At 38.7% G+C, this 144,179-nt stretch overlaps 1 protein-coding gene across 18 annotated transcripts; it reads left to right on the top strand.

Annotated features, from left to right (window-relative positions):
• The first annotated feature begins 26,242 nt into the window (after positions 1-26,242).
• WAC (WW domain containing adaptor with coiled-coil) lies at positions 26,243-105,832 on the top strand. 18 transcript variants are annotated; one of them, XM_014859076.3, is made up of 14 exons: positions 26,253-26,521; positions 27,512-27,548; positions 29,147-29,342; positions 70,481-70,587; positions 76,815-76,930; positions 77,478-77,590; positions 81,770-82,078; positions 93,608-93,853; positions 95,273-95,395; positions 96,344-96,492; positions 99,004-99,122; positions 100,620-100,806; positions 102,544-102,671; positions 104,381-105,832. In XM_014859076.3, exons 3-14 carry the CDS (start codon positions 29,204-29,206, stop codon positions 104,448-104,450), a joined length of 1,806 nt encoding a protein of 601 aa, XP_014714562.1. In that variant the 5' UTR covers positions 26,253-26,521; positions 27,512-27,548; positions 29,147-29,203; the 3' UTR covers positions 104,451-105,832. The 18 variants fall into 18 exon arrangements, with proteins under 18 accessions (XP_070357187.1, XP_070357185.1, XP_014714562.1 ...); XM_070501078.1 differs by having other exon boundaries at positions 26,257-26,521; positions 100,623-100,806; XM_044762445.2 differs by lacking the exon at positions 26,253-26,521 and adding an exon at positions 26,632-27,115.
• Positions 105,833-144,179: the final 38,347 nt, after the last annotated feature.

Genomic DNA, 144,179 nt, shown 5'->3' with positions numbered 1-144,179 from the left:
GTTTAATGTCTTAAGTAACCTATTTTTTACTAAAATTGAGGATGAAGCTCAATAGTAAAGTAAAGGACATCCTCGGGGGGTGCGAGGGAGGGAAGCCAGGAAGGAAGGAACGAAGGAGAGAGAGAGAGAAAACAAAAAACAAAAAAATAAGGATAAGAAAGCACAAGTCCAGAGAAGTATGCACTAAAGCAGCCGCTATCTTGAAGGCATCTGCTGATTTCTGTAGGTAAGGAGGACAGCAGCTACAGCAGAGGGCCCACGCAAGGTGGAAAGTCAGGTCAGAGACCCCACATAAAGTCAAAACCCTGACAGAAGACCCCACAGTGGATGAACTAGAAAATGATCCATCTCTAGATAAAGGATACACATATGCTAAAAATTTATTTGTTGTTCTCTTGAAATTCAAATTTAACTAGTGTCCTGTATTTTTATGTGTTAAATATGCGAAGCCTACCCCTCGAGTAAGACAGTAATAGAACTTGTCTCTTTTAAAGATTTTATTTTTTCCTTTTTCTCCCCAAAGCCCCCCAGTACATAGTTATATATTCTTTGTTGTGGGTCCTTCTAGTTGTGGCATGTGGCATGCTGCCTCAGCGTGGCTCGCCAAGCAGTGCCATTGCCGCAACTAGGATTTGAACCAGGCCGCCTGCAGCGGAGCGCCTGAACTTAACCGCTTGACCACGGGGCGAGCCCCTAGAACTTGCCTCTTTTAGCAGTGGCTCTGGCTGGAGGCAGGTAGGTGGAAAAGTTTCCCTGAGAATTCCTAACAAGCAGGTCCTCTTACAGTTTTCGGGTACAAATTCATGCTACTTATGTGCCCCGAGACACCTAGAAGAAACAAAGGAAAATCTATTCTGGAGGAACCCAACTTAAACACAGGCTTCAAAGAATAAGGTGATAAAATTTACAGCGAACATTAACTTACACTCAGAAAACAGAAAACACATGAGGACACAAGCCACCATGAGTGAGAGTCAGCAGAAATAATAAATAATAGAATCAGACTTGCAAAGACTAAAGGTGTTTAACTTTCCAGATTTGGAATGTAAAATAAGTAAGCTTAATTTGCTTAAATAAATAAAAGAGGGTATCAGATGTATGACTATGAAACAAGAGACCTAAAAACTAACCAGACATTAAAAATAAAAGTACTATACAGGACTTCTAGAATTTTTTTCTTTTCTTTCTTTCTTTTTTTTGCTGAGGAAGATTCTCCCTTAGCTAACATCTGCTGCCAATCTTCTTTTTGTATGTGAGCTGCCACCACAGCATGGCCACTGACAGACAAGTGGTGTAGGTCCACACCTAGGAACTGAACCTGAGTTGCCAAAGCAGAGTGCGCTGAACTTAACCACAAGGCCATCAGGGCTGGCCTTAGAAACGAAAATTTTGATAAATAAACTTAGAGATATAGTAGATTGGCTATGCAATAATTACAGTTAAAGAGAGATAATGGGATAGAAAATGTGAGAGGGAGATTAAGAGACATGGCATTAGAATAATATGCATGTAATTGGAGTTCCAGAAGGAAGTAAGAAAGAGAATAGGGGAAGAAAATACTTAAAGATATAATGGGTAAGAATTTCCCAGAATTTAAGAAAGACTCAAATAATCAGATTTAAGAAGAAAGTCGAGAAGAAATAAAAAGAAAGGAGGCGAAAACAGATACCTTCCTTTCCTGGATTTTCCTTCCTTTCTGAGCACCCCAGAATACTGTACTATCTGTTGAAATACAGATTTAAGATTTTTTGGCAACAGCTAATATGATCCCTAAACACCACTAACTGTTAGTTTCACATAGTAAATCTAGCCTAAGTTTTGCATTTTAGTCCATATTTATTTTAAGCTGATTTTGGTTAATGATTATCTAAAAAGGTTTTTAAAGGAAGTATATCTTCCCAATTATGTAAAAATTATATATATGGACTTTGATGGCAAATAAATACATTTTAGTACAAGGCAAGTTCCTTTGTCAGTACTTACCCAGATAAGGAGAAGAATATGTTTCTCTTCACCTGTTGACTATAATGTTCATGTAAAGATTAGGAATAGTAATTTTATATTTTAGGCGTCTTTCATCAAGGGAAAATTATTTTCCACTTGCAACCCATGGGCTACAATAATAGGGATAATGACAATGTTTGATGACGATGATGATAGGTAACATTTATTGAATTACAGTGCTAAGCACTAGAACAGGAGTCAGCCAGCTTTTCTTTAAAAGGGCCAGATGGCAAATATGTTAGACTTTGGAAGCCATACGGTCTTTGTCTCAACTACTCAACTCTGCTGCTGTAGCACGAAAGCAGCTAAAGACAATAGGTAAAGGAATGAGCATGGCCGTGTTCCAATAAAACTTTATTTACAAAAACAGGCGGCCAGGGTCAGGACTCGGCCTGCGGGCTGTACTTTGCTGGCTGTGGACTGTACACTGAGGATATTTGAATTCCAATGAATTATCCAGTTGTAGCTAGGTTTTGTAATTCTTTCTCTTGCTTTAAATAGTATTATTCTTTAAAATACGTAAATAAATTAATATAAGAATAAAGATATATTAGATTTTAGTATTCAAAAAACTTCATTCTCATATGTGTGTTTGCTAAAGCCTTTAACAACATTTTCTATTTGAACAATAATAATTGGTATCTACTCTTTAGCAATAGTGTTAACTTTTGCTTTATAATAAATCACTCCCAGAATGAGGTGACTTAAAGCAGAGTTGCATTGTTCCCTCACAACTCTGTGCATCAGCAATTTGGATCTGTCTCCTCCACGTGGGGTCAGCTGTACTGGCCCACTCTATGTATACGGGCCTCACTTGAAGCGGCTGGATTAGCTGGGATGGCTGGGTCCTCCCTCCACAGGCTCTTTCCTCTTCTAGGAGACTAGCCTAGACTTTTTCTGAGTAACAGTGGGTAGAGTCCTCAACAGCAAGAGAGGACAAACCCTTCTGTACAATCGTCAAGCCTTTGCTTGCATTGTATTTGCTAATATCTCATTGGCCAAAGCAAGGCACAGGGTCAAGTCCAGCTTTAAGGAGTGCCGCAAATAGACTCCGCCTCCTGATGGGAGGAGCTGCAAAGTCGCCGTGCAAAGGGGCATGCATACAATAGAAAGAAGCAACAGCTGCTTTTTGCTGTCAACAAGATGGGGGAGTAGCTACCAAACTGAGAGGTAGAGGAAACTAAGCAGGAGCAGCTCAAAGAACAGGTTTGGGGGCTGAGCGGGCTTCATTCATTCATTACTAAACCTTTATTGAAAACCCAGATAGTTAGCCTGCAGAGCTCACACTCTGCTCCTGGGATGTCCTTGGGATCTCGTAAGCATGCTGTCTCACTCCAGCTCCATTTTATTGTCAGTTAGGGCGTATAAATTAGTTTACTCTAGTCCAGGCAAACTGTTAGGTACAAGTTGTGTACAAAGGAGAAGAATAAGCGTGTGTTGCTTAAAGCCCTTTGACTCGTGTTCCCACACAGAGCTGTCATTTTAATTGTTTCCAGTTTCCATTCTAGTTCACTTATTTCCACTGCCAGGCCAAGAGCAGGCCCGTTTATTTAGTTAGTTTACATCTATACCCTGACTTCTGCTAAGAAGATTTAAAGCAGCTGCTAAATTTCTTTTTCTCAGTTCCCTTGGGTACTTAGGAAGCACATTCCTTTCCATCTGAGCCCTAAGTGTGGCCTTCTAGTCCAAGTAGAAAATGCGTTCTTGATAGCCAGATAACCCCTACCCAGTTTGACACTGATCTTTCAGAATGTTCTTAACTCCAGTTCCCTTTTCCTGGGAATACAGAGCCAGGCTTCTCTCTCCTGTGCTGTGCCTGCTCTAAAGCCCTCACGTCCACGCAGAAAGCATGGTTTCCATAAAAGCTTAAAGTACTTTTGATTCTTCTCAACTTTCACCAGCCCATCGCAGTGACACAAGGCTCATACTCTGATTTTCTTAGAAACCACTGTCTTCTGCATTAAACATTATCATATGCCTACTACCCAATTACCAGGATATACTCCCAAATCTGCAGTAATTTTCAAATAGAATTTGCAAAGTCTACAGCTCTCCTTTTTAAGAATTTTGTTATTCTCAATAAATATCAACATTTTTAGCAAAAAATTTTCTAAACATATGACCTTCTTTACATTTTTGCTGTTCTGTGACAAAAATACATACTAAATTAAAAAAAATACATAACTACAACAAATACTAAAAAATAAAGCCTAAATTGACCTATTTTTATTCTTTCTCAAGTCTTAGTCCTGATATAGTCATTCATTTTTAAAAGTTTCCATGCTTGCTATTTCTGATAGAAAAAAAATGGATTTACAAAATAGAGTAGAGCTTGGCCACAGTTGAGACACACCATTAATATGGGAAGGGAGTTACAGGGTGACTCCTAAAGCAAAGAAAAATGCTCTTTTGAGAAAACACAGAGTAGGAAGATTGTATCACAATCTATTTTTTTTCTATCTACCTCTTCCTACTTTTGACTTTATCACAATCCTAGAGTTGTAGACAAAAATCTAGGAGCATACTACTCTTAGGTTTTGCGTATTTGTCTAATAAGCTATTCATTTTCAAAGTGGACTATAATTTCGGGACTGCATGGACTTTTCAAGATTTCAGTAAGCAGTAATTATGCTGCTGCAAGTTGTTGGTCAAGAGCAGTCCCTTTTGCTTAAGCTCATCGAAGAAAAATTTGAAACCCAAACAGCTAAACCTAAGTAAGATTCTGTTTTAGCTAAATTTGAGGGAGAACATGATGGATGGTCACAAAGTACTTCTCAACAGATGTGCTTTGGCGAATTTCCTGGTGGGTCACCAGCAGGCCATAGGGGTGGGTGACCTCTGGTTTGCTCAACTGGGCTCCCTTGGGAGTTGGCTCCCTGTTTTTTTTTTTTGGAAAAGCTTTGAGTGCTGAAGAAGACAAAGGGAGGAACAGGTCCCTGTCATCTCTGTTCACCAGGCTCCTGCCCAAGCTCACCACGGCTGCTGCTGGCAGCACCACAGCCTTCTGGAGCTCCTGTTCTGATGACGCAGGGAAGCTACGTTTGGTAGGAACTGGTTCTCCTGGCTTTCTGGGATCTGAATGAGCCCTAAGTCCCTGGAGGGGGCTTGGCATAGAGTTTGTTTCTAGGTTATAGTGAGTTACAGAGAACTCACTGGGACTGATTCAAGTCATGGTGAAGGCAAGGGAAGGGTGAGGAAGGATATGTGTTAGCAGGAGTGAGGCTGCAGGAGGAGGAAGTGGCCCAAGACGTGAACCCAAGCTTCTCACTGTATTCTCCCTTTTTTCCCTTTACACTGTCTCTCCATCCCTTATTTCTTTTTTGTATCTACCTCTTCTTACTTTTGTTATTAACTACTCACAATTTCGTGTTTCTTTTCCCCATTGTACTTCCTTTAGTATAATCAGTCACATACTTTTTAAAGACCCCTCTCTACTCAGTTTTTGTTCCTCTGATAAATACTGGCACAGAAACAGCAATAATTAAAAAATAAGCGGTATTTCTAAATTCATATATTCTTTTATAGAATACATTTAATTTATATTTTAATTTAGCATATGTAACTAAGAAATTTGACTAAGATATTAGACTTTTAAATTTCTTTTCCTAAAAGTTTACTCACCAAGAGCCTTGTGTCGATTGTCAGTGAGACGTCGGAAGGCTGGTTCCAGGGAGGCAGTCATTGTTGTTTGGCTATCCTGCTGGCATCGCAATCTCTTTAGTGAGAACCCTCTATTTGTGTAACTTTTGGAGGAGGTGGCCGCTTTCCTTTATGGGAACAAAAGGCTGTAGGCTGGGGAAGGAGCAGAGACGGCGGGCGTGGAGCCTATGCTTGAGGATTGGACAGTCAGATGCTCTTTGAAACTTTGAATTTTGAATCAGTGAAGCACTGTTATGAAAACAGTTACAAGTTGACAAAACGTTGTCACTGCTGCATGAATTTTGCTGGGAACTTGCTTCCTGACCCTTGAGAGCAAATTGGTTCCTGTTCTTTGTCCAAGCTGGGGGACCCAGCTTTCCAGCAATTCTCTAAGCTTTTCCAATAACTTCCACTTTGCTTAATATAGTCAGAGCTGGTTTTTGTTGTTTGCAACAAAAAAAATCCTAGCTAAAATGCAAATTGCTACTTCTGATTCCATTACCAAAAAAAAAGTATCTCCAGGTCATATTGCCAAAAATGCTCTAGGTATGCCAATTCCACAGTGCTTTCTGAAGTGGTGGAGTGGATCATTAATAGTTCCTGATACTTTGGGAAATATTTAATATTTCTAAATCAATTTTCATATTTAAAGCAAAAACTTACAAAATTCAGAAAAAATTTAGAAAGAATAAAAACAAAAATGTTCTTACCAGCTAAATGCAACTACTGTGAAAATTATTTGCAAAGTGATCCCAAAATCAAAAAAGCATTAAGCAAATATTCCTGTCAATTTATCTATCCATATCTCTATTTAAACATGAATCAGAAGTTTTTTCACTTTTCTTCTTTGTTACTTGGTCTTTTTCTATTTGTATCCTGTTATGGATGTACCAGATCTTCATTGATGTTGTGGTCTGTCAGTTCAGCCACAGACGTTTCTGTGATATTATCTGCTAAAGCATGGTATTTTGTTTGGTTTGTTCATTTTGCAGGAAAATAAAGCCGTGAGTATGTTCAGGCCATATTGTCTTTTACATCTCATTCATAGTGGATGATAAACACCTAAACTGCCCAATGTGATATGAAGCTTTTGAAGCTAAACAGTCTTGGATTCAAATTCTAGTTCCTCACTTTTACTAGCTTTGTGATCTGAGGCATATTATGTGATCTTTATGCTCCTTAGATTCCCTATTTGCACAAAGAGGATGAGAATATCTACCTTTAAGGTCAATGTGAAGATTAAAGATATGAACAATGCCTAGCACAATGACGAAGCTATCCATTGTGTGTCGAACCTCTACTATCCATGTCTCATCTGTATTCAGTAGGCATAAACTGTAGGCAATATAGTTATAAAAGGAAGATCAGCAGTCAACCCCATAGTTTTCCTCCCCTTACCTGTTGCTTTAAATCAGTAATTAACTTGTTTTCTAAGCACCTCTTTGAGACCAAAGAAAGCTATGAACCCTCTCTCCAGAAAACAAAAATCACAGCACAAGCCCAATTTTTGCATAAAATTTAATGGGATTCTGAGACATCTTAAAGCCACTCCATGGACTTCATATTAAGAACTCCTGCTTTAAATCAGGTAGCTTCCTTTTAAGTTGCTTGTGTGAAAGACAGTGTTCACAAATACCCATGTATAACCTTACCGTTGGGATGGGGCTATAGAAATAGTTCTGGCCAGAGCACTACGAGGGGAAGGACATACGACACTTTCAGTTCAAGGCGATAATGGGCAGGTGTCAGTTCTCTTTTCTCTCTCCCATCAGTGGTGCTGGAAGTAAAGGACTTTAAGATGGCAGAGTTGTAAAATGTAAGCATCCCAGGTCCAAGAATTGTAGGAGAGCCACCGAGAGAGCCACCTGACTCACACTAGATTATGCTGTGATGGAGAAATAAACTTTTGTCATGCTACTTCACTGGGAAGTCAAGTCACCTGCTAAGGCAGCTAATGTGGCTTAACCTACCTAATACATCTCCTCTATTGACATATAACCTCATTTGACTTGGATTAATCTGCACCATGTCCATGTTAAATCAAATCTGTATATTAATAATTACAGGAATATTCCTTTTTCTAGAAAGATACTTTGTGATGCAAGAAAGAATGAAAGCCAGATAGGGAACCAATATTTTAAAAGGAAATAATTCAGTTCTACCACACAGTTGCGTACCACCTGGCCAGCAGACAACACTAATCTAAGTCTGAAGCCCTGCCAATGGAGTCATATGTCCCTACTGGGTTGGGCTGCAAGGACATGCACCTGCAAGGACATGCACCTGCCTGTATGTGCCAAGGGTACTCCCTGCTGCAATGAGTTTAATGCAGTGCCCTAAATCACATAATACAGGCCAAAGGTGAGCTTAAAATAACATTCCTACAGACGTCATCTCAAAATGGTAATGAAGCTTGATTAATTAGGAAATATTGGACATCTACATGAGTGCAATTATCATAATATTTCCTTAAACACTGCAAGAAAAACTGGGTACCTGGTAATTCTATCCTAAATTGGATTAAACTATAGCCCTCATGACTGCCTTGACCTGTCTTCCAAGAATTCAAACTGAATAAAATACCTGCATATGCATGTTTGGAAGGTTTTGCAGAAGTGGATCCTATGAGGTTTTGAGGGAGCGTTAAAGTCAGTCAGAAGAGAATGTTGACAGGGATACTGATTGCTAGCTGCAGGATCCAGAGAAATCCTACTTTAACAAGAAATAATTGCAGAAAGTATTAGAAACCTCTAGAGTTCTACACCACACTCTACTTACAAGCAAAGTTTGCTTTAGCAAAGACTCTTAAATGGTGCAATCTCTCTAATATTTAGGAGGACAAAAAGGTCTCTGAGAAACCACTTGTAGGCTTTGATTCAAAGACAGATAATAATAAAGTAATAATATTAATAATAATAATAGCAGTGATGAACTTCCTTTTTTGTAGAAATGTTGTTAGTTTATGTAGTTCCTAATATTATGAAAAAAAAAAAAACCAAACCATTCATTCACAAGAAAAGAGTAACTGGGGCCAGCCCTGATGGCCTAGGGGTTAAAGTTTGGTACACTCTGCTTCAGTGGCCCGGGTTTGATCCCAGGCACAGAACCACACCACTCGTCTGTCAGTCGCCAGGCTGTGGCAGCAGCTCACATAGAAGAACCGGAAGGACCTACAATTAGACTATGTAACTAAGTACTGAGTCTTTGGAGAGGGAAAAAAATTAAAAAGAGAGAGGAAGATTGGCAACACATGTTACCTCAGGGTAAATCTTTCTCAGCAATAAAAACCCCAAAAAACAAAGAGTAACTTGATAAAAAGTAGATAAAATTATAAACATTTTTCAAAATAAGAATTGGCTTTTCTATTTAAAAAAAGTTGCTTACCATTCTTTTCAGCTTTTGCACTGTTTTGCAAAAAGAAGTTTGCAGAGGAAAGTCTGCATTACAAACTGATCTAGATAAACGAGGGATCTGAATAGGTGAGGCCTGAGCAACTATTCTGAGCTTAGCTTATTGTAGCACTTTAACTCCCGGGCCGGTGGAGTTGCCTCCTATGTTATGTTGGATAACTGGTGCTTCTGTTTTGGGGTAACTTCCTGGCACAACAGAGTGCTTCCCTTTTCAATCCAGCCTGCTCTATTGTAATATTACCAGGTTTCAAAAGAAAAGTAAAGGCTAAAATGGGCATCCACAAGCAATATTCCATCAGTGTAAAATTTTAATCTGTGAGTAAATGAGCATACATACAAGTAGACAATGCCATGCAAGTTACATTGAATATTGTGGTTTTGTGAGCAGGGATTGACTGGTATCTTTGGGTCACCTGTGCTGTATGTCTGATTATCTATTTCACAAGACCTATAGTGTTACGATTCTGATGGTAGTTTAAGTTACGTGGATAATAATTCCTCACATAGTGTTTTTTAAAATTGTGGTAAAATATACATAATTCTACCATTTAAACCTTTTGTGTGTGTGTGAGGAATGTTCACCCTGAGCTAACATCTGTTGCCAATCTTCCTCTCTCTTTTTTTTTCCCTTCCCCAAAGCCGAATACACAGTTGTATATTCTAGTTGTAAGTCCTTGTAGTTCTATGTGAGCTGCTGCCACAACCTGGCTACTGACAGACAAGTGGTGTGGTTTCAGACCAGGGAACCGAACCTGGGCGGCAGAAGTGGAGTGTGCTGAACTTTAACCCCTAGGCCATCTGGGCTGGCTCAGAATTTCCTTCCTTTTTAAGGCTGAATAATATTCCATTGTATTATCTATACCATATTTCGTTTATCTGTTTATCTGTCAATAGACAGATTGCTTCCACCTTTTGGCTATTGTGAATAATTCTTCTGTGAATATTGGTGTACAAATATTTGTTCAAGTCTCTGCTTTCCTTGGGGCATATACCCAAGAGCAGAGTTGCTGGATCTTAGGATAATTTCGTTTAAATTTTTTGAGGACTCGCCATACTTTTCTCCATAGTGGCTGCACCATTTTACACTCCTACCAACAACGCACAAGAGTCACAGTTTCTCCATATCCTCATCAACACTTATCTTCTGTCTTTTTGGTTTTTTAAAATAATAGCCATCCTACTGGGTGTGAAGTGGCATTTCACTGTGGTTTTGATTTGCATTTCCTTAATGATTAGTGATGTTGAGCACCTTTTCATGTGCTGATTGGCCATTTGTATATTGTCTTTGGAGAAATGTCTATTCAAGTGCTTTGTCTAATTTTTCACCAGGTTGTTTTTGTGTTGTTGAGTCATAGGGAGTTCTTTATATATTTAGATATCAGTACCTTATCAGATATATGATCTCACATAGTGTTTTAAGGGGTAATTTAATCAGCAATGATGACCGACTAGCAGTAGAAGACTGGGGATGGACACAAGCTTTGTGTAAATGAATGAAACCTACTGATAAGTAGGTTTCATTGGGGGAAGGAATAAGTAGAGACTAGAAATGCCCCACAAATACCAAAGTAAAGGGGTTTGATCTTTCACTCTTAGGCCGAGTTATCCTTTCTTTTTGTCCCCCTTAATGTGGGGAGATGGAGTTACCGCAAGTTTTGCCCTATTTTTCTCAGACCCCTACAACCACATCAAAGACCCACCCCAGGGAGATCAATGATTTGCTTTAGAGCAGTGTTTCTCAAACTTCCCTCACTTAACAATTTTTGCCATACTCACATAATATGTAACATTTTTTCTAATACTTTTCTTTAAATAAACTCAATTTTAAAATTAAATTTATCTTAAAAGGAAACTTTGAAGTCAATGGAAAAGCAGAATCAGGTGCCTTCTAACTACAGCCGATTACAAACACAAGTTACTCCTTTGTCACCCAGGACAGCCCTTGCTGGTGGCCCTAGACAAGCATGCCCTCTCCCTAACAGGGAGCCCAATCACATGGGCCAGCATGCTGGCACGGGGCTATTTACTGGACAGAGGGTGTTGTTCGATGGACAGTTCATACTTGTGCACAGATTTGTGCCCAGGGAGTAGAAATGGGCTGATGGTGGCATAGTACCATCTCAATTGGTTTTCTATACTATACTTTGGGAAACACTGTTCTAGCCTAGAGAACAATTCTTGAGATTTTATTCTTGGGTGGGGGAAAGCCACAGGTTCCCCCAGGGTATGCTCTGTATATGTGAGGGAAATGGAAAAGGGTAATAGAAGCCCAACTAACCCAGCTGTCAGTTGTCTGAAGGTAATTATTTAACTTGGTAGTTCTCCAACTTTGCTCCAAAGAGCTTTTGTTCATGTGGGTTTTATCTGTTGATATTTACTATACTAGAAATGAAAAATGAGAAAATTTTAAAATATTAATTCATTCAAAATAATAAACTACATGCTAACATAAATATTTTATGAAAAGTATTTTTCAAAACCAAAAAAGAGTGACTGTTTAAATTTTTATAAATCTCTTTAATATCTGGCTTAACGGAACTCAGCTGTATTCTCATATCTGCTTCCGCATGCAGTCTTTTGCAACATCACACGTCATGTAGCCTCAGGAAAACTGCACTGTACACTCAGGAAAGAGAGTGAAAAAGTCAAATAACATTTTACTATTAAGAAAAGTTGTGACTTCATAGATATTCTGAAAGGGTCTTGACTACTCCAAGATCACACTTGCAAACCCTGCTTTAATTTACGTAGAGGTAGCATGGTGGAGCAGGTCAGAGGGAGATCCTACAGCCAAACCGCCCCAGCTCCACTGCTTTTATCATCTATGTGACTTTGTCAACTAAGTTAACTCCTTTGTGCCCAAGTTGTCTTATCTGTAAAGTGAAGATAATAATGAGGTGATAAACGTAAGGGTAGATAATTATGAAATTAAGTAGACTTTGAAAGAGAGGTACATGGAGGTGCTCAGTCTAGTCTTGAACTGGAAGTTTATTATTACATTTCTTAGTTTATATGTGAAGCTGAACATTTTTGGTATGTTTATCAGCCATTTGTATTTCTTCTTCTGATTCATCTATTAATAGATTTTATCTACTTTTCTGGTGTCTTTTTACTAATTTTAGGAGCTTTTTTTTTTTTTTAAGGATTGGCACCTGGGCTAACAACTGTTGCCAAACTATTTTTTTCTGCTTTATTTCCCCAACGCCCCCCCCCCCCCCCCCAAGGGGACATAGTTGTATATCTTAGTTGCAGATCCCTCTAGTTGCGGGATATGGGATGCCGCCTCAGCGTGGCCTGACAAGTGGTGCCATGTGCGCGCCCAGGATCCCAACCCTGGGCTGCCGCAGCGGAGTGCGCAAACTTAACCACTCGACCATGGAGCCGGCCCCTAGGAGCTCTTTTTATAGCATACACATAAAATTCTTGATTCTTTTATGTATTGCAATTACTTTCTCCAAATCCATAATTTGTCTTTTGTTTTTGGTTCCTTTTTCATCATAAGTTTTAAATGTGTAGGTGTCAAATCTGAGTCTTTTTCTCCATGGCTTCTGGGTTTTATATCCTGTTACTCTTAGATCAAAACTATTCCACAGTTTATTTTAGTAGTTTATAATTCAATTTCTAATATTTACAGATGTAACACACTAAGAATTTATTTTGGAGTATGATTTGAAGAAAGGATCTAATTTTATTTTCTTCATAATGGGTAGCCAATTGTTTCAACATCATTTCTTGAATAGTGCATGAATTTGCTACTGATTTAGAATGTCTCCTTTATAACACACTGATTTGTTATAATCACATCGATCTATTTTTGGACTGTCTATTTCATTCCACATAGTATTTGTCTCTTTCAATTTTCATAATATATATTTTAAATTACTTTAGCTTTATAGTAAATTTTAATGTAGAGTATGAAATACCCCATTATTCTCTTTTCTCATAATTTTGAATTTTTCATGAATTCATTTCTCAAGATAAATTTTAGAATGAACTTACCAAATGCAAGCCTCACCTCCCCAAAGCTGTGATTGTGACTGGAATTGTGCTACATTTATACATTAATCTGGAAGCACTGTGCTCCTTTACAATATTAAGTTATCCCATCCAGGAAATTAAAGGGTTTTCAATTTAGTCAAATTGTTTTATGTCCTTCAGTAAATTCCTAAGGTATTCCCAGCATATGTCTTGATACCTCTTTTAAAACGTATCCTTGTGTATTAAATAGGATATTCTGGAAAGATCTGTATGTGATTATCTACCTCAATCAAGATAATAACTATAAGGCAGATATAAGCCTATAATAGTGAATTTTCTTCTGCCAATATTTTTGTCTTATCTTAAAAAACAAAAGTTACAGTACTCAAAGTTTATATGAAGAACAAAATGCATCAAGAATCAAAGATAATTTTTTACTGGGTAACGTGGGTGAACTGATTATCTACTAAACTTGTCTGATCCATTACATTTGTCTTCTTAAGCAAGATAAAGTGAGTCAAAAGTAGAATTTATTCCTCTACTTGGGCCTTGGAAAAGTCAGTAAGAAATAAGCACCCCAATTCTAATGCACTGAATCTCAACCACGGCATCAGAATCACTTGGACGGCTTATTAAAACAGAATTTGCATCTTAAGTTCTCAGGAGATGCTGATGCTGTTAGTCTAATAATTACACCTTGAGAACCACTGTTCTAATGTAATAACCTTGGGAGAGAAAGTCCAGTAGCCTTGCTGAGATGGATGAAGGAAGTGATGGTACAGAACATTATAAGTCAGGTCTCTGATCACGGTAAGAATTATGATGTTTGGTATTATATTCATTTAAAGCTATGATTTTTTTTCTCTGGGTTTAGGTTTTATTCAGATTCTGTATATTTTCATATGAAATGTTCTAGTTTTTCAATTTGTATACAATGGGTAATCTCAACTTTGGCTTCTGGTATGATCCAAAAATTGTGTAGTAGTGTTTAAAAAATTAGTAAGTTAAGTTTTTTTTTATTCACTTGTTTATTCATTCATCAAATATTTATTGAGCATCAACTATGAGCCACATGCTTGTGATATATCAGTGAGCAAAAGAGACAAAGATTCCTACCCTTTGGGAGTTTACCTTGGTGGCCAGGAGATAGGCAATAAACAATAAACACAATAAGTAAATTATATAGCATGCTAGAAGGTGATAAGTGTTGTAGGTAAAACAAAGAGCAGAGAAAGGGGAATCATGGGTGCAGGTGGAGGGGCTGCAATTTTAAATATGGGTGAAGAGGGGGAAAAGGGTGAGGGGCAGTGAAACAATGACAGGATCACTATATTGGAATTCCCAATGACTCTGAAGAATTGTTGGGAACGAGGTATCTAGAGGAGGTTAGCTGGATAGATAGGAGGTGATGGTCAGAGGTGGGGTTTGCAGTTACTGGCTATGAGGGGATAACCTAGGGAGTGGCTTAGGTAGAGTGAAAAGAAGAGGTGTTCAAGAAGATGGGAGTCAAGGTGTAATATACATCGATGTGTATATTAAAATCATCAAAAATTAAGGCAAGAGTGTTGGAGAGACTAACAATGAACTACAAGTTAAAATCATCAAGAAATAAAGGTAACCTTTGTTGACATCAGGTTTTATTGTGCTGAGATCTTAAGAGTAGCTGTTAAGATTTCTACCTTTTGCAATTCACTAAGGTTTTCCATGTGGCCAAACTTGATCACTATTTGGAAATGCTCCTTGGACATAAGACAATACGAGTTCCTACTTAGAAGAGACAAAATTATAATTATTTTTCATTAGGTTCTTCTCAGTGAGTATGGAGAGATTAGTTAGGAGGTCATTGTACAGCCAAAGATGGTGGCTTGGATGAGGCTGATGGTAGTAGAGATGAAAGGAACCAGATGGAGTGAGATAGTTAGGAAATTGAATCAACGGGATCTAATGATGAATTGGATATGGTGTGTAAAGGACAGAAGCAACATGGATGACTTCCAGGTTTCTATAAAAAGGTGGATAATGGTCTAGCAGTATCATTAAGAACATAGACTTTGAAAAGTCAGGATGTTTTTGCTCAAAGTTAGCCTTACTTACAAGGTGCATGAAAGCCACAGGTTGTTTTGCCTCTCAATTTTCTCACTGCCTAAAGCAGATAATATATGAGGTTCTTGAGAGGATTACGTGAATTAATGGATGTAAAACACTTATTTCAGCTATAACACATAGTGAGACCTCAATGGGTATGAGCTATTTTTAGTCTTTACTGATAGGAAGCATTCGAAGATGACCCAGTTTGAAAGCAAGGTAATGAGCTCAGTTTTGTATGTTCCAAAGATGCATTTGAAACCTTCATGTGGAGGTGTTAGGTAAGTAAACAGTTGGATATGCAAGTAGTTGGATATCCAGGCCTGGAACTCAGAAAGATCCTGGTTAGAGACACAAATTAGAGTCATCTTTGTATAGGTGGTAATGATACCTAGAAGCCATGGGAGTGGAAATTAGTGAGGAGAGGAACTGATCCTTTTTTAATCGAGGTAAAATTCACACGACATAAAATTCACCATTTTAGTGTACAATTCAGTGACTTCTAGTACATTCACAATGTTTGCAACCATCACCACTACGTAAATTTGAACATTTTCATCACTCAACAAAGAAACCCATATACATTAAGCAGTAACTCTCTAATTCTATGTCCCCCTAGCCCCTAGCAACTACTAATCTGCTTTCTATCTCTTTGGCTTTGCCTACTCTAAACATTTCACATAAATGGAATCATATGACATGTGGCTTTGTGTGTCTGGCTTCTTTCATTTGGCAGGTTTTTCAAGGTTGATTCATGTTGTACCATGTATCTACTTCATTCCTACTTATGGCTAAATAATATTCCATTGTATGGATATAACACAATTTGTTTATCCACTGATATGTTGATGGACACTTCGGTTGTTTCCACGTTTTGGTTATTATTTGGCTATAAACATTCATGTACAAGTTTTTGTTTACCTGTTTTCAGTTCTCTGGAGTATGTATTTAGGAGTAGAATTGCTGGGTCATACAGTAATCCTATGTTTAAATGTCTGAGAAACCACCAAACTGTTTTCCACAGTGGCTGCACCATTTTACATTCCCACCAGCAATTTATGAGGGTTCCAATTTCTCCACAACCTTCCCAACACTTGTTTTATAATTATAGCCATCTCAGTGGGTGTGAAAGGGTATCTCATTGTGGTTTTGATTTGTATTTCCCTAATGAATTAGGATGTCGAGCATCTTTTCATATACTTGTTGGCCATAAGAATATCTTCCTTGGAGAAAGTTTTAGTATGTTATATTTTCTTTTTCATTCATCTCAAAATATTTTTCAATTTCTCCTTTGACCCATTGGTGGCTTAAGGGCTTGCTATTTCTAGTTTCCTTCCATTGTGGTCAGAGAACATACTTGCTACGACTTCAATCTTAAAAATCTATTGTGACTTGTTTTGTGGACTAATATATACTCTATACTGGAGACTGTTCCATGTGCACTTGAGATATGTTGGAATATTTTTTCCCTCCTTTCACTTTCAACGCATTTGTGTCTTTGGTTCTAAAGTGAGTCTCTTGTAGACAGGATGTAGTTAGAACATTAAAAAAAAATCCATTCTGCCAATCTTTCTTCCTGTTAATTGGAGTTTAATGCATTTACATCTGATGTAATTAGTGATAAGGACTTACTTTGCCATTTGCTATTTGTTTTCCATATGTTGTATATCTTTTGTGTTGCTCAATTCCACCACTACTGCCTTCTTTTTGTTAGATACATTACCTTTGATTCCCTTCTCATTTGCTTTACTACATAATTTTTACTTATTTTCTTAATACTTGCCCTAGGGATTATAATTAATAATTTACAACAATCTAGTTTGGATAAAAATTGAATTAGTTTCATTAGTATAAAAAATATTAAAATATTTGTTCCTATGCTTCATCCTCTCCCTCTTACATTGTTATCACAAATTACATCTTTATACATTGTGTGTCCAATGACATAGGTTTATAATTATTGTTTTTGTAGTTGTCTTTTAAATCATACAGGAAAAAAAAGAATTGCTAACTCAAAATACATTATCTCTGACTTTTATATCTACCAACATAGTTACCTTTAACAGTGTTTATTTCTTTGTGTGTATTCAAGTTATGTCTAATGTCCTTTCACTTCAGGCTGAAGGACTCCCTTTAGTATTTCTAATAGGGCAGGTCTACTAGTGACAAACTTGCTCAGTTTTTCTCTGAGAATGTGTTAATTTCTCCTTCATTTTTGAAGGACAGTTTTGCTGGATACAGATTTCTTGCCTGACAGTTTTTTCTTTCAGCACTTTGAATATGTCATCCCACTGCCTCCTGGCTTCCACAGTTTCAGGTGAGAAATCAGCTGTTAGTCTTATTGAGGATCCTTTGTATTTGACGACTTGCTTCTCTCTTACTGCTTTCAGGATTCTCTCTTTTGTCATTGACTTTTGACAGTTTGATTATAATGTGTCTTGGTGTGGGTCTCCTTGAGTTTATTTTACTTGGAGTTTGTTGAGCTTCTTGGACATCTAGACTCATATCTTTCACCAAATTTGGGAAGTTTTCCACCATTATTTCTTCAAATATTCTTTCTGCCCCTTTGTCTCTCTCCTCTCCTTCTGGGACACCTGTTATGTGTACATTGGTATGCTTCATGTTGTCCCACAAATCTCTTAGGCTCTGTTCACTTTTCTTTCTTTCCTTTCTGCTCTTCAGATTGAAAAAACTATTTAAAAGAACTAATGGAAAGTCTTTGTCCAATAAGTTCAATGTTTGTGTATCCTTGGGGACAGTTTCTATTGATTTCTCTTTTTCCTGAGTATGGGCCATATTTTCTTGTTTTGTATTTTTTTTTTGGCCTGTCTCATAACATTATGTTGCAAACTGTACATTTTGATTATTATAATGTGGCAAGTCTGGAAATCAGATTCTCCTCCCTCTCTAGAGTTTGTTGCTTCTGCTTATTGTGGTTGCTGTTGTTTGTGTAATGACTTTCCTGAACTAACTTTGTAAAGTCTACATCCCTTGTGTGTGGCCACTGAAGTCTCCATTCTGTTGGCTTAGTGGTGAGCTAGTGATTCAACAGAGATTTCCTTAAATGCCCAGAACCAAGAAATGAAGGGGAAAACTTCCAGTCTTTGCCAGCGGGCTCTGTGTATGTGTTGGGGCACACCTTCAATATTCAGCTGGGGGGGCTGGCCCTGTGGCCAACTGGTCAAGTCTGCACGCTCTGCTTTGGTTGCCCGGGGTTTTGCCAGTTTGGATCCTGGGCGTGGACATGGCACCACTCATCAGGCCATGCTGAGGAGGCATCCCACATGCCACAACTGGAAGGACCCACAACTAAAATATACAACTATGTACTGGGTGGGATTTGGGGAGAAAAAAAGCAATTGAAAAAAAAAGATTGGCAACAGTTGTTAGCCCAGGTGCCAATCTTTAAAAAAACAACAACATTCAGCTGGACAATTTACAAATCCACTTTAGCCTTCACTTCCTATTTGAGCAGTCTGAAACTTAGCCAGAGTGATCCTTTGGGGCCTTTTCAGGTGTTTTCTGAGCATTTGGCCCACCCTGAATGTGCATGTGGCCTCTTAGATTCTCAGAAATATGTGCAAAGTATCTTACTCCTCAGCCTTCCCTGCCAGGCCTTTTGGTGTGTCTATTGTTTGCCCCAACTGTTATTTCTCTCTCCAGGTGGCAGCAGCTAATAAACTTACCCTTAAATGTTTTTGACAAATGGCTCCTGGGTATTCACCTGTCTGCCTCAAGAGTTCTGAGTTAGGTGAAATAGGGGCAAGCCCTTTGCACCAGTCCTTCAGGGAGCCACCAGACAGGTCAAAACAAACCATCATAATTCTTTGAGGACAAAGTCCATTCTGCTCCCTCTGGCACCAGGAATCTACACCTGAAATGCAGGTTGTCGTCTTCAAAATTACTGAACTGGGGATGAGGAAATGGGGCCATGGTAAGTTTAAATGACACAAAGCTCTCCTATTGAGATTCAACAACCTTTTTCTTGATTCAGTGTTTGCCTGGTTACTGTAACCTTTCACCAGTTTCCAAAATTCACCTAAATTTGTTTCTGACAATTTCTGCCAATTTATTTGCTGCTTATGTGGAACGATGTGTCCTTGGAGTTCCTTACTTGCCATTTTTGCTAACATCACCTCCACAGCACTGATTCTTGAAGAACCTCAACATTTGGTAGTGGAGTAGAAGAGGATGAGTCTGCAAAAAGGAATGAGAGGAGCTGTCGGAGAGGTAGAAAGAAAACAAGGAATGTGAGGTGTTACAGAAGCCAAGAGAGAAGGGTAATGCAAAGACAGTAGCTATCAATGTCAAATATTCTAAGACCAAGTAGGAAAACGACTGAAAAATGTTCAGTGGACACAGGTACACAGAAGTCATTTGTGACCTTAAGACTATTTTTCAGGGGGGTGATACTGGCATTTTGAACAGGACAATTCTTAAATGTAAGGGATTGTCCTACACTTTGCAGTATATTAGGCATCCTTAACCTCCCACAACTAAACACCAGAAGCACCTCTCACCCTAAAGTTATAATTAAAAAAATATACAAGTCAAAACCAAAAAAATACTGCCACATATTCCCCAATTCCCCCTGGAGAATCAGCACTACCTCTTGAAGAACCACTGCCTTAGGAAAATCTATTTTGGTGATGTTATGAGGGCAGATGTCAGACTACAGTGACCTGAAATATGAACATAGAAGAATGAAATGAGTGAAGTGCCAGAGGCAAGTTTGGCTGAAGTGAGAAATATGACAGAGCAGTAAGTGTGGTCAAGGAAGGGTTTTTTTGCCATAGGATTCACACATGTTTAAAACCAATGGAAATGATCTAGATGAAAGGGAGAGTTTGAGTAAACAAAGAAAAACATCAATGACAGTGTAAAGTAACTGAAGGGGTGGAAGGAAAACGTGAAGGAAATGACCTCAGAGAGGCTTAACTCCTGTTTTGAAACAGTGACTTTAGCACAATGCAGTAGCATCCTAACTCATTTCCCTGCTTCCTTCCTTGCCATATAAACTATTCTCAACGTAGTAGCCAGTGCCATGTCTCTGCTCATAATTCTCCAATAGCTTCTCATCTCACTCAGACTAAAAGCCAACCTCATAATGGCCTATTACATCCTTCATTATCTACTCCCCCACCCCCTTCCTTTAACCTATCTGACCTCATTTCTTAATACTTTCCCCCTCAGTCACTACATTTCACCCACACAGCTTTCCTTACTCTTCTGGAACACATCAGGTACACTTCTGCCTTAGTACATTTGCTCTTGCTGTTCCCTTTGCCAGGAACACTCCTCTCCAGACCCATACAGCTTACTTCCTCATCATGTTGAAGTCTTTGCTCAAATGTCATCGGCTCAATGACCACTCTATTTAAAATATTACTCCTTAATCTGGTATTTCCTATCATCCTCCACTCTTCTCCACAGCACTTATTACTTTCTAATTTACCATATCACTTATTTTATCCCTGTCTTTTCCCACTAGAATATAAGTTCCAGGAGGGTAGAGATTTTTGTTTGTATTGTTCGTTGATGTATCCCTGGCACATAGATGGTACTCAATAAATTGTTCAATAAATGGAAGGATAAGTTGAGTGTAGGTATATTTGTATATTTGGAAGCAGGAATTTCCATTTGATGGCTTCAGTTTAGGAGGAAAGAGGTGATATTATCTGCTGAGAGGGAAGGGGAGGTAGTAAAGTGCAGGGGATAGGTTTGAAGAGAGTAGAAATGTGAAAAACTTGGAGTAGGTGAGAAAGGTGAAGAGAGAAATGTAAGATTGCCTAGCTGTCCTAAGGGACCCTTTGATTTTGGTGATCATGAAATTTTAGTAGAATGTCTATTCTAATTGTTCAACTGTCTTCAGCAGTGTACAACTGCTCAGAGGTACTGAAAAAGTGAACAGTCGGGTTAATTCAGGCTGAAGTTTTGCCAGACAGAGGCAAAGGGTTTAGGGCATATTTATCAATCTTGGCTGCACTTTAGTATCTATCACTTAGAGAAACTTTAAAAAATGGCCAGTTTGTAAATCCAGAACTTCCCTCTACTGCTAATATATGAGTCACTAAGGATCCCAGGATCTGCTGATTACATTATTTCCATTATTATCCATGATTAGGATACACCACATACTGATACAGTGCTGTCCTGGAGGTCTTTACTCCTCTTTTCTAAGCGGTAATTTTTGTTGTAGTTTTTCTATTTTTCCACATAATTGAACGAAAGCCTCACATCACAAATCTAAGAACACAAAGGGTCTCCTTTTAGTTACATATTGTAGTTAGTTAAAATATAAACTCTGTAAGAGCAGAAATCAAGTAAACTTCCTTAATATTATGTTCCTAAGACATGACACACAGATGTTTCATAATACTTTTTTTGAATGAATGAATGATAACCACTAGTAGTGGCAGTGGAGCATATATCAGTCAGGTGCTGCTAAATTATTCATATAATTTCATTTACTTTTTACAAACAGCCCTATACCCTATCACAACAAGTTTAGAGGAAGAGATGAGGAAGCATATCTCTGAGACTTTAGTAATCTGCCCAGTCACACTGCTAGTCAGTCAATAATGTAGCCAGAGCACTACATTATGTCACTCTGATTCCAAAACCCATGCTTTTAAACACTGTACTATGTTGAGTCTGAGAGGAAGGCAAAGATAGAAATGAAGAGGTAGGTAAAAATTTCAGGCAATACATCCTTATTTTGTGTCGCTTTAGAAATTCTAGCAAAATCTTAAATTCCTTTTACAATAGAGGCTTGAAGACTTCACTTCTATAGTCTTCCTCAAGCCTCTATTGTAAAATTTTTACCTACCTCTTCATTTCTTTTTTCACCTACACTCTATGGGTTGATAGTTCTCCCCTCTACTGGTTGAAATATGGGACTTTTGCTCAATTACAAACTTGAGATGGCTCATTAGAAAGAAATGCAAATGGTCTGCTTAAGATTTGCTATATATGCAAATTTATGTAATTTCTCAAATGTCATTTGTTATAATACAATATTTTTTTCTGTATTAGGAATAACCCAGCTTTTCTCCATTTTATTTGTGACAGCATGATTGGATTTATAATTTTATTGTTCTTTTAGAAAGCAAGCAGAAATAAACTCATAAGCCTTTTCCTCTTGAGAATTACAATATTTTACTATTTTCTTTGAATATTTTTCTGTAGGCAAATATCCTTTCATTCAGCAAATATTTATCTGATTTGTCACAGAGCTTTCATTTTAGTGGGAGATAACCCACTAGATAAACAAAATATATAACATAGCAAACAGTGTAAGAGAAATAGAGCAGGATAAGGGAGAGAGATGGTGGTGGGGTGCTATTTATATAGTTTTCAGAGGAAAGATCTTTTTGATAAGGTGAAATCTGAGTAGAGACCTAAAGAAGTGCTGGTGTGAGTCAAGTAGGTACCAAGAGGCAGAGTATCCCAGGCAGGATAGTAGTGTAAAGGTCCTGAGACACATATATTTGCTATATCAGAGAAAAAGGGATGGAGTAGTGGGAAGAGAATGAGCAAGTACAGTCATTCGATATAAAGCTGGAGGTAATGTGGGTGGGGGCAGTTTACAGAGGGCATTGTAGACCATGGTAAGAACTTGGGCTTTTATTCTGAGTGAGATAGGAAACCAATGGTGGGTTTTAACATGGGAATGATATTGACTTTTAAGGAGATCACTGTGACCGCTGTTTGAGTAGACCATGTGGAAGTAAGTGCCAAACTGGCAGATCAGTAGGAGGCCTATGATCTAGGCATAAGAAGATGGTGGCTTGGACCAGAGAGAATGTGATGGAACAGAGATGAGACTCTAGGTATATTCTGAAGATAACACTGGTGGGATTTGCTGGTGGAGTGGATGTAAGGTATGAAAGAGTCAAGGATGACTCCGAAGTTTTTAGCCTCAGCTGGAAGAATGGAGTTGCCATTTCATGAAACAGGGAAGATCTGATCAGGATTTATTTGGTGGGAAAAGTTAAAAAGTGTGGTTTGGGGTATATTAAGTTTGTGGTGCCTGTTAGACATTCAAGCAGTGCTATAGAGTAGGCAGTTCAGTGTGACTCTAGTGTTTAGGGAAAAGGTGTTGGCTGGAGATTCAAACGTGGGTTTCATTTAGCCAGAGATCTGGATGGGACTGCCTAGGGAGAGAGAACAGAGAAGAGAAGCAGTCCAAGTTGTGAGATTTGCATCCTGGGCACTCCAGCATTGAGAGGCTGGAAACTGAGAAGAAACCAGCAAGGACACTAAGGAACAGCAAGAGTGAGGTACAGAATGGAATCCTGCTGGGTGAGATAAGGAGCTTCAGGAAGAGAGTAAGTAATCACCTGTGTCAAGTGCTGCTGACAGGTGAAGTGAGATGAAGACTAAGGAAAAAAAATGGATTTGAGAACATGGAGGCTACTGATGATTTTGAGCAGTTTCAGTGGAATGTGGGGATCTAGCCTGATTCGTAGGTTCAAGAGAGAGAACTGGAGATGATGTTTTCCCATACAGGAGAGCAGATCAAAATAACGAGGCAGTATTTGGAGGGAGATTTAAGTCAAAAGGTTTTTTTTTAAAGAAGGTAGCTATTAAAACATAAGTTGACAGAAGTGACCCAACTGAAAGGGGAAAAATACATAATGAAAGCAGTCAATTCCAAGAGTAAAATGGAACTCAATGCAAAAGTGGCAAGTTTGGTCTTAGATGGGAATTTTGACAGTTTATCTATAGTTACCGGAATATAGCAGTGTATCCAGATGTAGGAAGGTTGGTAGGTGCCGTTGTGGGAGTAGGTGGGAGCTGTTACTGACTTCTTCTATTTTCTTATATAAGAAACAAGATGATGACTTACTAGTGAGGAGTGGGAATGCAGAGTCAGGTCTAGAAGATGTTTAACAAGGCAGGGGAAAGGGATGCGGGAAATTAGCCTGAGGGGGTGAGGAACACAGCTCACTGAAGCACAGCTGTGTGTTTTCTCCAGCGAAGTTCAACCGCTCTCCTGCAAGCATACCATGAATTAACCAGGGTTCTGGTTTAGGTAGGTAAGATGGAGGAAGAGAGAAGGAAAGGATTGAAGGTATCTGCAAAGGCGAATTTATAACACATAACGGAATCTAAGGGAAGCAAAATCTTTAAAAAATGGCTATAACATTTAGATGTGTCCTTTAGTACATAGTTGATTCTCATTATCTGAAGTAGCTATGTTCTATAAAGTCACCATGAACCCTTAACTGCTCCTAGGGAAAATACAGCGTTAGGTGCCCGAGACTCTATTCGCAACATTTTCATCAATACAGAACTCCATTTTGTGTGTTTTTGTTTGAACACCTTATTTAATATATACTGTGGATTCATTAACACTGAACTCATTACCAAGAGCACTAGTGATTAGCCTGAAGGAAGCTTATCGAGGACAGTGTTTTCTCCACAAGGCACATCACAGCCTTCTTGTGCTTAAGAATCAGACAGCACTTCAGCACTATGCTTGGGGGGGGGAGCACTTAAAACTGCAAAACCACCAATAAAAAGCACAAAAAAGGTGAAAAACATAACACTATATATAGCGTGAAAAGCACATTTGTTTACAGTATGACAGCTGAAACAATAAGGCAGAGTCTCCCCTTGTTTAACCTTAGCTGGGAATGTGCATGTCAGGCAAGTTAAATTTTTTGCCACTCTGGGCCCGTGCACGAATGCTGTGCATATTGATTTTGGGGTTACAAATAAATTTTAGTAAGCAGGCCAATTTGCAAATATGGAATTTGTGAAGAATGAAGACTGACTGTACATTGCTTGGAACTGTTTCCTCCACAGCTCAGCCCAGTCTGCTGTTGACCAAATAGTACCAATTTCAGCAGACATCTGATTATCAAACAAGAAATTAGTAGTAAACTTTGCTGCTAGTTTTCAAGAAGTTTCTGCATAAGATCTATATATTACTTTTTATAGTTTTCCAAGCTGATGTCTCCTGTTTTCAATGTATTTGTTATGAAAGTGTCAGAAGATGCACACAAGCCAGTAGGGTTTTTTTTACCTCGTTTCAGTCACACTGGCAGTTTTTCCTTAGTTACTGACAACTTAAGAGCACTAAGTAAGCTTTTACTGGTCTCCCAAACCGCAATAACCTTATTAGGCAGGTAGATGTGACAAATAAGGGTATGTAATTATTTTTTTCAATCAGTTGTGATTTCAGGGTGTTTTCTCTCACGTCATTCTATCTCTTCAATAGATCCAACAATAACATAACTTGTTGAAAACCAAATAAGTCACTTTTTAATACTGGTTTTTGGAGTAGTCTTATTTCTAGGTATTTGTTTCCTATTTTGCTGTTTTATTCTATGTAAATAGTCGTATATTTATGTTTATTACAATCCTTTTCATTAAGCTAATGCTGCCTCAGGAAGAATTTAGAGTAGGGAATTAAAAAAGGCCGGGACGCCACCACCCTCAGAGAAAGCTAAATTTTCTGGACTTTTCCCTCCCAACGCGCCAACGCTGCTGGTGGGCCTGTGGCGGTACACAACACTCCACGGGCAGCAGCCCCTAGGCCTTTAGTCCCATGGAGAACTTCCAGGGGGAATTTCCCGTCACCAGAGGACTCCAGCGAGAACAGGAACTAGAAGAGAGAAAAATGGGAAATAAAGCAGACGGTGGGCAGGGCAGGGCTGGGGTGGAAAACATTAAGCAGGGAGGACGGGCTCAGCGCGTCCTCCCAGCCCCCGCCCCGAGGCCCCCGGCCCAGCGCGGTCGGCTCCGCGGCCCCGAGCGGCGCCCCCCTCGGGCTGGACTCCGCCCTGCCCGCGCGGACGCCCGGCCTCCCCGCACTCTGTCTGACCCCCAGAGATGCCCCGCTCCGGTGTCTCCCCTCCGCGGACAGCTCGCTCTCTGGCCGCTCGGGGAGGGACTTACTTCTAAGATGCCCACGGCAGGCCCCGCAGACGGCCGGCCGGGCGCGCAGCGTCCGGGTGCGGGCAGGTGCCCAGGCCCGGATTCCGCCCCACAGTGCCCGAGGGAGTTCGGTGGTACCCGTCCGCCGGCCGCCCGCCCAGGGGCTTCCGACCACCCAGCAGGCGCCCGAAGGGGCGGGGGCGGCGGCCCGAGAGCGCCCCCGGCGCCCTCCCACCCCCGCGCCGCTGAGCGCACGCGCAGCACCGCCGCCTCCCTATTTAGTCCGCGATGGCTTCTCTCGCGCCCCACCGTCCTCCTCCCGAAGGCGGCTCCCTCCCCGCGCACCCCGGGGCCCCTCGGACCGGCCTCGAGCAGGTCCCCGAGCAGGACTGTCCCTAAACGGGAACGGCGGTGGGCGGACGTGCGCGTGAGGAAAGAAGCGGCAACCGGAAAGAGCGGACGGGTCGCGAGGAGGCGAGCCAGGCCTCGGAGGAAGAGGAAGGCCGGGCCGAGCCGAGGTTTGCCGAAGGCGGCGTTCCGGAGCCGCGCGGGGCGGGGAGGGCGGCAGAGGGTGGGAGAGGAGGGGCGCGGCGGAAACTGCCGAGGGTTTCCGAAGGCCGCCGCGGCCGAGTTGCCCGGATGTAGTTGGTGGAGCGGCAGCGGCGGCACCAGCGGCGGCGGTGGCGGCGGCGGCAGGAGGAGGAGGAGAAGGAGCAGGCAGCGGCGGCGGCGGGGGGAGGAGGGGAGGAGGCGGCGGAGCAGGAGGTGGAGAAGGTGGAGGAGGCAGTCGCTCTCCGCGGGGCCGAGCCGGACGCGTCTTCTTGGCCCCCTCCCCCCGGCTCGCCGCTGCCGCCGTGTAGTTGGCGCCGCTGGCCGGGCTGAGAGTGAGCGCGGTGTGGACGGAGGGAGATGGCCCGGGAGCGCCGGCGCCAGTAACGGGGAGGTGCTGAGAGTCGCCGAGGGCCGCCGGGCCCTGGTGCCGGTGCTGCCGCCCGCCCGCCGCCTGCGCGCCCGCCCGCCCCTCGCGGCCGCTCTCCCCTCCCCCGACACACACTCACAGGCCGGGCATTGATGGTAATGTATGCGAGGAAACAGCAGAGACTCAGTGATGGGTAAATCGTCTTCTCCTTTCGGGCCGGGCCGCGGCGGGCGGGGGGCGGCGGCGGCGGCGGCGGGGGGGGGGCTGTTCCTCCGGAGCTGGTGCTGCCGAGCCGCCATTTTTGTTGTTAACCCTGCTCGGGCTCGGGCGGGGAGGAGGAGCCGCGGCGCGGGCGGGCGGGCGAGGACGGCGGGTGCGGAGGGCGCGCGGGCCGTGCGCGGGGCTGCGCCCGCGCGGGGCCTCCCTGAGCTGCGCGCGCGTGTGCGTGTCTGTGTGTGTGTGCGCGCGCTCTTGTGGGCTCGCCGCCGGGCCGGACGGTAGGTCTCCCGCGGGGAGGGGCGCGGGGCGGCCCGTTTTCTTCCTCCCCCCCGAGATGTCTCATGTCGCCGTCTCTCTTCCTGTTTTTCAGCTGTCACGACCGGAGGGGGGACTCGCAGCCTTACCAGGTACCAGCCGAGGCCGGGGTGGGGTGGATGGGGGACGGCGGGGGAAGGGAGGAACTGCTACTCGAGCGCAGGCTTCAGAAGTCGGTGCAGGCCCTTCAGTGCAACAGATCCCAAACTAGCGCCGCGGGGCCCCTGAAAATCGTGTGTTAGGGTCCTTGAGCGCTCTCCAGCGAGGTTTAGTGACTTGTTTTGACAGGTGACTGGAGGGAGTTCGGTTTTTTTAAGAAAGAAAACGTTCTCGGCCAGGAAAGACCTGCTTTGATTACTTAGGCGTGAAGGAATCGATGGGATGAGGTGATAGGTGCCTTCTGAACCATATTTGTTTATTGTATTGGAGAACTAAAATTTACTGTGAAGGAATTAAAATTATAGCTGAAAGTTGACGTAAAGGTATTAAGATTAGATGAATGGTCTGGGAAGAAACAACTAATGCATTCGCAACTCTGACGTGTGTTGTAAACCACTATGTCTTCCCCTTTTAATTGTTTTTGGTGCAAATAATTGCCCTGCTAGTGAAAGACAATGCTTTTGTTTCTGTAAGAATCGAGATTTTCGGATACTTAGGTAATTCATTTTAATGTAGACGGTGCCAGGTATGTTGGTTCCTTTTTGTTACAGCGGTTGCTGCGTGGAAACTTTTTAAACATTATGATAGAGGTAGCCCCTGTTTTCAGGGGGAAAGATTTCATAAATGGTTGGTAACTAACTATCAGATGACACTAGAAATAAATAGTTTCAACATCTAATCACTTAAAGGATAAGAGAGCAGGTTTCTAAGCTGACACTTTTGTTACTGGCTGGCATGAGTTGTTGAAGCTCAAGTTAAAAACCTTAGGTCGCTGAGATGTAAAAAATAAAAAACATTGTTCATTACATTTGGGTGGTCAAAAATTTGACGCTACTGAATCTGCCCCTCTAAACCATAATTAACCACATTGTAAAAGACTAGTATATCATGTTTGTGCTACATGTGTTTTAGAGTGAAACTAAATCGTTATTGTGAGGGAGTTCCAGTATGTTTTGTTAGAAACATTGGGCAACATTTTTATACTTTAAAATTATATTCCACACTTGCAGGAGTAGCTTAGTTCGGTCTGAAGTGCTTTATTTCAGTCAAATTGGAGAGAATGATGCTTTCTTTTTTTGTAGGTTTGCAGAAACATGCTTATGGTTAGTTACGCTTGGGGCTGTGCATTTTAGTTGTAGAGCAGAAATAGGTTACAGTAGTACTCAATTGCTAATTTTATTTAGATTAACCTTTTTAATTCCTGGGAAAATTTATTGGGGAATTGGTGTACAAAGATGTCTGATTTCTTGTATTTACAGCGTACTTACTGGAGTGGTTTTTTTTCCTTTTCCTTTTCTTTTTTACATGTGGTATTATGACTTGTGTGAGGAGTTTTATAATAACTCTTGGGCATTTAGGACTTCTCCAAATAACTTAAAGGCAGAATTGAATATGGAAATTTTAATTTTATTGATAGAAATTCATAAAACTTAAAGTTAGTACATCAGATTTTATGATAAAATTAATTTAGGAAGTTAAGTTTAAAGTTTCAATTCTTTCTCTCTCTTTTTGGGGGGGTGATGTTTTACAGGCACTTAAATATTCATCGAAGAGTCACCCCAGTAGCGGTGATCACAGACATGAAAAAATGCGAGACGCTGCAGATCCTTCACCACCAAATAAAATGTTGCGGAGATCTGATAGTCCTGAAAACAAATATAGTGACAGCACAGGTCACAGTAAGGCCAAAAATGTGCATATTCACAGAGTTAGAGAGAGGGATGGTGGTGAGTAGCCTTTTTTTGAAACTTTCACGTATCTTTATTTTTAATAGTAGCTCTATATAAAACAATAGGTGGTAATATTTCCAGCTTGCGGACATTACCATATGGTTATGTCATCAAAGTAATTTTATTTTTATCAAGTTATCTGATTCCTAAACAAATGTAGAAATGAGGTGCAGACCTGAACATCTGAAAATGGACTTCAATGTTTGATAACTAGAAGTGCATTAATAATGTAGTCTACCAAATGCTTTATTAATGATGAGAGAAATACAGGACATTTTTCTAAGAAGGGAGCTTTAATCTTTTCAAATAAAGATTTCAGTTTGTCTTAGTTTATTTTGAGATCCTTGTTGCTACTTGAGTTTATTTTTTAAGGAGTTCAGATGTGTTTCCTAATGATAAATTATGAATTTAAAAACAGTATTTTTTTGAGACAATTCACAGGTTAAAAAAAATTTTGATATTCAGAAAATTTCTTTTAGATTTTTGTTGTAAACATTTAAAATATTCTGTATTCTCCAGGATGTTGTTAATAATGTAAGTTCTATAATGTGTTCATTGAAATATTCAACTTTTTAAAAGTTACTCTCATTTCTTTTGAACACTGCTGTTACCCTTCAGTTGTTACTTTGCCTCAAGCTCTTTGTGGCAGGAGGCTGAGATCAAGTAAACTCAAACTGTTTTTGAACTTAATTTGCCCCAAATTTACCAAAATATCAGATTTCATGTCTCAAGCATTCATTGAGGAACAGACCAATTTCACTAAGATAGTTAAGACCATTTATATTTTTTCCCACTCTGAGATTTTACATTGCTCAATAGATAACATGTTTGAGATAAATATACAATATTAATTGTGCTTTTATAACCTGAGGAAACTAGTACCATGTGGCTTTCTGCTTCTGATTGTCAACCAGCTTCTCAATACTTTGCTTACTTTAAGAAACTGTCCTGCATCTTCTGGGCCTCTTTTTTGCCTCTGATAGAAATCAGCTTTACTCAGTTTGATCAGATAGTGAGAAACATTGACGTCTGTACAGAATTCCTGGATTAAGGGAATTAATAATGATCAGACTATTGCATTAAGATGAAATAATTTAGATGGTTATTGGATGGGAGGACAAAATATTTCTCTGTTGAATATAGCCATTGCTTTGTGCTACTTACGCAGATAAAGCATACATTTGTTTGTAAGTAACAGTAGCAGGTGGGTTTGGTTATTAAAGTGTTAGAAGTTCTTTGATGGCAAAATTAAACTATTAATAGTTTTAGTTTGTGGGTAAATTTTCTATAGTGTTATGTGTAGTCTGAGGTTATACTGTCATCAATCAGTCTTTTATAGTGATTTCATTTCAAATGTTAGCTCTAGGAAGGCAGGTACTGCTGGTACTATATTTTAATTTTAAAATTTCGGGGATTGTGACCAAATAGGATGTGGCATCTTGTCTCCTTATAGATAAGTATCTTAGATTCTCTTCTAGTGATTACATTTCGGTTAATGGGTCATCCATCCCCAAATCCAGGAAGACATCAGTGGGGTGCTCTAGGAAACTTGTAAATGCTTTGATACATTTACAGTGAAACAGGCCTGATAAATTCTTTTACAGGTGAAATAATCTCAGGCACATTCTGTTGCTTATTCATTCAACAAACATTGGGCATCCACTGTATGTCAACAATTGTGTGGTGTTTATGAAAGGAAAGATAAGATGTGATCCTGGCCTTGAAGCTATACTTAAAGGTTTTTACTCTTGAGAGCTAGTGGTGTTTTAGCTGCTTACTTTTTCTCTACTCCTTTTTTTCTTCATTTTGATTTTGATTTTACTTCCCATGGGAACTCCAGATACCTGTTGTTGGCTTTTAGTTTCCTTTTTATTTGCATCTGCTTGCTGATGTTTCTTTAGCTCCATTTTTAAGAAACTTCTTATTTTTCTGATCTAGTCATTTGCTAAGTTAGGCCTCACTTTCTTTGCTTTTTAGCTGCTTGTCTATCTTCCTCTGGAGCCTTTTAACTAATGCTATAACTCCATCCCTATCTGTACCATCCCTAAGATACCTGGCTGCCATAACACCACCATAATATATATTTCCATTCTGGAGTTTAGAGGGTTTTGATGTTAATTCTGTCTGTTAAAGATGGTAATTCTTCCCTCATTTAATACTTACATATTTAGTCGTTAGACTTTGACTCCGGGTGCTTTGTTTACTGCTAATATGTCTTTGAAAGTAAGCTTTTTAAACTGCATACGAGTAACTATCACAGGCATTTGTACTACCTTAGATTTTTATCTTTAAATAAATTTAAATGTGTTCCCTTAGATTTTTATGTTTAAATATGAAACTATATAGGTAAATATGGTTACATAGAGAGAGTCAAAACCATTATCCAAAGTCAAATGCAAGTGAGTTGGATTATCTGTGCACTTAGCATGTGTAAGTAACAACTTAATGTAAGAACAGGTTACTATATTGTTTATTGAGCTACATAATTTCAAATGTTATATTTTTAATTTTAGAATTAAAAAAATTAATGACTAGTAAATATCTAAGAACTTAAGAGCCTGTGTGCTATTATTTGTAACTTGTGTTTTACAAAAGCAAGTTAAACGAATGTGAAACTTGTAAGATGTGTTGATGTTTTTCTCAGGATTGGGCTTCGCTGGTATCTGTCCACATCACAACATATTTTTTTCAGTAATTACTAGATTTCTTTCATAGCACCTTGCATTTCCTTGAAAAGTGCCAGTTCAGAAATAATGTATTAAAAGGACTTTAAGATATGCTGTAAAAAGTGGGAAAGTAGGGATTGAGAGGGATTGTCACTCCTGGAAATCTTTAGTTAAGAAAAGACTTAATGCAACATAGCATTTACAGTTACGAGTTAGGGATTTTATCCCTTAGAGGTTAGTAAAGGGAATGTAGATTATTGTAAATTGAGGGAAATTATGTGAGAGTATAACTTACTAAAAAGGTTCTTGGTGAAATAGTTATTTTTATGTATCCTGTGATCTGTCTGCAGAACATATAATCTTTTGTTTAAATATAACCAAAAGCAAAAATCTTAAGGTATAATTATTAGATTTGTGTTTTGTATCTAAGACCTGTTTTCAAAGGTTCAGCTGATGTCCATACCTCACAAGTATGAGCATAGAGTGCAGCTTGAGTTTATACTTCTGTGCAATTTTAAAACTTTCCATTTGATTAAAATATGTTTTTCTGGAGGACTGGTTCTAAATGATGATTTTACCAAGTAACTTTAAGAATGATGATAGTACAGATGAATTTAGGAATGAAGCGTATCTTTACATAGATTCTGTAAAGCTGTTCCACAAAACTTCAACCTCTTGAGGGTTGTCCCCTTTTTCTCATCATCCTTCTCAGAATTAACTATAATAAGATATATTTGGAATACTTGTTAGAAATATCTTTTTTGGGGAAATAACTTAGCTCAATTGGTTAAATGAAAAGTATTCTTTATTGGTTCCCTGATTTGTGAGACTTAGTGAATTTGCAGAACTTTGTAGTTAGCATCCAGATATCTTGGGTACAAAGGAAAATTGCCCTTAGTGGTTTAGTAACCATTATTGCTAAAGATTTTCAAGTTTTTAGCTGTGTACTAAAAGTTTTTAGCTTGTTTTGTCATTTAGCTGTATCTGGAGAAATTTGGAAGTGTATTTTCATACAGAAGTTACTGTAATTAACATTTGAAGGAATTGTTCAGTAGGGACCATTTGGAGACAATTGATGTTTTCATAGTTTTTTAAAAAAATAACAGTAATATTTCAGTCTTTCTCATTGGATAATAGACTGTGATACTTGTACAACGTGGCCTGTGGATGTTCAGATAATGTTATGTTTTGAATAAAATGGAATATGCTTTGTGTATGTAATCTTAGAAAGTACTGTGTAAATGAACAGTCTTATTTGATCCTCACTTTGACCTTGGAAGGTAAATAGAACAGATAGTATCCTTGTTTTAGTTTCACAAATGAGGGAAATTTTACTTATATAAAATTGAACAAACAGTGACAGAGTTGAGTGTGGACATTAGGCCATTTTCTACTTTCTAAGTTGTATACACTGTCAGAGATGAAACCTTTAGGCACGTTGAAAGCTTCTTTGGTAGGTGTTTACTATAACGCAAATTAGTTTAAAGGTAATTTTGCTTGTATCCTCTTAGTGCCTTCACCTGACTTTCCCCAGTGGTTACAGCTTACCTAATTATAGTGCAGTAGCAAAGGCATTGACATTGGTACAGTGTATGTGTGTAGTTCTAGACCAAATTATCACATGTCAGTGTTTTACTGTTGAAGATAAGTTTCAACATAAAAGCTTGCCAAAGTTTTCTCTAGGAAGAAGCCAGTTTTCTCAAGTTAAGCCCTCATATTCAGAGATTTGTTTTCAAAGCAGCTTGGAAATTTCATACAGAGTCTAAAATTTACTAATATTTATATTTCAATACGATTAACTGATGTTAAGTATTTTTCTGTCTAGTAAAAATAGGACATAAATATTACCTGTTTTTATTGATCCATGCTTTCTAGTATGATAGTAGAGTAGGCAGACGTGTTTGCACTGGATTTCCGTACATCAGTTTTTAAAAAAAGACCACAGGAAATAGGTATTCCCTTTCAAGAAAGAATAAGTTTGGCAGATTAGCAGTCTTCATATTTCAACTCTTCAGTATTTTTTCCTTAATTTTAGAAAACATATATGCTCTCAACCTTAGTACGTGTATTTGAACACATACCGTGTCATTTGTCTTATAGTCATCACATTTTAACATTTTTGTTCTTTTTACAGAAATGGTTATTATGTATTGTTTATGATGTAATGGTATCTCTGTTTTGCAGTCAAAAATATTTTGGAATGGTTCACTTTGATCTTTCAAAGCAGTCTTAATTGAACTGGTCTTTAGTTATGCAAGGTGTATTTAAAGTTCTTGGCATAACATAGGATTTTTGGTCCGTAATTCACAGAAAATTTACATATTCTAGGTTTTCTCTCTGTTAAGCATTTTTTGTTGTCTTATGCTATTGTGCAGAATAGTTTTGGTGTATGTAGTGTATCATTTTGTTATGCTGAAAAGAGGGGCAATGGCAATGAATTGGGACATCTTTATAGGGTTTCTGTAACTGGGACCACATCTGTGACTGGATTCTGCTTCTGGGACCCTATACTGAGTACTGGAGATACTATTTGTCAGTCATTTCGAAACCAGTTACTTAGGGCATGAAAATATATCCTATGAAGAGTCTACTTTTTGTGTTTTGTATGATGCTTCATAATTTCCAAAGCTCTTTTATGTTCTTTCTCATCTGATCCCATAACAGCCCTTTGAAATAGACTGATCAGGATTGTTGCTGCCTTACTGATGAAAGTATAATCCAATTAAAGTATTTAGCCTACTATTAATTGTTGACTCTGGAAAGCAAGTTTGTTTGCTGTATGTAAAACCTTCTACCTACCTTCAGATTTTTCCCCAGGCATAACCTCTTCTTAGTAGTACTTCAGATACAACCACTGTAGTCCTGGCTACCTGCTTCTCTTACCTGGACTCTGCAAGAATCTCCTGAATGATGTCCCTGCATCGTTTCTGCTTCACACAGTTATTTCCCCACACAGTAGCCAGGCTCCATTTAAAATGGAGTGGCCCATTTAAAATGTCACTCAGTCCACATCTCTCCCATGCTCAAAACCCTCCAGTGACTGTTACTAAGGCCTAGAAAAGACCCTGTGTAATCTGGTGTCTGAGTATTTCTTTAGCCTCTTCACCTACCACTCTTCCCTTTGTTTGTGGTACTCTGTCCATACTGGCCCTAAAGGAAGAAGTTTCTGCTTGTCTCAAGGGTTCTGCACGTTATGCTCCTTCTGTCTGGGATGTTCATCTTTCTGTATGTCCTCCTGGTGTACTCTTTCAATAATCTGTTTTCTTAAATGTCACCCTCTCATAGAGGTCTGCCTACCTATCCTGATCACTCTGAAACAGCCATCCCCATCATTGTCTATCCTTTCCCTTACTTTGTTTCTTGTACTTAATGTGATTTGATGTTATTTGCTTGTAGTCATTCTGCTGTAACATGACATATGTTCCTGAAAGTCGCCATGCTATGCAAAATTTTACCGCAGGATTTATGGGGAAAATGTGGTTAGGGGCACGGTATTCAAAAACGTTTCCAGTGGCACATTAAAAAAAGAATAGGAACCCAATAAAAATCGTAGCATAACATATTAAATGGTTAAGGAGTATATTAACAATATAGTAAACATGGTGCTTTACCTTGACAAAGACTTGAAATTAGCTTGTGGAAGTGGGCATCTGATGGAAGGGTTGCAGCTTGTGAGTTGTGAAGTAATGGAAGGAGAGTTATCTGAAACAACCCTCAAAGTTGTAACAGCAATTGTGGAGGGATATGACTCCTAATTCTATGGTGAACTGAAGTAGCTGGCAGATGTTTGAGGTGTGTGTGCATCTGTGTGCTTTGTGAATTCTTTTGTATAGCTTGGTTCAGCTGGATGCAGCTGGTGTTTATCACAGGTGAAATTGCTCATAAATGAGTGGGAAATTTGTATTATGCTCAGATAGTTTCCTGATATGTCAATAGTGCTCAAACAAATTTGCATTTTCAGAACAAGTATTACAGCATAGCTGACTGTATTTTAGTTTGTTTGCTTGTCTTCAGTGGAATACGGGCTCCACTAGAACAGGGAGTGAGTTTATTTTGTTAATGATTTTATTCCCTTGTATCCCTGTTGTCTAGAACAATGCTTTACACTTTGTAGCATTTTGGTAAACAGGTAGATAAAAGAATATTGGGATTGTCATTGTGATTTAAGGGACATGAAATTGCACTTTTCCAGAACAGTGTTTCTCAAACTTGGATGTGTATACTAATTAGCTGGGGATCTTGTTAAAATGCATATTCTAGTTCAGCAATTCTGGGATGGGGCCCAAGGGTTCACCTCTTTAACAAGATCCCAGTTAGTGCCCATGTTGCTGGCTGCATGTGAGTAACAAGGTTCTAGGGCAGGACTGTCCAGTGAATGTAATGTGAGCCGCAAGTGCAAATCACATCTGTGGCTTTCTGGTAGCCATATTGAAGTAAAGGTGGAATGAAATTAATTTCAGTGTATTTTATATAACCTAATATATCTAAAGTATTATCATTTCAGTATGTACTTGTTACTTTAAAAACTGATGAGATCCTTTATGATCCTTTTTTTGTATAAAGTCTTTGAAATTCAGTATTTTATACTTACAGAACATTTTAGTTTGGACTAGCTGCATTTCGTATGTGTACTTGCCACATTTGGTTAGTGGCCACTGAATTGCACGGCACAGTTCTGGAGAATATGATCGTGCTGTTGGTCTGTCCAGCTTTATACATAATTCCTCTTTCTCTAAAGTTTTCTGTGTGCCTAATTTCTGAAGTACCATATTTATGCAAAACAAGATTGGAGTTAATGGGTCCTTGAACTATATAATGCTTCTTGTACTAAAATGTTTCCTTGTTAGTACACATTTATTATAGAAAAATTACGAAATGCTGATAAAGGGGGCAAAATAAAATTGCCTCAAATTCTTTCATTTGGAGTTAATCGGTAGTTTTCATAGGACACATTCTTATGCCAATAAGAATAAGGGATTCTTATAAATAGCCTTTCCAGAATTATTAGAGTGGGTTCATAGTATGTTATGCCTATTTTTTTTTGGCTTGTATTTAGTATTTGCATAGAGGATTCAACAGACACTTGCTGTTGACAATACCAATCTGAGAGGACTAAGAGTTCCTTGTAGTTATTGCTTAGGGAATCTTAATACTTAGCTTATCTCTCAACTAATGGATAAAGTCTTTTTTCAGGTTTGTATTTAAATTCAGGCTCTGATACTTGTAGCTTGGTGACCTTAGGCACACTACTTAATCTGAATTTTTGTGTCCACTCCCCTAGGATTGTTGTGGGGTTAATTGAAATTATGTAGCCAAAACACTTAAAGTATTTAGCTAAGTGCCTGGACTCTGTAACACAGTAAATTATTAGATTTATTTTTTATAAATTATTTTTTATATTTATCTTATTACTATGACTAATTACAAGTTAGTGTCAGATCAGCAGCCCTAGGTCTCAAACTACTCCTTCCTTCTTCCTTTAGAGTTGGGGGTGAAAATACTGGGTATTTCACTTGCCAACTGTGAGGAGTCTGGCAAATGAAAGCTACATGAAGGAGGCTGCGGGGCAATTCTAACTTGGTACGTGCTCATACTCAGGACTTTGTAGTGCAGAGATTTTTAGGGTAGGTGTAAGAGCTCAAAAACCAAAACACGGATTTAGGGTAATTTGCCCAGATTTGGCTGCTTGTAAGAATCGCCTGAGAAGCTTTTAACACCACAAGTTCCCTGACTCCATGTGAATTGCCGTGAACAGAGCAATAGGGGATGGAGCCTGGAAAACTGAATTTTTAAATAAACACTGGTTTAATTTAGGTATTGTTAACTACAGAACTAGGGAGAGTGCACACAAGAAGAGGAGGAATTCTGAAGTGGGCATTAAGGAATGTGAATTTTATCATTAGGAATCTACAAGTTAGAGTGGTTATTTGCCAAATCATACGTTGTGTTTTCTTGCGTTTTAAAAAGTGCTCAGGGGGGAAAAATTTTCTTCTCTGTCACCTTCTTTCCTGATTCATAGATAGTAGTACGCTTTGTATGCAGTTACACGTTAAATAGCTAACTTAGTATCTTTGGGCATATATATCTAATGCCCCCGGTAGAACTAATGCTGGACAGCAGAGAAGCTTCTAACCAGTATTAGCAAGTGGCCAGGCCGGTAAGATATGTTTGAGTAGTATCTGGAGCCACTGCTGTTGCTCTAGATAAAACTGTCTTCAGCACTCCATATCTACACCCGCGCCCCTCCGCCCCCCCACCCCATTCCTGTGCCATCAAGCTGTCTGAGACAGTACAGTGGTAAACTTAATTTAGTTTTTATCTTTTTGAAAAATAGCCTTCATCCGGCTTGGTATACTCAGGCTGACTTCAGATGTTAGCAGACAGTTTTCTTAAGATTGACCCTTAGGAGTAATTGCATTTTAAAAGAAGCTAAGATGAGTATGGTTGATATATGTAGATAGAATTAGTCTTCCAGTTTAATCTTTCATTACTTCCAAATTGTGAGCCAAGCAGAATATTGGCATCTTCTGAAAGGTTCTTGAGCTGTACCTTACTCATAGAACTAATCCATTCTGGTAGCCAAAAAGCAGTACCAGTAAAATATGGCCTGCATGAGGAGAGGATCATGATAAAGTATTTCTGCACTTAATAATTGATTTGTGAAGAATAATTTTGCAGATTCTTCTAACATCATAAAAATGTATGCTGGTTGATCATGAAAATATTTATTGTAATGGGGAAAAGCTAGGGAAGTTGGAACACAGTATGATAGGCTGTTAGAAGTACTGTTCTCTCCTGCCTCCAGCCTTTTCTGTGGCGTTGGTCAGGTTTCTGTTTCTGCTGCCTATTGGCGCCTTCTCAGGAGTTTTAAAGTTTTTCGTATTTAATACTGTACGTAGATACCCGAGTCTCATTTATCATGGGACATTTAAATTATAAAGAATATTAAGAGTTAAGTCACAAGGCTGTACTTTCTAAAACTATAGACTTACCTTAATTTTATGTTTTTGTGTAATTATGATAGTTCCTTTTTTATGTAACTGTTAAATGTCAGTGTTAATTATTTTGGAAAAGTAGAACAAAGCACTTGGCTACTCAGAATCTCCCCTTTTTTTGATTTGGGCCAGTGTATTTATTATTACCGTGACAAGGAGTGGTGGAGTCCCTGATACAGTCGTGCACCTCATAACGACGTTTCAGTCAACAGTGAACCCCATATATGATAGTGGCCCCGTAAGATTAGTACCATATAGCCTGGTGTGTAGTAGGCTATACCATCTAGGTTTGTGTAAGTACACTCTGATGTTTGCACAGTAACAGTATAGCCTTATAACAACGACAAATTTCCCGGAACATATCCCCATCGTTAAACAATGCGTGACCGTGCTGATTCATAATTTAGGGATGTTCTTGATCTTTGGGAAGAACAGGTTTCAAAATGTAGCACTCATTTTAGTATTTAAACATTAAACTATTATTTTTAGTGCACACATAGGGAATTGGAAAACTTATTTTACTGTTTAATTTAGTATATTAGTTGATTTTCATTTTCATTGTACTTGCCTGGAAAGAGTTAAACATGGGCAGTCTAGAGCAGCAGAACTGTTGGGTGCTGTTACTCCTTGCTGTTTAATTTGACTTTGTCAGCATCATATTATTAGCAAGGTTGGGGATTATGCACTGTTCACTACTTTTTTCCCCTTTATGTCTTTGCACACTGGCACGTTATACATTTGAAATTGTCCTTTTGTTTGCTGGTTTTGGGCACATTCGCTAACCTTTGGTTATATAAAGCCATGTTATTAACACTGCTTTTGTATTGTAGATTTGAGGTGATTATGATTTGGATTAAGATGGCGGAAGTAGAATTTAAAGAGGATTGCAGTTGATATGAATACTTGGAGGGAAAACAGATTCTGGTGTCAGAGTGGTTAGAAATGCTGAGGAATCCTCAAGCTTGAACTTCATATACTAGGAGAATCCAAGAGAAATGGGGGTATGGGAGCCTAGATAGTTAAGATTTTGGACATGTGTTTGTCATTGGGTGACCTCTTTTATTGCTGTTATAATCTTGTTTGAAATTTTGCTGTATGGGAACCATAACAAAACTTCACTAACGTGGAAACTCCTGATTTTTGGTTTGATAATGTAGAATGGGTTAAGTTAAAAAGTCTTAAGTTTTCTATGTTAAAACAAAGGTTTACTTAATTTTTATAAATAAGGTTGGTAGGAGAGTATCCAAAGAGAAAACAAACTTTTATAACATTGAATGCATGTCCAGGGTAGTCGTTATATATAGTTCCTGCTAATTGCATATTATATTTCTTTATTAAAATTACACGAGCAACATTTATGAAAGGTAGAGTGTGCATTTCTGCTGCAGTCCCTCACTGTAGCTTTATATTAGCTTAAATCATGAAATTGCTGTTTTTCTAGGTAAAAAAAAAAATCATCATAATCATCAATTACGTGTGGTTCAGCCTAAGCTATTAAAGATGTATACCATATTCTTCTTCTTATTAGGGAAGTTCCCTTGTGGTTCAAAAACATCTAGGATATCCTTAAAGGTATTTTCTTGTCTGGATAATTTTTTTTTTTAACTTAAGGTTGTTATTGTTAATGCCATGGAATTGATTCTGGCTTACAGCCACCCTGTGTACTGCAGAGGAGAACCCTGCCCGGTCTTTCTGCGCCATCCTCTCACCTTCTGGCGCTCCATTAGACATGCTCTGTTTCTGTTCACAGGGTTTTCATGGCCAGTTTTTTTGGAAGTGGGTGGCCAGGACCTTCTTAGTCTGTCTTAGTCTGGAAGCTCTGCTGAAACATATGCACCATGGGTGACCCTGCTGGTATTGGAAATACTGGTGGCAGAGCTTTCAGCATCATAGCCACACACAGCTGCCACGATATGACAACTGATAGATGGGTAGTGTGGTTCCTTGACTGGGAAACGAACCTGGGGCCTTAGCTTCGAATCTTAACCACTAGATCACCAGGGCTGGATCTTGCCAAAGATGGGCATCCAGAAATGTTCATTGTGTCATCCTTGTTCCTAACTTTAATGGGCATACCTCTGGAGTTTTACCTTTAAAGAATGCTGCTTTTAGTTATCTGGTAGATATTTTACCAAGTTAAGGCACTTCCCTTCTTTTCCTAGTTTGGCAAGAGTATTTATCAGGAATGGATGTGGAATCTCATGCTTTTTCTGCAACTGTGAAGAGAAATGTGATGTATGTTTTTTTTCCAATTTACTGATGTAATAAATTATAATAGTTTTCTTAACATTGAACATTTTTAATGTTGAAAAACCTTTTCTTAGTCATAATATTCATAATTTTGATGTGCTAATATTTTATTTAACTTGTTTTTTCATGTCCATAAATGAGAAGCATTATTTAGAGTGGATTAGAAAGACTTCTTTTTCTGTGCCCTGAACCAGCTTAAATAATATAGGATTATCTATTTCTGAAAGCTGTGGTTGAATTCTGCTTTAAAACTCTCTGGTATTGGTGACTTACTGAGGGGTACAAGTTTGGCTCTTTTCCTACTTTTATGGTTATTGGTTTCTGTATCTCTTTTAGAAAATTTATTGATATAATGTTTAAAATTTGTGTTCAAATCTGTCAACAGTTTGACTCTTTTTCTAATATGGTACCTTCCTCCACTTTTTAAGAATCAAACTTAACCAAGGACTCATTTCTTGTATTGGTATTTTTAAAGATGCTACCAAGAAACAACTGTCTTGTCTATTTCATTTATTTCAGCTTTTATTGGATTCTTATTTGACCCTAATTTCTTCAGGTGAATACTTAGTTTATGCTGACTCTTTGTTGTTTACTGAAAATATTTAAATATGTGAATTTTCTAAACTTTGCTGCTCTGTTCATATTGCATAGGTTTTGATGCATAATTATAGAGTGATTTCGTTTTTATTCAAGCCTAAATGTGATTTCAGTTATGGTTTTTCTGTTTTTTAGCCCAGGAGTATTTAGAAGTGTGTTTTAAACTTTCTAAATGAATTTTGTAGATCAGTATTTTTTTGAATTATTATTATTACTTGGCTGTCTGTTAAATTCTAAAGTTCATTGGCCTTTTGGAATTAAGATTTTTTTCCCCTTATCTCAGAATGCTTTGTTAATTATTGTAAATACTTTTTGGATGTTTGAAAATAATGTATTTTCTTTTTGGTACAAAGCTTTGTCAGATCAAGTTCTTTATGTAATACATAACTGTACCGTTAATCCTTTGTATTCTCAATTTTTACTTGATCTATTTTCTGACTGATGAGAAAGTTTTTCAATATGATAGTTGATTTCATTCTTATTTTTTAAAGCGTTTTTGCTTTATGTGTTTTATTTTTATGTTTTCATAAAGATTCATAATTTATTTTTTTATGAGTAGTAATCTGAGGCTTTGCGTGCCCAGACACATCTTCATTTTGTCCTTAAACATGAAGAATGATCTTTTGGCTAGATTAAAAAATCATTTTTCCTTAAATCTTTATTTCTTTTTTTTCGGAAGATACTTCTAAATTGATGATTCCCATTCACTTTTGCAGATGACAAGTCTGATATCAAACCTAGTTCTTATTTATAGGTAGCTTATCCATTATGATGTGTCTCTCTTACTTTACTCTCCCACCCCCACTTGAGAGCCTTTAGGTGGGTTTTTTGGTTTGGTTTTTTTTTTTCCCCCTTAAGATTTAAAGCTTCTCCAGTCTCTCCTTATAAGTGTGGTCTTTTTTCATACTTCTGCTTACAGCTGTTTTAGTCTGAAGATAGTCCCTAGAGTCATTCTCTCCTTCCTATTCCTACTGCCCTTCCCCCTTTTTTAAATTGTTTCTGACTCTTCTTTTGTAACTCATGTTAGATGTCTTTTGATTCTATTCTCCCTATATCTTGCCTGGCAAATAGTAGATATTTGGATACTTTTTGAGTGAGAATACATTACGCAGTTCTTTTAATAGTTTCCTGTAGTTTTATGAATCTGAGTCAGTAGAAATACTCAGAATTTAGTTGTATTTTAGTTTCTTTTATGTCAAATATGTTTTCTCAGAAGATTTTCTTTTTGAGTTTGGCGCATCTCTTCCACGTTATTGACTTCCTCACATATGTCCTCAGATGTGTTTGTAGTTGTCCATATTTGTGAGGGAGAGTCTAGGTTAACCACTGTCTAGTAGAACGTTTGCATGGTTGAAAACGTTTGATATCTGAGGTGTCCAGTATGGTTTCCATTAGCCACACGTGCCTGTTGAACATTTGAAATGTGGCTAGTGCAACTAAGAAACTCAAGTTTTAATGTTTTTAAATTTAAATATAGCCCATTTCTGTTATGCTACTTCTCACTATTGAGATTTCTCTTGGAATTGCTAATAATCTCTTGGTTACCAAGTTCACTGAAAACCTTTCAGTCCTCATCTTACTTGACTTAAGCCCTTTGAAGTGATTTCTCCTTCCTTATTGAGTTTTTTGAGTTTTCATAATGTTGATTTTCCTTTCTGTGCTACTGTTTTCATCTCATTCCTGAGCTCTGAGTCTCATTCACCTGCACTGAGAAGTTAGTATTCCCTGAGGTCTTCCGTCCTTGCTGCTTCTCATTCTTCAAGCCTTTAGTTCCCAGGCCCACATATCTTTTGCTTATTAGGCGTGTTTCTTATGTTCCATAGATACCTTTCTCAAATCTGTTCCTAACTTGATTATTCCCTGTCCTGGTTAATGCTCTGGAAGTCATCTTTGATTCCTTTTCCTTTTCTTTCCTCTTGTGTTTAGGGGGAATTCTAGACCTCATTGTCCTCTTAACTATTACAGTATCCTTTTAAGAGATCTGTTCTCTCATTCTTTATGCATTGCTGTCTGAGTGAAAATTTTAGACAGTAAATTTAAACGTTATTTCCTTCATTAACCCTTAAAGCCTGAATTTTGTAGGTCTTCATTATGTGGTATTGACAACGTGTTTGTCCAAATAGGAGTTTTCCTCCCTACATCCTCATACACTTATCTGGGAAATCTTCCTGTCTGGTATACACTGAAATGAAAACAATTTTGTTCATGCTGGAAAGCTGGCATCTCAAAATAGATTTTCTGCTTGTAAATATAGCTTGAAAATTTGAAGAATTTAAAATCATCTGAGTCACCATTGCCAAACTTCTCTCTTTTCTCAGCCATCCTTTCCTCTCTCTACACTACAGTCATGTAAAACCACTTACCCAGTTCTAGAATATCAAATGCTCTTGTCCCTCTGTATATGTTTTCACAGCCAAAACTGTCCTCTCTCCACTCCTACCCTACCTCTTTTTCTTGGCAAACTTCTTAATCCCTCAGGATCCCACTTCTTTATTGTAGGAAGCCGTGTTTGAATCTATTTCTATTACAGCTCTTTTACAGCAAATTGTAATTGTTTACATATGTGGTTTGCTTGTTCTACTGTGAACTAGAAGGCAGAGACAATGTTTTAATTTTTATTGTATCAGGGCCTGGCATATAAATGTCGGTGCCCAGCAATGTTAAATTAATGTCTCATGCCATTTGACATATCTAGTACGTGTCAGAAACAAGTGAGTGGTAGTAACTTTCAGAGAATTAATTGGTTTCAATTGAAAGTTAATTTTTCAGATTCAGTTAAGAGCAAAATAATAAAAATTTACTATTCTGGAATTCCTAAAATGGTTGGATAGAAGTTGCATTTGTACTATTTATGAAGGAAGCAAGTAGTTTATTCAGACTTTCAGGAAACAATATACACTTTTGGTTATAAACTTTAAAAAAATTGTGTACATAATTGGTATGTTAATTCCAACACTTTATTAGCAATCTTAAGTGGCCTTGATTGTTGACTAGTATCAATTGCTCTATTGTAATCCTATAAAATCCTATATGTAATTTGAATAACAAAATGACATTTAAAATTCTACAGGCTTTTTATTAAGTTTTGACTGTTCCTTTCCTAAATCATCATTTCTCAAATTATCTTAAATTCGTGCCCCACTAGTTAAGGAGATTTTATAGTTTTACTTTCTGTAGTATATTAGGTTGGGTTTTTGGTTTTGGGGTTTCTTTTGGTGGTTGTTGTTCTGTTGTCCAAATATAACCTTATATTTGAATATTCAGTAAGGTTTTTCAAGCTTATTGAAATTAAGAATTTCCCTAGAAGTTCTCACATCAAGCGCTCCATTTCCTTTACCCTTGAGAATCACTGCTCTACTTATTTTTAATTAGTGATTCATTGTGTTGTGATTTCATTCCTAAAAGTGACTAAAATGTTAACTGGAGATCATTTTGTGTCAGAGGAAGAAAAGAATGCATCTGTAACATGGCATACTTTAGCCCTTGAACTCATGCATTTTGACGGTAAAACTGTGACTTTTAAAAGTAAATTTATTGAAAGAATATACACTGTTTTAATCCAGCAGTGGCTCAGTTGAAATCTTTGAGGCTGAATTCACATCTTGCTGAAAATTCAGGAGCCACACTAATGAATCATTCTTAATTTCTCTTCAATCCCATTTTGTTTTTGGTCTGAAACACTGTTAGCAAACTTTCCTTCATCTTATTTACCAGTACTTTCATGAAATTATTCATTGTTAATAGTCGAACCCATCTTCAATGATTAAAGAATTAGCTTAAGGTATTTGATTGAATATATTCTAGGCTCAGAAACGGTTTCTCAAAGAGGAGTAATAAATGTTCTGAGAACTGACATCCTTGGAGACTCCTTGAGGTGAATGCTTTGAAGATTCCTATTAGGTTTTTATGTATGAGATTCTAGTGTGTGTTTCTTTTCTTTTTTTTCTATTTTTTCTTTCTTTCTTTCTTTCTTTCTTTCTTTATTTTTTTGGTGAAGAAGATTTGCCCTGACCTAATATCTGTTGCCAATCATCCTCTTTTTTTGCCTGAGAATGATTAGCCCTGAGCTAACATCGTGCCAATCTTCCTGTTTTTTGTATATGGGATACCCCCACAGCATGTCTGACAAGTGGAGTAGGTACACACCCAGCATCCAAAACCTCAAACCTGGGCCACAGAAGTGTGGAGTGTGCAAAACTTTAACAACTTAGCCATGGGTCCAGCACCTCTAATGTTTATTTTTAAAACATCACATTATTTGTCACCTTTCTAATTTTTTCTCTCTGTTTATTCTTAAGGATATGTGTGGTTTTTAAAAGCTATTTTCTGGCTTTAAAAAGCACTAAATTTATTTGCAGATTGGAATAGTATATCGTATTGTGATGTTTCCTCTGTCTAGGCTCAGAATTGATCAGATCAGGTGGGAAAATTCAGCTGTTTTGGTCAGAGTGGTACGTAAGTTTTGGTTTATTCGCCCTGTCTCTTTATGACATATTAGATATTCTCTATAATTCTTTCAGTGGCATTAAGATTGGTATCAATGGAGGAAGGCAGGGAAGCATATGGGGACCTTCTGTTTTGTTTTGTACAGTGTTATTTCAGAAGACTTTTTATTGGTTGGCCTTTGGGCTTTTAATATACTGATCAAAGCATCATGTTAAGGAACTACTACCAAAAAAAATTTTAAACCTAAAAACAGAAAATGTTGATTCACAGAGCCACAACTCTGAATATTGACTGGATTCTAATTGTAACAAAGTTTCTTTTTGGATTAGAAATCTTTTAAGATGGTGTGCTGCTAGAGGTAGATCATTGTTGACTTGATGGCAGGAATTAAGGTGAGAAAACAAAGTGGGAAATGTAAAGTGGAACCAGTCTTGAGATCTGGATGTTGTAGTTTTTGTTTTGCTGCTTATTATCTTTTTGACCTTGGGCAAATCATATAACTTCTTGGCTGCACCTTTTTTTCCTTCATGTTTTTTCAACAAGGTTGAATTGATGATCTCCAAGGTTCTTTCCAAATAAATGGCTCAGTAGGAGAACCTTCTGAATTTTGTGCTTTAACTTATACTTTCACGTATTTGCTGAGTGTCCTGCCATTCCATGGTCACTAAAATTCACTCCCTGCTAGAAGTATAGTATAGTATGGATGGCTTCTTTTGTTTGTGTGTGGGATATTCCCCACCAATGTTCATTTAGTATTTTCACCACTGTATAGAGAAGGGTAGAATAGCATTGTAGTGTTCTCTGTATTTATTAAGTTTAAATTGAGAAATAAGGTTGGAATTTTTCAAGACTGTTATATACAAAGTCCTGAAGTTTTTACTGTATGTACTGTATATATTGTAAAAATCAGTTTTATTTATATAAAAAGTGATTTAGTTTGTAACCTTGTCAGTACAGCTTCTAATTTATTAAGTCTTAAGATGCCCACCAAATACAGTATTCATTTTTTGCTTTGTCAGGAAATACTCAATTGGACTCTCAAGATACTGAATATTAAACATTTTAAACTTAATCCATTAGTCAAATACCAGTTGTTGTGGGTTTACTTTTAAAAAAAAGTGAAGGAGATACTAATTTCACATTCCAGAAATTCTTGTGTATTCTTTGAAGTTTGAATGTACATCGTTTTCTGTTTTTTACTTAATAGATAAGATACTTGTTGCATTATAAAACAAAGGCATTCTGCAATTATATAGTGCTATTTAAGATTGAGGGAAGGGTCGTTACTGGTTTCAAGTTTCAAGTACATAAGTAGAGTGTAAATGTTGGTACCTAAATTTGGCAGTTTATTTTTGGTGAAAGTGGATTTTTCAGAATGCATGCATCTGGCCTGAGTAAATATTCGTTTGTAATGTTGTGAAGGTTTCTGTAGCTGTAGAATGGAATGAGTGCTGAGGTTTGGGTGAAACATCCTGGTTTTCCGTTTACTGGTTGTATGACCTTAGGTTCTCTTTGCATCTTGTTTTCCTTTGCTTTACTTATTAGCTCTTGACTCATAATGCCGTTATTTTCTTTTAATATCCACTTAGTGAGTCTCTTAGATCTTGCCTTTGAAACAGCACTTGAATCTATTCATTTTTTCTGGCTCAGACAATGACCCTCTTTTGCCTGAATTAAAAAGGAGCATATTGCTCCTTTCCTCCCCGCAGTTCATTCTCTGCATCGTGGCCAGAATCACCTGTTAAGAAAAGCATATTTGCTCATTCTGATGTAAAAATCTTTCAGTGTCTTCCCGATGCCCTTAAGTTAAACTAAAAATGTTTCAAAAAACAGCTTGCTGCATCTCTGTTTTTCTAGCTCTCCTAAATGCTTCAGTTCTTTGAAGATAAAAGAGTTCTGTCACACATGAGTACTGCTCACATGCTGTTTCCTTCTAGAATACTCTCCTCCAGCCACTTTTGCCTGGTTAATTTCTTCCTATTTTTCAGTCTTCAACTTCGAAGTTACTTCCTCTAATCTCCAATCCCAGTCTAGATTAGTTAGCACATTTACTATCACATAGAACACTTTATTTATGGTGATTATATTGTAGTGTCCACAACTGAGCCTTTCATTTTCCTCATATCTGCTTTTCCCACTGTCTTTTGCATTTTGTTAAATAGAAACTACAGCCTCCCGGCTGCTCAGGCCTATAATCTTGAGTCTCCTGACCAGTCTTTCTGCTTTCCTGCCTTCCAGCTCTTCAGTTTATTCTCAATGCAGCGATCCTATCAAGTCACTCCTTTGCTCAACACCCTCTCACATGTCCTTACAGTGACCCACAGGCCCTATATGATTTGTTACTCTTCCCATTGTTACCTCTCTGACCTTATGTCTCTAGATTCTACTCATTTGCTAATAAGCCTTAGCCACATTGGCGTTCTTAGAGTTCTTTGAGCATTTCAGGCACATTCCTGCCTCACAGTCTCTATCTTTGCTCTTCCTTCTTAGTGGATATCTCACATATCTTCTATCATTTAGGTAGTTTGAAAATTATATATGAAATGTGTGATTGAGAGTTATTACTACAGGGGCTGGCCCAGTGGCGCAACAGTTAAGTTTGCATGTTCCACCCAGGGTTCGCCGGTTTGGATCCTGGGTGCAGACCTACGCACTGCTTATCAAGCCACGCTATGGGAGGCATTCCACAGAGAAAGATGGTCACGAATATTGGCTCAGGGCCAATCTTCCTCAGCAAAAAAGAGGAGGACTGGTGACAGGTGTTAGCTCAGGGCTGACCTTCCTCTAAAAAATAAAAAAAGAGTAATTGCTAGAGAGTAATAACATATTTAATGAATTGAATGGAATAATCTGAAGAATTATAGTGATCTCTGTGGTCCTTGGTTCTTGCCCAGGGCAGCAACAGATTGTTCAAGTGCTTGGTTTCTCATGAATCTTTTCTCCTACCAAAGGACTGAATATCTAATTTTAAAGAATGAACCCAGTGTGGTTATTTGGGGTCTATAGAGGGATTTTTTTTTTAATATAAAAAGTGAACATACACTATAAAATTTACTGCCGGTCAGCTTAATTGATCTTGTCAGTTCTTCAGAGTGTACTTCAGTGTGTTTTGGAGAAATCTATATCCATTATATTTTAGAGAAAGATTCTGGCTGTTCTTTTCATGGTCAAAAACTTTTACCATTGTTTCTCAAAGAGTAGTTCATGGACCACTTGCCTCAAAACCTCTGGGTGAGGAGACCTGGATGCCTGCATATTTAATCTGCTTCCAGAAGTCATGTTTGATATACATAAAAGTTTGACAACCACCACTTTGTGCTATATGAATGATAGAGTTATAATGGAATAGAGGAACTAAGAATTCCATGACATGATTAGTGGCAGAAAGTCTGAGATAGACTAGTTTAAAATTTTTTTAACTTAAAAAAAGTAATTTAAGTATGTTTAAAACTTCAAGAAACTGCAACTTAAAATTTTGATGCTAAGAGAACATGGGTTCTTTAAGTCTGCAGAAGTAGCCTTCGTTTTTTCTGGAAGCAAGTTTGACGTACTTTGGGACTAAATAAGGATCCGGTTGGAGTTTTTGGTACTCACACACGTTCTAGTTCTTAGTGACATTTTGTCACTTGGGGATTGTACTAGAGAACCTCGGGAATATCCTTTGATTCAAACCACGGAAACATGCATCAATATTGTAAAAATTTTCACAAATCCCTGCTTTCTTGAGAAATGCCTCTTTTATCTTCGTGCTTTGGTTGCATAAAAAAATTCCAGGTATTTGTTAGAATAATTGTGAACTGTTTTACATTAGCACTCAGTTTTTAGCCTGGATGTGAATGGGTTATTTTGGGTTGTGGAAGGCTATGTTTTTCCTGCCTGCTAGCAATAATTTTGCTAAATGAAAATTTTGCCACTTTAATCCATGTAATGTATAGCAGTTTTAAGATGCAGTGTCCTAAACATTTGGGACTGGTAGTTGCATGCTTTGGTTACATTTCTGAAAATGCTGCTTAAGTCAAGATTATTTAACTTGAAACAGTCTTTTTCTCATAAAAACTTCTAATATGGGTGGTTATACCCTGAGGTGTTTAGAAATTAACTTGAGTACTTGTACAATCAACTAAAACTGTTAGACATAATTTAATGCATTTTTAATGCCAGTAAACATCACACATTGAGGCAGTATAACAGTATTATAAAACTGTATTAATGTTATATAGTATTACCACTTATGTAAAGGATATGAGATTTAGCAAGCTCAGTCTTTAGATTTACCTCTGTGAAATTATTTTGCTTCATTTTTTTTCTACTGCCACTTTACTTTGTTCTCTAATGTTATGTGTAGCAGTCTACTTTTATGAATGTAAATTATAAAAAGTTTTATGTAATTGAACCAACCTGTTTAAGAATTTTCCATTCTTCTCCTTACTCTTCATTATTGCATTTCATTGTATCGAAGACTACAATTATTGATATTAATGAAAGCAAGTAAAATAATACTGAGTTTGCTTCAGAATCAATAAAATCTAGTGCACTCAGGATGTTCAAGGAATCCCGAGGTGGGATTATCCTGGGGAATAAAGACACTCTGCAAAGAGTGGAACATAATTTTTGTACACTGTAGGCTTTATAGTTGATGTCAATTGGCAGGCACCCAGAAGTCAGAGATTGACTAGAAGTGAAAGGTTAGAAGATAGCAGAAAATTGTAGAATGAAGACTGTATAGTAGCACATTGGTACAAGTAAGTCAAGATGAACTTGTTGACATAGCAAATGGAAATGTCTAAGGTAAGAAAACATGAGGGGGAGCATTATACCTTCCATGAGATGTTGATTAAGACACACAAATAATCGAGCACCTACTGTGTGCCAGGTACTCTGGATCTTGCAGGCAACAAGACAGTTAAATCTGCCCTCAAGAAACTGACACTCTTTGGAGAGAGAGATAATAAGTTAATAATACTTAAGAGTTAGAGAAAAGTGCTGCCACATAGGAAAATAGCTGAATAAGAGGAAATAAGATAAGATAATCTCGGGAACTAAGGGTTGCTATGTAGAAATGTTGGAAGTAGGGTTGCTATATAGAAATGAGGAAGGCAGGCGTATGAATATGGGGTGAAGGAAGTATATTTCGGGCAGAGAACAGTAAATATCAAGACCTGATGAGGAGTGTGTTTGAACAAGATAGCCGCCAGTGTTTTTAGAGTGAGGAAGTGAGATAAGATGATCTCAGAGAGGTTAGCAAGGGCCAGATCATGCGGGACCTTGTAGGCTTTGGAAAGGATTTAGTCTTTGACTCTGAATAAGATGAAAGGCCATTGGAGGATATTGAGTGACTTCAGTCTATGTGAATAACACAAGCAGGGAGATGACTTAGGACACTCTTGGGTTAGCTGAAAGTGAGACAGTGGTGGCTCGGGTTAGGATGTGTCAACCTACACAAACCAACCAGTTTAAGAGGCAAAGCATTTATTTGAGATCAAAGAATTGCGATTTAGGGAGCACAGATTCAGGTAGAAACCCAAAAAGTGTTCTGATTACAGGAGAGGGCCTCAGGGTTTTTAAGGGGAAAAGGGAAGATGACGAGGTAAGTTATATTAAAGAGAAGTTCATTGGTACTAGGTGAGGTAAGCCTAGGCTTATACTTCATTGATTGGTTAGTGATTCGGTCGTCTGCAAATCCAGTTTCATCGGTCCTTAGAAGCAGGATATTCTTGTTCTTACTGACTTCTTGAATTGGTGGTGGTTTGGTCTAGTTTGGAAGATAAAAGAAACGAGAAGTGCAAGGCAATTCCTCTGAAACGGCTGCTTCAGCTCTATTTTAATATGGCTCCACTCCTGTCATCTTTCACAGATGCTACAGTAGAAGTAGTGTGATTCTGGATGTATTTTGAAAGAATCAACTGATGAACTGGAAACTAAGAATGACTCCAAGATTTTTAGCCTATGTATTTGTAAGCTGGAATTGTCATTTATTGAGGTGAAGACTATAGAAGAAAAGGTTCGGGGTGTGGAGAGAATTTGGAGTTTTGTGTTTTTTGGGTTGTCTTAGGTTTGAGAATCCTGTTTAGGCACCAGTTGGAGAGTAGGCACATGGCTGAGTCTGAAGTTTAAGGAAGAGATTGGCTGGAGTCATCATTATATAGAATGAATTTAAAATAATGAGACTAGATTTCACCCAGACTGTGTAGAAAATGATTAAAGACCAGGAGTCTGCAGAGTTTCTGTAAAGGGCTAGATAGTAAATATTTTTGTCTTTGCACCTGTAGTCTCTTGTAGTTACTCATCTATGCCAGTATGGTGTAAATGCAGCCATAGACATTGTGTAAAGAAATGAGTGTGGTCTGACTTGACCAGCAGGAAGCTTACCCCCCTCCCCTGCTATAGACAGAGAAAAGAAAAGGATAGCTGCAAATTGATCCTCTGGTACTTTGATGTTTAGAAATCAGGAACGTGAGGAGGAACTAGCAAAGGAGATTGAGAAGGAGCAGTCAGTGGAGAAGGAACCTAGAGAGAATATCTCCTGGAAACCAGGTGGAGAAAGTGTTTACTTTGAATATGTGTGATCACTTGTGTCTAGATCTGCTAGTACGTTGGATAGTGTGAGAACTGAGAATTGGTGACCTAGAGCACGTTGAGCTTATTGAGAGCAGTTTCGGTGGACCTGGGGGAGTGAAGACCTGATTGGAGTGGGTTTAAGATTAAGAGTAGGAAGTGTAGAGGTGAAGACAGTGACTAACAAACTCTTTATAGAGAAGTTTTGCTATAAAAGGAGAACAGAGAACAAAACTATGGCTGGAGTAGGATGTGGGTTAAAGGAAAGGGTTCCTTTTTCTTTTTTTAAGAGGTGGGGGCCTTTGAAGCATGTTGATATGCTAATAGAACCAATCTAGTACAGGAAAAAATTGCAGAGGGTCAGTTGCTGGAGTAATGTTGAGATTTAGTCTACAAATGGAAAGGTTGGCCTTAGAATGGAACATTAACAGGTCATTGATAATAAGAAGGCAGCTTATTACTATTATGGGGTATATACTGATAATTAAGTAAATTGCAAATAATAATAGCTGGCGAGATCACTGTAGCACCATTTTTTAAGTTAAACATGGGGAGGTTTATTTGAAACTTAAAGTTGCTAAATAGGTCTCCTTAATGTTTTCAGAATGCAGCCTTTGGTGCCATAGGTGTTGTACAAAAGTATCTTGCAGGGCACTGTTAGCAGGGAGAGAGAGACCAATTCTGCTCTTACCTGTTTCATGTATCTGTTCTGGGTAAGATTTCATTTTGGAAAGAGTTTCTTTTTTTATAGGTTTTGAAAACCACTTTTCAAAGTATTTTAGTTTATATACCGTTAATATGAAATGATAGATATCAAAGAAAAAAACTGCAATACGAGATGATCTCCTGTAGCTCTCCAGAACTATATACTCCCTGCTCAATTTAAAAAATAAAACATTACAGATAAACGGGAGCCCCTTGTGTCCTGCCCTTTTCCAATCACATTATCCTCTGGGCACCCCACCCTCACCCCGACCCCTTTCCCAGAACTCTCCTGATTTTGATGTTTGTTATTCCCATGAATTTGTTTGTTTTGATTTTGTGTTTATATAAAATGCACTTTTATAGATTTTCTTTTGACTAGAATTTAGCTAGAAATGAAAAGTTCACTTTTAAACAGTGTTTTTAAAAAAGGATAGTTTAAAACAATTTAGGGTGTGTGGATATGTGTGTTTTAATGGGATTTGACCCTAAAGGGGAAAACAAGAATTACAGAACTTTTAAGTTTTTTCATTAGATGGGATGGTAGGTGAAATATTATGGCTGCTTTTTCTAAACTCTTGAATCAGAATCTTTTTATGGGGGTGGGGGGGAAGGGTTCGGGTTAGAGGGTAGTGGGGTGGAGAGCCAGGAACTGATTGTGATACACCATATACTGCAGGCATTTGAGATGAGTTCTGTTTTCTAATAGGTTTTCTGAATATTTTTTCCCCCAGTTTCTTAAGGGCAATGACATTAATTGGCAATCTGATTCAAACAGAGTGATCTCACCATTTACAGCATGCCTTTTAGTCTGGGACACCTTGTCCTTGCACTAGTAGATGCTGAATAATGTTATTACATGGTGATTTAGTGAGCAGATACTGTTAGGGTTAATAGTTTTTTCTGAATAAGAATATACTTTTAGGAGATAAGAAAGGTAACAAAATTAATAAAATTGACAATATTTAGGCATTTTATTCTATCCCTTATTTTGAGGAGTTAATCTAATTAAATATTGGCTATCCTCTACCAAATGTCAATTCCATAAATAGTGGTGCATTAATGGCGTTGTGGCACAATGAAAACGTGAAATTAGCCTTAAGGCGAGCACTCTAACCTGTGTTTGTCTTCCACTTATTAACTCTGTGGCCTTGGGCTCATTATTTAAAATGTTCCTGTTTTTTTGAACTGTGAAATATGTGTTTTTACTGCCCCCTCAAAGATTTGCTTGATAATTAAATGCAATAATGTGCCTGAAATCTGTAACAATCTCTACCATGTACAAGGTAATGAAAATGTTCTTTTTTTTTTTCTGTTTTATGATACTGAGTAAAAATCTATTTGGACTTAAGCACAGAGAACCATATTATTCTTTGTGTTACTCTTTTCAAGTATTCTGACTCTCTTTCCCTATATTTGGGATGATTAGTAATACCTAATATATCTATCCTTTCATAATTTTGACTTTTGGCCAAGCTTAATGATTGTGTTCTATGAGGTAAAGCAAATGAGATTTTAGAGCTAAAAAAAGGAAAAAGGGTGAAGGTTAAATGTGGCACTGCTTTTTTTATTGAAAATATTTCTAAAAATTTAACTCTTAAAATGCTGTATTTTGTGACACTAATCAGTTAGGTTTGGGAATTTTACAGTGAATCTTGACTCATGAAGTGTCTTAAGTCAGCTTTCAAATTCATGGCAATTTAGTGATAGCAACACAAGAGACGACTGTGTTTTCAAGGAGAACTATACTAAAATATTATTTGAGGAGAGACTTTGTGAAACAACATCAAATCCAGAGTGTTAAAAAAAAATAGAAAAGAAAAATCGAGGAACAAGAACAATGAGAAAGAGTGTAGTGTGGAGTTCACTGACATGATTGGCTGTTGTTGGTATGTTGTCTCTAGAAGGCAAAATGGTTTATTTGGAGAAAGTTTTGATGCTGACTTTAGTCATGGTGATGGAATGAGAGAAAAGCCGTGGAGGTCAGATGAGTGAGTAGGAGTGATTAAACATACATTAGTGGAGATTAGGAAATTTTGTGGGGATGGTGATGAGCAATTATGAAAGAACACCTCCAGCAAGAATGACTGTGTGATTAGGGGCAATGAGAGAGCACAGCCATAACACACTCGTCAACGGGCAGGAGAAAAGAGAGAGCAGTTACGCTTTGGTTAAATCCCAGCTGTTTGTTTTTAGCTGGTTTACTTTCTTAAAAAAACTTTTTTTTTATTTTTGAGATAATTGTAGATTTGCTTGCAATTGTAAAAAATACTACAGAGAGATCCACTATACCCTTTATCTAGTTTGGCCCAATGGTAAGATCTTACATAACTAGTATACTGTCACTACCAGGAAATTAACATTGATGTAGTCCACTGGACCCGTTCATATTTCATCCTGTTCCTCTGTCATCCTATCTAATCGCATTCTTCTGTAAGTCATTACACAGATACCTGAATTTTTTTAAGGAAAGGCATTTGATTATTGGATGCTAGTTTAATGTTTTAATATTTGTGTCTAATGTGGAGTGATAGTAAATGTACTAGATTTGCTCTTCATTTTGCTCAGAAAATAATATAATCAACTCTTCTTGATAACCTGTACTTTCATATTTGGTCAGTATATTTGGTAGGACAACTATACTATTTGTTTGGTATATTGAAGGTAATTTATTTTTAACCTGTCAAACTCTTGAGCTATTACATATTTCCACAGAGGTACATTTTACTGCTGCTCTGTTTTTAAGACATTTAAAAATTATTGAGTATTCAAAAAGTAGTGACACAACCTAGAATCTGACATTTATAGCAAAGTGCCATACGTATTACACTGCCCTTGCCAAAAAAATTTAGAATCGAATAAAGTACAGTCAATGGTAAAATTACTGGATGTTATTTAATCTGCCTTTGAAGATTTAGGAGACTTGAAGAAGTTGCAGTATATGTTGTAGCTATGGCATACCTGTGGTTCCTAAACCTGGCTATCTATCAGAATCACCTGGGAAGTTCAAACAAACCTGAAAATCCTCAGATTATTGAAAGTGGTGGGATGGGAGTAGGAGTCTTAACTGTTTAAAAAGCACCTTAGTTCTTTTGATACATGGTTAACTTTGGGAAACTAAGCTCCAGGGAAGAAATGAGTTCTATCTCATTCTCTTAATATCTTGCACCATCTTTGGCATACAGTAAATGTTTAGTAAATTAAATATTGTTAAATGAGTTCTCTGGAGGGGGGATGGAATGTTATCAACCACTTTTATAAAATAAAATTACAACACAGGGAAAGTTTAAAGAGTATATTTTGAGAAAATTAACGTTTGCTGTATAATGTCAGTCATTTGGCACAAAACAGTTTTCAAAATAAACACTTGGTAATAAGTCGCTGTTGATCCCAGATATTAAGCAGATGAGTTTAGCTGCATTCACTGCTCACTGCCAGTCTTCAAAGTACAGCTTGCTTCTCCATTTGCCAATTTATTTTCATTTTTCTTATGGTTGTGTTAGTCTGTTAATCCACTAACCCCACATGCCTCAAGTTATGAGTGCTTTGATTTTTGAATTCTTGAATATTTGGGAATGTCCTCCTATTGTTCTTACTCGTAAATGACATCCTGGTTAGAAAAATAATTCTCTGGGTCACATCCGTTTTTTTCTCTTAGCAGAAGACATTACTACATTGTCTTCTGGCATTTAGTGTTTCTATGGAAAAGTCTGAGGTCAGGCCTTTTTTGTTTGTTTTATAAGTGACATACTTCTGCTGCCAGGATGCTTTAAGAATTCTTTATGCTTAAAATTCAGCAACTTCATCAGGATAAGAGGATATGTGTCAGTTTCTGTTAGTAGTTTTTTTTTTGATTGGCACCTGAGCTAACAACTGTTGTCAGTCATCTTTTTTTTTTTTCTGCTTTTTTTCCTCCCCCAGTCCCCCCAGTACATAGTTGTGGGTCTGTCTAGTTGTGGCATGTAGGATGCCGCCTTATTGTGGCCTGATGAGCGGTGCCACGTCCGTGCCCAGGATCCGAACCAGCGAAACCCTGGGCCCCCAAAGCAGAGCAGGCAAACTTAACCACTCATGGGCCGGCCCCTCTGTTGGTTTTTTATTACTATTTCTTGGTACATGGTGAGCCCACTTCAGTCTCCAGATTGGGATGTTTCTTTATTTCAGGAAAGCTTTCTTTTATTATACTCTTGAATGTCCACCTTGTTTTCTGTTCTCTTCTACAGAGCCTCCAGTTTTATGTATGTTGTCTTCATCTTTCTTTTGTATTTGGCTTCTTAGCTCTAAGTGCTATCATCTCTGGCCTTTTGTCCTGTATGCTTGGTGGTATTTCTTAGGTCTGTGTTCCTTATGGTTTGACATTGCTTTCAGCAATGTTGGTTCTTTCATCCCTTCTAACATGGTTTTTATTTCTTTGATAATTTCATCTTTTCTCTAAGTCCTTCTTATTTATTCCAGCTCCCTCCCCCTTTTGTATCCTCTTATCTCATTTTGTTTTATTTTGTTTTAAAGAATTCATATTCTATTTACTCTTTTGAGATAGAACAGAATTTGTCTAAAAAGTTACTGGTTTCCTGAGATTTCTTTCAAAGTGTTTTCTTCTCCTGTTTATGTTATATGCCCCTCCTTCGATCTCTGCAGTCTCTGTGTGGCATGGTTTCTGTGTCCTTGTCTTGAGTGAAGTTATTCTCTTGGGCCTTTAAAATACGTATGTACATATAGTGTGATTAGATTCTCTTCGAGTTTGTTTCTTGTTCTCCTGGACACTATTTTAATTGTATCCTTAGAAGTTGCTGGTTTATAATCTCAGTCCAGATTAGGGAAAGAGGTGTGGGAGGTGTCTGTTAGAAGGAGGGGGCATAATGTGGGAAGGTAGTAGTTCATTCTGTTTTCTCTGAACTTCCACTGTATTTGATTAATTCTCTTTCCAGAGATCACATTTGGGGGTCCAGGCAAAGGTTTAGAGTGGCAGGACTCTATTCTGGTTCAGGTAGTTTCTCTACTTAATTGGGCCAAAAAAGTCAACTTACTAGGCCAAGCGATCCTTCTCTCCCACCTCTTGTGCCTGCTGTAGTTTTCAAAATATGTATTCTAAGGATGTTGACTTTTAGTATTTTTCTGCACTTGAGTGTGAATTTAATTGTCTCTTGAAGTCATTTGTCAGTACCAGTTTATTGGGTTGTGACTCTTCCCTTGTTGGATTTTATTAAATTTCGTTTTTTTTTTTTTAGTTTATTTTGATAGGTTTTATAGAGAGCAAATGTAGAAACATTCTTATGTTGTCATCTTTCTGAAAATCTGCTTTTAATCTAATTTTTATCAAATTTTTGTCCTATCTGAAACATTTGTTTGTTAAAATATATTTATCATTTCATGGCTTTTAAAATCAATTTGGAAATAGTCTCAAGATGACTTTAACATGGTTCTTTTCAGTGTTAGATATTGCTAATTCATTTTTATGTGTGGTGAGAATTCGAATGCCTAGATGAATGCTAAATAGAGAACATAAATGTTCCTCTGATTACGTGTTATGAGATATGCATGCAATGTGGAGTATAATGTTGCTGTTAAAGATGATGTAGAACCACATTTATTGATGAGGGAATATTAAGTAGAAAAATCTATATATAAATTAGTATGATTTCCATCTATGGGTATTATATGTACATGTAGAAAAAAGCCTTTGAGGGTAGAGTTATCTTTCCTGATGTTTTCTCTATAGCTTCTGGTTATAGTTTAATACCTGTTCTTTATTTTAGAAAATCAGATAAACAGTTACTGCAATTGCAAAAAAATATTAAGAAAAAGACTCTTAATTAGGAATATTGTTCTTGGTGTTAAAAGGTATTGCTTGGTGATAAATGATCATTATGTAAAATCATCCCTGTTTGAAGTTTATCTTTTTCATATTAAGGAGACATCCATTTATTGCTACAGTTAGTTAATGCTTTGTTAGAAGTCTGAATTTTATCAAATGTTCTCAATATCTGTTGATAGTATATTTTTCAAAAGTTAACTTTCAAGATTATAAATCTTGCAAGTCTTGCAATATTCAGCCATTGTACATTCCTAGACTGCGATGTATATATAGTTGTGAATTCTCTTAATTCTGTTATTGCTCTATGGTTCTTGTTATCTCTGTCAGGATTTTCCAGTTGGCTACTTCTGTGCTTGGTCTGTTTCTGGAACAGATTATACGCTACTGGAATTAGTTTTTCCTTGAAAGTTTGAGACAGTTCCTCAATAAACCTATGTAATCTAAGTCTGATTGGACAAGGAGGAGGGTGGTAAGGAAAAGAAGGATTGGGACTGAAGGGAACGTGAAAGATAGGTAGTATTCTTTGTCCGAAGCATGTTGCCATAAAATTGGTGTGTAGGTTAAACATTATCAGCAAATAGGATCTGTTGGAGGTTCTCTTTCCCTAATTACTCTGAACTTCGGTTTTTATTTTTAGCATATTTCAGAGTAAGTAACATTTACATCTGCTACTGTGTATAAAATTGGGTTAGGCAATGTGGCAGTGTTTACTTTTCTGTTTAATAGACAGCCATTTCACAGTTAGAGCACACCTAGACACAACCTGTCCAATGTTAGATTACCAGCAGCTCTATCCAAAAGTGCAGCTCTTACTGTCTCAGCACAAAAGCAGGATGACTAAGCAGCAGAAACAGATGGAGTTTTAGAATACTGCTGTTTGTGTGCATCTCCTTTAAGAGACACACAAGAGCAATATGAAAGTTGTCTTATCTTCAAGAGAAAACAATGTTTTCCTTGAGGTAACACTGCTGTAATATGCTGCTGTTTTTCTTTGTAATACCTCATAATTTTGGGGAATGCACTTTTCCAATTTATATTATGTTGTACAGGTAATAGAATGGAGGGTAGAGTAATTTTTATTAGTAGTATTAAATTACGCATTCTCAGTGAGTGTTGCAGATAATGAGTGTCGTCTTAAAACTTTTTTGCTGTTATCATATTAGTTATATTTAACAGGTGAAGTTTATATACCTGCATATGACACACAGGATTTGTTATCACTACTCAGCCTTTTGACAGCTAATCTCTAGAGATTTTCTCTTTCTTTTTTAAATGATGCTGTATGGAGCCTGAAGGTTCCAAGAATGTGACTGGGCTAGTTGATCCTTCATCTTCCACTACCCCGTTGCAATAAGAGTGGCTCCCATTTTAAGTATGTGGCTTCCATTCATGCATTTATTTTATTTTAGAGTCTACTGACAGAACCAAGCACTGTTGTAATCACAGGGATTATAGCCATGGCATGACAGGCAAGGTCCCTGTGCTCGAGGAGTTTCCCTCCTAGTGGAAGAGACAGACAATGTAAAACAGACAAACAGGATAATTTTGTATTGTGATTTGGGCTATAAAGGAAATAGTGATTTGAAATGGTAATGGCAGGGAGCTGGGCAGGTGATAGGAGGTGGGCAGGGAGAGGCTTTTTTCAGGGGTAACTTGTGAATTGTCACCTGAAGGATGAGCAACAAACCAAGTAAGGAAAGAATTCTATGGCTTAAAGTTGGGGGGAAATATTAGACAACCATTTCTCTAGAAAGAATCCTCTTCTTTAGTCTTTTGTGTTATCCTGAAGATGTATGCTTTTAGTCTACTTTTTCGTGATGTACCCAGTACTGTTCACAAGCATCAAAAAAAAAAAAAAAAAGCAAAAATTAGGTTTTTATTTATTTTGAGAGTTCCTTGTCCAGAGGATAAAATCTGTTTTTTCCTTAATTTGGCTTCCAAGGCCCTTGAGTAGTCTTTAGCTTAACTTAGCTTTATACCCCTTTTATCTTGTATATACAGGAACCTCATGTTTCTGTCAGACTAATTTTACTCATTGCTCTCAGAACCCTTGTCACCCTGTGCTTTCCTACTTTTATGCTATTGCTCATATTGTGTCCCTTGAATGAAGTTTATTCTCCATTTCATTGTACCCAGTTAAATTTCTTCTCCCTTTAGATGATCCTTGTAATTTCTCTTACTATCTTAATGTAACTGAGATTTTAAGTATAACAAATGAGGGCATAGCACATACTTAAAGATTCCTTTGCATTCATTTTTCACCCATTCTTAAATTGAGGATACCATGAGGCATCCACAGTTGAAATCAGCTGCTACTTGCTCGATTGATTAGTCAGGAGGTAAAATTACCTAGAGGCATGCTAGGACCTGCCTCTCTTTCTCCTTTTTTGCTGTACTGTATCTCTACAGGCATCAGCTTGGGAAAAGGATAATCAGTTTTTCAACTGTATTGTCCTACTCATCCTTTTAGAGTCTTATGATAATTTGATAAATTTTCCTAAAACTGCCTCTGTTATTTTTCATACTAACCTATATATTTTTTCTCTGAAAGGAATGCTTTCTTTCCTTAGACTAGCCACTTTGCTCCCTATGTTTTCCTGCTTTTAAATTGGCAATGTGAGAGGTAGTCTTAATTACACTGCATAAACATAGCTGGTAGGGAGAGATGTGTGCTATGATAGGGGGCTTGTTTAGATTGGGAGGTCAGGGAGGGCTTTTCTCAGGTTGTGGCATTTAAGCTGAGACCTGAAGGATGACCAAGAAATAGGCAGGCAGTGAGGGGGAGATAGAATGTTTGAAGGATGTAGAGTAGGGAACAGCTGGGCATAGAGTCAAAGAACAGAAAGAGGCCAGTATAGTTGAAGTGTAGTGAGCAAGGTCGAGTGCTGCAGGATGAGGCTGGAAAGGTAAGTGAGGCCAGAGAAGTTTGAATGCCTCCCTCTGTACTCATTAAAATTAAAAACATGAATCTGAGATAACATGTTTAAAAGATTACTTTGACTATTCTGTAGAGAGCATTTTGAAATAGAGGCCAGCATGAAAATGGGACAGCAGTTTACATACTATGGTGAACCCAGTGAATTTCTACTGGAGTCAGAATGAGATCCTTACTCCAGGATTAATTCTGCATTGCCCTGAAATGCTAGCTGACTGTTTGCTCTCTGTGGTACTGAACCAAGTGCCTGAGATCACTGAAGAGTCCAGAGTTATGTGTTAATAATTTTTCTAAGCAAATAGAAGCATAGACACTGAGTCCTGAGGGCATAGGCAATTAAAAGGCTCTAGGCTTCTTTTGTTACTTTGTTAATAAAGCTCTCACCAAGAGCTAACAGAAGGGAGGATAAAAATCCTACTCTCAAATCTTCACTAATCCATTAGTAGAAAATCACATGGCAGAGGTCAAAAGAGGTTACTAACATTCATAAGCATAGCATTTCAGACTTAGTTGTGGTCTTTGCAGTCCTCCATACTCAACCAGTACCTTATTTAACAAGTGAAGATAACCATAGAAGTTAGATGACCTCTTCATTTTTATTTAGTAAGGTAGAGGTAAAATCTGGGCTGAAGCTCAGATTGCCTGATTGAGTGCTCTTTTCACTAAATGAGTGGTTCTCAACTTGGTTAGACCCAACCTCCCCACCCTTTAAAAGATATTTTAAATGACTAATTTAAAAAGTTGAGGTACAGTTCACAGACCATACAGTTATCTCCCTCCCTCCCTGAAACGTATATTTTAGCAGTTACTCCATTTTCTTCGCCTCCCTGCCCTCTCTCCAATTGCTGATGCACTTTCTGTCTTGATAATTTTCCTTTTGTGGACATTTCATATTCGCTGATTATATAACATGTGGTCTCCTGTGACTGGCGTCTTTGATTTAGCATAGTGTTTTCAAGGTTCATCCGTGTTGTATCATGTATCACATGTATCAGTACTTAATTCCTTTTTTCCCCCAGATTAAAATTTCTTTTTTTTCCCCCCTGGGGAAGATTGACCCTGAGCTAACATCTGTTGCCAATCTTCCTCTCTCTCTCTCTCCTTTTTTATCCTACCCAAAGCCCCAGTACATAGTTGTATATTTTGGTTGTAGGTCCTTCTAGTTCTTCTGTGTGAGCCATCACCACAGTATGGCTGCTGACAGAGGAGTGGTGTGGTTCTGCACTTGGGGACCAAACCCGCGCCACTGGAGCGGAGCATACTGAACTTAAACCACTAGGCCATTAAGGCTGGCTCTAAAGTTTCTTTACTTCAGTAATTCTCAGAGCCTTTAAAGTACATTGACATTTTCTATGAGAGATTATTATGTACAGCTTTCTCCAGATTTACATGACCATGCACCATTTTTTATTCAGAGCATCTCATAGAGTTTGTGAAATGATGAATTAGGGACCTCTGTCTAAACTACACAAGTCAAAGTCACATGTAAGGTATGGTGGACCTTTACTTGGTAAGTTTTATTGATGTATAATTTACCTGCCGTACAGTTCGCCCATTTAAAGTGTGTGATTCACTGGTTTTTAATAAATTCACAGTTCTGCACCCATCACCACAACCAATTTTAGAACATTTTCATCACTCGAAAAGAAACCCCTGGCTATCATCCCCCAACCTCCTCCACCGTTTTGCTCCCAGCCCTAGACAACCATTAATCTCCTTTCTGTCTCTCTAGATTTGCCTATTATGTTTCATATAAGTAGAATCCTACAATATGTAGTCTTTTGTGGCTGGTTTATTTCACTTAGCATAATATTTTCAAGGTTCATCCATGTTACGGCATGTAGCAGTACTTGTTCCCTTTTAATCCTGGAAAGTATTCCATTGTGTAGATATGCCATGTTTGATTTATCCATTAATCAGTTAATGGACATTTGGTTTGTTTCCATCTTTTGGCTGTTCAGAATAATGTGCTGTGGACATTTGTGGACATGTTTTCATTTCTGTTGGATGTATACCTAGAAGTAGAATTGCTGGATCAAATGATAACTCTGTTTAACCCTTTCAGGAACTGCCAGACTGTTTTCCAAAGCTGCTGAGTATTTTGCATTCACAGCAGCAATGTGTATGAGGATTCCAGTTTCTCTGCATCCTCATCAACACTTGTTAGTCTGTTTTTTTTTTTTTTTTCACTGTAGCTATCGTAATGTGAAGTGCCATTTCGTTGGTGGTGTAATTTGAATTTCCTTCATGGCTGATGTTTGTAGAGCATCTTTACATGTGCTTTTTGGACATTTGTATGTCGTCTTTGGAGAAATGTTTGAGGTGTTCTGCTTATTTTAAAACTGGTTTATCTTTTGTATTGAGTTTTGAGAGTTCCTACTAGTAGAAGTAGATAAAAATCCTTTGGACATGATTTGCAAATATGTTCTCCCATTTTCTGGATTGTCTTCTCACTTTCTTGATGGTCTCCTGTCCTGTGAAACACAAAAGTTTGTAACTTTTACAGAGTCTAATTTATCTGTTTTTCTTTTTTTGGTGGTGATTTATGCCTGTAGTTTCTTGTAAAGAGTTGTGCAGTTTCAGCTCTTACACTTAGGTCTGTGGTTCGTTTTGCATTAGTTTCTGTGTGTGGTGTGAGGAACGGGCCCGACTCACCTTCACTCTTCTGCATGTGCACTTTCCCTTAAGTATTTTGTAAAATGTCCATTTCCAGCCTGTCTGTAAACGTAAATATTACACGCTACCTTTACATGTAAGAGTAGGAAAAATATGAGTAGTCCTGAAGGAAATAGTGTAATACGTAATTTTCACAAAGTAGTTTGTATCACTGTGCTCAAAGTATTTAGCGTATTCATTTGAGATAGGAAAGCAATACTGTTTTTAAAACTAGCTTTATTAATGAAATTCAGTGAGAGCCACATCCTTCATTTAAGAGTTTTTCGTCCTAACTCTAGCAAAGTAATCTTGATATCATTTGCTTGTAATAGATGAAAGTGTAGCATTATTGTATACTATTATTGGTGGTGATGAGATTTTTCCAAGTAGTATACATCTTGGTAAAAGTTTGAAACAAAACTAAGTACGGTACAGTTTACACAGCAATTATATTCCAAGAAAATTCAGCATAATTTATGTTAAGCAGAATTAGGTTTTCGGCTCAGCTAATTTAAGCTGATTTTTTCAGACATGGGACAGTTCTTTCAGAAAAGTTCTATGCACAGTAGCCATCCCTGGTCCCCTTTCACTAAGTCTCAGTGGGCAGCTTCATCTAGGGCAGTGCTGTTCAGTGAGCCACGAATGCAATTTTAAATTTTCTAGTAGCTAACTTCTGGAATTTTAGTAATATATACTATTTAATCCAATATACCAAAAATAGATCATCATGTAATCAGTATAAAATATTAATGTGGTATTTTACATTCTTTTTGTACTAAGTCTTTAAATTCAGTGTGTATTTTACACACATAGCAAATCTCAATTTAGAGTAACCACGTTTCAAGTACTCAATAGCTATATGTGACTAAGTGGCTGTCATTTGGATAGCATGTATGTAGAGAGAATGACTCAACTACAGGCTACTGTCAAATGCAAGCCTATTGTCACATCATCTCATGTTTCCCCCCCTCCCCAAGAGACATAGTCTGGTTAGCTACAACTTTTGCTTTTTTACCACCAGTTAGTTCATACACAATTGGTAAATTGGAGAATGACATCAATATAAACTGAAGTTGTGTTGGTTCATGTGTGAAATTGTTTTTTTCTGGACAAGGAGAATCAGAATAGCAGGAGTAGGGTTATAACCTTCAAATAGAAAGGACAAAGCCCTCAACCAGCTGTTACACTGGCAAGACCCCCAAAGAAAAGTCAAGTCTCTTCCCCTAGCCTTGCGTGGCTCTGTGGCCAGTTGCACCTTCTCCACTTCTCGTTTTAACTGTAGCCTCAGTGCTCAGAGCTTTACTCCCATGTTCTCAGCCCCAGCAAGCCACATTACTGTCCTAATGTTTTTTTGCATTTTTAACATCCCCGGAAACAATCCACAACCATGCTGAGCTGCTTCCTGTGCTGTCCAAGTTTGTGTTAGTGCTCTGGGTGTAAGAAAGTTGCATAATTTTGAGTGATTTGCTCCTACTCTTTTTTTTCTCATAAGATTTGTTTCTAGTGTGCCATTTTGCAGAATTCAGGGTTTTTCAGGAAGACATCCGTCTTGTGGCAAAAATACCCATTGCAGATTTATGGCTTTCTTTGTGAAATCCCCTTATTTTTAATTGTTTGTGGTCTCTGGTTTTGGAGTGATTAGAGGAGGAACAAAGACAATGGAAGGGAATATACAGAATTAAGTATGGCCCAGATACTGACCACACCAGAACCATCTTGAGAGTGTTTATTAAAAATTCAGATCTTGGAGTCCCATTCCATATACTGTGAATCAGAATCTCTGTGAGATGCAACCTAGAAGTCGACATTTTTTAATTTAATGGAAGTTCGTGATCCACTGCCAAACCTTATTCAGTCATACCTATTATCTGCTTTAATTAGTTTGAAAAGAAGCTTGGGGTGGTATATGTCCTTGAAATCTTTCATTTAGTATTATAGATATACCTTATCTGTTCCTTCTAGTTATTTGTAAAGGGCATTAAGATTTAATCTCTAAGTCTAAGGATCTGGTAGTGAATTTTCATGGTTGTCATGTCTGAATAAGGACATAAATGCCGTAATATTTTGCCCCTGAGTAGAGTGAAAACTGTTGTTTCACCTTTTGGAAAGCTGGTTGCATTTCCCAGCTTTGTTTGATCATATAGAACTGTATATACTTCCTGCTTTCCCTCTTATTTCCAAGTTCCCTTATCTAAATGAGAGGCAGTCTAATTGCTTCATGCTGAGCAATCTTGCTGAGTCAGGTGTGTTTCACTACATTTTTTGGCCCGTTTCCCAGAATACTCTTCTAGGGCTCTGTCTTTCTCAGATTGTAGGTTATGTCCTCCTCACCCTTACAGTCTGGCTTCTCAAGTTTTGATGGATGCCGAGTAGGGGTTACTCTGCCTTTTAAATATTGAAGATTCTGTCACGGAAAAGGTTATCTTGCATTGTTATATTAACTACTTAGATTAGCATCTAGCCCAGAAGTCGGCACACTTTTTCTTAAAGAGCTGGATAATAAATATTTTCATCTTGTAAGCCACACAGTCATTGTCACAATTAAAAAGCAAAAGTAGCCATAGATAATACTTAAATGATTGGCTGCACCTGTGTTCTCATAAAACTGTGTTAATAAAAACATACCCAGCAGGTTGTAGGTGGCTGACCCTTGGATTCTAGTCTCATACCAGCATCCAATCATGTTGTTACATCTCCGTTTCATATCTGCCTTTGGTTAAGCACTGGGCAGGAGAACTTTGCTCGCCCTCTAGATTCTTCAAGCTGCAAGCATAAACATATAACCCCTTTATTTCCACCACTCCCCCCCCAAAAAAAACCCCAAGTAATTCTTAATAGCACCCCTTTCTTAGAAACCTTTAAAACTTGCTTCATCAATCCTAATTTTAATTTCTCAAGGTTGGTTTAAATGTGTGTCATTTAAAACCAGTTTTATCCCACTTATCTATAAATACTATTTTTCTCAAGGTGCTGTATTTTTTCTCTTTGAAGTAGTGAGTGTTTTTCTTGGTAATGTACAGAGAGCACAAAGGGCGGTCAATCATAGAAACAGCTTTTGCTTTCATTACTTTGTTGGGCCAAACAGCATCCATGAGATTATCTCTCACCAGTATTTACGTTATCTTCCTTAGTGCACTTGAATAATCGCTAGATTGAGCATAAACCTTCTGAGTTCAAGCTTTATGCACGACTCTCCTCTGCTCCGGATATGTTACCACCCGCAAATCACTTACTCTTTTGCTCAGCCTTAGACTCTACATTACACTACTAATATAAAAAACTTATGTTCTTATCCTGAAACACACAGTTCATCATGGGGTAGAATACAAAACTTCATGTGAGTTTTTAAGATAAGATAGATTTCAAAGAAACGTTGTGTTGTAGCACTTCCTGTAGGTATGGCTCTGGAAAGTCATAACCAGCACCACCATCATTACTGTGACCCTGGGGATGATAGTATAAATGGTAGCTTTCATTATAGAGAGTTAGCTTTGTTGAGCTTTCTGTAGTCATGTTATTCAGGGGCAAATCTGCCCTCCCTTTACTTCTTAAGCACATTCTTCTGGCTGGAATCTAAAGTTCTGTTGGCCTGCTTTACCGTAACATGCTTTCTATAAAACCTCTTTCACTTAGTTTTGGATTCTATTTAAGAATGTTTTTAGTCTGACTAAAATATTGTATCTTAATCTTGTTCCTCACTTCTTTTTTTTTTTTTTTTTTTGGTGAGAAAGATTGGCCCTGAGCTAACATCTCTGCCAGTCTTTTTTTCTTCTTCTTATTCTTCTTTTTCTTCTCCCCAAAGCTACCCAGTACATAGTTGTATATCCTAGTCATAGGTCATTCTGGCTTTGCTATGAGGGACACTGCCTCAGCATGGCTTGATGAGTGGTGTCATGTCTGCACCCAAGGATCTGAACCAGCAAAACCCTCAGCTGCCGAGGTGGAGTGTGCAAACATAACCATTCAGCCACAGGGCCCTCCCCTAAAAAAGTTTTTGTCACATCTGAAAAGTGCAAATTTCAGCATAGATCTAAAGTTTTCTTAAAAATTTGGAGTTTATTTTTTCTTTGTTTCTGAATGTGTTGGAGTCCTCAGCCCACCCCTGGATTCAGTGGTTCTCTAAGAGGACTTGCAGGTCTTTGAATCTGCTTCTAGCTTCCCTTGTAAGCCAGCCCCTAGCCAACGTTATATCTTGGCCATTGCCTTTTCTCTTTCCATACACTTACTTCATTCTGACTCATATTGGTTATTTACTATATGCAAGGTGAAGTTAGAGTCCCCGTCTTTCACCTCTAATGGAAGAGACTCCCAAATCCACTTCTGAATTCTTAGTTCTACATAAATCTGCTGACCATTTCCACTTGGATATCTAAAACCTTATAGTCATCTTCTGTCTGTCCCAGTTCACCTTTCTTATCCATCTAGTTTTCCCTGTTGATTGAAATAGTTTCAGTTCAGTTTTTTAAGTTTCAGTTGTTAGTTTTGCTAAGTGGTCTAGATTAATTATTTCATAGAATGTGGAATGCTTATTTATTTCTGCTCGTAACAACTCTGGTTCTGACTTCTAACTAACTGCTGGACCACTGGACCATTTAAATTGCTCTTCCCACTTCCAGTTTTTGTTCATTATAGTGTAGCCTCCATACCATTGCTAGCTAAGTTAAAAAAAAAAAAAAAGTTGAATTATGTTATCTTGATGCTGAAAAATATGTGAAATGAAATTGAAATACTAACAATTAGACTTTTGTGGTGAACCTTTTTGTATTGTTAAAGTATTTTTGCAAAGTTAGATTTTTATACCTTGGCTTTTCTTAAGACAGTAAAAACTGTTATCCCTGATGGTCTCTGAAATGCATAGGATATTCATAAAATTTGAGTCGCTTTAAAGCAAGTTTTAGGTAGAGTTGGGCTGTTATTAGGAGACTTGACATCATTTTCTTTGTCTTAAAAGTGAACATCTTCCCTGAGACTTAACTTTTTGAGAAGTTGATACTGTTTTAATTGAAAAATTGGCAAAACTATTAAAAAACAAGGGGTGGAGACTATTCAAGAAATTGAAAAATAATTGCAAAAACATAGGATCATTGTGACTTTTAGTTCTGTATCAGTTGAATTTTTGTGGCATTTTTCTCTGTGTACGTTGTGTTTCTGTCTTTCCCTAAAAAACTTTTATTCTAAAAACACCTACAAGTTGCTAGAAATGATATAGATGAGGTTTTGCTTATCTATTATAATTAACATAGTTCCATAGGTTTTCTTTTTTATGTTATAAATAACATAATTCCATGAAATTCCATGTTTCATAGGTTGTCATACCTGTAGTGCGTGTGCTCTCTAAGCCATATCTTTAGTAGACTTATAAATACTTCATATAAGTAGTATGAATATGTATATATTTCTGATGCTCATGTGAAAAATGATGTTTTAGGGATATACAGTGATCTGTAGTATGATAGAAACCAGTTTAAATTAAACATGAAATATAACTTATAATTCACTTTGCTCTTTATTTTTTTAAGGGACCAGTTACTCTCCACAAGAAAACTCACACAACCACAGTGCTCTTCATAGTTCAAATTCACATTCTTCTAATCCAAGCAATAATCCAAGCAAAACTTCAGATGCAGTAAGTATATAAACTTAAAAAGTATGTAAAGTTTGGAATTTATTGTGAAAAAAACCCTCACAACAAGTCTTGTTAAATCTAATGTCTTTTCTTTAAAAAAGCTTTTAACCAAATTTGACCTTTTCTTAATGTATTTGAACTAATGAGCTAACCTTATTATAGAACTGAGGATAGGCAGAAGATACCATCTTGGTATTCATCAGAGCAAAATTTTACCATAGCAATAACTGAGATATAAAGTGAAACTGCTGTAGTTACTTAAAGTGGTTTAACTTGAGCTTGCTCTTTCCATTACATATAAGCTTCCTCGAGCATATGGTTATTGAGCACTCTGCTAGACCCAAGTGATAGAAGGTCCCTGTCCTCAAGGGCATGAAACCCAATTAGGAATTTTAGATATTTCTAAAATGAAGTAACTGTTAATGAAGTAGCTGCTATTACTTAGTTTGAATTTTTTTAAGTCAAGGTTCAAATGAAAGTTCTGATACATTTATTTATTCAGCAAGAATTTAATAGGGTTTCAATTTGCCAAGCATATGCTAGGTTGTAGATACATAGAACTAGCAAAATGTGGCCCATCTTAAAGGAGCTTTTGGGCCTGTGGTGGAGTCTGAAAAGTAAAGAAAACAGTGCATGTTAAAGTTGCTTTTGGGAGCTTCAAGAGTGGGCCTCCCACCTTGGATGAGGAAGGTATGAAAGTATACGTAATGATACCCAACAGCTTGGGTATGACTTAGCCAGTTGAGGAGGTCTACAATTTGTGCAGCATGTAAAGGAACAGCACCTGCAAAGACATGGAAGTGTGAAAAAGCATAGCATGTTCGGAGAACTTGCAAGGATTTTCATAGTGTGGAAAAATGGCAGGAGGTCAAGTTATAGGGATAAGTGGGGACCAGACGACAAAGAGTTGTATATCTTGCCAAGGAATATGAATTTTATATAAAGGCAATGGAGAGCTATTGAAGGATGAAGTTGGTGAAGTAACATCATATTTGCATTTTAAAAAATTATGTTAGCAATGTGGAAAATACGTTATAGGAAGGAAAGAACAACTAGAAGGCTAGGGAAGTGTAGGTTGAATCCAACAGATTTTGCCTTGGATATTTGGGTGATCATCATACCTTAATTGGCATTGAAAACCCTCAGAGTTTATTGTTTCTTGTCCCTTGTTGAAGCAGTGTGGATAGTATATTTACATAGAAAATTGAGACATCAATAATATTATCATAAAAATAAATTTAGCGTAGTTTTAAAGATAGCGTTAATCAAGGTCTAGATTACACAGAAAATTTCATATACAGAATTGGTTAAGCAGATACTGCAGGTATTAAGGACTGGAAAAACAAAAGGGAACACTGAGGTAACACATATATAGTGATTACCCCTTAGGGCTGGGAAATAAAAGGAAGAGTTTGGGATTATCAGAACCTAAGAGCTTAGATGAGGAGCCCTACAGAGCTGGTGATAGTACTTCTGAGTGGTATGATGATGCTAGTTCTGGTCTGGAGTGGATAGCAGAGAGCTGGAAACTGAAACCAACTGTGGCTGCTAGGCTTCTCCTTTCCCTGCCTTCCAGTCTTCCTCTAATGCCTACTGTGTATTGACAGAATCTAACAGAAGGTCACCTGGCTAAATAGAATGTAATTTGCATTATCCCAGCCCTGCATCAGGAAACAGAATATAGAAGGGTAGTGTTGAGGCTGATACAACAGCTTGATAAACCTTCACAGGTGTTACCATCAAACTCCTTGTGATGAGTCATGTTCAATAAAACATGTACTCAAGATTTTAGAATGAATATCTCTGTTTTTGTGAAAAATGGACCCATTAAAATAGCGCTAACGTGAAGCTCCATTTATCACTGACAGTTCACATTTGGTATTTGTCTGCTGAAAAAATTCCTTATTCAAGGAAAACAGATTCTGATTATTTTGATTTTCAAGAAATGGATTAACATAGTAAAATCAGAAAGAACAAATAATAAGCATCAGATAAGCTTGAAAGACCGAAACCATAAAGGGTGTCAGGGGATTTCATTATGTGACTGGAAACTGAAGATCATTACCAGAATGGATTAAATGTTAGGTGTTTTCAGAATTGGTTTCCCTGTCTGTAGATTTCAACTGTGGTATGTAATTAACCTCCAAGTAGTGGTCTCTTTCATTATTCTGTATTCACTGGGCATGACACATCATATGTCATTTACAAACTAATTTAATCTTACCTGGGAAGTTGGCTTTTGAACATTTCTGAAGGTTACTTGTAAACTGACTTTTTCTTTGTCTTAAAATCTCTTCCAGTAGAATTTTTTAGGTAGTAAGTAAAACATAAAAGTCCCTTTCATCTAATATTTTCATAATGAAAGAATAAATAGATGAATATCAGGTAACCAAGGTTAAGACGTTATTTTAGCCCAGGTTAAAATAGGGAATAGCTTTTTTAAAAAGTGAGTTTTTTTCTCTTTGAGGTTTTCACATTTTAAATCTTTCTTGGGAAATCAGTAATAATATTAGAGTTATCTACACAGACATTTGGTTGTATGGGTGATTTATATTTATATATATTTATCAAGTGAACTGTTGAAAGGTGAGTTGAAATTACCATATTTTTTCAGTATTACGTTAAGACATTCACATGTAGTTCCCTGCTAAGTCCTATGATGAACATTTATTGTTGTTTAACACAGAGCCTTGCTCATGGTAAATATTTAGGAAAAGCTTCTTGAATGCCTCCTTTTTCCTAATCTAAGTCATGATAGGACTTAGAGATGTTACGTAGACTGTTTTAGATTAGTTATTCGTATTTGTGGTTTTTTTTTTTTAGAGGCCTCTGAATTGAGTGTCTTCATTTAGGAAAAAATATTTTATTTCTACTTACAGACATTATAATTGGAATCTTTCCTTCTAAGTATCCTTCGTCAGTTTTGATTTGCTTGGAAGTGCTTTAAATTCAGTCCTAGATAACTTTGCATTTATATTCCAGTTCCTTTTGTTATCAATTAAATCTTTTGCATGTTTTGTAGCCAAGTTTGAGGCCCTTAGAATCTGTTCTTTGTAAGCAGTCTTGCCTGAAGATATTCTACTTAATTTTAAAAAAAAAAGAAATTTATCAGAGAACTCTTAGGATGCCATGAAATTTTTTGTTACAGCGAATGCCATCTTTGATGCTGTTATTTAATGAACTATTCTTTATTAATAATTCATAAATTAATTCCAGGATTGTTTCTTTTCCATAGTTTAACTTAGAAAAGAAGTAACGGGACTCTGTATTTCAGGGAGAGAGTGGAAAAGTAGATGCTTTTTTTTTTTAAGAAGAGAAAAGCAGCATTCATATAAGAGTTTTAAAAGACATTTTGAATTGAAGGAGAGCAGATAGGTGCCTCAGTAACTGTTTAGTGCTGTTCTTTTGGAGCAACCATTTTCATACTTTTTAGTCTCAAGACCTCTCTATTCATGAAAATTGGGAGCTTTTGTTTATGTGGACTCTGTCATCAGCATTTACCATATTAAAAATTAAAACTGATAAATTTGAAAAATAATTCATTTAAAAATCAGTTATAAACCCATTACATGTTAGCATATGCAGTCTATTTTTATGAAAAATAACTATTTCTAAAAACATCAGTTTCTCTTTAATGCTCGACTCAATAGAAGGTACTTATAATTTCATATCTGCTCTGCAGTCAGTCTTTGTGATATCAAATCTGTACAGCTTCTGAGAAAACCCCACTGTGTTCTTGTGATAGCTTGAGGAGAAAAAAGACAAAATTGTCTTAGTATTATTATGAAAATAGTTTTGATCATGTGAAATGGTCTCGGGATCCTTCAAGGGTTCCTGGACAACAGTTGGAGAGTTGCTGCCTTAGAGCATGTGTTGGCGACTACATCAAGCCCAGTTTAGAAACCTTGAAATGTTTGCAGGCCTTTTGTTTGTTCTTAGTTTTAGATATTCTTTTTTTAAAATCAAGAAATTGAACACCTGAGGATCTAATGTATAATATGGTAACAATAATTGATAACACTGTATTATATAGTTGAAATTTGCTAACAGAGTAGGACTTACATGTTCTCACCAAAAAGAAGGTAAGTATGTGAGATGATGGATGTGTTAATTAACTAGATGAGTGGAATACTATCACAATGTATTTGTATATCAACTTATCACTATGTACATTTTAAATATCTTATTTGTCAATTATACCTCAGTAAAACTGACAAAACCGTGAAAAGAAATTTAACACTTCCTGTTGCACATCAGCATTTTAAAAATTACCCCATTGCTTAAAGGGGTTCCCCCGCCATAACCTTTTTTGAGGATGGAAGCGGGGTGGAGAAGATAAGCTAAAGTTACTGGTATGTGATTGTAATCTTGTGCTCTGGAACACATTTCATTAAGTAAGACGTTAACTTGTACTGACCCAGGATTTGATAAGCAAAATTAGTGCAGTGTTGTAGACCCATGCTGTTCAGAGTTCTGATGTGTGAACTTCTAACTATCCTGGAGGTTGTGCCAAAATGTAAATTGTGTTGTTAAATACACTGTTTGGTTGAGCTGAATTTCTTCGTTTTCATAAAGCAAGACTTTGTGGCGAGGGAAGCAATGTGTTGAATACATATTCTGATGCAAACTCCTTACCTCTTCCAGGACAGGTAACAAGAGCATTGGTCTTGACCACTCTGCTCTACTCTTGATGTCTTCTGTCTGCCTGCTTCAAATCTTATTCTGTCTTCAGACCTGTCCAGTAATCCCATATAACCCCTTGCCAAGTAAACCAAATCTTCTAGATACATCCACACAAGGTCTCAGTTTGCATAATAATATAGGTTTAGGGAGTGGTTGGTGGTAGAGAAGAACTTTGTGAATTTGGGCTTCTCGAAATGGGTCCCTGCAGCTTGGTGTAGCCTACTTCTGGAAACTAGGGGGATTGAGAATTAACTCTCCATTGATTTTAGAGGTTTGGAGGCAGAGGACTGATTTCCAATAGCTTCATTTTCTTGGGACATAAACCCGAGAGCATAAACATATGGCAGAATCTGTAGTATTTCTTCAGCTACCCTCAAAATTATAACGACGTTTCCGGAGTTGGTGTTGATTTAGTGCATTAAATAATGGGCATCTGGAAACCTGAGTTTTGATCCTTTCTTCTGCCATTAACTAGTTTTGTGACCTGTGGACAACCCGTAAGTTCTGTTCTCTCAGCTCATTTACTACTTGGTAAAATTAAAACTGAGTAGCCAGGGCATAAGAGTTCTTTTCCTCAAGTTGTTTTTTTTGTTTATTTTTGGGTTTTTTTTTTTTTTGGTAGATATACACTCTGGTGAACCCAGAAGAAAGACTACCAGAGTATAGCATTGTTTCATTTTAATCTCAAAGCTCTTTTGAAAAAATAGTGCCCTTCATCTAGAAGTATACTTGGGTTTCTACCAGTTTTCCTGGGGCCTGTGCAGGCACTTAAACTTGACCCTTTTTGAGATGAGTGCCATGAAAACTGAGACTTGCAGATTTTTCTAATTTTATTATAATTTTATAGTGCCTATAAAATACCTTAAGGAGACTGTATCTGAGAACTTGTGAAGACCAGTTTTAGTTACAGGAAAAATGAGTGATGCTGCTGATCCTATATGTTTTGTGAGATAAGGTTTAGTTAATACTTGACCCATCTCATGGATTTTGAATGTGAAACAAATTTATAGTTTTTAATTAGCTTTGTGTTTACATTAAAAAAATTTTTTGTGCATTTTTCCACCAAGTAACAGTAAATACAGGCAGGTTGTTGTTTGTTACACTGTTTGTGATTACTTTTGTGCCTTAGGGAGTTTGGAAGTGATGTGCTCTCATACCGTCGAGTCACTTGAGAGTGGGTTCCCAGCAACCCCTCCCCACGTGACTGGATTTCAGCAGTTAAAATTAGGATAATGGGGAACTTTCGTAATGCTTTTCTAAATTCAAGATGCTAATTTTGCATTTTTCTTCCTGTGCCTAATTAATATTTATTACTCTGTTTAATTTGATGTTTTATAGGGTTTTCCATTGTTATCTTTGAAAGTTTTTTAGACTAAGGTCGTCTAAGATATATATGCAGATAATTGCATCCTAGGTCGGGGCACCTTTATCTCATAAGTCTTTTGCCATATGTATGCTTTGAAAGCCGTTGATATTCTTGATATTTTATATCAAGTGGTTAGATAGTATTAACATTTTCTAATTTTTAAAAATATATTTTTAAGCCTTATGATTCTGCAGATGACTGGTCTGAGCATATTAGCTCTTCTGGGAAAAAATACTACTACAATTGTCGAACAGAAGTTTCACAATGGGAAAAACCGAAAGAGTGGCTTGAAAGGTATTTACTCTTAATATAATTGAATAGTATTTCTTGTTCTTGATTTACAGGTTAACACCTTAGAACAGTAAACATTCTAAGTTTAATTGCAGTGGTTGGCCCATTGTCTGTCTTTTCCATAATTTCTCTTTACCTTAAAAAACAAAAGATGAAAAAAAATACAGGACAGATAAGTAACTGTCCACAAGGGCCTTGTGAACAGTCTGTATATTTTTAATTAAAAAATTTATATTAGTCTACATTTATGCATGTCCCTTATAATAATTTATAAGAGAAATTTTTATATTTCTTGTCAGACAATAGTATGTTTCCATTATATATGTAGAATTAATATTACAGAGGTTTGGTTGTAGGGTTAATGGCATATAAATAATTGGTAAAGTGTTGCCTTCAGTGAGAAACATTCATGTTTGCTCCATCCCATCTCCCACACCAGTTAAATGATATGACCATGTTCCCTTCTTCTGAGCGTTTGGCTGAAAGTGTTATATGTAGACTCATTGTACCTCATTTAATTTTTATGGGTTTATCTATTTTTGATTTTTAGAGAACAGAGGCAAAAAGAAGCAAACAAGCTGGCAGTTAATAGCTTCCCAAAAGATAGAGATTACAGAAGAGAGGTGATGCAAGCAACAGCCACTAGTGGGTTTGCCAGTGGAAGTAAGTATTTAATGTTTTTCTTTGAAACAGTATAAGGTTTGATTCATTTTTGTAGTTCATTTGCTTTACAAATCAATATGCATAGCCATTGACATGTGTCAACTAAAATAAGTAGAAATATATAGGGTTTCTTTTATGTTGGGTCTGTCCCCCCACCTTTCACCATTTGTTTGCTAAGATGGGAAAGGGTACACGATGGAGTGGTACACATGTGTTCATCGCTACCCATAATGGCTATAATGCAGTTGAGTTGGTGAAAAATAAAATTTCATGTTGGGGGTTGACTTCTTTTGTTTTTTGGAGAGGAAGGTTGTCCCTAAGCTAACATCTGTTGCCAGTCTTCTCTGTTTTGTATATGGGATGCTGCCACAGCATGGCTTGATCAGTGGTGTGTAGGTCTGTGCCTGGGATCTGAACCTGTGCCCCCTGGGCAGCCAAAGTGGAGCACAGAAATTTGACCACTCTGCCCCCTGGCTGGCCCCTGGATTGACTTCATTCTAAAACAAGATCTTTCTTCCTGCCCCCCCCCCCCCCGCCCCCGAATTATGTCCTGTTAAACTGCTGGACACTGAAATCCCATCCAAAACTCCCTGGGTGCCAATCTAATAATTGAATTGTAGCCATGCACAGATAGGGACATCAAAGTACCTGTTGGTGTTTTGTGTTAGCAGTGAGAAACTTGTTTATCCTTATATTCGAAAACTGATTTCACCATGATCATAGATCTGTGTAACATCTCCATGCTGTGTGCACACCTGAATGTTCTTCTGAGGCTAGATTTTGTCCAAGTGGGACAATATGGGTAGCATACGTTTGTTTTTTAATTCAAATTAAATTTGAACTTGAAACTTGTACTAAACGTATTCTATTCCCAGTGGCTTCCTTTGTCCAGGATAAAATTTAGATGTCACATAGAGTTCTTAGACTCTTTATCAAATTATGAAATTTTGAGAACAATTTTAAGATGTGTTCTTGGAATTCTTAGGCTTAAGTGTTGGAATTCTCCTCCTCTAACTCAAAAAGTAGAGAATGTATTTGGTCTCAGCAGAGGATATTGATTTATATTAGTGAAATGGTACTTAATTCTTAGAAAACAAAATCTTTTAAAGTACTGAAGTCATAAAATTAAGAATATTGTATTTTGAGACAGAAGACTTAAGTTCTAGTCCCATTTCACTTAATATCTTAAGTAACTGACTTTTGGCAAACTATTAAAGATGAGATACTGGTTTTACTCTCCAAGTTAGAAAAAAAAAAAAAGAATGCCACCCAGCTTGTGGGCCTCCTGAACAAATTGGGGGAGGAGTAGCAAGAAAAAATAGCAAATGGGTGTAAAAATAATTTTTTTTTAGTTCTTAGGCCAGGCCTCTCCACTTATTGGCTAATAGTTCTGAGAGAGGAAAAAGATCACAGCCTAGTATGTCTACTTTATTCTTTCCCACATAACCTATCATTTAAGTCATCTCTCTATTGGAGTAGAGTAAATGATGGGGGGGAATTAGAAATCTTATAGAAATACTGATGGAAGTAAAAATATTATTTTTGTCTTTTTAATAAGCCATCTTGAAGGAAATAAAATCAGAATTGTGTTTTTAAATTGTTTATTTGTACATCTTTTTCTTTCAAAAACAAAAAAAACAATAGGTGAGTTTTTTTCTTTGTGATTTCAAAAGCAAGGGATATTTGTTATTGAAAAGGTAAGAAGAAGGAAAAATTTTTAATCTCATGACCCAGAACATTTGCAGACTTACACTTTTTTCTGTCTGTACATAAATGTGTATAAAAATTACATATTTATGTATTTTACACCAAAAATGAGAGATACTACTGTTTTTAACCTTTGTTTTGTTCAGTAATATTTCAAGGATATGCTTCCCTGTTTATAATTCTGCACTTGTTATATTGACTGCATGGTATTTCATTTTTTCCATGTGCCTTCATTTATAAATAATTCTCTATCCATGGATACTTGGGTGTTTTAGCCTTTTCTTACTGTAAACAATGCTGTGATTCCTATTTCTGCGCACTTAGCTGATTACTTCCTTAGCTGAATTTCTAGAAGTGCAGATGGTGAGTCAGTGCGTCTGTCATTGTGTTGAAATGTAGTCATGTATCACACTTTTTGAGTTTTAAGTAATGTTTGAGAAAGTACCTTAGCTATATTGCTGCTTTTTTTTTTAAATTGGTCAACCGAGCTATACTTGTTGTGGTAGTAATAAAGTCACTAAGCCATTTAAGTGCTTCACTTTGTGTATTCAAAAAATGTTGGCAGAGTTTTCCCATATGTGTAGTACCTTGGTGTTCATATAGGGTAAACCTTAAGGTTTGTGGTTCCTAACTGCCAACAAAAGAAGTGTGTGTGTGTGTGTGTGTCTGTCTGTCTGTCTGTCTGTCTGTAGGGGACGTGGGAGGATTGGAAGGATTTTATATGTAAAGAGTTAAAGGTAGGAAAACAGATTTTAGAGAGACAACCAAAAATGTCTCCAGACATTTGCTAAATATCCTTGTTGGTGGCGGGGGGGGGGGGGGAAGTATGCAGATAGTCGCCGCTTTAACTGTGTTCTCTCTAGAGTTGCCAAGGAATAGAAGGCTGCTGGAGCTATAGCTTCCTCAATTCCTCTAATGCTGCTGCTGGAGTTTTTCTCCAAAACTTAGGAATGTTAGAAGTAGTATCATCATTCATTTCATGGGAATACATTTACTTGATACATTTTGATTGTAGTCATACAGAACTGGAAGAGTGTTTTCTTGGTTGAGGAAATAAAAGTTCTAGGTAATCAAGTGACAGGATTGGTGGGAATTGGGCATGGTATTATTTCTGTTATATTTGACCCTAAAAGCTTCTGTTGTAGTAGTATTCTTAAGTTTTATGTGCATGCACTGTGATAGTTTACTGATGAGTTAATATCGTGCAACAGGTGTTTGCATTCTGCTGTGATAGCTCAGTCTATTCATTTTTCTGATAATATATGTGTAGTTTATAACACTAAATTTCATTTAAGTCTAAGAGCTTGTGTTGGGATATGAGTGAAGTTTTTTTGGCAGTGCCCAGTACCTTTTGTCATGGTGTAACATGTAGGAGTTGTGCACTGACAACTTGAAAACTGCCTTGTAGACTTAAGCTTACTTCCTTCTTTGTGCTGTCTTGGTCTCTAGACTTGGAGGAAGCATGAATTGGAAAAAACAACACAATATTCATCAGGGAGGGTATCCTTTGGTAATACCATTATGTACCATGTACTTGAATCTTAAGATGTTTCTCTATTTGGAAATTGCTCTAATTCTTTAGTGACTGATTAGAGTATTGTAATGTAAGCTAGCGATTTTTTTATATATATAAATTTTATTACTGTGATTTTTCAAATTTTTCTTCTTTTGTAATCTTTTTGTGTAAGCAGAAGTACTTATTTCTGAGTTTAAAATATTTTTGTGGCTTTAAATTGGAAGAGGACCTGTTTTTAATAGAACTGATAATAGCAAGTAGATTTTTCTGACTTTGCTGCAGATGTAGGACTTCTATTTTCAGATAGCATTATCTATAACTTGATTTTATAACACTGATGTTTGTTAGCATTATTTAAAACATGAATTGATTTACTTATTGAATGCACAGTTCATCATAAATTCAGCCATCCCACAATGAGTTTATTTAATCCCTAGCACATAGAGCCCACTAATCAGCTGCTTGAGTATTCAGAAAAATCAGGCTGGTAAAGCTACTCTTCCTTTGCAGTTGAACCACTGTGGATAATTCAGTCACTTATTAGAACCTGTGGTCCATATTTTAAAAGAATGAACCATTTACGTTTTCTATTTTTAAAATATTTAAAAGTTTTTTATTTGAGTAAAAGGTTATAACTCCATATATTGATATTTTTTTTTTAATGTTTTGTTTGGACTACGGTGTGGTGCTAAAGAATCCCCAAAGACTTGTAGCCCACTTGAAATCTGAGTATAGATTAATATTTATAGTTGAGCTAAAATTCCTCTTCCAGTATTTGGATGTTTATATGCTAGAGCCAAAACTGCAGACTCTAACTGGTCTTGCAGTTTTATGAAAAGATAGAGGTACAAGTATGTTGGTAAATTAGCTGATGTTAAAGACAGGATTCTAACGTAATCTTTTTTCTTCCTCCTTCTGTCATTCCAACATCTCTTTTTTCGAACTGTGAACTAAAGTGGAAGACAAGCATTCCAGTGATGCCAGTAGTTTGCTCCCACAGAATATTTTGTCTCAGACAAGCAGACACAATGACAGAGACTACAGACTGCCAAGAGCAGAGACTCACAGTAGTTCTACGCCAGTACAGCACCCCATCAAACCAGTGGTTCATCCAACTGCTACCCCAAGCACTGTTCCTTCTAGTCCATTTACGCTACAGTCTGATCACCAGCCAAAGAAATCATTTGATGCTAATGGAGCATCTACTTTATCAAAACTGCCTACACCCACATCTTCTGTCCCTGCACAGAAAACAGAAAGAAAAGGTATGCCATTATTACTAGATGCTGCACGTTGAACTATAGTTTCTGATTATATTACATTATTTTCATTAGCTTAAATAAGACAATTATAAATTCTTTTTAAAAGTTTTTTAGAATGTTACTGCATAGATTTAGGTCTAGAGTTAGCCATATTTAGCTTTTTATTTTAATTTTTAATTATGAAGCCTCAGAACTGTTTTTTGCGTTTGACACTTTCAAGTCGAGTGCTTAATTTTAACAGTTAGTAATGGTTTAAATAACTTATCAAAGCCAAATGACTGTCCCTTCATATTTGTATGAAGTAATTTTTGGTTTTAGTGATAATTGTCTTGATGGTTTAGGTTAGAAATTGTTTCAGTTTTCTATTAATTAAAATTTAATATGAATAGAGACATTTTAAAACTTGTCATTTCTACATAACATGCAGCTACTGGTTTCAGTTTTTGAATTAGAAAACTGAGTTATGGGTCACAAGATAAAAAGTCTTAATGTCTGAAGAGAAGAAGTTAAACTTTGCAATCCAAATTGTGTTTATTCGACTCAGTGCTAATAACATGTTAAGCATGTTCAAAGAAGTTACTGAAAAATTGTGACAGCTACTTGGGAGGTGACACGTAATGGAAGTAGAGTGATGGGATAAGTGTATTTGCATAGACCTTTCACAATCCCAAAGTTACACTTTAATAGTATGTTTTAAGACACTAAAGAAATTAAAAGGCAGTAAGTAAATACATTGTGGGTAGACTCATTAGCAGACTAATTAGCAGATTGGCATCAGTAAATGTTAAGGAACTTTTAAATGTCCTGTGCGTTTAGAAGATGCTCCTTGGACCTGATGAGTCTTTAAGCTTTTAATCTATTGTCTCATTAATTATTGTCTCATTAATTATTTCATGTTGATTTAATTTATTGACAAAGGGTTCAAATAATTGGGCTTCTTTTGCTTCTATTTTTCTCTCCTTTTATTTGAATTTCCCTTGTAAGAATTATTACACATTACTAAACCATACTTTTATCGTATGGTGCATGATACATTAAACATTAAACAAGTTCCAAATGTTGTCAGACTCCCCAAAGATGGTTTGTACAAAATTTGTATGTACAAGTCGTATTTACCCTGATGCAGAATTAAAATACAAAGAGTATTCTTGGGAGATGAAATCCGAATTAATGTAGTAATTGTTAAGGTGGTAGTGCTTTCTAAAGAGTCTTATGGTTTTCAGTTCTTACAATGTTATTTTGATTCTTTAGTCTCAGAAAAATGTTTTAAAAATATCTGTCAGTTAAAAAAAACATCCTATGGCCTTTTAAAGGTCTTTATTTCGTTTCACCTCTTGTTCATGTCACACTTTTTAGCTCTGACCTCCCTTTTAAAAGCCTTTTCCTTCTCTGGTTTCTGGAATACTGCTACTCTTAGATTTTCTAGTTGTCTTTTCATCTTGCCCTTTAAATATCAGTAGGTTCAGTCTTTTACTATTTCTTCTTGCTCAGCATGTCTTTTGCTGGTCAGTCATTCGTGTGACTACCTTGTCTGCATAAGTAACTCCCAAATCTTCATTCCTAATTCACACATACACCTGCTTCCCTCCTGTAAGCACTTGTTACGTCTCCTCAGAATACAGTATGTCCCAATCCCTTTTCCCACAGTTTATTCTTAGGTTCTCAGCACGTGACAGCACTATCCCCCTAGCTATTCTTTGCTCTTCTGCCTTCTTGCCCACCTACCCCATCCACCCATCGACAAATCTTAGATTCTTCCTTCTATATCTTATTTGTGTATATCCTTTCTCTTCTTCCTGCCACTGCTATTATTGAAACTCAGGTCCATCTCTCTTGAAATAAGCTTTTGATTACTGCTCTGCTTCCTTGTGCCCAGGCTATCCACTTATGGTGGCATCATTATAAAATTTAAATTAGATTGCGTCACTTCCTTGCTTAAAATTTTCTGATGGTTTTCCATTATCCAAAAGATAAAGTCCATACTTATATTTCTTAGTAAGATTATAGTAGGCACTTCACAACCTGGTTGCAGTCTGTCTTACTAGCTTGATCTCCAACATTCCATTCTTTCTTCCCTGTAATTCATCTGTTATAAAATTGTACATTTCTTAGGGCATGTTATGTTCTTTCATGTTGTGAGCCTTTGCTGAAAAGGACATGTTCTTTCCCACATTCCCATTCTCTTGAACTCAATACTCTTTCTTTCAGAGCCAGTACTCTTTCTGTAAGTCCTTGGGTTCTCAGTGTCAGTTAACGTCTCCCAGTCTGTGTTTTCCAAACACTCGGTCTCTTATAGCACTTAGCGCATTGTAATTTTAGTTCCTTCCATTAGACTGTGTCCTGTTTAGGGTTAGATGTTATGTTTTACTTTATCTTGTTCTTTGTTCCCCCTCTTCCCTCTCCCTCCATGCTTCAAGCACCATTCTTGACAAACTTAATTAAAAAATAACTGCTTACTAGGTTTGATGCTAAGTGTTTATATACGTTTTCATTTATTTCCTTAAAACAGCACTTTGAGGGAAGGTATTATCTCTTAGAGATGAAGAGCCTGAACATTGCCACAGTTTAAACGCATGGTATTAGAGGCAGCTTCTCCAAAATCTCTCTTCTTTCCACAAAATTGTAGGTAGTGAAAGACACAACAGATTGGATTCTGGTTATTCAGAATTCCTGACAAGTCATAGGTGATTCAAGTGTAAATTCTGCAAAGTATGTTTGCTAATGACAAACTTTGTATGAAAATTTTATATATGATTTTAAACTTATAGGAAGAAATTCAGTTACCTTGGAATTGCCTATTTATATGGGGAAAATTTTACAGTATTTCCGAATATGTCTCTGGGCATGTAAATTGAAGACGATATTATTTCCTTAAGTAAATTGTACAACAATTTGGATCTTTTCAGATTGTTTTCCAGTTAGTCTAAATTTGTGAAGCATCCATTAATTTGAAATACATATATTTTTCTCAATGGAGACATCCACTTTATTTAAATTAAACTTACTGTTCACTCTTCTCATCAACATAGTGATTTGCTTGTTTGGATTTTCCTTAACAAATAATTTTAGTAAGAGGTTGATGGTTCAAATAAGATTGGTCTCTTGAGCTAATAGTATAGCAGAACTGTATCTAAGGATGTCAACAGTAGGATACGGTGTTAAATAATACAAGAGCAGGATCTTTGTTTTCTTAACCACTGCTCTATCCCTAGTGCTTGAAAAGTAATAGTCATCAGTAAATATTTGTTGTCGATGGATGAATAACTGAAAGAAGGGTAGTGAGTATGTTGAGGGTTGGGAAAGCACCTGCATTGGTCATGGTTTAAAAATGTACTTGGAGAAAAAGAAGAATGTTGTGTGTGTTGTGCATCTAATTAAAGGGTACCAGCAGTAGATTTAGATCTGTTTACTGCCAGTGTGTCTTTCAAGAAAAAGAACCTAACAAATCGAAGTATATGATTGCTTGAGGGACAGAAGTGTGGAGAAGCTGTGAAGCTCTGGTTTTGCAGCGAACAATCCTGATGTTAGGTAGGGCAAAACAAGAGGGTCAGGTACCTCCTTTTAGATCTGTATCTGTTTGTGTTAGGGTAACATTTGAACTTCTATGGGCAAGATTAGTTTATTGGACAACCATATAATAAAATAACAGAAACTCTGATGTGCAAAAATATCTAAAACGGATTTTTATTGTTGGTACCCCTTTGACCATTCTAAACTGGACCTAACTCCACCCTCCCTTTCAGATTTGTGAAATGACAAAATAGGCAAGAGATGTGGGTGCTTGTTCTTTCCTTTGCCAAATAAATGCCAGAGTCAGAAGAGTTTAATGACCTTAATTAACAAGTTTCTTATTTAGTATTTTAGAGTTATGATTTATTAGCGTAGATAAGCTTGAAAAGTAAACAAAACCACATAAGCAGACCTATTCAGTGATGTTAAGCCAGCTCTCAAAAGATTAGCATGTCTAAATATTCACATGGTTATGCTGGTTCCATAGTCTTAATCTACTGGGAGGGAGATTAGTCATTCATTAATATGAGGTGTGAGTTTGTCACTTGGAATAATTTTGATGGTATTTGTAGACTGGGTGAAATTTGAATGAACCTGAAGGCTTTTCAGTATGTGTTAAGGCAGTAGCTTTTTATAGCCAACAGAAGGTTATTAACTGGCTGTGGTGGGCCTCATTCATCCCTCTGTTGCTTTACTTTAAAATAATTTTTAGGATTACTAAACATTCATGAAAAAAGAGAAGATTGGCCATAGATTTACTCGTTTTATTTAATGACTGAATACATTACTGAAGGAATTTAGTCTGGTCTAGTCAATAAACACCCATTACGATGACTGTTACAAAAACAACAATGGAAAATAACAAGTGGTTTTGAGGACTTGGAGAAATTGGAACCCTTGTGCATTGCTGGTAGGAGTGTAGAATGACAACTGCTGTGGAATATGGTTTGGCAGTTCCTCAATAATTGAAATATAGAATTACCATAGGATCCAGCAGTTACACACCTAGGTATATAACCAAAAGAATCGAAAGCCAGGGAATCAAACAAGTATTTATATTTATACATCAGTGTTTATAGCAGCATTATTCACCATAGCCAAAAGGTGGAAACAATCCAGGTGTCCATCAACAGATAAAGAATAAAATGTGGTATATATACACGCAATATTACCCAGCCTTAAAGAGGAATGAAATTCTGATACATACTGCAACATGAATGAACCTTGAAAACCTTATCTAAGTTAAATAAGCCAGACACAAAGGGGCAAATACTGTGTGATTCCACTTACGTGAGGTACCGCAGAATGGGCAGATTCATAGAGAAAGTTGAATAGTAGTTACTGGGAAGATAGGGAGCTATTGTTTAACTGGGTGGAGAGTTTCTGTTTGGAAGGATGAAAAAATTCTGGAGGTGGGTAGTGGTGATAGTTGCACAACAATGTGAATATACTTAATGCCACTGAATTGTAAGCCTAGAAATGGTTAAAACGGTAAATTTTTTATGTATATTTTATTAGCATAGAAAATATCAAGAGAAAAATTAGCAAAACATGGGAAATTAGATTAATCTAAAATGAGATTTTTTTTCACCCTTAGGATTAGTGACAATTAACAGTTGAATTCAGGGAGACAGTTGGTGAAGTCTGTAAGTTGGTATTACAGAGGTCACTTTAGTAAAATCTATGAAAAGTTTTGAAATAGGCTTATCCTTTGTATGCATTACCATGAAGATTTTCTCAGTTGAATAAAAAAGCAAGTTGCAAAAATATATCTTTGTTATAAAATTTCAACATTTTATTTATGTGTATTTCTAAATGCTTAGAAAAAGTTCTGTATGGATACATGATTAGAAATATTCATGAATTATAAAATTAAAAGTAAGTTAAAATGAAAGTCACAGATTATATACCATGTGTTGTCACCTAGCAATCTTATGTTTGTTTCTACTACACTTGTATACCTTGTTTTTCTTTATAATTTCTCCATGTTGTACTCTTCTTTGTAACACCACTACTACCCAGTGGAACAAGCAGGCTGCTGTTGTGGTATCAGTAGTCAGAGTTTTGTTCACATGTGCTGTTCAGTATTAATACAGCAGCTGTCAGAACATCATGGGAAATTAATGATTAGAAATGCAATTAGTACCTTTTACTCTCTAAGTGCACTGTCTTTTTAGATCTTCTTATAGATCGAAAAGGAGTTATTTGGCATACCAGAAAAATTGTAGGTCAGAAACAAATTTTGACTTTGGTATATGCTGTCGGATATTTTGAAAGGGTGCCTATAATTAGAAGAAGTGAATGATAGTACTTTAAACCTTTAAAAAGTTAGGTTTTAGTAATAGATTTCTATATGAAGTCTAGTCTTTGGTAGTTTACTCCCTCTACTGGCAAAAATTGGAAATATAAATGAATAACATAATTAAAAGCATAAAGGAAGAGAAAAAGGTTTTATCAAAACAAATATACACAATTTAAATTAAAATCAAAGGGTAACCTACTCATTTTATGGCTCATATTAAAGTAAAGAATTGGTTAGAGATCTATAAGTCATAGAAATATCGGGTAGGAAAGTGACTTAGTTCATTTAAGTTTAAAATAGCCTGGCAAGAGATCACTAAATATCCTTAAAAAGATCCTAGGTGCAAAAACACACACACACACACACACACACACACGATTAAAATGCTAGCGCTAAAACCAGATACCATTCTACTGCCAAAGACTAATTGTGAAAAAATGCTTAAAGTAACCTGGGTTTCTTGAATGCTTGGGAAAGTTTGCATTTAAGGAATGAGACTAGAGGTTGATATTCTTAAAAAGCAGAAGAGCCTATTGAAGTGGCTTCGTAATGTAAAACACTATATTACTTCTCTTATGTAAACTCATTATTTGTCTTTAGCTATTTTCAAGGATCCAGATATTTCTTTTGTTTCATTTGATAAAAATCTGTACAGGGTCCGGCCCAGTGATGCAGTGGTTAACTTCACACGTTCCTCTTCTCGGCGGCCTGGGGGTTCTCCGGTTCGGATCCCAGGTGCAGACAAGGCACCGCTTGGCAAAAGCCATGCTGTGGTAGGCGTCCCACATGTAAAGTAGAGGAAGATGGGCGTGGATGTTAGCTCAGGGCCAGTCTTCCTCAGCAAAAAGAGGAAGATTGGCAGCAGTTAGCTCAGGGCTAATCTTCCTTAAAAAAAAAAAATCTGTACAAGCATGTGATTAGGTGTATTAACCTCACATCCTAACAGATTACATTCTAGATTAAAAGGTTTTAGACAAATAGAACTGCTAATGAAAATTAAACATCTGTGTAGAAAAGACACTCAGTGATTGTGTACTTGTTTCAAACAGTAGTTTTGTTGCCTTTGTGTGGGGGCGGGAAAAAGTGGTTGATTATTTTATAAGATTATTTAAAATAAGTCCAAATGAGTTAAATTTGTCTCAAAGACCGTATAATGTTACTCAGCTTTATGAAAATAGCATGAAGTGAGCCATTTATTAAAGTCTGCTTTGTCAATTATTTATGGAGACCTTCGACTCTCCTCCCTGTTAGCCAACGTTTTGAGACTAGAGGTTAGGTGAAAGAGCACATTCACATGCACCTGGGCTTTTATTGCAGAATCAGGCATCCAGTCAACAAATACGTGTTGATGCCATCTTGGTGCCAAGTCTCATTTTGTACCAGGGCTACAGTGATAGAACAAAATTCATCTCCTGCAGGAGTTCATGTTCTCATAGAAGGGAGAGATGGTAAACTACATAATAGAAGATTCTGGGTAAGATAAATAGATCTGTGTTAGGGCTCACTGAACACAGGAGGAGCACCTAACCGATACTTTGCTTTTATAATATTTTAGTGATGAAAACTAAGATTACCTTTCAGGATAGCATTTTATATTTATATTAATTATTAAATAAGTCAGTTATTTTCCATTTTGCTTATAGATTGAGGCAAATAATATTAAAACATGCTTTGGATGGGCTTTTGTATGGTTGTCTTTTAGGGAGAGGGGATGAATGGAGCTATTTTTTACTAGTGAAAATAGCATGCTGAATACCTGCCAGAAAGTGTAGTTTAGCTTTTCTGTCTTTGATCTTACCCTTTCTCCATTCAGTCCTCCATGTTTGTGCTGTGTTTTTAATTTTGTTTTGGTTGTGTTTCATTTTGTTTTTAAACTTAAAAGGAATCTTGGGAAGTTCTCTGATCTGTTTTTTCATAACCAGCAAGGGGTGCCAGAATCACCCATAGAGCTCTTTCTTACAAGTTCAACATATGCTTGGGTCTCCCCAGGTTCATTAGATCTGGGATGGAGCCCTGGTATCTGTTTTTTGTTTTTTGTGTGTTTTTTTTTTTTTTTTTTTTTTTGAGGAAGATTAGCCCTGAGCTAACTACTGCTAATCCTCCTCTTTTTGCTGAGGAAGACTGGCCCTGAGCTAATATCCATGCCCATCTTCCTCCACTTTATACGTGGGATGCCTACCACAGCATGGCTTTTGCCAAGTGGTGTCATGTCCACACCCGGGATCTGAACCAGCGAACTGCAGGCTGCCGAGAAGGGGAACTTGCGCACATAACCACTGCGCCACTTGGCCAGCCTGTTGTGTTTTTTTTTTAATTTTCAGGTGATTGTGATAGCATTTCTTTTTGAAAACTCATACTCAAAATCAGACTTTTCTTTTTTTTTAAGATTTTATTTTTTTCCTTTTTTCTCCCCAAAGCCTCCCAGTACATAGTTGTATATTTTAGTTGTGGGTCCTTCTAGTTGTGGCATGTGGGACACTGCCTCAGCGTGGCTTGATGAGCAGTGCCATGTCTGCGCCCAGGATTCGAATCAACGAAACACTGGGCCGCCTGCAGCGGAGCGCGCAAACCCAACCACTTGGCTGCGGAGCCAGCCCCTCAAAATCAGACTTTTTAATAGAGAAATTCTGGCTTTCAGAAATGTCACTTGCTCGAAGGTCCCATAAGTATTAAGTAGTATCAACTGGTTGCCTTGCTCTTCATCCGTCGTCTCTCACAAAGCTCTCAGAAGAAATCTCTCCGTATTAAAATCACAACTTAAGGATGTTTAGTTTTTGTGACTTTATTTCTTTATGGTAATATGTATTAGTTTCCTTATTTTGGAATGTTTCCTTTTCTTGCATTAAAAGCAACATTGAAGAATTTTCAAGCCTGTATTAATTTTTCAAATCTGTGGATAGATTTAGCAGCACCAAAACAAATTTGAAAACAACTCACACCTTCTTCTCCAACTCCTGTCATTGAAAGCAGGCAAAAACCACAGTAAAAGTAATAATGGAGTAAGGATCATTGCAGAGGGATCTAAGTACTAATTTAATTGTTCATGCAGGATGTAAAAATACAGAACTTGATTCATTCTAACCATAAATCAAGACGCCCCTAAGCTGAACCTTAAGGGATATGATCTGGAGAAAACTGCTCCTGTAGTCTATAATTGCCCCATACAATGTAATAACTGACAGCAGGTTTTCACAAGGAAAATCTTACTTCATTCAAGTTTATACTTGTCTATGAATCCAAAACAGCAAAGCTGAAAATGATAGGTGGTCTCTTAGACTTATGGACCGTCTTTTAAAATGTATGCATTAGGAGAATTAAAGTATCTGCCTTATAAAAATTAAAATGTCTTAGGCCTTCTGAGTTCATCATAATTGATCAGCACATCCTTGAAATGAACTTAAAGCAGCTATGAGGTCCATGTTGTAAGAGCTATTTCCCCTAGTTCTTTGGACTCTTACAGGAGTGGTGTAAAAAGGCTGATAGAGGTGTCCCTTTTCAATAAGCTTGCTTAGTAATTCCCAGCATCTCTGGGACCATGAAGGTTAATGAATATTTAGTTCCTAGAATTGAAAATGAACATCTAGTTATTAGGTAGCAGTGTAATATTCAAATGCAGTGTTCCTAAAACTTCTATACATCATAATAGCGGTTTTAATTCAGTGATATAACATATATATGAGCTTGAAAATCTTCAAGAAATGAGTATGTATGGGAAATTAAAGATACTTTAGCAAATTTTCATATTTAGTCTTTAGGTGAATATTGTGAGAGAAGATGTATGAACATCTTGAATAGTCCAGTCTTAATGTCGTTACCATGGGACCTCTGTTTCTAATTCTCTCTTACCTCCATTAAAGTCACTGTATTAGTGAAGTCCCATGGTATGAAGATACCAATTTGTGTTCATTTTCCTGTTGGTGGACATTTGGTTTGTTTCTAGTTTTTGCTAAAATAAGCAAAATACTGTTATAAAAATTGTCGAATGTTTCTTCTGATTTATGTAAATCAGAGTTTCTCTAAGGGTATGTACCTAAGGAGAATTACTGGGTCATGAAGCGTGTGCATCTACAGTTTTTCTAGATAACGCCAACTTATTTTTCCAGTGTGATTAGATCGTTTTAGTCTCTACTAGAAACGTTAAGTGTTCCCATTACTCCTTGCTAACATTTGATGTTGTCAGACTTTATTTATTTAAGATTTTATTGTTCCTTTTTCTCCCAAAGCCCCCTGGTACATAGTTGTGTATTTTTAGTTGTGGGTCCTTCTGGTTGTGGCATGTGGGATGCCACCTCAGTATGGCCTGATGAGCGATGCCATGTCTGCACCCAGAATCCGAACCAGCGAAACCCTGGGCCACCCAAGCAGAGCGCAGGAACTTAACCACTTGGCCACGAGGCTGGCCCGTGTCAGACTTAAATTATTGTCAATCTGGTGAGCGGGAAAGGCTATCCTGTTGCTTTAATTTGCATTTTCATGATTATCAGTGAAGTTGAGTGTCTTTCAGTTTGTTTAACCATTCAAGTTTCTCCTTCTGTAAAATGTCTTTTCATTTCATGTCTTTTGCTCATTTTTCTATGAATGTCCTTTTTGATTTACAGGAGTGCCTTAAAATATTTTGGTTACCAATACTTTAGGTTTAATTGTTTTGGTTTTTGTAATTTTCTGCATCCTGATGTCAAAGATAGCTTCCTCTGTTTCCCTCTTCTAGTTCTAAAGACTTAAATATATTAAAAAAAAAAAAAAGGTTAGTCTACCATTAACTGGTTTTGTTTTAAATAAATGTTTTATATCTTTAAGGCACGTCACCAGCCATGTTTTTTTCTTCAGGAATTTTGTGGCTGTTACTAGCCTTTCCTTCTTTCAAATAAGTTGCAGAATCAGCCTGTCAAATGCTACCAAAAATGCTATTGGGGTTTTGATTGCACTTGTATTGACTCTTTATAAATAATTTACAATCACAGCTTTCAGGTAATAGAATTTTCATGCATATTTTACACATTTTTAATTTTTAAAATAGTGAGGCTGGGGATTTTGTGGGGGTTTTTTTTGCAATTAAAAATGTCATTTTTAGTGCTAATAATCTTTAAATGATAAAAAGCTCATTGCCTTATATATTTAATTACAAAAGGAAAAGATGTAATTCTAAAGCTTAATAGTTAAGGATAGGAAGTTCAAAGTAGGAGTCACCTCTTATCAATATCCTTAGCCCATATGGGGTTGCTCACTGTGGTACCTATCCTGATTTGTATTAAAGTCACTGTCATGTTGTTTTTGTGGTCATAAACACTTTCACCTTATTTTATCAGACATATAAGTTAAATTCTGGAGAATTGTCCTTTTATCCTAACAGAAGCTTCTTGATTGTGTGGTTAGTACATAACTGTGTTTTGAGACAGCATTGCTAATAAACAGTATGGTAATTTTGAAATCACACATGGATGGGATTGAATTATTCCTTTACCAGGTTTTGTGACTTGAAACAAGTTATGTAATCTTTCTTCTTCAATTTTCTCACCTATGAAATAGGGATATAAAAATGCATACCTCATTATTTCTAGTCAGATACTTACTGAGCAGCCCCCTCTGTGTGCTATTTTGTAGAGATTAAATGAGATTACTTGAGTTAGGTGCCTGGTACATGGAAGTTGCTTGTTTGGTGTTGGTTCCAGTTTCCTCTTTTCAAGTAATTTTTTCAGCTGTGTTATTTCCTTTTTATCTAGAATCTACGTCAGGAGACAAATCTGTATCACATTCTTGCACAACTCCTTCCACGTCTTCTGCCTCTGGACTGAATCCCACATCTGCACCTCCAACATCTGCTTCAGCAATCCCTGTTTCTCCTGTTCCACAGTCACCAATACCTCCATTACTTCAGGACCCAAATCTTCTTAGACAGTTGCTTCCTGCTTTGCAAGCCACACTGCAACTTAATAATTCTAATGTGGACATATCCAAAATAAATGAAGGTAAATTTTCATAGTAACAAGTTTTAAAAATCCATGTGCATTTTGCAAAATTATGTAACTAGTAACTAAATCCTCAGTTTAGGAACAGTCTTTTTTTCATTTTGAAGTGCCCATTTGAACTTCATTCTTTGAAATTTATATTCCCCACAGTTTAAGGCCTTTGGTGTTGTAATCAAGTTAGCAATAGCCTGGATTTTCTATATAGTTTTCAAGACTTACTATGTACCTGGTAGTTACTGAAGATAAACTGTTCTGCCTGCTTAATGTTTGTGGTGATTTTTTTTTAAGTAAAAATGAAGCAAAGAACGTTTGCTAAAACCGATATAAAAAAATTGATATCCGCCATATTTCAAAAAAAACCTTCTGGTATGGGTAATTAATTATTTGGAATATTAAAAATATGCTAGTTACTAAAAGAGTAGGAATTCGGGTAGTCCCTTCTTAGAATACTTGGAAAAAATTTGAGAAGGGAGGTAATAGATAACATTTTGTTATTTTTCCTAGTTTATTGCATTGTTAATTCCAACCTTGCATTTCAGTATGCTACTATTTAGGCAGCCACCTCAAAGAAGTCTGAATAAAAGTGGATGTAGTTTTAATTCGTAAAACATTCAGATTCAACCATTAAATACGAAGAGCGTTGCAAAATTTTCTATTTGTGTACACTTTGATATAATATATTTGATAGTGTTAAGTCGTTAAGTTCTTCAAGCATTGTCCTAAAAATGGAGCTATCTCAGGCTACTTGGTCATTAGTCTTCTATTCTTATTGTCCTCAACTTTTCTGTATTTTGATTTTATTCTCTAAGATAGCAATGCCATTCTTTCATTTGTTAACATTTTACTAGGCAAAGTGGGGCAACAAACTGAAGAAACGGTAGCGTAGGAAAATGTCAATAATCAAAGATCTTATGCTTCAAAAATACATGATATTCCTAAGTATTCAGCTTTTTAATATCCATTTTATAAGATTGTTGGGGTGGGTGCTGATGTAGGGCATGGTTAGCTTGTCTCATCAACCAGCTACATGAAATAGCTACCATTTATCCAGTTAATTCTGTGTCATGTATTCCACACTTTATATGGATAGGTTTGTGGTATAATCAGAAGTTCCAGTGAACACACTTTACTGTTTTTTAAAGAGTCTCATCGAGGAGTTTTTTTTAACTGAACACTTTAAGTTTAGTGTAAAGAATACGGTTTTTGTTTATTATAAACTCATTAAATTTCTTTTCCTGCCTCAGATCCTTTCACATGTCTAGACCTAGTATGTTACGCCTTTCTTCTTGACTTTGATTTTGAGAGTTCTGGGTTCAAACACCGCACTTTCGGGTGGGTGGTTCTTGAGTTTTCGAGTTGGTGCTAATGCCATGCATGCCTCTGTGTTTTATTTGAATTTAAGATATGAAATGTTTTTAGTTCTTACAGCAGCTGTGACACAAGCCTCACTGCAGTCTATAATCCATAAGTTTCTCACTGCTGGACCATCTGCTTTCAACATAACGTCTTTGATCTCTCAAGCTGCGCAACTCTCCACACAAGGTATTCATATTCTTAGGCATCTCTAGAATTGTATCTTGATTTTGGGGAAGGGAATTAATAACAAGTTTTTAAAAAGAGTTTGAAGACATTAGCTACAATAATGACCTTATTTTATGTTTGATTTTTAACATTATTTTATTCCATGGTATTTTCATTTACCTTTTCTTTTTAGATGAACAAGCTTTGAAATTTATCTTACAGTATTGTCATCAAATCTGTATTAGTGTATATACATATAATTCAGAATTTAAGTTGTTAGTAAGATATTTTACTCCAAAGCTGAAAGTAAACACTATGATATGCCTTCAATCTTTGTGAAACATTGAATATATTTTAGGAGTGAAAATTTGGTTCAAGTTGATGTTAGATAGTTTTTGACTAGAAAAACTAGTCAGAAATGCTCAAGAGTCCTGCCTTGAGTTAGCTATCCTTCCTCTCCGTGAAACTATCCAGTGGAAAGAGATACGCTTAGGAACAAAAGGGAAATGAAAAGGGTCATTTTGACTTGTTCCCCAGCCCCAATTCAGAAAGCTGATAAAATGAGCAGGAATACGTGGTCTAAAATTGAAGTATAATTGTGAAAAGACTCTTATAACCCTCTGGTTAGCCTCATGAGGCAGGAGACTAAGGGACATAATGGGACCTAAATGTAGAATAAGAAAGAAGAAATGAGGATGGTGAGGATGCCTTCATGTGAGAATAGGTTCAGGCTTACCTTCTTGCTCCAGCCTTAGAAAGAGAGAGGGGGCCTGCACTGGGTTTGCTAATTTATCTCTGTCCCACAGCTCATTTATTTAGTGTGGCCCCAGTGAGTACCTCATTCTGACTTTTTCAGATAAGTTTTCTCTTTGGGGGACATGGGACATGTAGACAGATGCAAAGATCTCCCCCACGTATATTACAGAGGTTTTGGATTTATTTGAAATTAATTACTTCACTCTTTTACAGCCCAGCCATCTAGTCAGTCTCCAATGTCTTTAACATCTGATGCATCATCCCCAAGATCGTATGTGTCTCCAAGAATAAGCACACCTCAAACTAACACAGTCCCTATCAAACCTTTGATTAGTACTCCTCCCGTTTCATCACAGCCAAAGGTATGTCGCCTTTGAGGGAAATTTGGAAAAGAAACCACTTACTTTTGGAAAAACAAGTTAATAATGTTTTAGAATTTAGAATTTAGAGTCTGTATTGTAGGAAGACCCTTTTTGAGAATGAAATGGTGGAGTGAATGACAGTGAGTGTGAACAGATGCAGGTTAGAATCTCAGTTAATTGGGAGATGGAGGAGGGAGTTACATCTGTACCACTTTTATGCACTGATTCTATTCTCTTTATTGGCTTTGGGGTTTCTAACATGGACAGCGGGATAAAGAAGGATATACTAATTGAGTCTTAATATTTGTAGAGTTTTCAAACTGTAAGAGATAATGAGAGGACACGTTTCCCAGTGACTTTTTTCCCATACTTTTATTTCAGAAATGAGCCTGTTTCTCTGCTAACAACTTTATATGTATTTAACTTTGACATCATGAGAATCAACCACTATTTGCCTCATTTAACAGATAAGAAAACTAAACTTTTGGTTAAATCTAGTTTGTCTGGTGGAGTCAGAATTTGAGACCTAGGTCTTTCTGAAACAGAACCCATTTTACTAAGCTGTACTACCTGTGTTTATCCAAGCAAAATCTTCCATGGATGGCTCCTCAGAGCAGAGTTAGAAGACTGCTGGTGTCTTCTTACTGGTCTGTGAACAGGACTTTACAGTGCTGCAGTCAAATTTTGTATTACATCATTTGAGTTTGGCCCACAAATTCATGGGCAAACCCAATCATACCCATTTTTTGCTTTGTAGCATACCACCAGTAAAACATTGAGATTTGTCTGTATTTACTCAATGGTAAATATAGGAGGAAATTTTTTTTAGTTGTTGTAAAATAGTGGGCTGTTTCAAACTTTATGCTGAAGAGTTCCTTATTCAAATAAAATCGTAGGCAGATGCCTAAAAATAAAAATGCCTTGAAACATAGCTTGAAATTGATGGTAGGCCAGCTTTTAGGTCTTCCTATTGGCTCATTTCTTCCCTACTTCAACCATTTATTATACATGCTTCAGGGTCGATCTAGATTGATTTTTTTAAATTCTGAGTTACTCTTGTTAGAGTTTTTTTATTCAGTTCCGTGTTGTTTACCTGTATTTTGATGGGAGAAAAATTAAAATGTGAGTTTCAGCAAAAGAGACCCTATTCTTAGAGCTCAAAACTTAGCATCAGAGTGATATCTTAAGAGTACAATAAATGATGACTAAAAGTGAACTAAGTGGTAGTGTTAGTTTTACAGTCATTTATAAAATTAGCATTTCAAATCCCTGAAGCAGATGGCTATCAGTTTTACATCCAAAAACTTTTTGTAGTCATTTTTAAAAATAAGTGGACATTTGATCTTATGTAGAACTTATAAAAATGTTCTTTATAAAAGAACATGTTCTTTTATATTCAGAAGTAGCAGGCCTATGCACATTTGTTTGAGAGAATATTAATCATCCAGAAAAAACCCCAAACAAAAAACTCTGCCGCCGGAGGATGTGACTTAATCACAGCTGGCTTTATCTGCCTTTGTGCCTTACTTTGAGACTTAAAATCGCTTGTTTTCTCTCTGCGGCATCTGACTATCAATAGTGTATGTATCCCCACTGGCAGTCATAGACCTCTTGGTCTGCCTCTCTAGGGTAACATCTCTATGAAAACCATTCAAGTTGAATTTTATGTAGGCTCATTCTTTGATAGAGCAGTCTATACATTTCTCTACTTATGTGGTTGGGATTCAAGAAGCTGTATTTGCATGATATAGTAACATTTATTATTATTGATACAGAAGTAACAGTAAATCAGAAGAGGTATTATAGTGTATTGTAAAGAAAACTGGGCTCAAAATCAGGAGAACTGGGTGTTTTGGGGTTTTGTTTTTAAGATTTTATTTTTCCTTTTTCTCCCCAAAGCCTTCCGGTACATAGTTGTGTATTTTTAGTTGTGGGTCCTTCTAGTTGTGGCATGTGGGATGCCGCCTCAGCGTGGCCTGACGAGCGGTGCCATGTCCGCACCCAAGATCCGAACCGGCGAAACCCTGGGCCGTCAAAACAGAGCGCGCCAAATTAACCACTCAGCCACAGGCCCGGCCCCAAGGAGAACTGTTTTCTTATGCTGGTGTGCTCAGAAAGTAATTTGGTGCCCCTGGGCCATTGTATGAAGAAACTAGATCTAAGTCTCAGATCTTGACTCTCTTCCCAGTACACCACCTTTGGAAACTCATTTGATTCTACTTTTTTAAATGTCTAGATTTTACAGTGTTTTTAAGATTATTAACTACATTTGGAGAGGTATGTGGATTTGGGATATGTAAATGACAGTTTACATGATTAAATATGTCTGTATCACGAATATTAATCTTATTATGAAACAGAATTAGGACGACTCTTGTTAGCTTAAAAATCACTGAAGAATATAAATAATTGGAAAGTTTCATTGATAGAACTTTTGCTTTTATCTGGTTTCCATGCTGTTTGCCCTGTGTGATAAATAGAAGCCCATCTCACTAGATTTTGAAATTTCAGGTCAGTACTCCAGTAGTCAAGCAAGGACCAGTTTCACAATCAGCCACACAGCAGCCTGTAACTGCTGACAAGCAGCAAGGTCATGAACCTGTCTCTCCTCGAAGTCTTCAGCGCTCAAAGTAGGTTGATACTCTGTGTTGAGATAACATTATTTTTTCCTTAATATGGCATGCTGCATTGTTCGAATATTAAAATATGTGTATATAATAGAATTTGGTCTTGGAAGAATCCATGGATAGCCTAATTTAGTTTTGTGTTATAAAATCTACAAGGACAGATCTCATCTACAAGTAGATTATTGTCTCTAGGAGTGAAGCTTGGGTTATTTTGAAGAAAGTGTCTCTTTCTTTAGAATTTCACTTAGTGAAATATGGGAGTAACAAAGTATATGATACTTGTATAAAGAGGGCACATGATTTTATAATACTTTGTTGTAAATGACATCATTTTTAACCTCATAGCAGTTTTAGATTTGAGTATATTGACAAAGTCAAAGATCTCATGTCTAAAACATGGGCCAGTATTTTCCAACTGGTATGTGTCAGCTTTCCTGGTAGCTTCAACTCTGACCCTATATGGATTGCATGTCAGTTAGAGCTGTATTTTGTTGTCCCTGTTCTTTATTAATTAACGATACAACTTCAAATGATTTTCATTTGATTGATTTTCCTATTTTTATTTCTTGCTATGAGGTGGCAAAATAATTCAACTGTTGTTTTTATTGTTGTTTTCTAAACAAGCATTTCAGAACTTATACATCCAAATGAGAGTTGTTCCCTTCAAAATAATCACCTTGGGAAGCTGTCTACTTACTCCAGCAATGTTGCCATTGCTCAGAACACTTTTGGGAAATTCTTCTTTTAAATTGTCTTTAGAGGCTGCAGTATTATTTTAAATATCCTCAGTGATGAAAACTCTTCATCCTTTGGGAGATTTAGTTTTTGGAAATAACTGAAATTCATTCAGAGCCAAGTCTGGTGAAGCAGGTAGGAAATCAACTTGGGTGATTAAATTTTTGGTTCTCACTACCATATTCCCCAAACCCTAGCCCAAGCCATACAGTTTTAAAAGAAGATAACCAATTTCAGAGTGTTACTTTTTTGGTGTTATTTTGCCACTAAACTCATTCATTGCTATCCTATGATATGCCTGTATTTTGCTTCACATTACTTCATCCTCTGATTCAGTACTTTGTTCTGTTGTTTAAACAAAGACAACATATTTTTCCCTTCCTTATCTACATGTATTTAAGATATAATATTCAGATGTGCTGTATATCTACAATTGTTAAAATGTGACCTTTTCTTAGTTACATTATTAGTGTTTGCAGTATTCAAAATCAGCAGGTTCTGCTCTCACATTTGGAGAGTACTGTTATTTGAATTTGACTCTGACATTAGTATTTAAAGGGGTCTTTTTTTTCCCCCAAAAGTGTATTGACGAATGTATGATAAAAATATACTTTGGATTTTAAATTCTATTTATTTGATATTAAAATAAATTTTTCTTAGGAATTTGGGTATCTTTAAACTATTAGAAAGTATTGACAATTTCTAGGATACTCAGAAACTACTTTTAAACATACTGCACATAAACAGTTGTGTTTTCTCTTCCAGTAGCCAGAGAAGCCCATCACCTGGTCCAAATCATACTTCTAGTAGTAATGCATCAAATGCAGCAGTTGTACCACAGAATTCATCTGCCCGACCTACGTGTTCATTAACACCTACGCTAGCAGCACACTTCAATGAAAATCTCATCAAACATGTTCAAGGATGGCCTGCTGATCATGCGGAGAAGCAGGTATGTTACATGATTCACAGCAGATGCTTTACCTTCAGATGACTAGCAAAATATATCTTAATTCTACTGTTAGAAAATCTAATCTGGACCACTGAATTCAACCTATATTTAAAACCACTAATTTCTAATTAGATTATAGTCATTTTATAAAATATTTGATAGGTACTTCTAGGGTATTTATGAGGTAACTTTTTGTGGTTTCACATAAAATATTTTAATGTAATTATTGTTATACCTACCATTATCAAGTGCTTAGCATTTAACTCTGTGCTAAGGGCTTTATGTTAATTTTCTCCACTTCTTAAAACTGCTAACCAATGCAATAATGAGTTTTCCCATTTACCAGTGAGGCCCTTAAGACCAAATACATGATACCAAATTCACCCAGTTGATACAGTGATGTGGCTGAAAGCCAGTGTGCTTTTTCCATTCAGCCTGCCACTCTGGTACTTTTAGAATCTGTTAGTACTGTTAATCTTATGACTCTCCCACTAGACTAGCTACTAGAAGTTAGGAAGCATTTTTGCTATGGGCTGAGGGACCTTAGGATATTCCAGTTACTGCCATTGGCTTCTCCCGTTTATCAGATAACTGTCTTGTCTGAAGTGTTCTGTAAGTTTACAGAGATAGGTTGTGTATCTCATGATAATGTGAATACAGTGAGGCCCTTTTATCAGTGTTATACCTGAACTTGCTTTGGCTGACCCAGCTGCCACCCTACCCCCACCCACCCCCTGACATCCCCCCTCCCCTGAAGATTGGCTCTGAGCTAACATGTGTGCCAATCTTCCTCTTTTGCTTTTTTTTTTTAAAGATTGGTAACCTAGCTAACATCTGTACCTAGTCCTCCATTTTTTTTTCCCCCTCTTCTTCTTCTCCCCAAAGCCCCCAAGTACATAGTTGTATATTCTATTTGTAGGTCGTCTGGCTCTGCTATGTGGGACGCCACCTCAGCATGGCTTAAGGAGGTGCTAGGTCCATACCAGGATGCAAACTGGCAAAACCCTGGGCTGCTGAAGCAGAGCATGTGTCTTTAACCGCTCGGCCATGAGGCCAGCCCCAGTCTTTATCTATTTCATATGTGGGATGCCACCACAACATGGCTTGATGAGTGGTGTGTAGGTCTGTGCCAGGGATCCAAACCCACGAACCCCAGGCTGCCAAAGTGGAGCGTGCAAACTTAACCATTGTGCCACTGGGCCAGCCCCCCAGCATCTTTTATTAACTACACATCATTAGTCCTCCTGTCCTAGTGCTGTACTTTTCTGAGATTGGAAATAATATTTTAAGAAACCTAAAGGGGAAATCTTAAGTACCTTCCACCATTAGAGACAGTTTTTTAAAAGAACAACTCGCAGGGGGCTGGCCCCGTGGCCGAGTGGTTAAGTTCGCATGCTCCGCTGCAGGCGGCCCAGTGTTTCGTCAGGTCGAATCCTGGGCGCGGACATGGCACTGCTCATCAGACCACGCTGAGGCAGCGTCCTGCATGCCACAACTAGAAGAACCCACAACGAAGAATACACAACTATGTACCGGGGGGCTTTGGGGAGAAAAAGGAAAAAATAAAATCTTTAAAAAAAAAGAACAACTCGCAGTAGATTCACCCCATTTTTGTGGACTTACAGGGAAAAAGATGATTCTGTAATCTTTGTGTAAAGTTCTACTCAGAAATTTAATGTTTTATTTTTTGTATGTGAATGTGACATATTTTGTGTGATTTTCATTTCTTTATTATAGGCATCGAGATTGCGAGAAGAAGCCCATAACATGGGAAGTGTTCACATGTCAGAAATTTGTACTGAATTAAAAAATTTAAGATCTCTAGTCCGAGTATGTGAAATTCAAGCAACTTTGCGAGAGCAAAGGTAAGCTTTTTGGTGAAATAAATTTTTATGTTTCTTAGCATTATATATATATATATCTATATCTTAAATTGAACTGAAAAATCAAATTTTATTTCTGAAATTTGAAGTTCTTTTTAGTATATTGTATCATATTCCAAAATGCTATCTAACTTTGTTTCCATAATTTAATAATATTCCTGGTGAATGGCATCTAGATTTTTTCTCTTAACCCATGTTAAATGCTTCATTGGATTTTTTTTCTTATAACTCTTTAAGATACAGTAATATTTGAGAAGTGAATTGCTGATATCAACTCATTATAAAGGGTCCCCTCTTGAATTGAGGGTAGCACTCTACTGGTGAGGGTACTTATTTTAGTTAAAATTTCAAATTACTGTCTACATTGTTCTTGTGTCACTGGTATCTTGGAAATTGCAGTGGGGATTTAATTGTCCCAACAGTTCTAATGATGTATATCTTAGTGTTTTCCTATTGTTTGTATCTGAACTCTTATTGTCTCATAATTCTTAATCTGTTATAACTTAGGTAGGATATCTACACCCTGATAAATAATATAGATTTTTTTTAAGTGCCTATTACAGTATGAGGACAAACTTCAGTGGCTTCACGTCCTGTCTGTATAAGTCATTGGGTCATAGGTGGAGTTAATCTTGTTTTGAAACCACAAATACTTAGTATAACCAAGTTGGGATTTATAGTGAACTTGGAAAAGAAAATTTTTATTTCAATTACTAAAATATCTAGAGGTACTTTTTGAATATCAACTAGGAAGTTTTTACTCTAGGATTGCTCTGGAAGTAGTTCTTTTTTTAAAAAAAAAAGTTATTTATTTATTTATTTTTGAGGAAGATTAGCCCTGAGCCAGCATCTGTTGCCAACCCTCCTCTTTTTGCTGAGGAAAATTGGCCCTGAGCTAACATCCATGCCCATCTTCCTCTACTTTATATGTGGGACGCCTGCCCACAGCATGGCTTGCCAAGCTGTGCCATGTCCACACCTGGGATCCAAACCGGTGAACCCCAGGCTGCTGCAACAGAACATGCGCACTTAACCACTGCGCCACTGGGCCAGCCCCTGGAAGTAGTTCTAACAAGCATAAAAGTTCATTTTGGCTTGCTAAACAGATGTTTTGACTTTTAGGAAATTATGTTGTTATTTATTGCAATTTATTGAAACAGTATACACGATATCAAGCTAATATATGATTATGCCTAATTCACTGCTACAGGCAATAAATGGCATAGTTCACAGAAGAGAGGGGTCAGAAAAGGAGTGATTTTCTGAAGTTTATGGAAATCTAGTTAGCTATGGATTTTGTGTTTTATCTTTTGTTTTAAATATACTTGTCAGTTGGACTTTGACTTGGCTCCATTTTTATGAACCTACATTTATATTGACAAGAGTTGTTCAAAACACTGAGCTGCTTGCATCTGGTTAATCCTAGATTTACTGTATTGTGGCCCAGAAAACATGTAATGTAGGTTTATCTCATGTTTAATATCTGCTGCTTTGTGTGTGTGTGTGTGTGTGATGATACAGTGAAGCACTACATATATTCAATGATTATTTTGTCTTAACTGTAGACTAATCAGTTTTTAATTGTTTTGTCTTAACTAGTAGTTATTCATAAGATATTGTCATTAAAAATTTGGTTTTTCTGTAACGTTTATATGACGACACAGGTTCTAATGCCTTCTTTTATTTTTCAGGATACTATTTTTGAGACAACAAATTAAGGAACTTGAAAAGCTAAAAAATCAGAATTCCTTCATGGTGTGAAGATGTGAATAATTGCACATGGTTTTGAGTACAGGAACTGTAAATCTATTGCCCAATCTTAACATTTTTGAGCTGCATTTAAGTAGACTTTGGACCGTTAAGCTGGGCAAAGGAAATGACAAGGGGACGGGGTCTGTGAGAGTCAATTCAGGGGAAAGATACAAGATTGATTTGTAAAACCCTTGAAATGTAGATTTCTTGTAGATGTATTCTTCACGTTGTAAATATGTTTTGTAGAGTGAAGCCATGGGAAGCCATGTGTAACAGAGCTTAGACATCCAAAACTAATCAATGCTGAGGTGGCTAAATACCTAGCCTTTTACATGTAAACCTGTCTGCAAAATTAGCTTTTTTAAAAAAAAAAAAATTTGGGGGGTTAATTTATCATTCAGAAATCTTGCATTTTCAAAAATTCAGTGCAAGCGCCAGGCGATCTGTGTCTAAGGATACGATTTTGAACCATATGGGCAGTGTACAAAATATCATGAAACAACTGTTTTCACACTTGCACCTGATCAAGAGCAGTGCTTCTCCATTTGTTTTGCAGAGAAATGTTTTTCATTTCCTGTGTGTTCCATTTCCCTCTGAAATCCTCGATCTGATTTGTCCATTTTTTAAAGCTCCTCTTTTTCTCCCTTCTTACGGCACTGTTGCTATGGCACTTTTCTATAACCTTTCATTCCTCTGTACAGTAGCTTCAACTTGCAGTGATTGAGCATAACCCACTGTTTGTATAAATTATTGAAATCCATTTGCACCCTCTTAGAATGGACTGAAAAGTACTGCTGGGCATGTGTGCTGAAAGTACATGGATTGCTCGCTTATGAGGAAATGGCCCAATGAACATGGTTGTGGGAGGGGAAAGAGGAAACAAAGCTAGTCAGATGTGAATTGTATCTGTTGTAATAAACATGTTAAAACAAACAAAAATTGTTATTTTTCTTTTCCTTCGGTCAATGCATATTAGAATTTGAACTACCTGGGGATTCTTTATCAGAACTATTCTTGTTGACTATTTATACTTAATTGAAATAATTCCTTAAGGGAGGTTTTGTTTAAAGCATATTAACAGGAAATTGTGTATAAGATATTTAATGAAATATGAAATTCAACAAGAATGATTGAGTCACTTCCCAAGTGGTTGTCGTTCGTTAAGCCTTGGTTACCTGTCTCGCTGTTACGACATTTCGTTTTGAGGGGTGCTTGTGTTGTAGCTAACTGTTCGAGTCTGGTGCTGACTCCTGTTCTTAGCCATCACAAAACGCTCAGTTTGTGTAATTGGAGCTTCCTGCTGTTGTCTGGAAATGGCGGGAAAGCTCAGCTTTGTATATTGTTTCCTAAAGTATATTAAAATAAAAAAAGAAACTATTGCTACTATAAAATTACCTTGGCTTTTTTTTTCTTTGCTAAAATATTGGTCACATGGCCTTAGCATGACACTGCCAGTATTATATCAAATAACAAGGGTTTCTTTATGCAGAAAAATCTTTTAATTTGAAAATCTTACCTGAGTTAGAGACTTTTTTTTCCTGTTGAGGCAGATGTATTCATGTGCTTTCAGAACTGCCAGCACCAAGGGCTTATTTTGTGATGATAGACATTAATGTGATTACATTATGGAATACTAAACTTCTGAAATTGCTCTTGTGCTTTAAGCATATTTAAAGTATAGAAGATAATGCTCAGGCTTTTTAATAAATTTTAAAAAGTAAACTGTAAGCAATAGTATGGATATTTTCTAAAATACAAAAAATGTTCCAGTTTAATTGAGAGGAATTAAAATCTTATACTGGCAACTGATTTTTTTTTATTGTAACTTGAGAATACTTTCAAAATGTAAGAAAAGACATGTCATAAATTATCATCATGAAATGTTCATACCTGTGAGATTGTTAACATTTGCTGGACTTGGTTAGTGCATGTAAATGAAACTGAAGAACTATGTTAAGCCAGATGCAGTCCTGTGTCTTTCCGGGAAAGAAGTGAGCAATTTGTGATGTAGTATGCAAATATTTTCTGATCAGATGGCAGCTTGACTTGGTCAGACAGCAGCTTGACTTGTGATTTAAGGTAAATTTGAATTTGACTTGCTAATAGTTTATTGATCTATGTCACCTTATTCCTTTGCTTTAACAAATGTTTACATTCCTAAATGAATTGCTCACGTATATATAGGAGAAGATTCCTAATTTGAAATTTCTTGGTGAATTTTTAAACAAAATTAAAAGTTTTTGGAAATATTTTTACAATATTTGATTCACTTATTATTCTTTAGTAAATCATATTAAATATTTCACTTTAATACAGACATGGGTGTCCAGCTACTAACGTTTTTGAGTTAACCAGGGGATATTTATTAAAATCGGCATAATCTCTGAGACTGTCTAGTTGGCCTGTTGCCTTGGCTTTGAACACCTATCTCATTTTGGTGGGCACCTTGGTTCAGTTCATTTGCAAACAAATATGAATAGCCCTTCGGAAACCTCGGGGTTTTGATTTTTGTTTTAAAAAGGACATTAGTAGGATTACATTCAGACCTTAAAAACTGATACTGTAATAAAATATATTTTGTGAAGGTGAGCCTGTTAGTATTTCCCCTGAAGAACCAGCTTCCTTTTTTCCCTTTGTTTTCTGTTTAACTAGTTTGATTAACTTTTAATTTTAAAACTTGGACTATAACCAGATTTTAAGCACCTTGAAAACTGCATGCTTCCACCCTTTTTAAAGACATGCTTCTTTTAATAATCCAAATGAATGGTTTTATCCTCTAAATTTTATATATGTTTCACACTTGTAAAATCTTGAAAAGGAGGTGCTTAAAACTGCAGAGAATGAACTGTTAGCCCATTTCAAGAGCAATCTATTCTGTTTAAACACAGCCTTAGCTTCAAGAGATTATTTCAAAGGGGAGGGGGCAGGGCGTGAAGGAGTTCACTCTGCAAACCAGAGCTCTTGTAGTTCAGAATTTAAAGCTACTGTACTTAGATACAGGGTTTGAATATACAGATTGCTTTTCAATATCTGTAAATATGGCTATATTCTTGTATTTGTACTGGAGTGTACAAAATGACACTAAAAAGTAATAAATATGTTTTGACTATATTGTGCAGTTATTTCAGAACAGTCTCTTTTGAAAGCCTTAGAATGCATAATTTGCGTTTGCATTTATATTCAAGGAAACTAAAAATACCAGATTACTGTTAAAATTTTAATGGTAGTCATGTTTCAATAGTCTCAACATTTTTTTTTTTTTTTAAAGATTGGCCTGCGCTAACAACTGTTGCCAATCTTCTTTTTTCTTTCTGCTTTTTGTCCCTAAATCCCCCCAGTACATAGTTGCATATTTTAGTTGTGAGTCCTAGCTGTGGTATGTGGGACACCGACTCAGGGTGGCCTGATGAGCGGTGCCATGTCCGCACCCAGGATCCCAACCAGCGAAACTTGGGGCCGCTGAAGCAGAGCGCGCGAACTTAACCACTCTGCCGCAGCGCCGGCCCCAATAGTCTCAACATCTTAATTGAACTATTGCAATGAAAATTTTGGCTTAAAGTTGGGATTCTTTAGACTGTCATAATTTACTGTATCCTTTTTCTTTTTCCCTGATGTCTGACTTTGGGGGTGCCCCAGATTGCAGTCTGCCTAGATTGATCTCATCCAGGCCCTTGGCTTCTAAGAGTCTCACTCTTAGTTCATTTTTATCCGAATTATCTCCAGTCCTGATCTCTTTCTTGAGCTCCCAACAATGGTCAGTTTAGGTACTTAACCTTAACATGACAATTCGGTGGAAAAGAAATCTTGGTTTATGCTTCAGACTTTATTCTCCAGTGTTCCTATTTTCAATAATTGACACCATCATTCCCCCCCAGTTGCTTGAGACCCGAACAGAGGAGTTATCCTTTATTTTTTTCTCTTATGACTCTGTATTTAATCCATCATCAAGACCCACAAGCTCTGCCTTCGAAGTTTTGTTTTTGAATCTGAGAGCTCACTACCTCCCGTGTTACCACTCCAGTCCAATCCACGGTCATCTTTGAACCAGACCGCTGCCGTACCACCTAACTTGCCTTCTGTTCTTCTCACCACCGCCACACGTACACAATCTGTTCACATACAGCTGCCAGGGTGAAATGTAAACCACACCACATCGTTCTGCGGTTTCACTCTCAGAACAAAATCCGAAGCTCCTACTGTGGCTAGTGTGTTCAGGCCCCTGAATATCACAATCTTGTTGCATCTACTAGTTTTCTCCCTTGTTCACTACAATCCCACTAAAGGGTTTTTTGCATTTTCTCTCTGCTGGAAAGCTCTGTTGTTGGAGACTTGGACAGTTTGCTGTCCATTCAGTTTCTTATCAAAGGTCACCTCAAAGAGACCTTTTCCTCATCTGCCATCTAAGAGAAGACCATCGCTATTTCTTCAAAAGAACAGTGTCTGATACATAAGTACTCCATAAATATTTGTTGAATAAATTATGAATGTTAAAGGGCTATGGACAGAATCAATTAAAATTTACAAAGATTACTGAAAGTTTTTTCTTCATGGTTTGATTTTAGTCTACTCACCTTGGGAGATAGGAAAGGAACAGCAACCAGCTTTTTTTCTTTTAAGAAATTATTAGTTTACTAGTGGTTACCAAAACCTAACTCCAAACCTGTTTTAATTGTTAGCACTATGAAATGTGGTCTCTCTCAGCAAGATTAATCAACTGAACCAGTAATAATTAGAGCTGCCTGTGAACGCATTTGAGAACTAAATACGCAAATGAGAAGCAAGATGCTACTTCTGATGTGATGAGTTTGGGGAGATGTACCGGCAGGAACTGGCCCTAGCTTCTGAAGGGCATGACTGAGTGAGGCCTGGGAGTTGGGGACTGTGCTAGGATGCTTCGAGAGGCCCATCTCTTGGGTTCAGGTGACACCTTCACATCCAACCAGACATTTGGCTTTTTAGGACAACAGTGTAGACAGGCAACACTTGGATCACATTCTAAGATGTGTCACTAATAGAACATCTGTACTACACATAATCTGTCCTATAGGAGAATGGCAGGGATGTGAGAATTCCCTGCCTTTGTGAAAGAGGTAAGAAGATTGACTGGACAGGTACTTGATGCCATTGTATGTACTTCATAAACAGGCATCTTTGTCCTTTTTTAAGGTGCCTAATGTTAATTGCCTAATTTGGTAACCCTGTGTGTGTGTTAGGATCACAGTAAGTTTTCTTTCCTTCTCAGTAGTTCTGGGGTTATTACCTTGGATGAGAAGCAGAATGCAAGGACAATAATTTTTATCTCTGTGTATTGTATATCCACATCACCTAGAAAAATCAGCACATAGAGGGTGCTCAAATATTTTTCCATGAATGAGTGAATGAAGTATACATTAAAATATTTGCTCTGTAAGATTGCTCAATTTTGTATTTAATATTTTTTCAAAAATGTTTTTATTTAAAAAATAAAAAACATGATTAAAGAGGAGAACTTGAGCAGAGAGTCAATCTAAGCTTTCAAGTCAATAAGCCTCTTGCTTAAATTTCACTTTTTTTTTTTCATTTTGATGCCTTGACATTTTATCATCTTTATGAGTTAAAACTGTTGAAGTGATAGAAACATTTTTGGTGAGAGCTCGAATATGTAAAATTCTAATGCAGAATCTGTGACTACAGCTCTCTCTACCTGTTTGACAAGCATAAGAATTCTAAAGACGCTGTATAAAATGCTGATAATGCATAGCAGGAGAAGACAGCTGATGAAATAGCCCCCAATGCTTAATAAAACACAAGTATTTAAAGAGCCAAAACATTCCTCCACAAATAGCAAAACAATGAAAGAAGCACAAAACTGTGCTATACTCTTTGAAAGGTGATGGCTGGAGAGAAAGGAAGATAGAAAATTTGATACAGTTTAGCACATCTAATCACCCCTGAATTAATCAGGGTCCAAGCAGAAAATGGAAGCCAGTTTAGGTATTTCAAAAGGTGGGAATTTGAAACTGATGGAGGATAAAACCAAAGCAGGCCTGACTGGAGGAAATGACAAAAGGAGAAAGCTGGGAGTATGGACAGAGGGTCAGCATGAAGGCAGCTGGATCCAAGGGCAAGACAAAGCCACTAAGATGCCATCGGAAGCAGAGAGGGGGAGAAACCCAGGCCGCCCCCCGCCTCCTCTAGCTCTCCCTACACTGGCAGAACTTTCCCGGAAGGAAGCAAGAGGGCTGGAGAGCTTGGGATAGTCCCTGCAATACTGAGAAGGGAAGAAAAGGGAGAAAAATGAACCCAAAAGTAAAAGCAAATAGCCAATACAACCTCTAACCCCACTAGCAGAAGAAGGGAAGAGAGAAGTATGCCAGTTTGAACAACGTTTCCCGACAAAAGACAATGGAGCAATGTCTATGAAGTTCTGAAAAATGTCTAAAACATGTTTTGTGACCCAAATATTTTACTTAGTAAATTGTTCAAATATAAAGAGACTCCCAAACATGAAAGGGTCAGACTATTATTGCACTCATGAGACCTTAAAGAAAACAATAACTGACAAAATCTAACCAGGAGATGAATGGAGACTGTTGATAAAAGCACTGTTTGGCGATATGGAAGCAATTGACATATGCAACTACACAACGATGGGAAATATGGTATGTTAGTGTAGTAAAATGTGGCAATGTTGAAATAATAAAATGAGACACGGTGAGAAGGTGGGAGGAAATAGAAGTGCGTTCATTTTTTTCTCAGCAGGGAAGTCTAGTGTTCACTGATCAAGAAATACGAAGGTACTAGGTACTAGGTCTACAAGAACAAGACCAGGTTCCTGCTCTAGTGAAGCTAACATTTAAGTGAAGGCAAAACAATAATTTGAAAAAGTAAATGCATAAAAAATTCATAATAGATAATGCACAATAAACACAGATATAGATTGTGAAGAAAATAAACCAAGGTAGTAGTAAATTAGAGACCCACAAGGGAGTGAGTGTTATGGATTTTAGACCATATAGTTAAGAAAAGCCTCCTTGAACTCATCACCTTTGAGCTGAGATCTGAGGAATGAGAAGCAGGACGGCCATGTGAAGTTCAATATATCATGCTCAATGACCAAACACCAGAAGCAATCCCATAAAATTCAAGAAGAAAAGAAGACTTTCGTCTCCTCTGTTATTTTCAATACTCTTTAGGAAGTACTAGCCAATGCAATTAGACGGGAAAAGGAAAGCAGCTATAAATATGTAAAGGAGGAAGGCAAGTTATGATTATTTTCAGTGATATGTATCTGGAAAATAAAAAAATATTAAAGAGAACTCAGAGAGTTAATTACTAGTATAATATGCAAACATCAGTAGCTTTGTTACATAGAAAATAAAATAGAAGTAAAGATTTAATTTACTATAGCAATAAAATTAAGACGTATAGCATAGTCTCTTCAATAAATGGTGTTGGGGAAACTGGATCTTTATATGCAAAATAATGAAATTGACACTTATTTTACACCACTCACAAAAATTAATTTGAAATGGATTAAAAACTTAAATATAAGACCTGAAACTGTAAAACTCCTAGAAGAAAACATAGGAAAGAAGTTCCTTGACATTGGTTTTGGCGATGGTTTTTTGGATACGACATTGAAAGCACAAGCAACAAAAGCAAAAATCAGCAAGTGGAACTACATCAAATAAAAAAGCTTTTGCTCAGGGGGGAAAATCAACAAAATGGAAAGGCAATCTGGAATGAAAGAAAATATTTACAAATCATAGATGTGACAAGAAATTAGTATCTAAAATATATGAGGAACTCATACAACTCAATAGCAAAAAAAAAAAATCCAATTAAAAAATGGGCAAAGGACCCGAATAGACTTTTTTACTAAGAAGATATACGAATGGCCAAAACGTATGTGAAAAGATACTCAACATCACTAATCATGTGAGAAATGAAAATCAAAACCACAATGAGATGCCACCTCACACCTGTGAGAATGGCTATCATCATACAAACAAGAGATAAGTGTTGGCAAGGATGTGGAAGAAAGGGAACCCTGCGCACTGTTGATGGGAATGTAAATTGGTGCTGTGACTACAGAAAACAGTATGGAGGTTCCTCAAAAAATTAAAAGTAGAGCTGCCATATGATCCAGTGATCTTACTTCTGGGTATATATCTGAAGGAAATGAAATCACTGTCTCAAAGAGATATCTGTACCCCATGTCCACTGCAGCATTATTCACAATAGCCAAGATGTGGAAACAACACAAGAGCCTATCAATGAAGGAATGGATAAAGAAAAGGTATATATACAATAGAATATTATTCGGCCATTCAAAAAAAGTAGGAACTCCTGCCATTTGCAACTACTTGGATGGACCATTATGCCAAGTGAAACAAGTCAAAGAAAGACAAATACTGCATGATCTCACTTACATGTGGAATCTAAAACAGCTGAACTCATAGAAACAGAGTAGGTGGATGGTTACCAGGGGCTGGGGGTGGGAGAAATGGGGAGACATTGGTCAAACGGTACAAACTTCCAGTTATAAGATGAACAAATTCTGGGAACCTAATGTACTGCATGATCAATATAGTTAATACTGTAGTGTATATTTGAAAATTGCTAAGAGAGTAAATGTTCTAACTACAAAAAAACTTAATCATGTGAAGTGATGGATATGTTAACTAATCTTATGGTAATTATTTTGCAATATATACATGTATCAAATCATGTTCTACACCTTAAACTTACAAAATGTTATATGTCAAGTATTTCTCAGTAAAGCTGGGGGGAGAAAAGACATATATAGGGTCTATGTGAAAAAACCTTAAAGCTTTTCTGTGGGATACAGAATACAGCTTAAATAGCAAACATGCATATTCTTGATAGGAAAACTCAATTTAAAAAAGTGTCAACATCCTCAATATATTCAATGTAATTCCAATAAAATACCAACAAGATTTTGGGGGGAGAATTTGATAGAATGATACCTATGTTCACCTGGAAAAATAAATGTACAGATTATTAGGAAAATTCTTTTTTAAAAGGCTCAAGTCCACTCAGGATGGCAATTCGAGATGGCAACATAGGAAGATCCTGAACTCACCTCCTCCCGCAGACACACTGAGCCTACAGCTACATGTGGAACAATTTCCTCTTAAGAAAACTTAAAGGCTGACTGAGTAACGCCTATACATCAGACGACGAGAAGAAAACCACCCAGAGGTTGGTAGGAGAGGCTGAGACACAATCTCACCATAAACCACACTCCCAGCAAGGCGTCTCACAACTGACAGGGAACTTGGAACCAGAGCTTCTCCCTGAGGACAAGGGGTTCGGACCCCACACGAGGCATCCCAGCTTTTAAGATGTACACTTGAGAGATGAGCCCCCAAAGCATCTGGCTTTGAAAACCAGTGGAGCTCATGGCTAGAGACCCACAAGACTCTAGCTATTTGAGAAGCCATTGGTAAAGGGCTTTGCCACTCAGAATCACTCGCCCCAGGGCCCAGCTCAGAGGCAGCCCATCGTGCCCAGACTTAAAGTGAAGGAGGCTTACCTGCTTATATTAAAGCGTCTGCCTGAGAGGCAGGCATGTAATTTAACACACACATTTAGGAGCCTGCTGGAACACTCTCCCAGGAAGGGGACTGGCGGGTGTCATATTTGTGGTTTCCCTTTGCCATGCTCCAGAGTACCAGTGTCTCCTGGAGGGGAGCTTTTCCACACATCTGAAGGCTTATTTTTGCAGTTGCCACCTAGGGGATGCCTCTTGATGGCCCGGCTCTGGAGGCCAGGGGAGCTTGCATTCCTGGTTCTATGGGACTGTCATAATTGGTGTCATCCAGAAAGGAGCTCTTCCCCCTGTCTGGTGCATTGATTTTTGCACTTGTGGGCCCCACAGGACTATAACCAATGGAGAAAGAGGTCTTCAGCTGCCACCATCCCCAGGGCATGGCAAGAGACAACAAGGCCCAAACTCAGCCTTTCTCTGAAGGAGGCCTTTTAGCTGATCATCATGACTTCAGCCTGAGGGGCAGGCTTCTGATTAGGCACTCGTGGCATCGTAGGACTGACTGTAATCCTTTCCAGAGACCTCCTAGGGCGTAGGGCAGTACTATCTTTGCACTCACACTTTGCTGCCCTCCAGAGCACCAGTGTCTCCTGGAAGAGAGATTTACATGTGTCTGGTGCCGTGGTTTCTATGTCTGGTGCCCTGGTTTTTGTGGCTGCTGCTCAGGGGATGCCCCTTGATTGCCTGGCTATGGTGGCCAGGGGGTTTGCATACTGGGTCCCACAGGACTGTGGAAATTGGAGAGACAGTTCTTGGCAGGCTCCCAGGGCACTGCCCAGACAGTGGACTGAAGCTCATTCCCCAGTCTTTCTGCAAAGGACTCCTCTGCTTGTCCTGGAGCTTCAGCCTGAGGGGCAGGCATTAAGTTTGGCACACATTTAGTGGCCTCCGGAGCTGCTCTCAGTGAATGTAGGCTGTGGACACCATCTTGGCACTCTCCCTCTTCCTTGCTCCAGCTTGCCTGTATCACTTGGAAAGGAGCTTATACTTTCAGCTGGAGCCCTGATTTCTGTGACTTCTGCTCCAGGAATACCTACAGATTTCCTGGCTTTGGTGGCTGTTGAGGCTTATGCTTGCAGTCCCATAGGAAAATATATAATAGTATACTTTTAAAAGTTGATGCCTGAGAGTCTGGCTTCCAGTCAGCCTGAATCTGGGTGCTGAGATCCTCCCCTGGGACAGTGACAGGTCTTGGCACACCCTCAACTACTGGGAGCTATTAAAAACATAATAGCCTGCATGGAAAAGCACAGAGGTTTGAGAGAGAACCAGGAGCTGAGGCAGGGTTGAATGACAAGGTTCAACTCCTACACGAGGCCACTCCTTCAAGACTGGGAGAGGTAGTTGTTTTATAAATTGTATAGACACCAACATGGAGAGGGAAGCAAAATGAAAAAAAAAAAAAGAATATGTTGCAAATGAAAAAAAAGATAAAAGTTCAGAAAAAACACGTAATGAAACAGAGATAAGTAATTCACCTGATAAAGAGTTCAAAGTAATGGTCAAAAAAATGCTCACCAAACTCGGGAGAAGATGGATGAACATAGTGAGAACTTCAATGAAAGGTTGAAAAATATAAGAAAGTGTCAAATAGGGGCTGGCCACATGGCCAAGTGGTTAAGTTCGTGCGCTCCGCTGCACGCGGCCCAGTGTTTCATTGGTTCGAATCCTGGGCGTGGACATGGCACTGCTCATCAAACGACGCTGAGGCAGCGTCCCACATGCCACAACTAGAAGGACCCACAATGAAGAACATACAACTATGTACTGGGGGACTTTGGGAAGAAAAAGGAAAACAATAAAATCTTTAAAAAAAAAAGTCACAGAGCTGAAGAATACAATAACTGAACTGAAAACCACACTAGGGGGCCTCAGATGAGATAAAGCAGAAGAAAGGACCAGTCAACTCAAAGACAAGGCAGTGGAACTCAACCAATCAGAATAGCAAAAAGAAAAAAGAATTTAAAAAAAATGAAGATAGCTTAAGGGACCTATGGGACAACATCAAACAGACTAACATTCGTATCATAGGGCTTACAGTAGGAAAAGAGAGAAAGGGGCAGAAATCTTATTTGAAGAAATAACAGCTAAAAACTTCTCTAACCTGGGAGAAGGAAACAGACATCCAGATCCAGGAAGCCCAGAGAGATCCAAATAAAAGGACCCCAAAGAGACCCACATCAAGACACATTATAATTAAAATGTCAAACTTTTAAGACAAGGAGAGAATCCTAAAAGCAGCAAGAGAAACCAACTTGTTATGTACAAGGCAACCCCCATAACACTAACAGCAGATTTTTCAGCAGAAGCAAAGAGTTTTTCAGACAAGCAAAAGGTAAAGGACTTCATCAGTAAGCCAGTCCTTACAATAAATGTTAAAGGGACTTCTTTAAACTGAAAAGAAAGGGCACTAGTTGATAACAAAAACACATGTAAAGGAATAAATCTCACTGGAAAGGTAAATTTATAGTAAAGGTAGGGATTAATCATTTATAAAGCTAGTATGAAGGTTAAAAGACAAAAGTAGGAAAAACAGCTATGATTACAATAATTAGTTAAGGGATAAAAGAGAAAAAGATGTAAAATGTGATGTCAAGAACGTAAAATGCGTGGGGGGAGAGTAATAATGTGCAGCTTTACAATAGGATGAAGCTTAAGTTGTTATCAACTTAAAACAAACTGTTATAGATATAAGTTGTTATATGTAAACCTCATGGTAACCACAAAGCAAAAACCTATAGTAAATACCTGAAAGACAAAGAGAAAGGAATCTAAGCATAGCACTAAGGAAAGTCATCAAATCACAAAGGAAGAGAGCAAGAGAAGAAGAAAGGAACAGAGAGGGACTATAAAACAGCCAGAAAACGATTAACAAAATGGCAATAAGCACGTACCTATCAATAATTACTTTAAATGTAAATGGATTGAAGTCTCCAATCAAAAGACATAGAATGGCAGAATGGATTAAAAAACAAGACCCATCTATATGCTGCCTGCAAGAGACTCACTTTAGATGGAAGGACACACATAGACTGAAAGGGAAGGGATGGAAAAAGATATTCTATGCCAATGAAAACCAAAGGAAAGCTGTAGCAGCTATACTTACATCAGACAAAATAGAGTTTAAAACAAAGACTGTAATAAGAGACAAAGAAGGGTCAGTCCAGCAAGAAGATATAACATTTGTAAACATATATGTGCCCAACATAGGAGCATCTAAATATATAAAGCAAATATTAACAGACCTAAAGGCAGAAATAGACAGGAATACAATAACAGTAGGGGACTTTAATATCCCACTTATATCAATGGATAGATCATCCAGACAGAAAATCAATAAGGAAACATTGGCCTTAAATAATATGCTAGAGCAGATGGACTCACTGCATATTTACAGAACATTCCATTCAAAAGCAAGAGAATACATGTTTTTCTCAAATGCACATGGAACATTTTCCAAAATAAATCATGCTACGTCACAAAACGAGTCTTAATAAATTTAAGAGGGTTGAAATCATATCAAACATCTTTTCTGACCACAGTGGTATGAAACTAGAAACTAATTACATGAAGGAAACTGGAGAATTCATAAATAGGTGGAGATTAAACAATATATTACTGAAAAACCAATAGGTCAAAGAAGAAATCAAAAGAGAAATTAAAAAATACCTTGAGACAAATGAAAACGGAAACGCAACATACCAAGATGTATGGGACGCAGCAAAAGCAGTTCTCAGAGGGAAGTTCATAGTGATAAATGCCTAACTGAAGAAGCAAGAAAAATCTCAAATTACAACTCAAGGAACTAGAAAAAGAAGAACTGCTAAGCCTAAAGTTAGCAGAAGGGAAGAAATAACAAATGTTGGAGCAGAAATAAATGAAATAGAGACTTAAAAGACAATAGAAAAGATCAATGAAACCAAGAGCTGGTTCTTTGAAAAGATAAACAAAATTGATAGGCCGTTAGCTAGACTCACCACAAAAAAAGAGAGAGAATCAAATAAATAAAATCGGAAACGAAAGAGGAGATGTTACAACTGATATATAGAAATAAAAAGGATTATAAGACTACCATGAACAATTACACGCCAACAAATTGGACAACTTAGAAGAAATGGATAGGTTTCTAGAAACATACAACCTACCAAAACTGAATCATGATGAAATACAAAATCTGAACAGACTGATTACTAGTAAGGAGATTGAATCAATAATAAAAACCTTCCAACAAACAAAAGTCCAGGACCAGGTAGCTTCACTGGTAAATTCTACCAAAGCTTCAAAGAATTAATACCAACCCTTCTCAAACTCTTCTGAAAAATAGAAGAGGGAACTCATCTAAACTCATTTTATAAGACCAGCATTACCCTGATACCAAAACCAGACAAGGATGCCAGAAGAAAAGAAAATTACAAGCCAATATCCCTAATGAACATCAGTGTGGAAATCCTCAACAAAATATTAGTAAACCATATTCAACACTACATTAAAAGGATCACACACCATGATCAAGTGGGATTTATTCCAGGGATGAGGATGGTTCAACATCCACAGATAAGTCAACCTGTACACCACGTTAACAAAATGAAGGATAAAAATCATATGATCATCTCAATAGATGCAGAAAAAGCATTGACAAAATTCAACATCCATTTATGATAAAAACTCTGACAAAAGCAGGTATAGAGGGAATGTACCTCAACATAATAAAGCCCACATGTGACAAGCCCACAGCTAACATCACACTTAATGGTGAAAACCTGAAAGATTTTCTTCTAAGATCAGGAAAACGACAAGGATGCCCACTCTCACCACTTTTATCCAACATAGTATTGGAAATCCTAGTCACAGCAATTAAGCAAGAAAAAGAAATAAAAGGCATCCAAATTGGAAAGGAAGAAGTAAAATTGTCACTATTTGCAGATGACATGATATGATATATAGAAAACTGTAAAGATGTCATCAAAAAAACTGTTAGAACTAATTAAAAAATTCAGTAAAGTTACAAAATCAATGAACAAAAATCTGTTGTGTTTTTATACACTAATAATGAACTATCAGAAGGAGAAATTAAGAAAACATGCAATTTATAAATTAAGATATTAAGAAATGCAATTTACAATTGCATCAAAAAGAATAAAATACTTAGGAATAAATTTAACCAAGGAGGTAAAAGAACTGTATATTGAAAACTACAAGACATTAATAAAAGATATTGAATAACACAAATAAATGGAAAGATAGTCTGTGCTCATGAATTAGAATAATTAATATTGTTAAAATATCCATACTACTCAAAGCAATATACAGATTCAGTGTAATCCCTATCAAAATTCTAATGGCTTATTTCACAGAAATAGAACAAAAAATCTTAAAATTTGTTTGAAACTATAAAAGACCCCAAATAGACAAAGCAATCTGGTGAAGGGAGAACAAAGCTGGAGGCGTCGTGCTTGCTGATTTCAAACTACATTACAAAGCTATAGTAATTAAAACAGTTTGGCATTGACATAAAAACAGACACATAGATCAATGGAATAGAACAGAGAGCTTGGAAATAAACCCACAAACATATGGTCAATTAATTTACAACAAAGGAGCCAAGAATATACAATGGGGAAAGGATAGTCTCTTCAATAAATGGTGTTGGGAAAATTGGACAGCCACATGCAAAAGAATGAAACTGGACTACTATCTTATACCATACACAAAGATTAATTCAAAATGGATTGAAGACTTGAAATATAAGACCATAAAACTCCTGGAAGAAAACATAGGCAGTAAGCTCCTTGGCATAGGACTTGGCGATGACTTTTTTAATTTGACATGAAAAGCAAAGGCAACAAAAGCAAAAATAAACAAATGAGACTATGCGAATCTAGAAAGCTTCTGCTCAGCAAAGGAAACCATCAACAAAATCAAAAGACAACTTCCTGAATGGGAGAAAATATTTGTAAATCATATATCTGATAAGGGGCTAACAACCAAAATATATAAAGAACTTATACAACTCAATAGCAAAAAACCAAGCCATCAATTATAAAATGGGTGGAAGATCTGAATAGATATTTTTCCAAAGAAGATATACAAATAGCCAATAGGTAACATCATTACTCATGAGGGAACTGCAAATCAAAGCCACAATGAGATATCACCTCACACCTGTTAGAACGGTTATTATCAAAAAGACTAGAAATAACAAGTGTTGATGAGGATGTGGAGAAAGGGGAGCACTTGTGCACTGTTAGTGGGAATGTAAAGTGGTGCAACCACTATGGAAAACAGTATGGAGGTTCCTCAGAAAATAAAAGTAGAACTACCATATGATCCAGCAATTCCACCTTTGGTATTTATCTGAAACAAAAAGAAAACTAACTCAAAAAGATATATGCACCCCATGTTCATTGCTGTATTATTTATAATAGCCAAGACATAGAAACAACCTAAGTGTCCATCAATGGATGAATGGATAAAGAAATTGTGGCATGCACATACACAATAGGATATTATTCAGCCATAAAAAGATGAAATCTTGTCAATTTGCAATCATATGGGTGGACCTTGACAGCATTATGCTAAGTGAAATAAGTCAGGCAGAGAAAAACAAATACTCTATGATCTCTCTTATATGTGGAATCTGAAAAAAAAAATGTAGAACTGACCTTACAGATACAGAAAACAGACTGGCGGCTGCCAGAGATGGGGGAGGCGGGTGTGGTGGGAAATGGATGAACCGTTTTTGCTTTTGTTTTTTTGTTTAAATAAATTGAATAAAAATATTAAAAAGAAAGAAAGAAAAAATAGTAATAAGATAATTAGAGAAACTTGAATACTAACTATATTTGATAATAGTAAGCAATTATTGTTAATATTTTTAGATGTGATTATGATATTTGGATTATGTTTTTTAAAAAGAGTCATTACTTTTGGATGTATACATACTGAAATATTTATGGAGGAATTAAATAGTGGCTGGGATTTATAAATAATAAATAATCTGGAAGGAGGTGGTGGTGTGGGGATATAAATGGAAAAGATTATACATGAGCTGATAAATGTTGAAACTGAGTAATGGGAGCAGGGGTTTATCATATAAAATATCAGAGATATCCTATCTATCTACTTTTGTAAATGTTAAACTTTTTCCAAAATAAAATATTTTTAAAACCAGGGGAAAAAAACCCTGAGATACATGGGATAAAACATCCTTTTGTTGCTGGAGGTTGTGTCTGCTGTGATGGCAGGAACTTTGCAGCCTTCTTCTGACGCTCACTGAGAACGGCAGAGCACGATGGAAAGTGCCTGTCTGTATCCTTGATGCTGCTTGAGCTGTGAGTTCATCAGTCCTGGGAACAGCTCATCTTCTCTTCTTGTCATGTGAGATAACAAGGTTTCCTTATTTTCAGTTGGGTGTTCTGTGACTTATAGGCAAAAACATCCTAATTGTTATGAGGAATAATAAAAAATTTGTATGACTGAAAAAAAATGGCCAATGGGAGGTATCTTAAACATACATTAAAACATATCACTATAATGTCTTATGTATTATAGGCATTAATATTACATAAAATGCACAAATTGTATAACGAGTACACAAGGTAACAGAACACAACAAGTAGTCCAGAAGAAACTGGAAAATACAAATACGAATTTAGGATGTGATAAAGGTAACATTTCAAATCGATGTAGAAATAGTGAGTATACAAAACTGGGGGAAAGTGGCCAGCAACTTTAAGAGTCATAAATCTGGATCTGAATCTTTCTATTGATGAAGCAAACATTTAAATGTTAAAAATTTAAATATAAAAATTGTAGAAGAAATCATGGGAGGATTTACTTATAATCTTGGATAGGGAAAGCATTTCTAAGCCAGATACAAAACCTAGATGCCATAAAGTAAGATTATTTTTACTGCATAGGAACTAAGAACTTCTCTATGGAAAAGACAAAGCGAAGTTTAAAAATCCTAAACAAACTCAACATACCAAAAACAACCTGGGGAAAAATTTGCCATGCATGAAAAATTGGACAGATCTTCCCAAAAAGTACCTACAAATCTGAAAGAGGAACAGGAGCAACTCAAAAACTGCAGCAGGATGTAAATAAGCAGCTCCCAGAAGAAGGAATATAAATAAATAATAAAATTCATGAGAATAGCTTCATTACACCACTTATTGGGCCTTTTGTAAAACATCCGAGTGCCTGGCACATAGTAAGCACTCAATAAATACTTCTGGAATGCATGAGTGAATGAAATGCAGATCAAAGGAAAAAGATGTCAATTTCCAACTATCAGAATTACAAAAATCATAAAATTTGATAAAACTCAGTATTGGTAAATACATGGGAAACAGGAACTCATTTGGTAATATCTTTAAATTTTTAAAAGCACTTACTCCAAGATCCAGCAAGTTCACTGCTACATGGACATAGTCACAAAAGTAGGTCAAGATATATACTAGAATGATCATTATAGCATTGTTTATATTAGCAACAACAAAAAAGAGAAGTAAACTAAACATCTATCAAGAGGAGAGTAGTAATTAACATTAATACATTCCCATCATGCTATCGACATTCACATCGAATGCTATGCAGACATCAGACGGAATGTTGTAGATCTGTATGTACTGTATATGCTGTTAAAAAAAAGACTCCAGGGGCCGGCCCATTGGTATAGTGGTTAAGTTGCCTGCCATGCTTCAGCTGCCTGGGGTTCGCCAATTTGGATCCTGGGCGCAGACCTGCCATACCGCTCATCAAGCCATCCTGTGGCTGCGTCCCAAAGAGAAGGGCTAGCAGGACTTACAACTAGCATATACAACTATGTACTGGTGCTTTGGGGAGAAAAAACAAAAAGAGGAAGATTGGCAACAGATGTTAGTTCAGGGACAATCTTCCTCACACACACACGCACAAAAACCAAAACTCCAAAATGGAGTCACTTATGCTAAGCCCCACACCACGAAACTGAGACTTAACTACAGTTTCAGCCTTGCCCAGAAATGGAATCTTAAGCAATGAGGAATCACCTGGTCAGCACCAGTGAGGTCACCTGACAAACAGAGCCCTGCCGTCCCCTGATGGAAAGTGACCTTGCCACAAGCAATCTGCCTTTTGCCTGTGTAACTTCCTTGTTCCTTTCTCTTCTGCCTGTACGACCCTTCCATTCTGCACAGCTCCCCAGAGCTCCCTTCTAACCACTAGACAGGATGCTGCCCAATTCATGAACGGTTGAATAAAACCAATAAGATCTTTAAAATTTACTCAGTTGAGTTTTTTAGCAGTACTAATAAAGAAAGATCTCCAAGATTTTTAAGTAAAAGATGCAAGATGCAAAACAGTGAGTAGAGTATGAATTCATCTGAGCAATTATTTAAAAAGCAGATGCATAAAGATATACACATATACAGAAAGAAGCATACACACAAAATATATTTGGAATATATGCATAAATTAATAGTGGCTAACTTTGAAGAGAGTGACTAGGAGTGAAGGAAGAAAGAGAGACTTACTTTCATTTAATATGATTCTGTATGCTTTGCATTTTCTCCTTGGTCTTGAGGGGTGTCCTAGAGCCAAGCTCAAGACAGCTGATTGTGCAATTGTGCGCATTTATTCCCAACCCTGTGTTTAGTGACCTCACGTAGGCAGCTTGAAATTGGCCGTGGTGGTAACACTTACCCCATGGAAATGGGGTAACCTTCAAATCAGGCTTCACTCCCCAAAACCTGCTGTTAAGTAGTTATCCACACACCTCTGCATATACTACTAGTATTGTCACAGTAAAACATGTTTCGTTAACAAAAGTGTGAACAAATCCTCCAGCCACAGTCTCCCATGTACTGGAGACGGACATGACTGAAAGAAAAGACAGCAGACAGGCAGATCCTTTCTCAGCCAGGACCAGCCTCGAGGGGGAGTGAAAAGGGTGGGCCCTGCAAAATAGGACTTCCAAATCCTGTTCTTAAAGCAAGGTGAGTTACCTTAGTGAAATCTCACGGCAGGCCTGGAGGAAAAGGACTCAGATCAGAGGAGAGAAGCTTGCTGACACAGTGCCCCTGCCCCTGCCTTTGTGTCCCTCAGGGGCATTTCCAATTATGAGAAGAAGATGCAAAAATCTTCACACCTTCCCTCTAGGTAAATATGTGCCCACGACAAGAAGTTTTCAGTGACTAACTTCAGAAATGACGGCCGTCTCTGGTTCACAGGGTCGGTCAGTGTGGTCAGGCTCTTTTCAAATTTTCCCTTTCCCTTGTCCCCCAGCGCCCCTCCCCTCAAAAGGTATCAACTTACACTTTGGGCACTTCAACTGAGTCTCTCAACCTATTGTGATTTTCCGTTCTGTTTTTGATTCCTTTTGCTAGGATCCAGCATTTCCTGCTTTAGCATAAAAACGGGAAAGCAAGATCAGCTGCTATTGAAGACAAAGCAGAGCCTGTGAGGGGAAATGTGTCCAATATTTAGAGGAAAGGATGGAACTGCTCCTGGTAACAGCCAGAAAAGGGAAACTGTGATCAATGGACCAGTGAACTCAAACCCCAGAGCCTTTGCTGCAGGCCAGTGGTGATGGCTCGGTGGCCAGTCATCACAAGGACCCCTCACCCTGCGTTCTCTGTCTTCCAGGTAATCACTGATGTTGATCATAACATGAAGCTCTTCTGTTTAAGGCTGTGCAAGATTTACTGTATTTAATCTGATTGGAGTCTCCAAGCTTGTCAAGCGGGGGAAAGCTACTTAACTCCAAGAAGGCTTGATGCTACCCTTGAGGATGTTGGCTGGAATCCAATCCAAAACAATCAGTTTGCCCATAAGCAATACACAGACCCCGGAAGGCCCTCTCACGTGAAGGGCACTCATGGTCTGCATTCCTGAGTTTGGGTAGTTGACATTTGGCCTAGGCCTCTCCTCTCTCCTCACGTCCCAGTGATGCCTGTGACTTTTTATTCTGAAATATAGCAAACACACAGAAAGTTGAAAGAACTGTACCATGAACACTGGTATACTTCCCATCTAGATTCAAGAACGATGTCCTTTCCCACCACCGTCCTCTGTTTGAGAGTGAAAGCCAGTTGCAGACACTGGCACTTACTCCTACGCTCTCTAGTGTGGCTCTCCTAAGAAGCAGGCGCTTACCCTACATAACCATAACACTGCTAATGGCAAGTGCAGGTACAATTCGGAGGAATTTGGAGGTTAAGCAAAATTAGAGAAATATCCACGCAGAGGTCAAAGCAGGGCTGATTCAGCTTTCTGCTGGATAAGTGGGCTTTTAGAATCACTCTTTACAAGCATACTCGAAAGTTTTACAATGAGCATATTCTTTTGCAGTCAGAAAAAAACAAAAACCGAAACCAAAAAGAAATACGCGAAGTGTTTGAAGCTGTGTCAGAGCCAGTAGGTCTCAACAGTGTGGCCGCTGGCTCTTCATGGGCCGGGCCATCCCACTGCTGACACCAGGTGGCGGTGTTGGGCTGCATTCAGCCAGATAGTCCAAACTGGAGGGAAGCTCCCCAAGAAATTTTAGGGATGGGCCTGGAGGAGAAAGGTTATGCTTTCAAAGGAAATGTTACAACTGCAAGCAGCCCCTGAAGAGATAGGAAGGGGGGAAATGACAGAGAACTTATTTTAATGAACACACTTCTTTTGGGGGGATATTTTGAGCACTGTCTCAGGAGTCGGACCTACCGAATTCAAACCCAGGCTCTGTCCCTTCAGAGTTGACTTGCCGCTGACAATCAACTTGATCTGGGGACGGACTGTTTTTTTTTTTTATCATATGTAGGACTGCTGGGAGGGATGAGTGTGACAATGCACAGACAGCCCTGAGCACAGTGCTGAAATGACGCGAGCACGCACGCCATGCTGGCTCTCGTTATGATTATTCATCTCTCTCCATGATTGAGTCACTGTTGGTTTTATCCTCTTGAAAACCTCTTCCGCCTCTGCTCTAGTCAAACTGTTTTCCAGACTTACCCCTGTTGGGTGGACAGTGGACTCTTTTGCAGGGCTAGGCAGGTGGACAGCACCCATGTGTTCAGAGCAGGACTGTGTCACAGGCTTCTGCATCCACCCAGCCCTCAGAGAGCCTGTCCTGCAGTAAAGTGACTGGATGGACAAGGTTCTGATTTGGGTCCAGAAAATAGTAGCACAAAGCACCCTGGAAGGAACCGTGGCTGGAGAGATTCAAGCCCTCCCCTTGAAAATAGTAGCACAAAGCACCCTGGAAGGAACCGTGGCTGGAGAGATTCAAGCCCTCCCCTTGAAAATAGTAGCACAAAGCACCCTGGAAGGAACCGTGGCTGGAGAGATTCAAGCCCTCCCCTTCTTCAACAAGCTCCCATCTGAGTGTCCTCACCAGCTGCTTCGCCCCACGTGGCAGTGTCAGCCACTCCTAAGTGGTAGGGTGGAAAGGACCCAAAGGTCTCTAGGTGGCTCATCCCAGCCCACAAGCTGTCCCAGAGCCCTCCCCCCAGCTCTCATGACTCAACCCCACTTTCTAGCCAACTTATCATACCTTCCAATGGCATGCCCCGGACCTTCCCACCTTTCCTCCGGCTTTCTGCGGGGCCTGGGGATGCCCTCCTCTCCCCCCATGCATCTGCACCCAGCATCCTTAAGTAGCTGTACAAATGCCACTTCTTACCCAAATCTCCTCTGCTGTCGCTAGCTGCTTCCCCTGCCTGGACTTTGTTTCCCCCTGATCCTTAGGTGGCTGGTCCTTCTCACCATCCGGATCTGCAGTGGCACCTTCTCAGGGGGCCGTCCCTTCCTGCTCCTTCAGGACCCTATTACTCTGGAAACATTCTTCATGGCGTTTGTCACTCTCTAAGTTTACGTTAATTTATTTGTAAGCCTCAGAAGCTGTCTCTTTTTGATGTATTTGTGACTTCCCTCCCACCACTTGAGTGACAAGCTCCACAAGGGTGGGGGCTGTGTCTGCCTTGTTTTCTTTACTGAGGTGTCCCCAGAGGCTAGAATAGGACCTGGCACGTATGTGCTTAAGAAAGGTTTGTTGAGGGGCTGGCCCCGTGGCCGAGTGGTTACGTTCGCGCGCTCTGCTGCAGGCGGCCCAGTGTTTCGTTAGTTCGAATCCTGGGCGTGGACATGGCACTGCTCATCAGACCACGCTGAGGCAGCATCCCACATGCCACAACTAGAAGAACCCACAACGAAGAATACACAACTATGTACCGGGGGGCTTTGGGGAGAAAAAGGAAAAAAATAAAATCTTTAAAAAAAAAAAAAAAGAAAGGTTTGTTGAATGAATAAACGCCCCACCCTCAACCTGGAAGCAATCACACCCTTGGGCAAATTCCCTCAGCCCTTGATTGGAAGCTCTCTTACTGTTCCGTTTGAACTCATAGTTCTGAGCCGTCTGGATGGCAAGCAGTGCCCACTGCTGCTCTCAGATTTGCATCCTTTGGAGAGCCTGCTTCGTGTGTAGTAGTCGCTGGGTTGTCTCGGCGATTTCTTTGGCTGCACGTTTATCATTTGATGTTTAAATTATAAAGTTAGAGTTTTCAGAGCTGGTGAACATCCCCGAGGTCACTGTTCTGACAAGCCTATGGACAAACTGGAGACGAGTAGTCTAGGGTGGCGCCTAGGACCTAAGAAAGGAACAGAGGCATAAACTGAGCGACATGGAACCTGCAGGAAGGATATGCTGGGCTGTGGCAGGAAGCAGCCTGCCCACCCTATTTTAGCCACTCTGAAAAATCTGAAAGCTTGTGACTGGCAGAGACCTACTAACTCCCCCACCCCAACATGCAAGCAGGCTTGACTGCAAAACGTGCCAGCACCAACGTACCATAGACTGGTTTGGAGGAGAAAGAAACTGGCTAGTCAGAAATAGGGGAACAGTGGCTGGAGAAAAGTGGGCCATCTGAGGAGCATGCCACCGGCAAGTGGGTGGGACAGGGTCAGGAGTCCGGGTGGACAATAGCCCAAAGTGGATACCGATCCATCTACACAGGAAGATGCCAGCCAGGGGCTGATAGCAGAACTGATCCTCAGGGGTGGGGTCTGCATGAACTGGGAAAGATGGCTAATCATGGGCGAGGAGACAGAGTCTAGTTCAACAACCGTGACCACCGTGAGTCCTAGACTGGACCATGAAGGTTCCTCCTGGTTGGCATCTGGAGAAGCACAACCCCACCTGCTCTGCCCTCCTCAGGAATTCTAGAGAAAGAAAAGCAATCAACCCAACTGGATGGAGGGGTGGTTTTGGGGTCTAACAGCGAGGGACTGATAAAGGGTCACAAAAACAAAGGTAGGTTTTTCTTTTATTTAACAATCTTGTTTTGTGTGTCTGGCGGCACGCAGAAACCTCCCCCAGTGCGGTCCTCAGCACACCTGGATGGGGAAACCTCGAGTGCCCCTCAGGACTCGTGGACCTGTAGGCGCAGGTGAGATGGCCTCTCATGGTCACTCCTGGAGTTTCCTTGATGCCTGCCCTTGCCTACCTAAGGCAGGCCCCCCATCCCCAGAACCTCACCCTGTCACTTTCTAGAGGAGCCACCCCAATAGGCTAACATCACTGCTCCTCCGAGCTCCTCAAGGGCTCCTGGGTGAGAGGAGGAGATGCTTCACCGCCCTCTGCGTCCTCTGATACGGAGCCTCATGGAAGAGGCTGCATCCAGGGAGCTCTCCCACCCTTTCTCGTATCTTCTTCCATCTTTGATTTAAACCGGTGATGCCAGGTTAGTCTCAGTTGTGCAGTGATCTCTAGAGATTCCGATGCACCCACGAATTCGCAGGAAGGGTGTTTTCACCAGGGACTCCGGGAGTCATGGGCAGGGTGGCTGCAGTGCCCAAGGGACAAGCTGGGACGTCTACTGGTAAAGAGAGACATTCTTTTTGCCCATTCATTCAGCAAATATTAATTGAGCATCTACTCCTGTTCTGGAAAATGCCCTAGGTGCTTGGGATATATCAGTGAACAAAGATGCCCCTGTCCCCACGCAATGTGCACCCTCGCATGGGGAGACAGACAACAAACGGTCATCATGATAGATAAGTAAATTACACGGTGAGTGAGAAGATGATAAGTGATATAAATAAAGAAAAAGCAGAGCAGGACAAGAAAATCCAGATGTGCCGGTGGTGGGAGAACTGATTGCTGTTTAAATAGAATGGTCAGGGGGCTGGTCCCTTGGCCGAGTGGTTAAGTTCTCGTGCTCCGCTGCAGGCGGCCCAGTGTTTCGTTGGTTCGAATGCTGGGCACGGACATGGCACTGCTCATCAAACCACGCTGAGGCAGCGTCCCACATGCCACAACTAGAAGGACCCACAACGAAGAATATACAACTATGTACTGGGGGGCTTTGGGGAGAAAAAGGAAAAAAATTTAAAAAATCTTTAAAAAAATTAAAAATAAAATAAAATAAAATAAAATAATAAATAAATAGAATGGTCAGGGTTGACATCATCGACAGGTGACATGGAAGCCAGGACTTCAAGGAGATGAATGAGTTGTCCACATCTGGGGGAACATCAAGCAGAGAAACAGCTGGAGCAAAGGCCCCCAGGCTAGAGCATGCCTACTGTGTGATGGGTGGACTGACTGTCAAGGGGACTGGCAGGAGATGAGTTTGGATAGGTAATGGTGTCCAGATCCCAGGGGGCCTTGTAGGCATCGAAAGAACTTTGGCTTTTACTCTGAGTAAAATGGGCCCATTGGAGGGTCTTGGTCAGAGCAGTGACATGATCTGACTTACATTTTGAGGGGCTGTGTGCTGAGAAAGACTGAATGGGGTGGTGGTGAGGGGAGAAGCAGGATACCTTTCAGGAGGCAACTGCAATGGTCCAGGCGGGAGATGCTGGGGGCTTGGACCAGGCTGTGGCAGCAACGGCAGTGACAAGAGGTAGGATTCTGGGAAGATTGTGAAGGCAGCCCAACAGTGTTGCCTGATGAACTGGATGTATGGTGTGAGAGAAGGAGAGGCGTCAAGGGTGATGCCAAGGCTTTTGAAAGAATAAAGTTCCCAATGAGTGAGATAGGACGGTTGCCCCAGTTCTTCATAGGACACGGCACAGCTTTGTGCACTGAAGCCCATGAATGACAGTGTCACTTTCGGCACCTTGCAGCACTGGGAGCGATAGCAGGCAGCACCCAGGAAGGGGCCCAGGGATCCAGCAGAAGGACCCCATTGCCACCCCTCGCCCAGGAGCCCTTGAGGAGCTTGGAGGAGCAGTGATGTTAGCCTGTTGGGGTGGCTCCTCTAGAAAGTGACAGGGTGAGGTTCCGGGGACGGGGGCCTGCCTTAGGTAGGCAAGGGCAGGCATCAAGGAAACTCCAGGAGTGACCACGAGAGGCCATCTCACCTGCGCCTACAGGTCCACGAGTCCTGAGGGGCACTCGAGGTTTCCCCATCCAGGTGTGCTGAGGACCGCGCTGGGCGGGGGTTCCTGCGTGCCGCCAAACACACAAAACAAGGTTGTTAAATAAAAGAAAAACCTACCTTTGTTTTTGTGACCCTTTATCAGTCCCTAACTGTTAGACCCCAAAACCACCCCTCCATCCAGTTGGGTTGATTGCTTTTCTTTCTCTAGAATTCCTGAGGAGGGCAGAGCAGGTGGGGTTGCGCTTCTCCGATGCCAACCACAGTCCTCTCTGCCAAGGACCAAAGTCTTCCCCACTTCTGCTAAAGAGTGATCAGCGTCTTGGGGTGGGTGGCAGTACACTTGGGTCTGCCTGGGCAGCTCTGGTTCATGTCTGCTGTCCTGGCACCTCAAGTAACCCCGACTTTCACTCTCAAGTGTTCCAGCTTGGATGACAGATCATATGGCCCCTTAGAGAACTGGGTGCTACTGGCCCAGTACCCGGGGTCCTGGCCAGACAGGTGTCTCCTAAGCCATCAGACCACTGGCCTGAGCTGATGTCCTTCCCCTACTTAGAGAAATGTCTGAATCCAGCTCATCTTGTCTTGGCTTCCAGTGGAATTAATGAGTTTAATTATGAGAGAAAGTAGTTTTCCTTTTTTTCTTCCTGAGGAAGATTCACCCTGAGCTAACATCTGTACCAATCTTCCTTTATTTTGTATGTGGGTCTCTACCACAGCATGGCTGCTGATGAGTGGTGTAGGTCTGTGCCCAAGAACCAAACCTGGGTTGCCAAAGCACAGCAGGCCAAACTTAACCACTAGCTTTTTTCTTTGTACCCTTTGCTCCAATGACTTAACTTAGAGTCAAAGGAGCTGGTTCTTTCCCTGGTTGGACCAAGCCAACCTTGTCAGAAGGGTCAGGGTAGCATTGTGGAAAAAGAAATGGGGATTCCAGGGGGAAGGGCATCTTCTGGAGGGGTCCTGGACAAAGGCGGTGAGTCACACACAGCTTCTAATTAGGGCAGCCCATAGATGCTCATTAAAAAGACAGAAAGGTGGGAAGCAAGTTGTGGGACAAATAAAGCCCCTAGACCCCAGGAAGTGCATCCGAATGCCTGCCACAGCTCCTTCTCTCCTCCCCACTCTCCACCCCTTTCTGCCTCTGCAACCACTGCTCCCCCTTCCTCCTCCTCGTAATACGCTCACATCCACTGGGGAGGGGATCATTCAAGCAATTAGCTCTAAAGTGTGAAAACTGATGATATTTCCATAACACAAATTGATAGAATGTGCTGGGGACCTATTCTGAACTCAGAGCTTTGTGCTTCTTCTTTTTCTAGGGAGCAGCTCTTCCTGACCCCTCACCTCTAGCCGTTCTTCCAGGAGTTAAACAAGTAGGCTGGAGGAGCACTCTTTCTTCTGGGGAAGGAGGCCCCATTATGGGTTCCAGGTGCTCCCTGAGGGAGTTGGGGTGGTTAAATGGGGACAGGCCTCCCGACTCTTCCCGGCTCTGGGGGGTGAGTTCTGCTGCATTGGCCCCTCTTGCTGCAAACATCGGTGGATGAAGGCCCCTCAGCCATGGGTTGGGGGTGCCGAGCAGGCAGGTTCTCTCACTGTCAACCTCAAGCTCTTCTCCTCGTGCAGAGTGTCCAGGGCCGAGTGGACGTGGATGAAGCTGGCAGAGAAAGGCCTAGACGCAGGCTCTGTCCCTCCTGCTCCATCCCCTGCAGGCCCTCCCAGGCCCTGCCCACCACTCTGGAGACTCCGTGTGGAACTTCAGGTTGCGGCCCTGAAGCTGCCTCTGCAGCCGGGGAGCTCGCTCCTCACCTGCGCTGTGAGCAGAAGAGGCAGTCTCTGGGGTGGACACGGTGCAGAGGCTGCTTCACACGGAAGTTAAGGTCTGGGCATCTCTTCTTGGCAGGGAAGGCACTGAGGCAGCTATGAAGCCTTCCGACCCCAGCTAGTGCACCAAGAAGCAAGACAGATGGAATTAGTGTTGTTCACAAGTGCTGTTCACTCTCAAGCTTTGCACAAGTCCTGCCCCTCACAGCTCTAAAAAATCCCAGTCATCAAGGCAGGTGGAGCGGGGGAAGAAGGGTAGCCCACACAACAGGAGCTCAGAATTGCTAAGGGGGAGGCAGGGCTGACAAGTTAGCAGAGGGTTGTCAGTTTTCTGTCCTGGTCAGACCCTTACCAGACAGTGTGGCATCTGGCGCTGAACTCTGCAAGAAGGGAACAGTACCCAGCGCTAGAGGAGAGCGCACAGGACAGCCACAGCGGTGACCAAACTTGGAAAGGAACTGGGATGTTAGTGTAACAAAAAAGCTTGGTCCATGTCTTCCTATGGTCTTCAGATACACGAAAGGGTCTACCAGAGGGATGGCGCTCACCTGTTCTTTGCCTCAACTAAGGATGATCCAAGGGGAAATGTAATTTTACAATTCTGTAAAATTTGTAGGTTTGACAAAGGAAGACCTTCCAGGTAGGGAAGATCACTAGGGCCCAGACAGGATGCAGAGTGAGGCAGGGCCTCCTCCAGGCAGCTTCAAGGGCCAGGCCTGGTTTGAACGCGGCCTGTTGGATGGAGGGGACTCCCTCTAGCTTGGGGCTGGGGGTGGTCTATGATCTGAGTTAACCAAGAAATGGATTCAAGGGAAATGGATTCAAGGGAAGAGCACATGGAGATGAACAGGCAGCTGAGAAATTCCTGTTCCGGTGTGTGAGATGACAAAACGAGTTTCAACACTGACGCCTTCTGTATTCAAGGGAGGAGTGAGAAATATTACTTCTACAATGGTACTGTAATTAGAAACTGTTTGTGCCTGGTGACACTTCAACAGAACTGCTGTCGGGGCTCTATCTATCTTTCCTCCAGAGGCTCAGCCCCTTCGCAGAGCCTTGTAGGCACCGGATGAATACTAGCTCAAGCCTCAGTTGTGAAGTCCTTGTTCTGGCAGCCCTTGCATTGACGTCAGATGAGGTCTGCTCAAGCAAAGCTGCAGGATCAGGTCTTGGGAGGGTTTATTTATCTTGAAAACCAAATCAGGGTTGGACCTAAAACCAAAAAACTGTGACGTATCTAGACTGGAGCTGGGAAAAAGTCCTTACAGTTTTCGGCGCTTTATTGTGGCATCTCCTCATTTAGAGTTTATTTAGGATAGTGATGTTCAAAGTTCTTGGACTTTGTAGGAACCTACTGTATTTCATGGCCTCTATTCAGCAGCCTTGCAGAAATCTGTATCAAAGCAGGCCTGCAGCTTTTGTATTGAGAGCTGCCTTCTGCTCTGTGTTCCTGTAGCCCCAGCAGGTTGCCTGGAGAAACTGCCTCCCTGGAGTTCGAGGTGGGGCTCTGCAATAAGCTTGTAGAGCTTCAGCCATTCAGTGAGATCATCTCCCTTGTTGGGACAGGATTAAAACTTCAGAAATACTCAAAATAAAGAGTAGAATGAGCTATGCTGGGCATCTAGATTTTAAATTAAAAGACTATAGTCTATATTTCTCTATAAGCATTGCTTTGGCTGCATTCTACAAACAATGCTATATTGTATTTTTATTATCATTCAATTCGAAATCTTCTCTAATTTCCCTTATAATTTCTTCTTTGACCCAGAAGTCTGATGCTTACAACTTTTTTTTTAAAAGATTGGCCTTGAGCTAAGATCTCTCGCCAATCATTTTTTTAATATCGCTACCATGTCCCATGTACAATTCCAAGATTTATATCTCTAGCCTGGGTCTCTCCTCTAAACTCCAGACTTCTAAACTCAATTGCCTACTCAACATCTATATTTGGATAGATAATAGACGTCTCACGCTTAACATGTCAAACTCAAGCTCCTGGCAGTCCTCTCTCAATGGTCCCTCTCTAGGACAAAGGCAACTCTATCCTTCCAGTTCTTCCAGCCAAACCTCAGGGTCTTACTTGACTCTTCTCCTTCTTTCACACCCCACATTCAATACATGCATATCCTGTCGGTTGTATCTTCAAAATATATACAGAATCCACTACTTCTCACTACCTCCACCTCTACCATCCTAGACTCAGTGCCATCATCTCCCGCTTGTGCCATAGCAATAAGCTCCAATTGGTCTCCTTACAGTTTATTCTCAATACAGCAGCCAGAGGACTATTTTTAGAAGCTGTTAAGTCATATCACTCCTCCTTTAAAAACCCGAAATGTCCCTCATTTTCTCAGAGTGAAAGCCAAAGGGTTTACGATGACCTATAAGATCGCTCCCCATTTTTTTTCTGTCCTCTTCTCCTTCTACTCTTTCTCTTGTTCACTCCCTTCTAGCCACCTGGTCCTCCTTTCTGTTCCTCTAACTCACTGTTTCTCAACTTTTAAAAAAAATATTGCTCCCACCAACGGCAAAAGAGAAATGCCTCTTTAGACACTTTTTTCCTAATCAAGCACCCCGCCCCGTGACATTTTAATGCCACGAATACACTATATGCTGTATTTATCTACTATCTCTATATGTGCTGTATATATTAAAAGAATAAGATTTTTTTCATCCTCCAAGAATGAATTTTCACCCCCTTAGGACAGTATCTCCCTGTTGAGAATGTGAGAACGCAGGCTTTCACTATTGGGCAGGCTTCTACTTCTTGGCCCTTAAACTTACTGCACCTTCTGCCCAGAATACTCTTCCCACATATAGCTGTCTCACTCCATCCCTCACCTCCTCCAGGTCTTACTAAAACAGTCACTTCCTCAGAGTGGCATCCATTGGTCACTATTTAAAAGAGCAGCTCCATGATTCAGGCCTCGCCATCCTCCTTCCCGGATCTGTTCTTCTCTCTAGCAGTTACGACCATCCGGCACTGCTATACCTCACTCAGCTATTTTTCGTTGTCTGTCTCCCTTCATGAAAATGTAAGTTCCAGGAGATATTTGTGCTCACGGATGTATCCCAGCCTCTAGCCCCATTCCCGGCACATGGCACATGCTCTATTAATATCTGTTGGGTGCGAGCATGCCATGCTCACGGGCGCGTGCCTGCCTTCATTTGTGTGGCTCCATCTGCAGCAGGTCCTCTTTTCCCCTTTGTAGCTACCACATCCTGTCCTTGCTTTAAAGCCCAAGTCAAGTATCACCTTCTCCCTGGCCCCTTTCCTGGTTTTATGTCCTCAAGAATATTATAAAGTTGTCGTACTCCACACTCTTGGCAGGAGTTATAGAATTGGAATTAATTATTGAACACTGAACTCCTTTTCTCCTTGGCCTAATCTGCCTCAAAACATTCAGGAACCTGCCTAGGTACTCACTATTAACACCGTGTTTTAGCTCCAAGAGATGCTTGGTTATTCCTGAAATTGTGTACATTTGTTTATGTGTCATCACAAGACTGAGGGGCTTATGGGTTGAATGCGTAATGCAGACAAAGGAGAGAAAACCATTTAGTCTTCAGGCTGATTAACACTTTCAGTATGCTTTGGGTAGGTTCAATTGGCCTTGTGCTACTGGAAGTAAAACATATTTTTTGCAGGTTTTCATTGCATTAGATCATGTTGTTTTAACCCAGGGGCCTCAGGAAGTGCATAGTAAATTGGAACACTCAATCAAATAAAAGTATGCTTACACTGAGTTATAGTTGGTTGTGCCACGAATGCTAAAGTTCAAGTTGACATTCCAGCCTGAGCTCATAATGTTATTAGTGAGGAGTCTGTAGCAAGAGGGAGGAACAGAGAGGGTATCAGGCTTCAACACACATGTTGTGACTTTCATGACTTGAAAAGAAAATGAGCCTTGTGATAACCTAACTCTTTTCTGTTTATTCATTTTCTCATGTGTTCAAAGGTCAACTCTAGGTAGGACAGCAAATGTCCACACTTTGCCAGAACACCATTTGCTTGATAGTCCTCATCTAGCGGAAGAGAAGTGCCCAGGGCAATAGCTACCCGCCACCCCCCCCCCCCACATCACCTCTCTCCAGTGCTGATGGACTAAGAATGGGGATGCACTGGCCTGTAGGAGGAGTGAGGGCCCTATAGCCTAATGGCCTTGCATCCTTGCCAAATGGTAGCATTGGCATTATCTGTATGATATTTGTCAGCAACCCAGCAAACATGAGCAGAGTCTGGAGCATCTCAGTTTCAACAGTAGGTAACATCAAAATGTTGCCTATGGAACAAAACAAGTCCCAACAATATAACGGCACTGTGGGAGCTGGACTTCTCAGAGACAGCAATGGTAGCCTGTGGGCATAATTATGAGTTGGGGAAGTCTGTATTCAGCATCTTCCCCGTTCTTCCTTTGTTCTCATTCTCCTGTTCACAGTCCTGCCTCAGATATCAGCCCCTTAGAACATTAGTAGCTTATCTTTACAGCTTACAAAATGGTTTCTCACGTGATATTTTAGTCAATCCTCACAACGTTCGGTGGGTTGGTGGGGAGGGTAGGAATTATCACCGTGATCTCCACTTGGTACATGAGAAAATGGAGCTGGAAGTGGAGAAGACACTGAAGCGGGGAACATTTTGGGGCATCCCTTCTCAGATCCTATAACCTGGGCAACACATAGCTCCTGGCCAAGAACCTCAAATTCCGAGCTTCTCCCTTACCAGGTAACCAAAGTACTAAGGATAGCCAACTGTAGTGAGAACTGACTCTGCTAGGCGTTGTGCCATGGGTTTTACATATAATATCTCATCTTTTCCTCTCAATAGCCTTGTGAAATAGTTATTTTATTCTTGCTTTAAAAATAAGAAAGTAGAGGCTTAGGAAGACTTGAAGATTTCAAGAGCAAGGATATTACAAACAAATAGCTCCCTTAAATCCTTTGTTATTTAAAAAAGAAGACTTTAAGAGTCAAGCCCCAGTCACAACATGGCCAGGGTGCAAGTGGAGCACTGAGTTCAGAGTGTGTCCTTCACACCCCAGTCCACTGCCTCCCAGGGCCCTCGAGGAGAAATGCTTTAGGTGGATAAAGGGTCAGGAGGTTTATGGGCAGAAAAGCATGATTTTTGGACCACTAACTCAGAAGCCAGTGATTTGTATCCCAAACCCATATAATAGTTGAAAAAGCAGCATGACCCTTACTGAAGTGAGGCAACCAAATTTAGGTGAGAAGGTAGTTGGTTGAATGTGTAAAATCCAAGCCAGGAAGATCAGGGGAGAGACCAACTGACTACTCCAGGTGACTCTCAGTTTGCTAAAAATCATTTTGCCAACTCGTTAAAGACTTTTGAAAAGACTCACTTTTGCTCCTTCCCCGACTGCTAGCGCTGTTCACCTCCCTGCCATCCATCAATCCAGCCTCTGCCTTTTCTCTGCTCCATCACTGCTGCCCTCAGGCCCATCTCTTTCCACCTGGTGCTGGAGACTAACTACCCAACTTCACGTCGGCCAGAGGACCACCACCATTTTCCCTTCCCTCTCTCCTTAGAATCTTGTCTCAGAGCATCAGGCTTGCGTGGAACTAGGTTTTGATTATAAGACCAGAAAGCCCAGCTCTCTCAGCACTGTGTGGCTTGGGAGATTGTCACTGGTCAGAACATACTCCCCCTGCTCCGCCCCCACCTCTCAGCGTCACTAATGAGGGATGCTGTGCCCTGCTTTGGGGTGAGACTCTCAGGATGAATGAGCAAGGTTTTTAATCTCTTGCAAAACCTCTATTCCAAGAGTCAACGTTTCACAATACAACCAGCACAGGTGAGTGAGTCATTAAAAGATAGTCCATTTGTCCTCAAGGAGAAACATTTAAGATGATAGGTGATTTTTTGTTGTAGTTGTTCTTTTATCCTAATAAATAAGCCTGAATTTCCTGTAGATGTGCTGGAACATTCAGCATGAGAGACTTTTCACAGGCAGGGCTCCCTGAAGGGATAACAGAGAAAGAGGCTGACACACTGCTTAAGGAACGTTATTAATGATGTTAAACTTATTGATGCTGAAGGGGTGTGCACAGAGGGGGATGGCCTTGTTCTGTCTCTTTGCAGCCATCACTTTATATTACCTGTCTGCCAAATATCTCCAAGGACTTGCTGTTAACCGCATTAACTGAAGACAGAAGGAAATCAAGAAAGTGATCAGAGATTTAAAAAATCCAAACCAGGAAGGAATTATTGAAATTCACCTATGACAATCCTATCCAGGGAGTTCTTCTTTTGTACATCGGGCCGTGCAGAAAAATTATTTGCTACCACTAATGGTGATGACTGAAATACAGTGCAAATTAACGCACTGTTTCACTAGATTTGCCACATTCTAATGCAAGAGTGAAGGCTGCCAGCTCAGGTTTCTACTGGGTTGTGACAACTGAGCCAGAGAAAATGACTTTCGGAATAGCATGGCTTTGCATGTGTTAAACTAATTAGCACCTCAAAGAAATAATTATTGGGTTAGAAACAGTGCCCCAGTTACCCAGAAGAGTACACTGCAGGGCAGCTTGGTAAGGTATGAAGAACACAGAAGACTCAAAAGCCCCGGGTGAGCCCCGAGTCCCCGCCGCACTGCTTTGCAGCTGTGCGACTCTGATGAAACACGGGGTGGCCTGGAACGGTAGTTTCCTCCTCTGAAGACGAGGATGATACCATCTTCCCTATCTGCATCATGGGATTGTCAGGAGGAATAAATGAGGTAAAGCAAAGCTCTTCGAAAAGCGTAAAGCACTATATAAATATTCGTTATCGTTATATACGTCTCCATGAGCCTAACCTTAGGAAAGAGCTTATAGGTTATTTAGGATCCTGTCAGTTGGTGTAGGTCTAGGTGTCTGTCCGGAGGAGCCTGTCCCTTTCGCTGGCAGAGCAGGTTTACAATCACTCGGCAATCTTTCGTGTCTTTTGGGTACCGGGGGCAGGAGCGGGGAGGGCACCTGGTGCCTCCTGTGTGGCTCTAGGTCAAAGGCTCTCAAAGCGTGGTCCTCAGTCAGCAGCATCAGTGACACCCGGGGACTTATTAGAAATGCAAATTCTCAGGCCCCACCTCAGACCTCCTGAATCAGAGATTCTGGGGGCAGAGCCCATTCACCTGTTTTAACAAGTGCTCCGGATGATTCTGACGCATGACAAAGTTTGAGAACCATGGAACCGGGTCTCGGAGCCTCTGCAGAAACCAAGAACAAGGGCCCTGCTTTAACAGCCTGTTACTCATCCTCCGTGATATGAGCAGGCGGTACAAGGAGGCTTAGAATTCCAGAGCCAGGAGGGACTCGAGAAGCTATTTTCAGGTGGGCTTATTTTGTAGCTGAGACTTGTGCAACCCCAAGGGGCCAAGCGAGATCTGATCCAGACTCAGCAAAGAGCTGCTGTCAAGGTGACTCTCCGCCCAGCACTCCCCTCCTACATCCTAGTGCCTCGCTTGCATCCAGATCACAAAGTCCCAAGCAATTGCTACTCAGAGAAAGAGGTACAGCTTGGAGGAGCAAGGTCTGGTGGAGAAGCCGGGTTTGGTTAGACTCACTTACCTCTAACCCAGAGGGCAGAGCCCTAGAGGAAGTCACGGCTACTCTCCTTGTTCTTGGGCTGAAAGATGAAGTTATCTTCAGGTTCTTAGTGATTGGTGGGTCTCCCATCCATCGTGCTCAAAACGGAAGTCATATATGGATCTCGGGAGCCCTGAGGTGTCCCTTCCATGGAACCCGCTTTCCTGGTTGGTGTGAGGATCCTCGTTGGTGTGAAGGCTATAATTCCTAGCTGCTTCTGTTCATGCACCTAACGAGTGCTGAAGGTCAGGGTCAGGGGATTCCCAGAGAGCATTTTCCACTGGAGAAGGTCAAGGTCTGAGCAGAAGGAGCCTGCAAATAGAATCAAGCATCAGGGACAATGATCACTGACAGCTACCCAGACAGGCTGGTTCCTGCAAGGAAAGCTGGAATGCAAGAGAGACCCTCAGTCCATTCCCAGACATCCTTACTCCAGGCTCAGAAGACCTGAGAGAGGTGTGGGAAAGCAATGAATCAGGCAACTCATAAACAGCCCTGATTCTCAGCAGTAAAAGTTCTCTTTCTCCTCTCTCTCTTCTCCTCTCCTTTTCTCCTCTCCTTCAAATGACTTCATCTGTCAAGAGGTTACTTTACTTTATGATATTGCCAACCTGTTTCTATGGAAACTTAGCTCAGAAACACTAACAATTTCTTTTCATATCTTTGTTCAAGGAGAAACCGGCCATTATTTGCCAATGAATGTGATGGCCCTTCATAGCTTCCCACCTGTGAAATGGGCCAGCAGGCAGTGCCCTGAGCCCAGGGTCTTGGTGCCGCTGCAGTGACCCTGGGAAGTCATCCAACCTCCTCTTGGTTTCCTCAGCTATAAAGTCAGAAACAGACGTGATCATTTCCATGATTTAATTTAAAAAGTGGCTGACGTGGCATCACATAGCTCTTAGTACCCAGAGCTGTTTGATTAATTTGATCAGTCTAGCATGGTGACTCACGTGGACCTGGAGACTGAGTTATCCTGTTAGTCTCTCGGCTTTGATGTTGACCTGACTAAGAGGCAGATTTTCATGTCACATGGAGGTGTGTGCAGCCCCAGACTGCATCCATACAACACTGGTGCTTAGTGATGGGCGAAATAGCAGTCACCCACCCTTTGGTGTTATGTGGACCAAGAGAGGAGAGTATCTTTGTTTAACTCATCTGTTTAGTGGTTTTCTGTTTGTTTGCTTCCTAAAGTTGGAGTTGGCCAAAACAGTTTGTGGATTTGTAGAAACAATTCACACACTGAGAATTTAGAGAGGAGGAGCAATGTCATGTGGTGCTTCTGGTCATAACATATTTCCATTAAAAAATATTAAAAACCAAAGAACGAACCAGGATGGCCCAGAAGATGAACTCCTCCCTGGGAAGAGCCACAGATTCTCAAGCAAGAGCGTCTTATGTAGAACTATGTTCACTGTTTTCCTCCACAGCATACCTGGACCCGCTACCGCCACCTTCTCCTGGCCTTGCGCACAGAGGGGAGCTTGTTCATTATTGTCTGAAGCCCTAAGAAGATTCTGGGAACAAGGCTTACGGCCCTCCTACTGAGGTCACCGCATGACAGTGAGACGCGGTCATTAAAACAGTGGGTCTAAATTTTCCCCAGAATGACCTTGCTTCTCGTGTCAACGGCGAACTCCCCGCGCCGTCCTCCCAGCCGGGCGCTGCTTCCCGCTCACCACGAGAGGGCGACAAAGACACGCCAGCGGCCGCTCCCTCCGCGGGAGGATGCGCGCCCCGAACACACGTGGAGAAAGTGCCCGGCCGCCAAGACGAACACGTTTTACTCTCCAGAAAATAAAAGTGATGATAGGTGTGAAAGTTCCAGTGTTGGCTTAGGAAAAAAGGGTTACCCTGGCTGGGTTTTTTTTTTTTTACATAATTATTTTCTAGAGCATGAACAAATTATTTTGAATAGCTTTAATGACGCATGTGTAAGAATTCAAACGTGCGATTAAAGAGGGCCAGGTGTTTGGGAGCAGAGGCGCTATTCCGAGCGCTGCTACTCTTGCTTCCGGCCCTGTGACGTGCGGGACATTTAGGAAGGACGCTGAAGAGGACGATGCTTTCAAAAGAAGGAAAGCCGCTAGGCTGGGTTATGGTGATTCTGTTCCTGGTTCTGGAGCGTCCAGTTCCAGGTGCCCCGCAAGGGGAACTTACCAAGGAATTTAAAATAGTGTGTTAGTAAAAGCTGGGAAAATAAACCGCAACTACACCATGAAGAAAGATATGGGACATGAGTGGGTTGTCTGTCTCTTCCTCCTCCTCTCTCCCTCCTCCTTCCTCTGCCATTTTTGTTTTTGGTCTGAAATTATGGTATGATATGACCTGATTTATGAGGAAGGTTGCTAGAACCAGCCAAGCAGAATTTGTCTTTATTCCCACTGAGAGTTAAATCCGTCCAGTTGTCGACTGAAAGAAGATGGACATGAGGCATTGTTTGGATGCCTATCAGGAAAGAGAAAGAAGCGCATTTTGGTAACACGCAGTACAAGTTTGGGAGATGCTGTATCAATTTAAAATGGTTTTGAGATTTTTTTTCTCGGTCTTGTGTGGATCCCAAACTTGAATTAAGATCTGAGGTGTCAGCTGACTGCACGTGGGCCACCGCCCTTTGCAGCCCTGGCTATAATTCCCTGCCAATGAACTAGTCCTGCTAGGTTAGTGAGGGCTGGGTCCTAGGATTGTGACTGGCCCACGCGATGCTCTTTCTGTGAATTAGAAAAAGGCACCGCCTCCCAACAGTCCTGGCCAGCTCCAGGGGTTCAGCCTGTTCTGAGAGTGGCCGCTGACCTTCAGCCGTCTCTGACCCCCTCAGCTGGACATCCTTGGTCATGCCCAGCTCAGGACAGTGTGAGTTGACCCTTAGGTCCTCACCCCTAGTTCCAGTGTGCAGCCTTTTTCCTATTTCTGGAAAATTACACAACATTGTCATCTATGATATTAAAGGAAATGATAACTGGAAGCTGTAGCCATAATTATAGCATTTCAGTGTTGAAAGGGACTTTAAAGTGTCACTTGCTCCAACAATTAGTTCATGTGTCCATCACCGGACTTCCTCTTGTGCCTGGGAACCACAGCCTCTCCAAACAGCATTAATGCTAGAGAGTTCTTCCTTATTTTAAGCTTTATTTAAGTGAGCTGATGCCCACTGGTCCTTGTGCCCTCTGTAATTATACAGGCAAATCTCCTCTTTATCACTGAAAGTCTTCCCTTCACGTTTACCATGAAGCGTGGTATTAAATGCATTTGTCAGTTTGATCACACACACTGTGTCATCAAAGAATCAAAGTCTGCATTGAGCTCCGCATTGTAGAATGGTCTGATGGGTGTCTCCAGGAGAACGGTCACCATTTTGTGTTGGACTTTCTACCGTGTATCGGCACCAAGCTGCCCTCCCGAAGACTTGTCGTATTATTCACATCTGTTTTTAAGGGACAGAGCTCCTAAAAGATTGATAAGGCCATATGGCTGTTTTTTTGAAGGCCTTCTTAAAGCATTTCTTGAAAAGTAGTAACTCCACTTGATTTGGCTTGATAGAGGAGGTAATGTCACTTGCTGTTTTGAACCCTGCTTTCATTTTGGGGGCTGTCTTTCATGGAATCTGGAAATGATCTTAGAGCTCATTCTACTCGTCATATCTGATAGATGACAAAACAGGTCTAGAGAGGCTTAGCGCTGTTTGCACTGAATCACACAGTGGTCAGGGGCTGAGCTCCAAGTGACTGTGGACACCCCCTGTCCCTGGGGTGGGGGGGCGGGGGACCACCCTGCTGCCTCTTCACTGTGTTTGGTATTGGGGCCAGGGGACTGGGCAGGGAGCAGTACACCCTGCCACCTGCTCCAGCCACACAAGTTTCACCCTTCTTTTCTGTATTTTCCAAGTTTTCTACAATGATGCATCACTTTTGTTATCCAAAATATATATATACATAGATTTTAAAAACACACCTCACTCATGGTCCCTAAATTCCTTTGGCCCCGCCTCCAGAGCTGTAGGGTGCCAGTCAGGAGAGTTGCCATTCCATTAGCCCTGACCTCTTAACATTAAATGATCCAGGGACCCACTCTGGTCAGCAGTTGAACAACAATAAAGCCCTTTTCTATCCTGTCTACCACGGTCACTCACTCCCCTGCTCCCACGGGGCTTATTTTGAAGACCCCCACTTAAGTTCCCCGAGTTAAGGGAAAAGGGAAAGGCATATGGTGGCGGTAAGACGGACAGCCATAGCCTGAACGGCAGGGACGCGGTGGCACAAGCATGGGGCTACCGTCCAGGTTGGGGGGAATCTGTCCAGATCAGAAGGGTTTGCCCCCTTTTGTGACTTTGGGACAAGTCAGTGTCAGTCAACTAGTCACAAGTGAGGGAGGCGGCGGGCGAGGCAGAGCAGCGGGGCGGGCGGCGCAGGTGCGTCTGTCTGTCTGTCCGGC

The sequence above is a fragment of the Equus asinus genome, chromosome 29 (genome assembly GCF_041296235.1).
Source record: "Equus asinus isolate D_3611 breed Donkey chromosome 29, EquAss-T2T_v2, whole genome shotgun sequence".
Classification (NCBI taxonomy): domain Eukaryota; kingdom Metazoa; phylum Chordata; class Mammalia; order Perissodactyla; family Equidae; genus Equus; species Equus asinus.
The sequence above is the reverse complement of the archived record's forward strand: the minus strand, read 5'-3'. Positions and strand labels throughout refer to the sequence as shown.

Bases quoted from the DNA above. Each gene is read 5' to 3' on its own strand.
- WAC (XM_070501075.1), top strand. From the start codon at position 27,075: ATGGTAATGTATGCGAGGAAACAGCAGAGACTCAGTGATGG. The intron at 76,931-77,477 runs GTATTTACTCTT...TTTGATTTTTAG, and splicing joins CCGAAAGAGTGGCTTGAAAG to AGAACAGAGGCAAAAAGAAG. The intron at 95,396-96,343 runs GTATTCATATTC...ACTCTTTTACAG, and splicing joins TGCGCAACTCTCCACACAAG to CCCAGCCATCTAGTCAGTCT.